Below are 144179 nucleotides of genomic sequence, written 5' to 3' on the forward strand. Positions count from 1 at the left end.
CATAGTCAATCGATCAATAATATAATAATACTTTCAGCAAAAATGTTTATCTTTAATTTACAATCTGTAGAAACGATGAGAATAGAAAGGTTCAGAACTTTTGTGAAACATCACAGCACAGTTGAATGGAGCTGAAGGTTGGGACTAATAACAACAAGATAACTCATGTAACATATACTGTGTCCGTAAAATATAAATAGGTTCAGAACTTTTGTGAAACAGCACAGTGTATGGACATCAGAAATAGATGGGAGAGGTTGAGGGTAGCGGAAGGACAGGACTAAAAGCAAACCAAATATAACTATTGTAAAATAGATTGTGTCCGTAAAATGTACAGTGGGGAAAAAAAGTATTTAGTCAGCCACCAATTGTGCAAGTTCTCCCACTTAAAAATATGAGAGAGGCCTGTAATTTTCATCATAGGTACACGTCAACTATGACAGACAAATTGAGATTTTTTTTCTCCAGAAAATCACATTGTAGGATTTTTTAGGAATTTATTTGCAAATTATGGTGGAAAATAAGTATTTGGTCACCTACAAACAAGCAAGATTTCTGGCTCTCACAGACCTGTAACTTCTTCTTTAAGAGGCTCCTCTGTCCTCCACTCGTTACCTGTATTAATGGCACCTGTTTGAACTTGTTATCAGTATAAAAGACATCTGTCCACAACCTCAAACAGTCAGACTCCAAACTCCACTATGGCCAAGACCAAAGAGCTGTCAAAGGACACCTGAAACAAAATTGTAGACCTGCACCAGGCTGGGAAGACTGAATCTGCAATAGGTAAGCAGCTTGGTTTGAAGAAATCAACTGTGGGAGCAATTATTAGGAAATGGAAGACATACAAGACCACTGATAATCTCCCTCGATCTGGGGCTCCATGCAAGATCTCACCCCGTGGGGTCAAAATGATCACAAGAACGGTGAGCAAAAATCCCAGAACCACACGGGGGGACCTAGTGAATGACCTGCAGAGAGCTGGGACCAAAGTAACAAAGCCTACCATCAGTAACACACTACGCCGCCAGGGACTCAAATCCTGCAGTGCCAGACGTGTCCCCCTGCTTAAGCCAGTACATGTCCAGGCCCGTCTGAAGTTTGCTAGAGTGCATTTGGATGATCCAGAAGAGGATTGGGAGAATGTCATATGGTCAGATGAAACCAAAATATAACTTTTTGGTAAAAACTAAACTCGTCGTGTTTGGAGGACAAAGAATGCTGAGTTGCATCCAAAGAACACCATACCTACTGTGAAGCATGGGGGTGGAAACATCATGCGTTGGGGCTGTTTTTCTGCAAAAGGACCAGGACGACTGATCCGTGTAAAGGAAAGAATGAATGGGGCCATGTATCGTGAGATTTTGAGTGAAAACCTCCTTCCATCAGCAAGGGCATTGAAGATGAAACGTGGCTGGGTCTTTCAGCATGACAATGATCCCAAACACACCGCCCGGGCAACGAAGGAGTGGCTTCGTAAGAAGCATTTCAAGGTCCTGGAGTGGCCTAGCCAGTCTCCAGATCTCAACCCCATAGAAAATCTTTGGAGAGAGTTGAAAGTCCGTGTTGCCCAGCGACAGCCCCAAAACATCACTGATCTAGAGGAGATCTGCATGGAGGAATGGGCTAAAATACCAGCAACAGTGTGTGAAAACCTTGTGAAGACTTACAGAAAACGTTTGACCTGTGTCATTGCCAACAAAGGGTATATAACAAAGTATTGAGAAACTTTTGTTATTGACCAAATACTTATTTTCCACCATAATTTACAAATAAATTCATTAAAAATCTTACAATGTGATTTTCTGGAGAAAAAATTTCTCAATATGTCTGTCATAGTTGACGTGTACCTATGATGAAAATTACAGGCCTCTCTCATCTTTTTAAGTGGGAGAACTTGCACAATTGGTGGCTGACTAAATACTTTTTTCCCCCACTGTATATAGTATGTATAAGCTGGAAGTAGAAGCCTAAGTGTTGTTGTTCATTAGTTTACTCCAATTAGGGGAGGGGTGGTAGGAAATAATAAATAATAAAGGAAAACATATTTTAAAAAGATATGCATATATACAGTACCAGTCAAATGTTTGGACACACCTACTCATTCAAGGGTTTTTCTTTATTTTTTACTATTTTCTACATTGTAGAATAATAGTGAAGACATCAACACTATGAAATAACACATATAGAGTAATGTAGTAACCAAAAAAGTTTTAAACAAATATATTATATTTGGGATTCTTCAAAGTAGCCACCCTTTGCCTTGATGACAGCTCTAAACACTCTTGGTATTCTCTCAACCAGCTTCATAATGCATTTCAATTAACAGGTGTGCCTTGTTAAAATATAATTTGTGGAATTTCTTTCCTTCTTAATGCGTTTGAGATAATCAGTTGTGTTGTGACAAGGTAGGGGTGGTAAACAGAAGATAGCCCTATTTGGTAAAAGACCAAGTCCATATTATGGCAAGAACAGCTCAAATAAGCAAAGAGAAACTACAGTCCATCATTACTTTAAAACATGAAGGTCAGTCAATCCAGAAAATATCAAGAACTTTGAAAGTGTGTTCAAGTGCAGCCGCAAAAACCATCAAGCGCTATGATGAAACTAGCTCTCATGATCATGCTGTTTAATCAACTTCTTGATTTGCCACACCTGTCAGGTGGATGGATTATCTTGGCAAATAAAAAATGCTCACTAACAGGGATGTAAACAAATTAGTGCACAAAAGTTGAGAGAAATAAGCTTTTTGTGCGTGTGGAAAATGTTTGGGATCTTTTATTTCAGCTCATGAAACATGGCACCAACACTTTACATGTTGCGTTTATATTTTTGTTCAGTATAGTTGCAAAGTTGCTAATGAACTAAAATGCTAACGTTCACGTGATGAGATTCGACCATCCACCCTGACCAACCACCCTCCCTTTCTTTTTGCCTTAAGTAACCTATCTTATGTAACCATACCAAACATAGCATATACTAATTTGAGTATCCCGGATTTACGTTTACTACATTAAGTCTAATAGACCAGTCTGAAATTCTACAGTGCAGATGCCTTGACAAATGATTTTCTTTTGCAGGATAGGTTGACCGCGGTTCTCAACTGCGTTGGAGTGGAATCATGCTAAAAAATGCTCCCCTGAAATTCCACGTACACTAAACAATTAGGTAAAAAAAAAAAAAAGGTATGAATACTGTCGTGTGCATGTTTTGTTCATCATCTGTATAATTACAATTTTTTAGGAGCATATCTACATGCTCCTATTGACTGTGAAGTGTACATGGAGCAACCAGAGGGTTTTGAAGTCAGGTCAGATACAGGTGAGCAACTAGTCTGCAAACTGAACAAGTCACTGTACGACCTGAAACAGTCAGGAAGGAACTGGAACAAAATGTTGCATGATCACCTTAGTGAAAATGGTTTTACACAGAACCCTACTGATCACTGTGTTTATAACAAACAAACTGCAACAGAAAGGATCATTTTGATAATTTGGGTCGATGATCTAATTATCACTGCTAGTGATAGTGACTCACTCACAAGTGTAAAATAAATGTTAAGTGAAAAATGTAAGATGAAAGATCTTGGGAGGCTTAGACATTTCCTAGGCATTGATTTTACACAAAGTGAAGGGAAAATAAAGATGAACCAAACAAGGTACATAACCAAGATACTGGAAAGGTTTGGTATGTCAGACTGTAAAACAAGGTCAACACCATGTGAACAAAAACTAAACTTTGATGGTGATGGTGAACCTATTGATTCAAAAAGGTATCGTGAAGTGATAGGCAGCTTGATATATGTGATGACATGTACAAGACCGGATATCAGTTGGATTGTCAGCAAGCAGTCATGGACAAGGTATGTGTATGAAAACCATTATCAAAACAGTTCTTTTCATTCAAGTTTACCACAAAAACCAAGGTATGAATACTGTCGTGTGCATGTTTTGTTCATCATCTGTATAATTACAATTTTTTGGATTCACAGACTTCAACCTCCCTACACCTCAGATGAATATAACAGGAAACCTGTTTGATTACCATGCACTGCAAAATCATTCTGCCTATGTGTTAACATATAGACTAATATGTTATTCAATTGTGTTCTTACACTGGTACAGTCATGCCCTATGAGAGATGTACAACTGCGCATGTGCAAAAATAAAGAAAGGGCATTCCCCCGTTCTGGTTAAAAACACCAACGATGAACATTTGTGTTTATTCCTCCGTTAAGTAAGCCGGTATTCCTGTCCTGAAGATGACAGCACCAACAGGTTATGGGCCCAGAAGGGAACATGGAAGCCGATGGAATAGGTTATGTTTCGACAGAGATGAAAAAAACTACGAGTTATGGGAGACAAAGTTTTTGGGGCACTTGCGTTTGCTAGGGCTAAAGGCCGCCATATTGAGCGTGGATGAAGATGAAGAAGACGGAGAGAAAAATGAAGAAGCCTACGCCGAATTGATACAGGTTTTGGATGATAAAAGTCTTTCCCTGATAATGAGAGAAGCAGCAGATGATGGGAGAAAAGCGTTGAAGATATTGAGGGAACATTATGCAGGTAAAGGGAAGCCACGTGTGATTAGCCTCTACACTGAGCTAACTTCTCTTCAGAAAGCCGCTGACGAAAGTGTTACAGACTATATAATTCGTGCTGAGACGGCTATTACAGCACTGAGGAATGCTGAAGAGACTTTAAGTGACGGGCTGTTGATTGCAATGTTTCTGAAAGGTTTGCCCAAATCATTTAAGCCGTTTGCCATCCACATAACGCAGAGTGACGAGCCGACAACTTATGGCAAGTTCAAAACCAAGTTAAGGAGTTATGAAAGCACCGAGAAGTTTAGCGCCATTTCCACTGACGACAACGTGATGAAGGCAAGTAACATTAAAGTTAGCTGGCCAAGAGGAAGAGATAAAGGGACCGAGATAACCTGCTTCAACTGTGGCCAGAAAGGGCACAAGGCCTGGGAATGTACCGTTACTGGAGAGCACAGAGAACGGAGACAGTGGTGTAGTTTTTGCAAGAGCTCCACTCATACTGACGCAAATTGCAGACGAAAAATAAGAGACAATGTGAAACAAGCAACAGATGCTGAAGGCCACACATTTGCATTCAGAATAAGTGACTGTCAGGTTCGTGGACTGAAACAAAAAGGGCTGATGGTTGATACAGGAGCAACGTCACATATAGTCACGGACATCGGGAGGTTTAAGGAGTTTGACGAGACTTTCAAACCGGAAAACATTCCGTGGAGCTGGCTGACGGAACAAGAACGAATGGTGTTGCGGAGAGGAGAGGTGCAGTGGAGGTTTACCTGAGAGACAACACGGGTCGTCGAGTGAAAACAACGCTGACGAAGGCGCTGTACGTGCCGTCGTTTCCACAGGACATTTTCTCTGTTAAAGCAGCGACAGCCAGCGGAGCTTCAGTCAACTTTCGACAGGGGTGTAACAAGCTCATCCACAAGAACGGTACCACTTTTGACATCGAGGAGTACGATATACTTTACTATCTTAACACTGTAAGTGATAAAAATGATGATGGATGTCATGGGTGCTATGATATTCACACATGGCACAAAATTATTGGCCACTGTAATTTTGAGGATGTGTCAAAGTTAGAAAATGTGACAGAGGGAATGAAAATCACAGGTAAGATTGACAAATCTACCCTCAACTGTGAAATCTGCACACAGGGAAAATTTGTTCAGAGCAGAAACAGGGAGCCTGATGAAAAGGCAAAAGTGGCTCTTGAGCTTGTGCACACTGATTTGGCTGGCCCTATTGAGCCAGAGGCGGAAGATGGGTTCAGATATACTCTAGCATTTACGGATGATTATTCAGGGGCAGTTTTGGTGTATTTCCTAAAAGCAAAGAGTGATACTGTAAAAGCTACAGAGAAGTTTATTGCTGATGTGGCCCCTTTATGGGAAAATAAAGTGTGTCAGGTCAGATAATTGCACAGAGTTCACAGCCAAAGAGTTCCAGTCACTGCTCAGTAAGAATGCCATAAGACATGAAACTTCAGCCCCTTACTCACCCCATCAAAATGGGACCGCTGAGAGAAATTGGAGAACACTGTTTGAAATGGCAAGATGCATGCTACTTGAGAGCAACCAGAACTTGTGGACATATGCTGTAATGACTGCTGCAGTAATTCGGAATAGGTGTTACAATAAGCGTGTAGGACAGACTCCACACTACATGTTTACTGGGAGAAAGCCTGATATTTCAAAGATGAAAGAATTTGGATCTGTTTGCTATGCATACAGACAGAACAAGAAAAAGTTGGACTCAAGATGTGAAAAGGGTATTTTTGTCGGGTATGATAAAAATAGTCCAGCATACCTAGTCTACTACCCAGACACTGGAAAAGTTCTTAAAAACAGATTAGTCAAGTTCGTTACAAAAGGTGTAGTCGAACGCCAAACTCAGACAGATTTGGAAATGAGTGATGATCTTCATGGGGAGAGATTTGAATCCCCCATGCCAAAAGCCAAGATGGCAGATCAAAATTCCGAAGAGACACAAGATGTGCAAAATTAGACTTCAGATAGTCAGAGTCCACGCTATCCAGACAGAGCGAGGAAGAAACCTCAGTACTTAAAAGACTATGAGTGTAAAGTGAAGTGTGATGACCAGATACCACCTAGTGTTGACTACTGCTACAGAGTAATGTGCAATGCACCACAAACCTTCAAAGAAGCAATGATTTCACCAAAATCAGAGATTTGGGCTACTGCTATGAAGGAGGAGATGGATTTCCTTAGGGAAAATGATACAGTGGGGAGAACAAGTATTTGATACACTTCCGATTTTGCAGGTTTTCCTACTTACAAAGCATTTAGAGGTCTGTAATTTGTATCATAGGTACACTTCAACTGTGAGAGACGGAATCTAAAACAAAAATCCAGAAAATCACATTGTATGATTTTTAAGTAATTAATTTGCATTTTATTGCATGACATAAGTATTTGAACACCTACCAACCAGTAAGAATTCCAGCTCTCACAGACCTGTACGTTTTTCTTTAAGAAGCCCTCCTGTTCTCCACTCATTACCTGTATTAACTGCACCTGTTTTAACTCGTTACCTGTATAAAAGACACCTGTCCACACACTCAAACAAACAGACTCCAACCTCTCCACAATGGCCAAGACCAGAGAGCTGTGTAAGGACATCAGGGATAAAATTGTAGACCTGCACAAGGCTGGGATGGGCTACAGGACAATAGGCAAGCAGCTTGGTGAGAAGGCAACAACTGTTGGCGCAATTATTAGAAAATGGAAGAAGTTCAAGATGACGGTCAATCACCCTCGGTCTGGGGCTCCATGCAAGATCTCACCTCGTGGGGCATCAATGATCATGAGGAAGGTGAGGGATCAGCCCAGAACTACACGGCAGGACCTGGTCAGTGACCTGAAGAGAGCTGGGACCACAGTCTCAAAGAAAACCATTAGTAACACACTACGCCGTCATGGATTAAAATCCTGCAGCGCACGCAAGGTCCCCCTGCTCAAGCCAGCGCATGTCCAGGCCCGTCTGAAGTTTGCCAATGACCATCTGGATGATCCAGAGGAGGAATGGGAGAAGGTCATGTGGTCTGATGAGACAAAATTAGAGCTTTTTGGTCTAAACTCCACTCGCCGTGTTTGGAGGAAGAAGAAGGATGAGTACAACCCCAAGTACACCATCCCAACCATGAAGCATGGAGGTGGAAACATCATTCTTTGGGGATGCTTTTCTGCAAAGGGGACAGGACGACTGCACCGTATTGAGGGGAGGATGGATGGGGCTGAAAGTCCGTATTGCCCAGCGACAGACCCGAAACCTGAAGGATCTGGAGAAGGTCTGTATGGAGGAGTGGGCCAAAATCCCTGCTGCAGTGTGTGCAAACCTGGTCAAGGCCTACAGGAAACGTATGATCTCTGTAATTGCGAACAAAGGTTTCTGTACCAAATATTAAGTTCTGCTTTTCTGATGTATCAAATACTTATGTCATGCAATAAAATGCAAATTAATTACTTAAAAATCATACAATGTGATTTTCTGGATTTTTGTTTTAGATTCCATCTCTCACAGTTGAAGTGTACCTATGATAAAAATTACAGACCTCTACATGCTTTGTAAGTAGGAAAACCTGCAAAATCGGCAGTGTATCAAATACTTGTTCTCCCCACTGTACATTCACATTGACCACACTTCCAGAGGGTAAAAATGCAGTGGGGGGCAGGTGGGTCTATGCGGTCAAAAACAATTCAGATGAGACTGAGACATACAAGGCAAGATATGTTGCAAAGGGGTATAGTCAAGTGGCAGGAATAGACGATAAGGAGACTTTTTCTCCAATTGCAAATATGACATCGGTACGCTGTTTGATGCAGCTAGCAGCTCAGTATGACTTAGAGTTACATCAGATGGATGTCAAAACAGCATATCTACATGCTCCTATTGACTGTGAAGTGTACATGGAGCAACCAGAGGGTTTTGAAGTAAGGTCAGACACAGGTGAGCAAATAGTCTGCAAACTGAACAAGTCACTGTACGACCTGAAACAGTCAGGAAGGAACTCGAACAAAATGTTGCATGATCACCTTAGTGAAAATGGTTTTACACAGAACCCTACTGATCACTGTGTTTATAACAAACAAACTGCAACAGAAAGGATCATTTAGATAATTTGGGTTGATGATCTAGTTATCACTGCTAGTGATAGTGACTCACTCACAAGTGTAAAATAAATGTTAAGTGAAAAATGTAAGATGAAAGATCTTGGGAGGCTTAGACATTTCCTAGGCATTGATTTTACACAAAGTGAAGGGAAAATAAAGATGAACCAAACAAGGTACATAACCAAGATACTGGAAAGGTTTGGTATGTCAGACTGTAAAACAAGGTCAACACCATGTGAACAAAAACAAAACTTTGATGGTGATGGTGAACCTATTGATTCAAAAAGGTATCGTGAAGTGACAGGCAGCTTGATATATGCGATGACATGTACAAGACCGGATATCAGTTGGATTGTCAGCAAGCTGTCACAATACCTATCAGAACCAAAAGAGCAACACTGGATAACAGGATAACCCTGATTAACTCTTTAGTATTATCCCAGTTTACCTTTTTGCTTATGGTCTTGCCTACGCCTAGCGAACAGTTTTTAAAATTATATGAGAAAAACATATTCAATTTTATTTGGAACGGCAAGCCAGACAAAATTAAAAGAGCATATTTATATAATGAATATGAATTCGGAGGACAGAAATTATTAAATATTAAAGCATTAGACCTATCACTAAAAGCTTCAGTCATACAAAAGTTATACTTAAATCCGAACTGGTTCTCAAGCAAATTAGTAAGATTGTCTCACCCAATGTTCAAGAAAGGCCTTTTTCCCTTTATTCAGATTACAACCTCTCACTTTCAGTTATTTGAAAAGGAAATAATCTCCCAAATGTCACTATTTCTAAAACAAGCCATAGAAAGTTGGTTGCAATTTCAATTTAATCCTCCAGAAACGACAGAACAAATAATGCAACAAATATTGTGGTTAAATTCAAATATACTAATTGACAAAAAACCTTTATTTTTTGACAGAATGTTTAAAAAAGGTATAATCTTCGTAAATGATATCATCGGTAGGACTGGTGGAGTTATGTCACACATGCAGCTAACAAAAACATATGGAAATGTCTGCTCTACCCAAAATTACAACCAAATAATTGCAGCCTTACCGCAAAAGTGGAAGAGGAAAGTGGAAGGGGGAGAAAGTAAGGAACTTGTCTGTCTGCCTTGCATTAAAGAACATAATTGGTTAAGGAAAACTGTGATGAATAAAAAAGTATATCAGTTTCACTTAAGGACCAAAGGATTGACAGCCGTCCCATATAGATTGCAAAGTAGTTGGGAAGAGATCTTTGACGTACCGATCCCATGGCATAGTGTTTATGAACTGACAGGCAAAACGACACCGGATTCAAAAATTAGAATCTTTCAATTTAAATTATTATATACAATTCTTGCTACCAATAGAATGTTATTTATATGGGAGATACAATCTTCCCAGCTTTGCAGATTTTGCTGTGAAGAGACAGAATCATTAGATCATTTGTTTTGGTTCTGTCCATTTGTAGCTTGTTTTTGGACACAGGTCCAGGAATGGCTAAAGGATTGCAATATTTACCTGGAACTAACCTTGCAGATGGCATTACTGGGTGATCTGAAAAGTCATAGTCAATCAATCAATAATATAATAATACTTTTAGCAAAAATGTTTATTTTTAATTCACAATCTGTAGAAGCAATGAGAATAGAAAGGTTCAGAACTTTTGTAAAACATCACAGTACGGTTGAAATATATATGGCAAATAGAAATCCTATATGGATGGTGTTAAGAGATAGATGGGAGGTATTGAATAGAGTTGGAGGATGGGACTAATAACAAATAACAACAAATAATAACAAAGATAGCTAATAATGTAAGCATACTGTGTCCATAATAAGTATATTGGTTGTATGTATATAATATAATTATTGTAAAATTAACTCTGTCCATAAGGTGTAGATAGTAAGTATAGACCGGAAGTAGAGGCCTGGGCATTGTTGTTCACTAATTTACTCCAAGTAGGGAAAGGATGGTGGGGTTGAAAAGTAATAAAGGGGAGAATATATATTTTAAAAAACAAAAAAAAACATGGGGGATTCGAAGTGATGCAGACAATTACATTGATAGAAGATACAATCTATCTGCAATATTAAGCTGATCCATTCCCCCCGAATTATTATTTTTTTTTTAATTAATAAAAAAAATAAACACTGGATAACAGCTAAACATGTGTTGAGGTACTTGAAGGGGACAATGAATCAGGAGTTGTGTTACAAAAAGGGGGTGGAAAAACTCAACCTCGTAGCATATAGTGATGCTGATTGGGCGGCAGATCAAAGTGACAGACGAAGCATAACAGGGTATTGTTTTAGTTTAACTAAATGTGGACCTAAGGTCTAAGAAGCAGCCAACAGTAGCTTTATCTACATGTGAAGCAGAGTACATGGCACTGGCTGCTACTACACAAGAAAGTTTGTACCTTGTACAGTTATTGGGCGAGATGGATAGTGAGTGCCAATATGCACCAGTAACAATCTTTGAAGATAACCAAGGTCCAATTGCTCTGTCAAAGAACCCAGTATGTCGTCAAAGATGTAAACATGTCGACATCAGATATCATTTCATTCGATCTGCACTCAGTGATGGTAAAATAAGTATTGAATATTGTCCAACGGCAGACATGGTTGCAGATGTTTTGACAAGTTCAAAAATGAAAAATTATTGGGTTATATGTTTGGAATATAAACTGACATTTGTGAGATGTATAACTGTAAGCTAAATGTGTTGATAAAGTTAGGTTGAATACGACTTGTACAGTATAAGAGCAAGTGGGGGTGTTAACATATAGACTAGTATGTTATTAAATTGTGTTCTTACACTGGTACAGTCATGCCCTTTGAGAGATGTACAACTGCGCATGTGCAAAAATAAAGAAAGGGCATTCCCCCATTCTGTTTAAAAACACCAACGATGAACATGTGTGTTTATTCCTCCATTAAGTAAGCCAGTATTCCTGTCCTGAAGATGACAGCACCAACACTATGGATACGGAGAGCATCAACACGCCAGAGGATATACCCATTGGACTTGTGGCTCTGCTGGGATTTTTACCTCATATTTAGATTTTTTTATTCTGCTTTGCCACTAAAATCATAATAAAATAAATACTGCCAACTAAAATAGTGTGTTATTGTCGTTATTGTTATGTGTATTAATAATAATAATAATAATAATAATAATAATAATAATAATAATAATAATAATAATAATAATAATAATGTGTGTGTGTGTGTGTGTGTGGGGGGATTCATCAAAATGGGTTCTTTTAAAGGGTATTTTAAAGGGTTAACTTTTAGGGGTTCCCCCACAGTTTCAATTTGAAGAACCCCTGAAGGATACTCCAGGAGTATACCAAACTAGGGTCGAGTGCATTTGTGAGCCTTTGCACGTAGCATTTTCTGAGGATAGAACCAGCCGCCAGATGGCGAGCCGAGGACGGATCAAACAACGCGAATAAGAGCGACTGGAGGTTGGGGCTGTCCTAAACCGTACCAAAGCACTAAGCAGGGAGACACCTATGGAGAGCTTGCGAGCAGGAGCTGGAGATACATTTTGACTACCGGACTGTTTTGTGCCACCGTTCCAAGACAAGTTCTCTCATCATTTCGGTAATGATTCATGTTTGTTTGCATGTTGACAATTATCTGTTTGTCTAAACATAGCCTAGTGTTTAGTTTGATCACCATATTGGATGGGACCCTTCATCTGCATGCATCTGCATTATCAATAGACCAATAACTTTCTCTACAAACGCGTTGCATGTCCAATGTGTGATTGTCTGTTGCTTAAAGTCTGTCTCTATTCTATCATTCAAACTGGTCTTGCCATTTATTTATTTGTAGAGTACTTTACACACAAAATCTATACATTCCGGCATCTATTCCAAACCCACTGCCTTAAATTCCGATGCAACGTGGGTATGACTTTATTTACACACGACTGTGCCTGCGTTATCTCTGCCTCTAGAAAGCTATGATGTTTGTTTGTTTTATTCCATATATTGCTTTATTGTAGAAGGCTATATTTGAAAATGGATATATGAATATACCGTGCCTTTAGTAGTCTATCAAAAGGAAAAGTTAGCTACAAGACTTCGGTTGCTAAAACTAATAAACATTATATCGTGGCGTTTACTGTTGTTAAAGTGATTTGTTACCATTGTTTGTTATATATTAGCAGGTAATTTCTTAAAGAAGTTGTTACAAAGTATACGTGTGTAGCCCACTGCTGTTTATTGACTGTCGGGGCTGACTTGCTGAAATAACAAGCTGTCAGAATCTCCAGAAAGTATTTCAGGTGTAAGTATTTTTCATTAGTTTCTTGCCGGTTGCAGGTAGAGCAATCACAGCATTCACATAGGCTACTCACATCCCGAGAAACTTCCATGCGGGGGAGTGGCGAAGACGTGGCAGTGCTCTCCACATCCTCTGACTGATTCTGGAACTTTCACTGATACTTTAGTCTTTATTCTACCAAAAAAGACTGTAGCACAGTTTTGGAAATTATTTCCTTTACGTTTATGCATGTATTTTGGCTTCAGCAGCACTCCAAATAGATGGACTATAGTGATATACCCTTACGAAAAAAGATTGCAGTTAAAGTGCAGTCTTAACTGCAGTATGCTGCAAATACTGCATCCAAAATAAATATTTTTTTCCTACAGTAATTTTGCAGTGTAACTGCACTTACAGTGCAGTACAACTGCAATACACTGCAGTTATCTGCAACTACTGCTTCCAAAATACCACAGTCGACTGCAGTTACTGCACTTTTACTGCAGTTTCAAAACTGCAATCTTTTTTATAAGGGTAGACTTGATGTCACATTTCAAGATTGTTTTGGGTGTCAGGTTGTGTGACCTTTCCCAGTCAGGGTTGCCAGGTCTAGCAAAACATTTCTTAGCCAATGACCACTCAAAACCCGCCCAAAAGGCCAGAAAACTAGCCAAATTGTGTTTTCCTGCAGCAAGAGAGGAGTTGCCACATTTATACACTAAACCCTTTTTCCATAACGCTATCGAGCCAATTAAGAAGGAATATCAATGTAACTTGTAACAACATTAGAAGCAACATTCGGTTCTTGCTAGCTATGACGTGACATAATAAAGGAGTTTGAATATGTCTCAAGATAAAAGATAATTCACCCTTATTAAACTTGCCAGATCATTTTCCATCAATGGATGTCGATTTAACTGTTTTGACTGCTATGATTAAGCAATATGGCACGAGGGGGTATGGTGTATGGCCAATATACCAAGGCTAAGGGCTGTTCTTAAGCATGATGCAAAGAGGAGTGCCTGGATACAGCAGTTAGCCATGGTATATTGGCCATATACCACAAACCCCCGGGGTGCCTTATTGCTATTATAAATGGATTACCAACATAATTAGAACAGTAAAAATATATATTTTTTCATACCAGTGGTATATGGTCTGATATTCCACGGCTTTCAGCCAATCAGCATTCAGGGCTCGAAGCCGGTTTATAATTGTAAATAAATCCCTTTTGCCCATGTGCATAACTATAGATAAATCTGACAGGAGAGTTTGAGTGATGAAAGTTGGACAGAGGATCTAGAAATCTCTGAGCAAGGAACACATGGACAAAAAAATAAAAATAAAATAAAACATAGGCTATTTTCTGGCAATTGTGCATTTATTATGTGCCAGATGTTAAGACTACAAACAGTTATAAATGGCCATTTGCAAGATTTACTTTTCATTTCAATAGGCATACAGTCGTGGTCAAAAGTTTTGACAATGACATAAGTATTGGTCTTCACAAAGTTAGCTGCTTCAGTGTTTTTAGCTATTTTTGTCAGATGTTACTATGGTATACTGAAGTATAATTACAAGCATTCCATAAGTGTCAAAGGCTTTTATTGACAATTACATTAAGTTTATGCAAAGAGTCAATATTTGCAGTGTTGACCCTTTCAAGACCTCTGCAATCCGCCCTGGCATGCTGTCAATTAACTTCTGGGCCACATGCTGACTGATGGCAGCCCATTCTTGCATAATCAATGCTTGGGGTTTGTCAGAATTTGTGAGTTTTTGTTTGTCCACCCGTCTCTTGAGGATTGACCACAAGTTCTCAATGGGATTAAGGTCTTGGGAGTTTCCTGGCCATGGACCCAAAATGTTGATGTTTTGTTCCCCGAGCCACTTAGTTATCACTTTTGCCTTATGGCAAGGTGCTCCATCATGCTGGAAAAGGCATTGTTCATCACCAAACTGTTCTTGGATGGTTGGGAAAAGTTGCTCTCGGAGGATGTGTTGGTACCATTATTTATTCATGGCTGTGTTCTTAGGCAAAATTGTGAGTGTGTCACGACTTCCGCCGAGGCTGCCCCCCCTCCTGGTTTGGGAAGGCGTCGGCGTTCGTCGTCACCGGAGTACTAGCTACTGCCGATCCCATTCTCATCACTCCACTTGTCATGTCTTGTCAATCACACACACCTGGTGCTCATTCCCCTAATTAGTATGTGTATAAGTGATCCCTCTGTTCCCCTTGTCTTTGTGAGTGATTGTTTGTTGTGACAGCGTGTAGCTCGGTTGAGCTACTATTCACTGTGTTTATGCCAAGGTGGATGTTTGCCCTTGTAATAGTTTCGTTTGACGCTTGGGGCGTTTGATTTATGTAAACGGAATAAACTCTGGACTTCGGTATTTTACCTCCTGCGCCTGACTCCTTCATTCACACCTCGTCACAGAATCACTCACCTGATCTGATATGGAGTCAGCAGGAAAAGACCGCATGCCTGGAGTTGTGGCAAGGGTCCAGGAGCATTCCTCGATGTTGGCCAGCTTGGGGGAAGCGATGGATCGGGTTATTCAAGTGGTAGAACGCCTGGAGAGGAGAGGATCCGATCTATCAAGACCAGCTGGTCAACTGGATCCAGCCACCTACAACCCAGTCCCTGGAGGGATCCAGATATCCCGGTTACCGGCGTTTGATGGGACGGCAGCACGATGTAAGGGATTCCTACTCCAACTGGAGTTGTATTTCTCCAGCATCAGGCCGGAGCCCCGGGAGCGGGAGAAGGTATCCATCCTCGTTTCCTGCCTTTGTGGGAGAGCCCTGGAGTGGGCCAACGCGGTGTGGAACGAGGGAGGTACCGCGTTGGAGGACTACGGGGAGTTTGCTCGCCTCTTTCGTGCCGTTTCTGATCACCTGTCTGAGGGTCGAATTGCGGGCGAGCGACTGGTTCATCTGAGGCAGGGGACGAGGACTGCTCAGGACTACGCGCTGGAGTTCCGGACGCTGGCAGCGGGGTCCGGGTGGAACGAGCGGGCCCTGATCGACCATTTCCGGTGCCACCTAAGGGAGGACGTCCGACGGGAGCTAGCCTGCCGGGATGCCATGCTATCGTTCTCCCAACTGGTGGACATGGCCATCCGGCTGGACAATCTGCTGGCAGCCAGAGGACGTCCTGGTAGGGGTCTGCCCATTCCCACTCCGGACGACTCTAACCCCGAGCAGATGAAGCTGGGGGGAGCCGCCAGTCGAGAGAGCGCAGGAGGACAGCGACAATCCACCTCACGTCGCAGTCAACGTTCTTTTGGGTCTGGAGGCGGTAGGCAGGGTACTCACGCATCACCCCAGGTAGCGAACACCCAAACGTGTTCAGAGCCCTTTGCGGCGCACTGTACTTTATCTATCTCCTTTCCCGATCACTTGGTAGGTTCCCAGTGTAAGGCGCTAGTCGATTCAGGCGCAGCTGGACATTTTATGGACAGGGCATTTGCACGCCATCAAGGCATTTCATTGGTTCCCCTAACCATTCCACTCCCCATCAGATCACTTGGTAGTCGACCTTTAGGGTCCGGGTTTGTTAAGGAAGTTACGGTACCAGTCACCATGATTACGCAGGAGACGCATGTTGAGCAGATCACCTTTATGATTATTGAGTCTCCTGCTTACCCTGTAGTCTTGGGTATCCCGTGGTTAGCCCTTCACAACCCCAATTTCTCATGGCTGCAGAGGGTTCTTACTGGGTGGTCGCGTGAGTGTCCGGATAGGTGTCTAGGTTTTTCCGTTGGTGCGACCACGGTGGAAAGTCCAGATGGTACCCCCACCGTGCACATTCCCCCCGAATACCATGATCTGGCGCTCGCGTTTTTCAAGACGCAAGCAACTAAATTACCACCTCATCGGGAGGGGGATTGCGCGATAAACCTTCAGGTAGATGCTGTACCTCCCAGGAGTCATGTGTATCCCCTGTCGCAGGCTGAAACGGAGGCTATGGAAACATACGTCACTGAGTCCCTGCGCCAGGGGTATATACGTCCCTCCATTTCACCTGCCTCCTCGAGTTTCTTCTTTGTGAAGAAGAAAGATGGCGGTTTACGCCCGTGCATTGATTATCGACCACTGAATAATGTGACTGTACGATTTAGTTATCCTCTTCCTCTCATTCCTTCAGTGATTGAGTCAATGCATGGGGCCCGTTTTTTCACCAAATTAGTCCTCAGGAGTGCCTACAACCTGGTGTGTATTCGGGAAGGGGATGAGTGGAAAACAGCATTCAGCACAACCTCGGGGCATTATGAATACCTGATGATGCCCTACGGTTTGATGAATGCTCCATCCGTTTTCCAGTCCTTTGTGAATGAGGTGTTTCGGGACATGCTTGGTCGTGGTGTGGTGGTCTACATCGATGACATCCTGGTGTATTCCGCTACGCACGCCGAGCATGTGTCCCTGGTTCGCAAGGTACTGGTCTGACTGCTGGAAAATGATCTTTATGCCAAGGCAGAGAAGTGTGAGTTTTTCCAGCAGTCAATCTCCTTCCTCGGATATCGCATTACCACCACAGGTGTGGAGATGGAGGGAGACCGCATTGCAGCCGTGCGTAATTTGCAGACTCCAACCACATAAAGGAGGTGCAGCGCTTCCTTGGCTTTGCCAACTACTATCGAAGGTTTATTCAGGGCTTTGGCAAGGTCGCAACTCCCATTACCTCCTTGTTGAAGGGTGGGCCGTCCCGGCGCCGCTGGTCTGCTGAGGCTGATTTGGCCTTCGGTAGATTGTGGAGTCTGTTCACCTCAGCCCCGGTACTGGCTCACCCCAATCCATTACTACCGTTCGTAGTGGAGGTGGATGCGTCCGAGGTAGGGATGGGAGCTGTCTTATCCCAACGCTCGGGCACATCACCCAAGCTCCGCCCGTGCCTTCTTTTCTAAGAAGCTCAGCTCGGCGGAGTAAAACTATGGCGTTGGTGATTGGGAGCTGCTGGCTGTTGTCCGAGCTTTGACGGTGTGGAGACATTGGCTCGAAGGGGCGGTCCGTAGGAACGGTGCTGGGTTCCAATGCGGGACATCCTCGATCCCTCCCTGTTGAGGGATTTCCACCATCGCCATCCGACTCGCCCTGCTCCGCGTCCTCCTGGCCGTCCCCGAGGCCGGGGTCAGCGCGCGGCTGGAGCCGCGCGTCAGGGGGGGTACTGTCACGACTTCCGCCGAGGCTGCCCCCCCTCCAGGTTCGGGCAGTTTTCGGCGTTCGTCGTCACCGGAGTACTAGCTACTGCCAATCCCATTCTCATCACTCCACTTGTCCTGTCTTGTCAATCACACACACCTGGTGCTCATTCCCCTAATTAGTATGTGTATAAGTGTTCCCTCTGTTCCCCTTGTCTTTGTGAGTGATTGTTTGTTGTGAGAGCGTGTAGCTCGGTTGAGCTACTATTCACTGTGTTTATGCCAAGGTGGATGTTTTCCCTTGTAATAGTTTCGTTTGACGCTTGGGGTGTTTGATTTATGTAAACGTAATCAACTCTGGACTTCGGTATTTTACCTCCTGCGCCTGACTCCTTCATTCACACCTCGTCACAGAGTGAGCCCAGTCCCTTGGCTGAGAAGCAACCCCACACATGAATGGTCTCAGGATGCTTTACCGTTGGCATGACACAGGACTGATGGTAGCGCTCACCTTGTCTTTTCCGGACAAGCTTTTTACCGGATGCCCCAAACAATCGGAAAGGGGATTCATCAGAGAAAATGACTTTACCCCAGTCCTCAGCAGTCCAATCCCTGTACCTTTTACAGAATATCAGTCTGTCCCTGATGTTTTTCATGGAGAGAAGTGGCTTCCCCGCTGCCCTTCTTGACACCAGGCCATCCTCCAAAAGTATTTCCCTCAGTGTGCGTGCAGATACACTCACACCTGCCTGCTTCCATTCCTGAGCAAGCTCTGCACTGGTGGGGCCCCGATCCCGCAGCTGAATCAACTTAAGGAGCTTGCTGGACTTTTTTGGGCGCCCTGAAGCCTTCTTCACAACAATTGAACCTCTCTCCTTGAAGTTCTTGATTATCCGATAAATGGTTGATTTAGGTGCAATCTTACTAGCGGCAATATCCTTGCCTGTGAAGCCCTTTTTGTGCAAAGCAATGATGACGGCACATGTTTCCTTGCAGATAACCATGGTTAACAGAGGAAGAACAATGATTTCAAGCACCACCCTCCTTTTGAAGCTTCCAGTCTGTTATTCTAACTTAATCAGCATGACAGAGTGATCTCCAGCTTTGTCCTCTTCAACACTCTCACCTGTGTTAACGAGAGAATCACTGACATGATGTCAGCTGGTCCTTTTGTGGCAGGGCTGAAATGCTGTGGAAATGTTATTTTGGGATTAAGTTCATTTTCATGGCACTCTTCATAACATTCTGGAGTATATGCAAATTGCCATCATAAAAACCTAGGCAGCAGACTTTGTGAAAATTAATATGTGTAATTCTCAAAACTTTTGACCACGACTGTAGACTACAGACAGGAAATCTGGGTTTATGATTCTAATTCAACTTTGCCATGGTTTGCTTAGCTAGATGCAGGTATCCTATAGCCCATGATAGGCCTACATCTCATTTCAGTAGCGTAGGCAAGGTGTAGGCAAGATGTAAACTGAACAATTTAGCAGCTTGCTTAGTCCAAAATGACTGACTAATTTATTCAACATGAATAGCGAGGCGATTTCGAGGTATGAAGTGTTTCCCAATAGCCTGCTGGAATGGGCTACTGAGGATGGGGTCGTAATTTCAATTACTGTATTAAATATGAATAATATGTATATGAACTGAATATGCTTGTCAACAACAGCCAGTGTTTCTTATTTAATTTTTTACCTGTAGCCTAATCTGACTGACTGTTAACCTCAAGCTAATGCGTTCTAACAACTGATCGGCAATTGTGATAGAGCTTTCATGACGTCCAATTTAATTAACTAAACATGGCCATTAATAATTGCATAATAACACAAGGCTACAACAACAATAAACTGAAGTTATAGGCTATTTATAAAATCTGTTTAATAGCTCCGGGCTATGCTACACAATAGGCACAAATTGATTTGCAATGACTCCAGTGATATTGTCATTTCAAAATATTTATTGTATCAAATGTTAGCCTATAGTAGACTACAATGGCATATAAATTAATAGGCTACTTTGTGGCCAACAGATGTATCATTCTCCACATTTAATGGCAGTTCCAGTCAGGACTTTTCCCCATAACAGAAGCGTGCAAGGGAGTTCCATAACTTCCATTTCAGATTTCCACTTGCGCAGCCACCAAGACACTTCGCTTGATACCATTTTCCATAAGCAAAGTCGACATTAGAATGGAGTTTAGACCACCTCTGTGCAAATTTATCTAATGAGCTCTAGTGCGCCCAAAGTCGTTTTCTAGTGCATTGTCGCCATTATTTATTGATGCGCATCAGTTCTATCGTGTTAATATGTTTTTTGGAAAAAAGGTCGAAAAAAATTTGTGTTTCCATAATAATAATCTAAATACATTGAGGGAAAAAAGTATTTGATCCACTGCTGATTTTTTACGTTTGACCACTGACAAAGACATGATCAGTCTATAATTTTAATGGTAGGTTTATTTGAACAGTGAGAGACAGAATAACAACAGAAAAATCCAGAAAAACGCATGTCAAAAATGTTATAAATTGATTTTGCATTTTAATGAGGGAAATAAGTATTTGACCCCCTCTCAATCAAAAAGATTTCTGGCTCCCAGGTGTCTTTTATACAGGTAACGAGCTGAGATTAGGAGCACAGTCTTAAAGTGAGTGCTCCTAATCTCAGTTTGTTACCTGTATAAAAGACACCTGTCCACAGAAGCAATCAATCAATCAGATTCCAAACTCTCCACCATGGCCAAGACCAAAGAGCTCTCCAAGCATGTCAGGGACAAGATTGTAGACCTACACAAGGCTGGAATGGGCTACAAGACCATCGCCAAGCAGCTTGGTGAGAAGGTGACAACAGTTGGTGCGATTATTCGCAAATGGAAGAAACACAAAAGAACTGTCAATCTCCCTCGTCCTGGGGCTCCATGCAAGATCTCACTTCGTGGAGTTGCAATGATCATGAGAACGGTGAGGAATCAGCCCAGAACTACACGGGAGGATCTTGTCAATGATCTCAAGGCAGCTGGGACCATAGTCACCAAGAAAACAATTGGTAACACTCTACGCCGTGAAGGACTGAAATCCTGCAGCGCCCGCAAGGTCTCCTTGCTCAAGAAAGCACATATACAGGCCCGTCTGAAGTTTGCCAATGAACATCTGAATGATTCAGAGGAGAACTGGGTGAAAGTGTTGTGGTCAGATGAGACCAAAATCGAGCTCTTTGCCATCAACTCAACTCGCCGTGTTTGGAGGAGGAGGAATGCTGCCTATGACCCCAAGAACACCATCCCCACCGTCAAACATGGAGATGGAAACATTATGCTTTGGGGGTGTTTTTCTGCTAAGGGGACAGGACAACTTCACCGCATCAAAGGGACGATGGACAGGGCCATGTACCGTCAAATCTTGGGTGAGAACCTCCTTCCCTCAGGCAGGGCATTGAAAATGGGTCGTGGATGGGTATTCCAGCATGACAATGACCCAAAACATACGGCCATGGCAACAAAGGAGTGGCTCAAGAAGAAGCACATTAAGGTCCTGGAGTGGCCTAGCCAGTCTCCAGACCTTAATCTCATAGAAAATCTGTTGAGGGAGCTGAAGGTTCGAGTTGCCAAACGTCAGACTCGAAACCTTAATGACTTGGAGAAGATCTGCAAAGAGGAGTGTGACAAAATCCCTCCTGAGATGTGTGCAAACCTGGTGGCCAACTACAAGAAACGTTTGACCTCTGTGATTGCCAACAAGGGTTTTGCCACCAAGTACTAAGTCATGTTTTGCAGAGGGGTCAAATTCTTATTTTCTTCATTAATATGCAAATCAATTTATAACATTTTTGACATGCATTTTTCTGGATTGTTTTGTTGTTATTCCTACTCTCACTGTTAAAATAAACCTACCATTAAATTATAGACTGATCATGTCTTTGTCAGTGGGCAAACGTACAAAATCAGCAGGGGATCAAATACTTTTTTCCCTCACTGTAGCCTACCTACAACTGGTAAAATGTTGTCACGATATGCGTGCGTGCTGCAATCAAATCCAATCAAATTTTATTTGCCACAGTGCAAATAGTCTGGGTAGCCATGATTAGCTGTTCAGGAGTCTTATGGCTTGTGCGTAGAAGCTGTTGAGAAGCCTTTTGGACCTAGACTTGGTGCTCCGGTACCGCTTGCCGTGCGGTAGCAGAGAGAACAGTCTATGACTAGGGTGGCTGGAGTCTTTGACAATTTTGAGGGCCTTCCTCTGACACCGCCTGGTATAGAGGTCCTGGATGGCAGGAAGCTTGTCCCCAGTGATGTACTGGGCCGTACGCACTACCCTCTGTAGTGCCTTGCGGTCGGAGGCAGAGCAGTTGCCATACCAGGCGGTGATGCAACCAGTCAGGATGCTCTCGATGGTGCAGCTGTAGAACTTGTCTCCTCACTTACGTGACTCAGCCAATAGTGGACTCTTGCAGCGTTTACATGCTAGTCACACACTCCTTAAGTCCTCCACACCACTCACTCACTCAGCAACAGCCGGCCTCACAGCCTGATAGTCAGCAGCAGCAGGTCACAGTTAAATATATACATATATTTTTAAAGAGAAATGCCATGGCGGCCGCAGTTTAACTTAGAAGTAGCCCAAAACCCTACAACCCGCGACCAATACATTTTCACCTGCAACATAATTGGCTAGAAAATTGCAGACATGGCAACCCTGTTCCCTGGTTGAAAAGACGTCAGTATGACATCTTTTTATGAAATCTGGTCGCAAACTGGTTTTCTGACCACCATACGACCAATTCTTACCACTACTACAGTGGGGGAAAAAAGTATTTAGTCAGCCACCAATTGTGCAAGTTCTCCCACTTAAAAAGATGAGAGAGGCCTGTAATTTTCATCAAATATTCCAGAAAATCACATTGTAGGATTTTTAATGAATTTATTTGCAAATGATGGTGGAAAATAAGTATTTGGTCACCTACAAACAAGCAAGATTTCTGGCTCTCACAGACCTGTAACTTCTTCTTTAAGAGGCTCCTCTGTCCTCCACTCGTTACCTGTATTAATGGCACCTGTTTGAACTTGTTATCAGTATAAAAGACACCTGTCCACAACCTCAAACAGTCACACTCCAAACTCCACTATGGCCAAGACCAAAGAGCTGTCAAAGGACACCAGAAACAAAATTGTAGACCTGCACCAGGCTGGGAAGATTGAATCTGCAATAGGTAAGCAGCTTGGTTTGAAGAAATGAACTGTGGGAGCAATTATTAGGAAATGGAAGACATACAAGACCACTGATAATCTCCCTCGATCTGGGGGCTCCATGCAAGATCTCACCCCGTGGGGTCAAAATGATCACAAGAACGGTGAGCAAAATCCCAGAACCACACGGGGGGACCTAGTGAATGACCTGCAGAGAGCTGGGACCAAAGTAACAAAGCCTACCATCAGTAACACACTACGCCGCCAGGGATTTAAATCCTGCAGTGCCAGACGTGTCCCCCTGCTTAAGCCAGTACATGTCCAGGCCCGTCTGAAGTTTGCTAGAGTGCATTTGGATGATCCAGAAGAGGATTGGGAGAATGTCATATGGTCAGATGAAACCAAAATATAACTTTTTGGTAAAAACTAAACTCGTCGTGTTTGGAGGACAAAGAATGCTGAGTTGCATCCAAAGAACACCATACCTACTGTGAAGCATGGGGGTGGAAACATCATGCTTTGGGGCTGTTTTTCTGCAAAGGGACCAGGACGACTGATCCGTGTAAAGGAAAGAATGAATGGGGCCATGTATCGTGAGATTTTGAGTGAAAACCTCCTTCCATCAGCAAGGGCATTGAATATGAAACGTGGCTGGGTCTTTCAGCATGACAATGATCCCAAACACACCGCCCGGGCAACGAAGGAGTGGCTTCGTAAGAAGCATTTCAAGGTCCTGGAGTGGCCTAGCCAGTCTCCAGATCTCAACCCCATAGAAAATCTTTGGAGGGAGTTGAAAGTCCATGTTGCCCAGCGACAGCCCCAAAACATCACTGCTCTAGAAGAGATCTGCATGGAGGAATGGGCCAAAATACCAGCAACAGTGTGTGAAAACCTTGTGAAGACTTACAGAAAACGTTTGACCTGTGTCATTGCCAACAAAGGGTATATAACAAAGTATTGAGAAACTTTTGTTATTGACCAAATACTTATTTTCCACCATAATTTGCAAATAAATTCATTAAAAATCCTACAATGTGATTTTCTGGATTTTCTTTTCTCATTTTGTCTGTCATAGTTGACGTGTACCTATGATGAAAATTACAGGCCTCTCTCATCTTTTTAAGTGGGAGAACCTGCACAATTGGTGGCTGACTAAATACTTTTTTTCCCCACTGTATGTGGTATAGAATGTACTGGTCATAGTTAAGACCTCATCATAACCTGTTAATGACCACCTGACTACAGCCTATTACCTACTGTATAAAGTGTTGCAGAGGATAAAGTTGGATATTGAAAATATTGTTCATTACATTTCTATTTGTTTCCATAGGCACCAATTAAAGTTTCAATCTGCAACATATTCTTACATTTAAAATAGATAAAGCAATGGCAAAAAGAAATCTACAGCACATTTTTTTGCACATCTGCATACAGTAATTGTTTAATAATTCACCCACATACATTACATGCATAGAAAGACTGGGACACAGAGTATATAAAGGCCCATTGTTTTGTTTATGAATGATTAATAAGAGTGGTGTGATGGGGTAGATCCTCATCAAGGACCTCTGAGCAGAGAAGGCGATCTGGAGCGTAGTGGCCCTCTTGAAGAGTTATGTGATGGGTCAGATCTGCAGTGAAGAGAATAAGCGCATTACAACTTTATCAATTTGAGATTTTAAAAGAAAACTAGAAAAGGACATTCCTGAAGAAACTTTGTGGAATCAGCTGTCTAAAAGTATTTCCATGGTACTAGTTGAAAAAGTTTGTGGTAGTTATAGCTTATAGATCTTCAAAAAATAGCAAATTGCTCATATACATACTTTGCGTCCTCCTCCACCATGGCGGTCAGGGGGATATTTTAGGAACTTCCTAAGGGAATTTCCAGCGGCCCGCAACACATCAACCTGAGTTTTATTGCTTTTCATGACACTTACTGTAAGCATAAAAAGAGAAGAAAATAAATTAACGATTGGCATAATGTGGGCATGCAGGACACGACAGAACAGTAACGCACAGTAAAATATCTTTGACAGTCAGAATCTACAAAAAATGTCCTATTGTCTATGTCAAATGTCTCAACTGCTCACATTTACTTACCAACTACAATGGAGCACACACGAGTGGTAGCAAAGGCATGTTTGCTCCTCTGTCCCTTTATATTGAAGTGGGACATTAACTCATTAGTCATCAATCTGAAACATTTTATGAAAGAGGATATCAAAATTAGACAGTAGTTGGATAATGAAAATGTTTAACTCATCTCTAAGTGGTATTGCTTAATCCTAATACACATTGTAATATTCAAAAACTTTTTATAAGAAAAATTCCGCTCCATAATGCTGAGGACATTTTCCCGGACAGAGGTTCCCCCAATTGAGTACAGCTTGGCAGTCTTAAAAAAGAAAGGCAAATGCAAAAATGTAAGTATGTGTAAAGAGACAATAAAGAGAAAGTAAAATATTATATTTTTCAAAAGTTGTGTGTCTGTCATATCATTCCTGCAACAAACATTGTTAGAAATGGGTGTAACTGGCAAATACCTTCCTCTTCTCTGAAACTGCGTACGTGTGTGAGCAAGAGAGAAAGGGGAGAAACTTTACATTACTCACCAAGGGAGGTGTCTGTTGAATCAGGACACAAGGGTTTCTACCTGAAAAAAAAGGAGAGTTAAAATAGGATTTGATTTGCTTTACAAACTTATACACTGCTCAAAAAAATTAAGGGAACACTAAAATAACACATCTGAATGAATGAAATTATCTTATTAAATACTTTTTTCTTTACATAGTTGAATGTGCTGACAACAAAATCACACAAAAATTATCAATGGAAATCAAATTTATCAACCCATGGAGGTCTGGATTTGGAGTCACCCTCAAAATTAAAGTGGAAAACCACACTACAGGCTGATCCAACTTTGATGTTATGTCCTTAAAACAAGTGCCTGTATGACCTCCCTACAACGCCTGGGCATTATCCTGATGAGGTGGCGGATGGTCTCCTGAGGGATCTCCTCCCAGACCTGGACTAAAGCACCCGCCAACTCCTGGACAGTCTGTGGTGCAACGTGGCGTTGGTGGATGGAGCGAGACATGATGTCCCAGATGTGCTCAATTGGATTCAGGTCTGGGGAATGGGTGGGCCAGTCCATAGCATCAATGCCTTCCTCTTGCAGGAACTGCTGACACACTCCAGCCACATGAGGTCTAGCATTGTCTTGCATTAGGAGGAACCCAGGGCCAACCGCACCAGCATATGGTCTCACAAGGGGTCTGAGGATCTCATCTCGGTACCTAATGGCAGTCAGGCTACCTCTGGCGAGCACATGGAGGGCTGTGCGGCCCCCCAAAGAAATGCCACCCCACACCATGACTGACCCTGTAACGATCCCGGCAGTCTGAGTCGGGTCCTGTCTGTGGACTAGTTTTTCTGTTCGTGATCTCCAGTTTCCCGAGGGTTCGGGAACGCTCCGGGGAGCTCTCTTGATTTCCGCACCTGCATCCCATCAGCAATCTGCACACCTGGTCCTGATCATCACCCTTCTTAGGCTCTGGCCTAACATCCATTCCCTGCCGGATCGTTAGCCATGAACAGTAGGTTTACCAGAGTATCAGTCTTAGAGCCTAGCGTTAGTTTTGTTGTTTTTGCACCTTGTTGGTTTGTTGCTTACTTACCCCCGTTTTGTTCCATCTGCAGTCACCCGTCCGGAACCTTCATCCAACCTCTGCCTGGTGGTGGCGGCTGCCGACCCAGGATGGGATCAACCACTGCACCCCCAACAACTAATCAACGCCGCCCGCTCTGTTCCCTGGATTATTCAGCATCACTCTTGAATTTGTAAATAAACACTCACCTTCGTTTCAACTTACCTTGTCCTGGTCTGCTTCTGGGTTCTGGCTTAGCAACTCGTGACAGAACGATCCGGCCAGTAATGAACCCAGCGGACCTGGACTCTGTTCGCCATGCCATTACCCAGCAGGAGAAGATGTTGGGCCATCATAGCACGGTACTACAGGAGATCGCGTTGTCAGTTCGGAACCTTTCTACCGGTCTGACGGAGGTCCAGAACCAACGCAAGTGTCCGGTGGAGGATCCACTACCGGTTTCACCCATCTCGCCTGCCGCTTCTGAAGCTGTGTCCTTCCGTGAGCCCAAGGTTCCAACGCCGGATAAATATGAGGGGGAGCTGGGAAGATGCCGTTCCTTCCTTATGCAGTGTGGATTAGTGTTCGATCTACAGCCCTACTCTTATGCCACAGGCAAGGCTAGGATAGCCTTTGTGATTGAGTTGCTGCGTGGTCGAGCGCTGGAGTGGGCTTCAGCCGTTTGGGAACGACAGGATCCCTGCATGGCTTCATACCAGGGGTTCACGGCCGAGATGAGGAAGCTCTTCGACCATTCCGTCCGAGGGAGGGACGCAGCTAGGCGCCTGTTTTCGCTTCGCCAAGGAACTCGCAGCGTGGCCGACTTCGTGATCGAGTTCAAGACGTTGGCTGTGGAGAGTGGGTGGAATGAGGAGGCTCTGCAAGCGGCCTTTTACCAGGGTCTGTCGGAGCAGCTCAAGGATGAGTTGATCTCCTATCCGGAGCCTAGTGACCTGGACAGCTTGGTAGCCTTGTCTATTCGGGTGGATAATCGAGTCCGAGAGCGAAGGAGGGAGAAGCAATGGGTTCCGTCCAACCGATCAGCTTCTCAGGTTCCAGTCGGGTCGTCAAACTGCGCGGCTCGCTAAAGTTGGGAGGACTTTTAGCGAGCCAGTTTCGACCTCTCAATACCTCTGTCAGACCCCGTTTCCGGCTACCCTTATGAACAGGAATCAGAGCTTAGCGATTAACGCTTTTATCGATTCAGGTGCCGATGGAAGCTTTCTAGATGCCGAGTTGGTGGAACAGCTGGGGCTTTCCAAGGAGCAATTGCCGGAAGCCATTGAAGCTACCACTCTGGACGGCAGTAGTCTGGCACGTATCACGATGAGGACTGAACCGGTTAAGATGCGGTTGTCGGGGAATCATTCTGAGATGATTTCATTCTTCATTCTGCCGTCTTCCCATGTTCCTCTGGTCCTTGGATACCCCTGGCTGAAGGAACACAATCCCACGTTCGATTGGGTGACGGGCAAGGTAACGAGTTGGAGCCTTGATTGTCATGCTAACTGTCTCAAGACTGCCTGCCCCCATTCGGTTCCCAGTCAGGTGATTGAGGCTAAACCCCCAGATTTGTCCCTGGTTCCCGAGACATATCACGATTTGGGGGAAGTTTTCAGTAAGCAGAAGGCTCTGTCACTCCCTCCCCACCGACCATATGATTGTGCCATCAACCTGTTCCCTGGAGCTGTCTACCCCAAGGGAAGGTTATACAGTATCTCCCGACCTGAACGTGAGGCTTTGGAGACCTACATCAAGGAGTCCCTAGCTGCTGGTCTCGTTCGTCCCTCGTCATCACCCCTGGGGGGCAGGATTCTTCTTTGTGGGTAAGAAGGATGGCTCTCTTCGACCGTGTATTGATTATCGGGGGTTGAATGACATCACGGTCAAGAACAAGTATCCCCTGCCCTTGATGAGTTCTGCCTTCGACTCCTTACAGGGTGCTACGGTGTTCACCAAGCTAGACCTACGCAATGCGTATCACATGGTCCGGATCAGAGAGGGGGACGAGTGGTTGACGGGTTTCAATACACCGATGGGTCACTTCGAGTATCAGGTGATGCCGTTTGGACTGACCAATGCTCCAGCGGTATTCCAGAGTATGGTGAACGACGTCCTGAGAGATATGATCGGTCTCTTTGTGTTTGTTTACCTGGATGACATTCTGATCTTCTCGAAGGAACCTTCCGACCACGTCCAGCATGTCCGGCAGGTTCTGCAGCGATTGTTGGAGAATCGCCTGTTCGTGAAGGCCGAGAAGTGCGAGTTTCACGCCCACACGACATCCTTTCTCGGGTACATCATCTCCAGGGGAGAGATTAGGATGGACCAGGAGAAGGTTAGAGCGGTTCTGGAATGGGCCCAGCCCGGTACGAGATTGCAGCTCCAGAGATTTTTGGGGTTTGCGAATTTCTACCGCAGATTCATCCGGGATTACAGCCGTGTGGCTGCTCCGTTAACTGCCTTGACTTCCAGTATCAGGACCTTCAAGTGGAATCCGGAGGCGGATCGAGCGTTTCTGGATTTGAAGAGGCGATTCACCAACGCACCCGATTCTCTCTCAACCGGACACGGCCCGTCAGTTCGTCGTTGAAGTGGACGCGTCTGATGTGGGAGTTGGCGCCATCCTGTCGCAGCGATGCTCCACGGACAGTAAACTCCATCCCTGCGCCTACTACTCTCGTCGCCTTTCGCCTGCGGAGAGGAATTACGATGTGGGTAACCGGGAGCTTCTCGCGGTGAAACTTGCCTTGGAGGAGTGGCGCCACTGGTTGGAGGGGCGGAGCAACCGTTTATTGTCTGGACTGACCACAAGAATCTTGCTTACGTGCAATCGGCTAAACGTCTCAACTCCCGTCCAGGCCAGGTGGGCGTTGTTTTTCGGACGATTCAAGTTTTCCCTGACGTTCCGACCTGGATCTAAGAACGGCAAGGCGGACGCCTTGTCCCGGATGTTCTCCAAGACGGAGGAGAGTGGGTCCAAGACCGAGACAATTCTCCCCCGGAACTGCGTCGTGGGAGCAGTTAGTGGAAGATTGAGGAGGAGGTGCTGGCGGCCCTTCGGACTCAGCCCGGTCCCGGTAGCGGTCCACCCGGTCGGTTGTTTGTGCCTGAGTCGGTTCGTCCTGCTGTCCTCAAATGGTCCCACGCCAGCAAGATGGCTTGTCACCCTGGCGTGGCTCGGACAATGGCGTTTCTTCGCAGACGTTTTTGGTGGCCTGCCATGGCCGAGGATACTCGGGGTTTTGTTGCTGCCTGTCCAGTGTGTGCGCAGAATAAGAGTACCAATCGGCCCAGCTCTGGACTACTTCACCCCTTCCTATTCCCCGGCGACCATGGTCGCATCTGGCCCTGGACTTCGTCACTGGGTTGCCCGCTTCTGAGGGGAACACGGTCGTTCTGACTATCGTGGACAGATTCAGCAAGTTCGCCCACTTTGTGCCAATTGCCAAGCTTCCCTCTGCCTCGGAGACGTCCGAGATCCTGGTTAGGGAGGTTTTTCAGGGTCCACGGTTTGCCCAGTGATATCGTTTCCGACCGTGGCCCTCAGTTTACCTCTGCTGTCTGGAAGTCCTTCTGTTTGGCCATTGGAGCTACAGTCAGTCTCACATCTGGTTTTCACCCCCAATCCAATGGTCAGGCGGAGAGAGCCAACCAGAAGATGGAATCCACGCTACGCTGCCTGGTCTCTTCCAACCCCACCTCCTGGGTCTCTCAGTTGCCTTGGGTTGAGTATGCCCACAATACTCTCCCCTACATCTGCCACTGGGATGTCTCCCTTCCAGTGCCTGTATGGCTACCAACCTCCCCTGTTCCCTTCTCAGGAGAAGGAGCTCTCAGTGCCTTCTGTTCAGGCCCATATTCGTCGTTGCCACCGGACCTGGCATCGGGCCAGAAAGGCACTCCTTAGAGTTTCGGACCGGTATCAGCTCCAGGCGAATCGTCGCCGGATCCCCGCTCCCACCTATACCATCGGAGATAGGGTCTGGTTGGCCACACGGGATCTTCCGTTACGGACTGAGTCTAGGGAAGTTGTTACCGAAGTTCATTGGTCCGTTTGTGGTGGAGAAGGTGATCAATCCAGTGGCAGTTCGACTCAAACTACCGAGGACGCTCAGAGTCCATCCCACCTTTCATGTCTCCTGCCTCAAGCCTGTTTTCCTCAGTCCTCTGTTGCCTCCTCCGCCTCCTCCTCCTCCTCCTCGGATGATCGGAGGTGGTCCTGCCTACACGGTGCGACGCATCATGGATTCCAGACGGCGGGGCCGGGGTTTCCAGTATCTCGTGGACTGGGAGGGGTATGGTCCTGAAGAGAGGAGTTGGATTCCGCGGCGACAGATCCTAGATGCTGACCTCATCCGTGACTTCTACCGCCTCCATCCTGGCGCTCCGGGAGTCCGCCCGGTGGCGTTCTGTCGGAGGGGGGTACTGTAACGATCCCGGCAGTCTGAGTCGGGTCCTGTCTGTGGACTAGTTTTTCTGTTCGTGATCTCCAGTTTCCCGAGGGTTCGGGGAACGCTCCGGGGAGCTCTCTTGATTTCCGCACCTGCATCCCATCAGCAATCTGCACACCTGGTCCTGATCATCACCCTTCTTAGGCTCTGGCCTAACATCCATTCCCTGCCGGATCGTTAGCCATGAACAGTAGGTTTACCAGAGTATCAGTCTTAGAGCCTAGCGTTAGTTTTGTTGTTTTTGCACCTTGTTGGTTTGTTGCTTACTTACCCCCGTTTTGTTCCATCTGCAGTCACCCGTCCGGAACCTTCATCCAACCTCTGCCTGGTGGTCGGCGGCTGCCGACCCAGGATGGGATCAACCACTGCACCCCCAACAACTAATCAACGCCGCCCGCTCTGTTCCCTGGATTATTCAGCATCACTCTTGAATTTGTAAATAAACACTCACCTTCGTTTCAACTTACCTTGTCCTGGTCTGCTTCTGGGTTCTGGCTTAGCAACTCGTGACAGACCCACCGCCAAACCGGTCATGCTGGAGGATGTTGCAGGCAGCAGAACGTTCTCCACGGCGTCTCCAGACTCTGTCACGTCTGTCACGTGCTCAGTGTGAACCTGCTTTCATTTGTGAAGAGCACAGGGCGCCAGTGGCGAATTTGCCAATCTTGGTGTTCTCTGGCAAATGCCAAACGTCCTGCATGGTGTTGGGCTGTAAGCACAACCCCCACCTGTGGACGTCGGGCCCTCATACCACCCTCATGGAGTCTGTTTCTGACCTTTTGAGCAGACACATGCACATTTGTGGCCTGCTGGAGGTCATTTTGCAGGGCTCTGGCAGTGCTCCTCCTGCTCCTCCTTGCACAAAGGCGGAGGTAGCAGTCCTGCTGCTGGGTTGTTGCCCTCCTACGGCCTCCTCCATGTCTCCTGATGTACTGGCCTGTCTCCTGGTAGCGCCTCCATGCTCTGGACACTACGCTGACAGACACAGCAAACCTTCTTGCCACAGCTCGCATTGATGTGCCATCCTCTATGAGCTGCACTACCAGAGCCACTTGTGTGGGTTGTAGACTCCGTCTCATGCTACCACTAGAGTGAAAGCACCGCCAGCATTCAAAAGTGACCAAAACATCAGCCAGGAAGCATAGGAACTGAGAAGTGGTCTGTGGTCACCACCTGCAAAACCAGTCCTTTATTGGGGGTGTCTTGCTAATTGCCTATAATTTCCACCTGTTGTCTATTCCAGTTGCACAACAGCATGTGAAAAGTATTGTCAATCAGTGTTGCTTCCTAAGTGGACAGTTTGATTTCATAGAAGTGTGATTGACTTGGAGTTACATTGTGTTGTTTAAGTGTTCCCTTTATTTTTTTGAGCAGTGTATTATTAGAAGCGGTGTTATTTCAATTGGAACTATTACACTCAGATCAGGCTATCATGGGCAGCTGAATAGCATGTCTCTTGGGTAATCCAGTCTCAGTGAGACCTGATGCAGAGAAAAAATGTGAACGTCCATCAGCATAGCTAGTACAAACCTAGCCCTTACCAAGCAGATTAAGAGGAATCAAATCAAATCAAATCAAATCAAATTTTATTGGTCACATGCGCCGAATACAACAGGTGCAGACATTACAGTGAAATGCTTACTTACAGCCCTTAACCAACAGTGCATTTATTTTAAACAAAAAAAGTAAGAATAAAACAACAACAAAAAAGTGTTGAGAAAAAAAGAGCAGAAGTAAAATAAAGTGACAGTAGGGTGGCTATATATACAGTAAAATAAAGTGACAGTAGGGAGGCTATATATACAGGGGGGTACCGTTGCATAGTCAATGTGCGGGGGCACCGGCTAGATGAGGTAGGTAGAGTTAAAGTGACTATGCATAAATACTTAACAGAGTAGCAGCAGCGTAAAAAGGATGGGGTGGGGGGGCAGTGCAAATATTCCGGGTAGCCATGATTAGCTGTTCAGGAGTCTTATGGCTTGGGGGTAGAGGCTGTTGAGAAGTCTTTTGGACCTAGACTTGGCACTCCGGTACCGCTTGCCGTGCGGTAGCAGAGAGAACAGTCTATGACTAGGGTGGCTGGAGTCTTTGACAATTTTGAGGGCCTTCCTCTGACACCGCCTGGTATAGAGGTCCTGGATGGCAGGGAGCTTTGCCCCAGTGATGTACTGGGCCGTACACACTACCCTCTGTAGTGCCTTGCGGTCAGAGGCCAAGCAGTTGCCATACCAGGCGGTGATGCAACCAGTCAGGATGCTCTCGATGGTGCAGCTGTAGAATTTTTTGAGGATCTGAGGACCCATGCCAAATCTTTTTAGTGTCCTGAGGGGGAATAGGCTTTGTCGTGCCCTCTTCACGACTGTCTTGGTGTGTTTGGACCATGATAGTTCGTTGGTGATGTGGACACCAAGGAACTTGAAGCTCTCAACCTGTTCCACTACAGCCCCGTCGATGAGAATGGGGGCGTGCTCAGTCCTCTTTTTTTTCCTGTAGTCCACAATCATCTCCTTTGTCTTGGTCACGTTGAGGGAGAGGTTGTTGTCCTGGCACCACACGGCCAGATCTCTGACCTCCTCCCTATAGGCTGTCTCATCGTTGTCGGTGATCAGGCCTACCACTGTTGTGTCGTCGGCAAACTTAATGATGGTGTTGGAGTCGTGCCTGGCCATGCAGTCATGGGTGAACAGAGAGTACAGGAGGGGACTGAGCACGCACCCCTGAGGGGCCCCGTGTTGAGGATCAGTGTGGCAGATGTGTTGTTACCTACCCTTACCACCTGGGGGCGGCCCGTCAGGAAGTCCAGGATCCAGTTGCAGAGGGAGGTGTTTAGTCCCAGGATCCTTAGCTTAGTGATGAGCTTAGAGGGCACTATGGTGTTGAATGCTGAGCTGTAGTCAATGAATAGCATTCTCACGTAGGTGTTCCTCTTGTCCAGGTGGGAAAGGGCAGTGTGGAGTGCGATAGAGATTGCATCATCTGTGGATCTGTTGGGGCGGTATGCAAATTGGAGTGGGTCTAGGGTTTCTGGGATTATGCTGTTGATGTGAGCCATGACCAGTCTTTCAAAGCACTTCATGGCTACAGATGTCAGTGCTACGGGTCGGTAGTCATTTAGGCAGGTTATCTTAGAGTTCTTGGGCACGGGGACTATGGTGGTCTGCTTGAAACATGTTGGTATTACAGACTCAGTCAGGGACATGTTGAAAATGTCAGTGAAGACACTTGCCAGTTGGTCAGCACATGCTCGGAGTACACGTCCTGGAAATCCGTCTGGCCCTGCGGCCTTGTGAATGTTGACCTGCTTAAAAGTCTTACTCACATCGGCTACGGAGAGCGTGATCACATAGTCGTCCGGAGCAGCTGGTGCTCTCATGCATGCTTCAGTGTTGCTTGCCTCGAAGCGAGCATAGAAGTGATTTAGCTCGTCTGGTAGGCTTGTGTCACTGGGCAGCTCGCGGCTGTGCTTCCCTTTGTAGTCTGTAATAGTTTTCAAGCCCTGCCACATCCGACGAGCGTCAGAGCCAGTGTAGTATGATTCAATCTTAGACCTGTATTGACTCTTTGCCTGTTTGATGGTTTGTCGGAGGTCATAGCGGGATTTCTTATAAGCGTCCGGGTTAGAGTCCCGTTCCTTGAAAGCGGCAGCTCTACCCTTTAGCTCAGTGCGGATGTTTCCTGTAATCCATGGCTTCTGGTTGGGGTATGTACGTACGGTCACTGTGGGGGACGACATCATCGATGCACTTATTGATGAAGCCAGTGACTGATGTGGTGTACTCCTCAATGCTGTCTGAAGAATCCCCGGAACATGTTCCAGTCTGTGCTAGCAAAACAGTCCTGTAGCTTAGCATCTGCGTCATCTGACCACTTTTTTATTAACCGAATCACTGGTGCTTCCTGCTTCAGTTTTTGCTTATAAGCAGGAATCAGGAGGATAGAGTTATGGTCAGATTTGCCAAATGGAGGGCGAGGGAGAGCTTTGTATGCGTCTCTGTGTGTGGAGTAAAGGTGGTCTAGAGTTTTTTCCCCTCTGGTTGCACATTTAACATGCTGGTAGAAATTAGGTAGAACGGATTTAAGTTTCCCTGCATTAAATCAATACACATCAATACACATTGAAGATCAGAGTATCAAAGAGTAGCATTCACCAAGTGAACAGGACAGTGGAGTCAGGGAAATCGAGAGGGGAGGGGTTTGCCTCTTCATCAACAACAAATAGTGTGCTGACTCGAGTGCAGTGGAAGTCTCGACCAATCGTTCACCCGTCTTGGAATACCTGATGGTCAGATGCGACCCTTCTACCTCTCAAGGGAGTTTTTAGCTGTTATCGTGACATTCCACCTCAGGACAAGAAAATAACAAGCTGGCACTTAACGAACTGTCCGAAGCTATAAATAAGCAGGAAAACTTGCACCCGGATTCTGCTTTCTTTGTTGCAAGCAATTTTAATTCCACATCATTAAGACATGTGATGCCCATCTTCCATCAACACGTCTCCTTTGCCACTAGGGGTGATAAAGTCCTAGACCACTATTACTCTGCCCACAATTAAGCATACAAGGCCCTCCCGACGTGAGTAAAGTCTTTAATCAGGTCAACACTCGCAATGCCGCGGACCGGACTGTATTCCTGGGCGCGTTCTCAGAGCATGCGCAGAAAAGCTGGCAGACATATTTACGGTCATTTTCAACCTCTCCTTGTACCAGTCTGTAGTCCCCACATCTTAAACTGACCAGCATCATTCCTGTTCCCAAGAACTCTAAGACTTCATGCCACAATGACTAATGTTCTGAAGCACTCACATCTGTAATCATGAAGTGATTTGAAAGGCTGATTATGGCACACCTCAACTCCATCATCCCAGACACCCTAGACCCACTACAATTTGCATACCGCCCCAACAGATCCATAGATGACACAATCTCAATTGCACTCCACACTGCCCTTACCCACCTAGATAAGAGGAAAACCTATTTGAGAATGCTGTTCATTGACTACAGCTTAGCATTTAACACCATTGTCCTCTCCAAGCTCGTCACCAACCTTAGGACCCTGGGACTGAACACCTCCCTCTGTAACTGGATCCTTGACTTCCTGACGGGCCGACCCCAGGTAGTGAGGTTAGGCAACATCACCTCTGCCACGTTTACCCTCAACACGGGTGCCCCAAAGGGGTGTGTGCTTAGTCCCCTCCTGTACTCCCTGTTCACCCATGACTGCGTGACCACGTATGACTCCAACACCATCATCAAGTTTGCTGACGACACGACGGTGGTAGGCCTAATCACTGGCGATGATGAGACAGTCTACAGGGATGAGGTCAGTGACCTGGCAGTGTGGTGCCGGGACAACAACCTCTCACTCAGCGTCAGTAAGACCAAGGAGCTGATCGTTGAGTACAGGAAATGGGGGGGGTTAGCACTCCACATCAACGGGGCTGCAGTGGAGCGGGTCGAGAGCTTCAAGTTCCTCTGTGTCCAAATCACTAAGGACTTAAATTGGTCCACTAACACTCGCACAGTCATGAAGAATGCACAACAGCACCTCTTCCCCCTCAGGAGGTTGAAAAGGTTTGGCATGGGCCCTCAAATCCTCAAAAGGTTCTACAGCTGCACCATTGAGAGCATCTTGACTGCCTGCATCACTACTTGGTATGGCAACAGTACCGCCCTCAATCGCATTGTGCTACAGAGGGTGTTGCGGACAGCCCAGTACATCACTGGAGCCGAGCACCCTGCCATCCAGGACCTCTATATCAGGCAGTGTGAAAGGAAGGCCCAGAAAATCTTTAAAGACTCCAGCCACCCAAGCCATAGACTGTTCTCTCTGCTTCCATACTGCAAGTGGTACCGGTGCATCAAGTCTTGAACAGCTTCTATCCCCAAGCCATAGGACTGCTAAATGGCTACACGGACTATCTGAGTTGAACCTTGTATTTTTCTCTATGCACACTCACATGACTTTACATACTCACACTGACACTCCAACACACACACACACACACACACACTTCACTTCACACAACATGCACACACATTTATACTGACTCTACACTCACGCACACACACTCACATACAATCATCATAAACGCTGCTACTTCTCTGTTTATCACATATCCTAGTCACCTTATCCCTATACATATCTACCTCTATCACTCCAGTATCCCTGCACATTGTAAATATGGTATTGGAACTGACTGACCCTGTTACTTACTTCTCGTGTTTTTCTTATTTCTTATTTTTATTTATTGTTTGTTTTTATTGTACCTTATGTTATTTTTAGTACTAAATTGTACGTAGGCCCGTGTGGCTCAGTTGGTAGAGCATGGCTCTTGCAACGCCAGGGTTGTGGGTTTGATTCCCACGGGCGACATGTATGAGCTCACTACTGTAAGTCGATCTGGATAAGAGCGTCTGCTAAATGACTGAAGTGTAAATATTGATTACTGAGTTGTTGGGTTTAGAGCTTGCATTACTTAAAAAACAGAAGCCTATGCAACATTAACCAATTAAGAACAGTTATGTAACAATGAGGTTCGTACAGTAGGCTATATGCCCAATACATTATCACTGCATATTGGCTATGCTTGAATTGCCCTGCCAATGTTGTTCTTCTCAGACCATTTTGAAATTATATTTTAAAAATTGTAGGTACAGTATATGATCACACTGGTAATAGATAATTTGTTTTATTACGTATGAGGCACAGCTGACTGAGCATAATAATTTGCTTTTGTTTTTTACTGGACTGATGGCCTGCATCTCATGGTCAGTCTGAGGGGAGGGAGGGAGCAGCGGTGAGGCTGCATCTCACCTGACTCATCGTCCCGCCACTCTCCCTCCCTCCATGAGAAAACGGGGGACAGTCTTCCAGCTGATGGCAAAACTCAAGTCGCACTGCATTATTTCTGCCTCATGCACAAATTCATGTTGTTACTCCTATGACCAGAGAAAGCGAAACATTCCTTGATATTAAAAAAGACACAAGCCGCTAATAATAACAACGCACGCTTATCAGAACATTTTGCTATACTCATTCATTGCAGCTGCTTGCAGTGTGAGTGGAAGTAGGGAGAACGTTCATTTTATGGCTTATAAAAGTGTTGAACAAAGTGTTGACACAGCTTAATAACAACTTAAACATGAACTTACTGATACAACAGCAGCTCTTTGCTGTATGCATTGAGTCTCTCTCTAGTCATGGTTTTAAAAGTTATGAAATCTCATAGTATCACTTTACTGTGCATTCGAGGCTTCTTCTGACAGTCTACGGCTTGAGGAAACTGTGCAGACATGGTGATCTGAGCTATGTGATTGGCCAGCGGTAAGCCTATAGGTGCACTTTATTTGCTCTCTGGGCCTTCCGGGTAGGCGGAGTTCTACCTTCAGACACATTCAATGGTTCAAAATGGGAATAATGCCTTCCTGGCGCTAGGGCTTCTGAATCAAGTGCACCTACCACCAACAACACAAAACGAATAAAAACAAATAGGAACGCAAGGCTTTATCGTTTTTTTGTTTTTACAGAAATGTTTGGTGATTGACTAGGAATGGTTTGAAGATCGACCAGTCGATCGCGATTGACTGGTTGGTGGACACTGCTGTACAGGCTTCCTTCTTTTCACTCTGTCAATTACGTTAGTATTGTGGAGTAACTACATGGTGAAAACCTTGAGCGGTTTCATTCCTCTCCGGCAACTGACTTAGGAAGAATGACTGTATCTTTGTAGTGACTGGGTGCATTGATACACCATCCAAAGTGTACTTAATAACTTCACCATGCTCAAAGGGATATTCAATGTCTGTTTTTTTTTACTCATCTACCAATCGGTGCCCTTCTTTGCGAGGCATTGGAAAACCTCCCAGGTCTTTGTGGTTGAATCTGTGTTTGAAATTCACTGCTTGACTGAATGACCTTACAGATAATTGTGTGTGGTACAGAGATGAGGTAGTCATTAAACAATCTGATTAAACAGTATTATTGCACACAGAGTGAGCCCATGCAACTTATTATTTGACTTGTTAAGCACATTTTTTACTCCTGAACTTATTTAGGCTTGCGATAACATAGGGGTTGAATACTTATTGACTCAAGACATTTGTAGTCTATTTCAGAAGAACAGAATAGCATACTCTGAGTTGTCCTTATGTTAGGTCCTGATCTGGCTATGCCATATGGCTGTGGGATACACTAGTTCATTTAGCAGACAAGATTTGCTTAGAATTCCGTGGCATTATTTCATATAATTTTATTGGATGCAGAATACAATTGAACAAAGCTGAATAAAATAGAAAGGATATTTTCTCCAAACGATTTGAGGGAGTGCGCACATGCGGCTATTCTGTGTTGAGTGGTTAACAAAGAAATAGGTACTCCTAAATGCTTAATTTAGAGTTATTAATGTAACTTTAGTTGTTCTACAGATATATGTTTTGATTTTTAATACATTGTAAGGCTGCATGATGCGACTAATGATTATTTGTAAAAAGTCGCTTGAAAGGCATGAGCTCTGCTTTGTTTTTTTCCGCAGGCTGTACACACTTCGTCAGTCTCTCAGTCACAATTTGAGAAGTACTTGATAATGCCTCAGATTTCCCGGCGGCATCCCCATAATGCACCCTAAAAAAATCCATGCCTTTTGTAGCCCTTCTCCGAAGCATCGCTCAACACGGCTCTCCATCACGACTGGTCTTTCTCACAGACTAGAGACAGACACATCGGGGACGCAACTGCACGCGTCCTTATCCAATTCCGAGGTGCATATTGAAGATATCGGAAGAACTGTCCACATTTACTTTTCGTCAGCCAACATGATGAGTAGGCCTAATGAACAGCAAAAGCACTAGCCTATGTCAATCTACTATCCCCCATAGTACAAAAGTTGACCTATTCTGTTCGAAAAATTAATATTCCAAACATAGTCTGGGATGCGATAGATCCCAAATTAATAAAACGACTAGCATAAAATGAGGCTAACGCAACGGATCAGAATTTTTAGCTTATTTCTTCACATTATAAGCGCAGCAATGCGCACACGGCAGTAGGCTATACGCGCAAATGTTCCATTAGCAGGAAAACACCATTCTCAAAAGTGACCACAAATGCGATTATGCATGTAATGCTTTTATTATATAGGTGCATTTTTATGGTAAAAATTATCTTCCCCAAACTTGAAACTCATGCGCTGCTTATGTATGCCAGTTAGGCTCTACAACCTTTATAAAGCGGATTAATGTGCTTAATTTTAAGAAGTTATTTGGCCACTTTAGTTGTGATACAAACCTTATCTTCCCCTGAGCGACTTACAGTTAGTGAGTGCATACATTTTTCATACTGGCCCCCTGTGGGAAACGAACCCACAACCTTGCAACGCCAAGGTTGTGGGTTCGTTTCCAACGGGGGGCCAGTATGAAAAATGTATGCACTCACTAACTGTAAGTCGCTCTGGATAAGAGCGTCTGCTAAATGACTAAAATTTAAAAATGTTATCAAAACATATACAGCTGAAGTCGGAAGTTTACATACACCTTAGCCAAATACATTTAAACTCAGTTTTTCATAATTCCTGACATTTAATCCTAGTAAAAATTCCCTGTCTTAGGTCAGTTAGGATCAACACTTTATTTTAAGAATGTGAAATGTCAGAATAATAGTAGAGAGAATAATTTATTTAAGCTTTTATTTATTTAATCACATTCCCAGTGGGTCAGAAGTGTACATACACTTAATTGGTATTTGGTAGCATTGCCTTTAAATTGTTTAACTTGGTTCAAAGGTTTCGGGTAGCCTTCCACAAGCTTCCCACAATAAGTTGGGTGAATTTTGGCCCATTCCTCCTGACAGAGCTGGTGTAACTGAGTCAGGTTTGTGGGCCTCCTTGCTCGCACACACTTTTTCAGTTCTGCCCACAAATGTTCTATAGTATTGAGGTCAGGGCTATGTGATGGCCACTCCAATACCTTGACTTTGTTGTCCTTAAGCCATTTTGCCACAACTTTGGAAGTATGCTTGGGGTCATTGTCCATTTGGAAGACCCAAGCGTTAACTTCCTGACTGATGTCTTGAGATGTTTCTTCAATATATCCACATAATTTTCCTTCCTCATGATGCCATCTATTTTTTGAAGTGCACCAGTCCCTCCTGCAGCAAAGCACCCCCACAGCATGATGCTGCCACCCTTGTGCTTCATGGTTGGGATGGTGTTCTTCGGCTTGCAAGCCTTCCCCTTTTTCTTCCATATATAACGATGGTCATTATGGCCAAACAGTTATATTTTTGTTTCATCAGACCGGAGGACATTTCTCCAAAAAGTACGATCTTTGCAAACCGTAGTGTGGCTTTTTCATGGCGGTTTTGGAGCAGTGGCTTCTTCCTTACTGAGCGGCCTTTCAGGTGATGTCGATATAGGACTTGTTTTACTGTGGATATAGATACTTTTGTACCTTGTTTCCTCCAGCATCTTCACAAGGTCCTTTGCTGTTGTTCTGGGATTGATTTGCACTTTTCGCACCAAAGTACATTCATCTCTAGGAGACAGAACGTGTCTCCTTCCTGAGCGGTATGATGGCTGCGTGGTCCCATGGTGTTTATACTTGCGTACTATTGTTTGTACAGATGAACGTGGTACCTTCAGGCGTTTGGAAATTGCTCCCAAGGATGAACCAGACTTGTGGAGGTCTACCATTTTTCTTCTGATGTCTTGGCTGATTTCTTTTGATTTTCCCATGATGTCAAGCAAAGAGGCACTGAGTTTGAAGGTTGGCCTTGAAATACATCCACAGGTACACCTCCAATTGACTCAAATGATGTCAATTAGCCTATCAGAAGCTTCTAAAGCCATGACACCATTTTCTGGAAATTTCCAAGCTGTTTAAAGGCACAGTCAACTTAGTGTATGTAAACTTCTGACCCACTGGAATTGTGATACAGTGAATTATAAGTGAAATAATCTGTCTGTAAACAATTGTTGGAAAAATTACTTGTGTCATGCACAAAGTAGATGCCCTAACCGACTTGCCAAAACCATAGTTTGTTAACAAGAAATTTGTGGAGTGGTTGAAAAACAAGTTTTATTGACTCCAACCTAAGTGTGTGTAAACTTCCGACTTCAACCCTAGGCCTTTGGGCTAGGCTACATGAGGTGTGCGACTAGTAAAAACAAAACAAAAATAAGGCTGTTTCTGCCTTAAGCTGGGCATCATTCACAAGTGATAATATATAATTCACAAGTGATAAGCTAATATTGTCACCCATCAGACTATTCTTGATTTAATCTTGTCTTTACATATAGTAAATAATATACACTACCGTTCAAAAGTTTGGGGTCACTTAGAAATGTCCTTGTTTTCGAAAGAAAAACATTTTTTTTGTCAATTAAAATAACATCAAATTGATCAGAAATACAGTGTAGACATTGTTAATGTTGTAAATGGCTATTGTAGCTGGAAACGGCTGATTTTTAATGGAATATCTACATAGGCGTACAGAGGCTCATTATCAGCGATCACCAGTCCTGTGTTCCAATGGCACGTTGTGTTTGCTAATCCAAGTTTATCATTTTAAAAGGCTAATTGATCATTAGAAAACCCTTTTGCAATTATGTTAGCACAGCTGAAAAATGTTGTGCTGATTAAAGAAGCAATAAAACTGGCCTTCTTGAGACTAGTTGAGTATCTGGAGCATCAGCAATTGTGTGTTAGATCACAGGCTCAAAATGGCCAGAAACAAATAACTTTCTTCTGAAACTCGTCAGTCTATTCTAGTTCTGAGAAATGAAGGCTATTCCATGCGAGAAATTGCCAAGAAACTGAAGATCTCGTACAACGCTGTGTACTTCTCCCTTCAAAGGACAGTGCCAACTGGCGCTAACCAGAATAGAAAGAGGAGTGGGAGGCCCCGGTGCACAACTGAGCAAGAGAACAAATACATTATAGTGTCTAGTTTGAGAATTAGGTGCCTCACAGGTCCTCAACTGGTAACTTCATTAAATAGTACCCGCAAAACACCAGTCTCAATGTCAACAGTGAAGAGGCGACTCCGGGATGCTGAACTTCTAGGCAGAGTTGCAAAGAAAAAGCCATATCTCAGACTGCCCATCTTAATCTTTTATTTTTATTAGCCAGTCTGAGATATGGCTTTTTCTTTGCAACTCTGCCTAGAATGTCAATTTCCCGGAGTCGCCTCTTCACTGTTGACATTGAGACTGGTGTTTTGCGGGTACTATTTAATGAAGCTGCCAGTTGAGGACCTGTGAGGCGCCTGTTTCTCAAACTAGACACTAATGTATTTGTCCTCTTGCTCATCACACAAGTGAAGTGTTACTGTCATTTGAGCATCAGTGAGTAACACTACTGTAGTAGTGTACTACAGTGGAAGAAAAGCATTTAACACGTACATACCGGTCTGCTCTGTGTCTAGTGTCATCCAAACTATCTGCGAGGTTGCCAGATTGGTATATCCATATCAGTGCAGCTGGGATTTAGAACCTACAGTACAGATGTATGCAACCGTTTTGAGTAAAAGTTTGACTGCAGTATTTACACAATATGCTTGGATCTCTTGGGTGTGTGTCAGCTTCGGGACAAATAGCACTACTGCTTTCAGCCAGATAAGCTACTGTTAACACAGGGAGGTTATGCTGCAGTCTTTGTCCAATGTTGCCATTCATTCTCATATGCTTAATGAGTGGTGTGCTAGATATGCTATTGTTTAGAGAGGTGATACATTTTTGTTGACAATAGAGACATCTGCTGGGGTATAGATGGGGTATTGTTTGTTGGTTTGTTTGTTTGTTTTAAAGCCCCTAGCCTAATAAGGACGTGTGTTTGTGGAATAGAATGAATGTCTATGTGTGAATGAAGTTCCCTCCTCCTTTTCTTGCCCCCTTCTGTCCCCGTCCATGTCCACCCCTGAGGGCAATATAGGCAGGCATGTTTGTTAAAACAAGGCCCATGCTGCTTCCCTGACACACCTACATGTATACATACAGGGCCGTAGCTACATATGAGGACACTGAGGTACAGACAGACCTCTGTAAAAATGTTTGTATAATAATAAAAGTTGGGGTCTCAAATTACTGTTGAGAGTTAGAATAGTAGAATACACCAGGTTTTGAAAGTTGGTTGTGCATCAGCAGTTTTCCTCTCTCTTTCTCTCTCTTTTCTGTTTGTTACAGTATCTCACTATGGCTTATCCTTCCACGGCCTCACACTGACCTAACCGGTGTCTTCTTTGGGGTTGAGGATTGAGGTCTTGTGTTGTGAAGTTGCTGTGTCAGAATGCAGACAGGGTTATGGTTAGTCTTGCCCTCAAGGAATGTCCATTCCCACTTTAATTTTAATTATTTCTACCAGTGGAAGCACAGCTATAGCTAATTTTGTTTGTTTTCTGACCTCTTTGTCAGGATAGTCTAAACTCTGGGAAAAAAGATGAGTGGAATTATTATGCTATAGGTTTCAGATGTATCGGAGAAATTCTGGTCTCTATTACCTTCTTTATCAGGAAATTCTCTCCTCTACCTCATTTGACTAGTAAGCAAAATTACGTTGAAAAGACGTTGAAAATATGTATTTTCCAGACGATTAAGTTATGTTCATTTTAGGTTCTGAATTAAAGGTGAAAATAAGTGTTTTTCTGACGTTTAAAATATGTATTTCCAGACATGAAAATATGTATTTTCCGTACTTTGAAATCAGTTAATTTTCGGTTCTGAATTAAAGTTGAAAATACGTATTTTCCAGACATTGAAAATATGTCTTCTTTTTTTCAACGTTGAAATCAGGTGAATTTTCTGTTCTGAATGAAAGTTGAAACTACATATTTTTGGTCATTGGTTCTATGGCCAATTTTTAACTGCATATACAGTGGGGGAAAAAAGTATTTAGTCAGCCAACAATTGTGCAAGTTCTCCCACTTAAAAAGATGAGAGAGGCCTGTAATTTTCATCATAGGTACACGTCAACTATGACAGACAAAATTAGAAAATAAAATCCAGAAAATCACATTGTAGGATTTTTTATTTATTTATTTGCAAATTATGGTGGAAAATAAGTATTTGGTCAATAACAAAAGTTTCTCAATACTTTGTTATATACCCTTTGTTGGCAATGACACAGGTCAAACGTTTTCTGTAAGTCTTCACAAGGTTTTCACACACTGTTGCTGGTATTTTGGCCCATTCCTCCATGCAGATCTCCTCTAGAGCAGTGATGTTTTGGGGCTGTCGCTGGGCAACACAAACTTTCAACTCCCTCCAAAGATTTTCTATGGGGTTGAGATCTGGAGACTGGCTAGGCCACTCCCGGACCTTGAAATGCTTCTTACGAAGCCACTCCTTTGTTGCCCGGGCGGTGTGTTTGGGATCATTGTCATGCTGAAAGACCCAGCCACGTTTCATCTTCAATGCCCTTGCTGATGGAAGGAGGTTTTCACTCAAAATCTCACGATACATGGCCCCATTCATTCTTTCCTTTACACGGATCAGTCGTCCTGGTCCTTTTGCAGAAAAACAGCCCCAAAGCATGATGTTTCCGCCCCAATGCTTCACAGTAGGTATGGTGTTCTTTGGATGCAACTCAGCATTCTTTGTCCTCCAAAAAGGCGAGTTGAGTTTTTACCAAAAAGTTATATTTTGGTTTCATCTGACCATATGACATTCTCCCAATCCTCTTCTGGATCATCCAAATGCACTCTTCAGACGGGCCTGGACATGTACTGGCTTAAGCAGGGGGACACGTCTGGCACTGCAGGATTTGAGTCCCTGGCGGCGTAGTGTGTTACTGATGGTAGGCTTTGTTACTTTGGTCCCAGCTCTCTGCAGGTCATTCACTAGGTCCCCCGTGTGGTTCTGGGATTTTTGCTCACCGTTCTTGTGATCATTTTGACCCCACGGGATGAGATCTTGCGTGGAGCCCCAGATCGAGGGAGATTATCAGTGGTCTTGTATGTCTTCCATTTCCTAATAATTGCTCCCACAGTTGATTTCTTCAAACCAAGCTGCTTACCTATTGCAGATTCAGTCTTCCCAGCCTGGTGCAGGTCTACAATTTTGTTTCTGGTGTCCTTTGACAGCTCTTTGGTCTTGGCCATAGTGGAGTTTGGAGTGTGACTGTTTGAGGTTGTGGACAGGTGTCTTTTATACTGATAACAAGTTCAAACAGGTGCCATTAATACAGGTAACGAGTGGAGGACAGAGGAGCCTCTTAAAGAAGAAGTTACATGTCTATGAGAGCCAGAAATCTTGCTTGTTTGTAGGTGACCAAATACTTATTTTCCACCATAATTTGCAAATAAATTCATTACAAATCCTACAATGTGATTTTCTGGATTTTTTTTCATCAATTTGTCTGTCATAGTTGACGTGTACCTATGATGAAAATTACAGGCCTCTCTCATATTTTTAAGTGGGAGAACCTGCACAATTGGTGGCTGACTAAATACTTTTTTCCCCACTGTACATTCTCAACAAAGTAAGCGTTACAGTATATCACAATAATTGTTTTAAAATCCATCTAATATAGGAAAGAGGAGCCAACTGAAGATTGTAACGTAAAATATTTATTATTGGTCCAATCTGTCACATGCACTTATGTTAGCTTTTTCAACTGTCAGCGATGATGTTCAAATTAGTCCAACCTACAGAATAAACCAACAGACTACTTTTTTTTCTTCTTTTCTTCTTGCTATCACTATCACTATGTCACGGATTCTGCCGAGGCTGCCCCTCCTCCTTGCTCGGGCAGGCTTCGGCGTTCGTCGTCACCGGAGTACTAGCTGCTGCCGATCTATGTTCTATGTTTCTATGTTCTACCTGTTGTGGTCTGATTGTCTCACACCTGCAATTACTCCTTCCCTATTTAACCCGGTGGCTCCCATTGTGTTTTGTGCATGTTTGTTATTTCGTTTCGTGTGTCGTTTGGTGAGCGGGTTTACTCCTCCCTGTGTGGAGGTATTTTGTATTTGTTTCTTTACTTGTTAGTAAAGTACGTTTTCATTGAGTTCTGTGTCCTGTGCCTGACTTCGATCCACCACATTATACTGACACTCGTGACACACTATGATAAGTTGTTGTTTATCTACCTTAGTTGAATGCACTGACTGTAAGTCACTCTGGATAAAAGTGTCTGCTGAATGACCAAAATGTAAATGTAAAAACAAACACTTGCAAAGCATGCTGGGTATTATTTTAATGACCTCCACCCCAAACAAGTACAAATGTGACTGACGTGTTCGATTCGGTCTTATGTAGCAAAATTTAAATTATGTTTTTTTACATTGGATAAAAGTAAAGACTCAGAGCTAGAAAATAGTATATCATACACTACAGTTGAGGAACAATGGGAAAGTAATTCTGCTTTGAAAATTGCTAAACTTGTAACCCCATGTTTAAGAGAATGATCCTTGAATGTTTTGGTCTTCCTACTGGAGAGCTCATCTTAGTCTACACCCATTCAACATCGTTCACACCCTCTTAAGCCTTAGCCCCACCCATCTCTTTACAGATTTACACGTGAGAACATGTGCTAAAAGAGTACAGTAGTGTACTAAACAACCAAAGATTTCAAGACTAAAGGCTGGTTTATACTACGTCTATCGACATGTCTTTAGTAGTAGTGACATCATGAACATTCTATTGTCGTCTGACATCAAACTTGTCATTGTCGTTAGGAAAAGTATGAACACAAAAACGACATCGCAGACTGGTGGTCCAAAATAGCATAACTGGTGTATTTTAACCTCTTAAGGATCTGACCCTTTTTTTCAATTTTTGCCTAAAATGACATACCCAAATCTAACTGCCAGTAGCTCAGGACCTGAAGCAAGGATATGCATATTCTTGATACCATTTGAAAGGAAAAACTTTGAAGTTTGTGGAAATGTGAAATTAATGTAGGAGAATATAACATATTAGATCTGGTAAAAGATAATACAAACAAAAAAACATGCATATATATATTTTTTTTCTTATCAGCATTTTTTAAATGCAAGAGAAAGACCACAATATAATGTTGCAGTTTAGGCGCAATTTAGATTTTGTCCACTAGATGGCAGCAGTGTGTGTGCAAAGTTTCAGATTGATCCAGTGAAGCATTGCAATACTGGACTATTTTGTATCAGGTCTGCCCAAATGTGCCTAATTGGTCAATTGATACATTTTCAAGTACATAACTATAGAGAACATACAAAAATGATATGGTAATACAACATGTAAATTGACACACTACCAGGAATGTCATACATGATGGATCATTAGCTTACACAGTAACTTTCACACATCTAGATGGCCGGGTGGGGTGGGTGTGGAGCCAGATACAGCAGGGGTTGAAACTGTAGAACCCAGTTCCTACATTTTAATATAAAAATTGATTTTATCAAACAAATCTATGCTACATTTTTAGGATGACAAATCAGAGCAAGATTACTGAATTTAAGTACATTATTTACCTTCAGATGTGAATGTATCAAACCAGTTGCCATGATACATTTTTTGTGTTGTGCACTCTCCTTAAACAATAGCATGGTATTCTTTCAGTGGCTTGCGAAAGTATTCACCCCCCTTGGCATTTTTCCTATTTTGTTGCCTTACAACCTGGAATTAAAATTGTTTTTTTGTGGGTTTGTATCATCTGATTTACACAACATGCCTACCACTTTGAAGATGCAAAATATTATTTATTGTGAAACAAACAAGAAATAAGACAAAAAAACTGAACTTGAGCGTGCATAACTATTCACCCCCCAAAGTCAATACTTTGTAGAGCCACCTTTTGCAGCAATTACAGCTGCAAGTTTCTTGGGGTATGCCTCTATAAGCTTGGCACATCTAGCCACTGGGATTTTTGCCCATTCTTCAAGGCATAACTGCTCCAGCTCCTTCAAGTTGGATGGGTTCCGCTGGTATACAGCAATCTTTAAGTCATACCACAGATTCTCAATTGGATTGAGGTCTGGGCTTTGACTAGGCCATTCCAAGACATTTAAATGTTTCCCCTTAAACCACTCGAGTGTTGCTTTAGCAGTATGCTTAGGGTCATTGTCCTGCTGGAAGGTGAACCTCCGTCCCAGTCTCAAATCTCTGGAAGACTGAAACAGGTTTCCCTCAAGAAGTTCCCTGTATTTAGTGCCATCCATCATTCTTTCAATTCTGACCAGTTTCCCAGTCCCTGCCGATGAAAAACATCCCTACAGCATGATGCTGCCCCCACCATGCTTCACTGTGGGGTTGGTGTTCTTGGGGTGATGAGAGGTGTTAGGTTGGCACCAGACATAGCATTTTCCTTGATGGACAAAAAGCTCAATTTTAGTCTCATCTGACCAGAGTACCTTCTTCCATATGTTTGGGGAGTCTCCCACATGCCTTTTGGCGAACACCAAACGTGTTTGCTTATTTTGTTCTTTAAGCAATGGCTTTTCTTCTGGCCACTCTTCCGTAAATCCTAGCTCTGTGGAGTGTTTGGCTTAAAGTGGTCCTATGGACAGATACTCCAATCTCTGCTGTGGAGCTTTGCAGCTCCTTCAGGGTTATCTTTGGTCTCTTTGTTGCCTCTCTGATTAATGCCCTCCTGCCTCTTCCGGAAGTTTTGGTGGGCGGTCCTCTCTTGGCAGGTTTGATCTGGTGCCATATTCTTTCAATTTTTTAATAATGGATTTAATGCTGCTCCGTGGGATGTTCAAATTTTCTGATATTTTTTTATATCCCAACCCTGATATGTACTTCTCCACAACTTTGTCCCTGACCTGTTTGGAGAGCTCCTTGCTCTTCATGGTGCCGCTTGGTTGGTGGTGCCCCTTGCTTAGTGGTGTTGCGTACTCTGGGGCCTTTCAGAACAGATGTATATAATGAGATCATGTGACACTTAGGTTGCACACATGCATAGTGGAGTCTTTTGATTAGACATGTAGCAAGCTAGCTAGCTAAACAATTAACCATAATCCCAGCACATAACGTTACTACCCTGCATGAATCTACAGGTAGCTAAAGCTAACCAACTAGGTTCAATGTTAGCAAGCTAGCTAACATTAGGCTATAACTAGCAATGCAAATGGCTCTGAGATATGAATAATATTAATACACAGATCATACACATGCCCGTTGTTAGAAACTTTAGAAACTTTAGCAAATTTATTAAAAATAAAAAACAGAAATACCTTATTTACATAAGTATTCAGACCCTTTGCTATGAGACTCAAAGTTGAGCTCAGGTGCATCCTGTTTCCATTGATCATCCTTGAGATGTTTCTACAAATTGATTGGAGTCCACCTGTGGTAAATTCAATTGATTGGACATGATTTGGAAAGGCACACACCTGTCTATAAAGGTCCCACAGTTGACATAGCATGTCAGAGCAAAAACCTAGCCATGAGGTCGAAGGAATTGCCCGTAGAGCTGTATCGTACTGTACTATACTGTACTATACTTTACCTTTCTGTGCTGTTCTCTACTCTACTGTGCTCTACTGTACTGTGCTGTACTGTGCTGTCCAAACTTGTAAAACATTGACGTCTATGTTTGGGCCTACTCAAGGCCAGCCTGCACCGGACCAAATCTGAACCAATTATAAACGTCTATGTTTGGGCCAAACATAGGCCGGTCCAGACTGGACATCTGTGGACGTTGAAATCAAGGCCTGTACGGACCGCACCAAATCTGAACCAAACATAGACTTCTATCATTGTTTCAGATTTGGTCCGGTCCAAAAATCTAAGTCTGTGGACATTGAAATCAAGGCCGGTCCGGACCGCACAAAGAAAAGAGCTTAGAAAAAGATGTCTAAAAGACGTCGACATTGGTCTGTGATTAGTGGGTTCTGTCATAAGGGAACTACCCTATAAACCATTACTTTTTCTAGTACATTAGCTGACAGATTATTCGAGTGAGCAAACAGCATACATGCACTGTCCTTCTTTCACTCACCCTCATTCTCACCTCCTATCTCTCTTTCTCTCTCCTTCACCTTCTCTCTCTCTCCCAGTATGTCCAGGATGGAGCGACGGTGTTGGTGGTGTTTACTGGTATTGAGCTGCCTGCTCCAGACTTTCTCAGCCCACAGTGACTTTTACACATCCATCGGTGAGGCTCCTCCCTCTCCTATGAAATAGAAACCGGTTGTGAGACAGAAGTTTGGTCTGCCCTCAATGCCCCAATGAAATAAATTATCTGGCTGTCTAAAATATCAAGCACATACTGTGATTGTTATCTACCCGGAAGTTAAATGATATAGTACACAATGTATTCCTTATCACTATGTGTATTATTGGTTTAAATAAGCTTAAAATAAAGTTTGATAATGTGTGTGTGTATTTTCCTCCCTTAGGTCACATGACAGATCTGTTGTACACAGAGAAAGACTTGGTCACTTCACTGAAGGATTATATCATGGCAGAGGAGAACAAGCTGAAGCAGGTCAAACAGTGAGTGTCCAGACACACATGCACGCACGCGCGTACACACACACACTCTCACACACACACACACACACACACACACACACACACACACACACACAAACAGAGTAGCTGAATTGTGTCTCTTCTCCCAACCCTCTCCTAGGTGGGCAGAGAAGCTGGATGTGTTGTCAGCCACAGCCGTGCAGGATCCCGAGGGCTTCCTGGGGCACCCGGTCAACGCCTTCAAACTGATGAAGAGGCTGAACACAGAATGGGGAGACCTGGAGAGCCTGGTGCTGAAGGACACCACAGACGGTTAGACATTATGACACTATGAGGGTCACGTTAGAAGGGATGAAAAGGATGTTGAAAAGTAGTCACAAAGCAGCAACGACAGATAAGTGTTGTTAACATTAGAGATTTGCTGCAATGTTTGTTTGTCTATTGTATGCTCACAGTGAGCATCCTCATGAATGAGGATCTCTCTCTTTCTATCAGGCTTCATCTCTAACTTGACCCTCCAGAGGAAACACTTCCCTACAGATGAGGACCAGACAGGCGCAGCCAAGGCGCTGCTCAGACTGCAGGACACCTACAGGCTGGATACCAACACCATCTCTACAGGAGACCTGCCAGGTAAGGGGTTAGGGAGTGCTAGAGAGAGAACTTGAGGCCTTTTATAATTTGTAAGTTTGAAACCGCTGACTCATCCACAGGAGTGACGCACAAGAGCCCTATGACGGCGGAGGACTGCTTTGAGCTGGGGAAGATTGCCTACACCGAGGTGGACTACTACCACACTGAGCTGTGGATGGAGCAGGCCCTGAAGCAGCTGGACGAAGGAGAGGAGTCCACCGTGGACAAGGTCACCGTGCTGGACTACCTCAGCTATGCCATCTACCAGCAGGGGGAGCTAGGCAGGGCCCTGGAGCTCACCAAGAGGCTGCTCATACTGGGTGAGTTACCCTAACATGGCTCAGAATTAAAGGAGTTAAACTAGGCACACTGGGGGTGGGTGTCAAACTAAGGACACACTAAGACAGTTAAAGGAGTGAAACTGAGAGCACACTGAAGGACCTGAACTGTTAACAAGTGCTAAGGGAATATGATGCCCTCCAGGTGAATCATTGAACGACAGCTGCTGTCCTGTATGCCCAGCATAAACTGGGATAGAGGATTACTCATAAAATGTCCCAGAAGGCAGTAGGATCTGAAGTTAGTGATCCAGATAGTGAGTAGCGCTGAGTATGAATCTTAAAAATGAGACAACGTCTTCCTTGTCTTGTTACTGTATGAGCATCAGTATTTCATCTCACTGTCCCCTCTCTCTCTCTCCTCACTCCAGACCCGGAACACCAGCGTGCCAACGGCAACCTGAAGTACTTTGAGTTTCAACTGATAAAGCAGAGGAAGGCCCAGGCCGAGGAGGCCCAGAAGGAGGGCAAGGTGCGAACGAAGAGACAGACGAGTGATGCCTCCAAGAAGAAGAAGCGCTTCAGGGAGCCTGTCCCAGAGAGGAAGATGTATGAGATGCTGTGTCGAGGGGAGGGCATCAAGCTGGTGAGGAGGAGTTACTCACACACACAGTGAGAGGTTGAGCTCATATAAATGGGTTTAGAGTGTGTGTTAGTGTGGTTGTGCATATGTGTGTTAGTTGAACACAAGTTGTAGTTATCAAAGAGTAATGTCCAATTTCTAGCTCTGTCTCTTCTTGTGTCTTTATCTCTTTATCTCTATGTGTCAATCTATCTGTCCTCTTACCTCCACCCTCCCCCATCTCTGCCTTGTAGACCCCCCGCAGACAGAGCCGGCTTTTCTGCCGTTACTATGACAACCACAGTCACCCCAAGTACCTGTTGAGCCCGGTGAAGCAGGAGGATGAGTGGGACCGGCCCTACATCGTCCGTTACCATGACATCATCTCTCACAGCGAGATCGAGAAGGTCAAAGAGCTGGCCAAGCCCAGGGTGAGTTCCACGCTCTGTCGGGTATGTGTGTGTTACATTGAGGTAATAAGGGTTCAGAAGGGTGTCATGGCCACACAGAAGTGTGTGATGGAAGGGTTTCATGGTTCTACAGAGGTGTAATTTCTGTGTCTTTGCTCTGGGGTAATCAAGATACTCATACTAGTAACTGTCTGACCAGCTGAAGCTGTGTATCTGCAGGGTCGAGGCCACTGGAAGGCAGAACGAATGGGAAATGTTAATGCTAAATATAAACACTCTTGACACAGTATGTATTGATTGAGTCAATGAGTGTTGACTTAAATCAAAGAGCCATGAAAGTGTAGGTAGGTTGAGCCCTTTAAGCCCAGCCAGAGCAGAGGCTGGGGGGTGGAGGTGAGCGATGAAGGTGGTGTCAGGGTATCCTGTAAACACCCTCTCCCTGGCTTACAGCTTCGCCGGGCCACCATCTCCAACCCCATCACTGGTGTGCTCGAGACTGCCCCATACAGAATCAGCAAGAGGTAAGGCACAGCCAGGTGCAGGCAGCAGGAGAGGAGGGGGTCAAGGGGAGGGGTGGAGCAGGAGGGGGGTACACATAACCCCTCTCCCCATTCTCACCGCACCTCAACCCCCTCCTCTTACACCTGCCACTGGCCTATGCCTCTGAGTCCGGTCCGTATTCCTCCCTCCCTCCTAGGCTTGAAGACTCCTCTGCAGAAGCACAGAATCTTACTTTGACTAGACCCTCCTCCACGCTCTCTCTCAGACTAATTTTCTTAGTCTAACCATAAGTCAGATTCTAGAAGATTCCAGGGGCACTCTAGAAGTTCAGAGTATGTAGGAGTGTAGGGCCTGAATGTGGTGAAAATGTGTTTCTGCTCAGGAGTTACTGCTGCTCTTGGATTTTAACCCAGTGGAGGGGGAGGAGGATAAAACATATAGGTGTAAAGATTAAGTTGTTGATATTAACATAGTTGCTTTTGACCAACTACGGGTGTGTCAGGAGCAGTCCTTTTCACAAATCCTCTGTTCCTTTTATCACTAATGTAATCACTAGTTTAGTATTTAGTATTCTCCTAAACTAGAGAATAAACCATTAAGTGATACTAACCTTGGGTTAAAGGACTGGCCTTGAAACAACCCCTGGCATAATGTCGGAATAACATTGACCAGATCTGCTTATCTCTCCTCTCTCTGTTTCTTTCACTTCCCATTTCCCTCTACTTAATCTATTTTTTTGTTGTGTGTGTTACTCCTCTCTCTCTCTGTCATTTGTTTATTTCCTTGTTTTTTCGTGTGCCCTGGGGAACTAGCTAAGGCGTGCCACAGTACATGACCCCCTAACTGGGAAACTCACCACGGCTCTGTACAGAGTCTCCAAGAGGTAAGGGGTCAAAGGTCATAATACATTAGGGGCTCCAGAGACCCCCCATCCCCTCTGGTCTCTATCCATCCCATCCCATCCCATACCACCCTGACCTGCCCTGCATCCCCAGGACGTCCTATCCAGGTTTTGGCATGTCTTTGAGTCAGTAGGGCCACGTCACCACCTTTTTCTGCAGTGAATCTATGCTGCTCTCTTACAATCAGGTGAATGAGCTCATTATGGCTTCTCTCCTCTTCTTCATCTGAGGCCACAGTGTTTCTGTGCAGACAGGGCCAATGACACCTCAAGTTCCATATCAGCCGGTCTGAAGCAGTTCCCCTCTCACACACATCCACAAACACTCTCTTTCTCTCTCTCTCTCTCTCTCTCTCTCTCTCTCTCTCTCTCTCTCTCTCTCGCTCTCTCGCTCTCTCTCTCTCTGATGATTCTGATGAACAGTGAGTGCCCCCTTGTGGAGATCTAATACACCCACACAACCTCCATCTATGGTAAGACTACTAGATTGTAGGGGAACATGCCAGTCTTAAATCATAGTTACTTAAAAACCTTTTTTTAAATAGGACCAACCATTCCACACCCATACCACCCTACGTCACTTTATTTTTTCTGTCCCTGCCTATTACTGTGTATGAGTGCTTATTTGTGTGTTTGCTAGAGTGTGTGCATGTGTCTGCATGCAAGTATATATGTGTGTGTGTGTCTGTCTGTCTATGTCTGCGTCTGTGTGTTCATGTGGAAGTATGTGCAACTGTGTGTGTGGTGAACTGAGCGTGAACCTCATTTGAATTGACCAAGAGGTCAAAGTGGGAGAGCAGTCACAGCAGGGGAGAGAATTTGTAGGAAGAGAGACTTTTTGACCTAACCACCACTGTATCATGCCCAATTAATGTTTTACTGTCTTCACTCCCCCAACAGCAACTTCTAATACATCACTTTACTCACACACACATAGACTAACACTAATCTTAGTTTTGAATTTGGCTAATCTTATAAAGGAATTTCAGTATTAAGTAATACAGAAAGTGTATTTTATTGGCTGAGAGATTCAATAATGTATCTAATAAAAAGGTATGGTGTGTGGAGAGCAGATGTCTGAACCTATGCCTTTGGCCTGGACCTCATCCCGATGCTGTAAACTCAAACTCCAGCCCCCTGGCCTTGAAAACATTGCGGCCACAACTGCTACAACTCTCACTTCATGCAGTGTAGGCAAATCTATTAAACAAAGAATCCACCTTAAGAATGCTATGTTCTGTGGTTTTACCATTTTTATTTGCACACTGTGCCTCGTGGTGCATGACCCAGAAAAACGACTACAAAATAATGTTGTGGTCCATAAAATGAGAGATGTAAGAAATTGTGATGTCTTTATATGATATATGATAGAAGTAATTGCCATGACCCCCAGTCAGAATGACTCCCTCCCTATTGGAGTGGGCAGTTTAGACTACTGGGCCTTGGGGGATGGTGAAAGGCTGGTAGTGTTCACTAAAAGCATAAAAAATACTCTCCTCTGGTGCCCCTTAAGTCATCAACCAAGCCTATGTGACCTCCAGAATTCTCCCAAGCCACATGATGACCGCAAACTGAGAGCTTCAACCTATAGAAGGCATACGTTCTTGAAAAATAGATTAAAAAACACAACTTTATTTTGTTACTCCTAAACTTCAGACACTCCCACCACTGTATGCTGAGCTGATTGGAGACTATCGGGCCGCTTTCTCCTCTTCCTCTCTCAACGCTCCTCCCACTGCTCATCTATCAAATGCACGTAACGCATTAACCTGCTGTAGTTTATATATTTCATCTTCAGCAGTAGCTTGCAGAATGGTTCGTCAAGTTTCTCTCTCTCCTATACTGTTCATCAGTAATAACTATTGTACTATAGTGACTCTACTGCCCCCCTATGACAATTCATATACCCTGTATTTGACCTGTTCTCCATTAACCCCTGTGTCCTTCCCCTGTCCCAGTGCATGGCTGACAGCATATGAACACCCATTGATTGACCAGATCAACCAGCGGATTGAGGACCTCACAGGACTGGAGATGGACACTGCAGAAGAGTTGCAGGTACAGTGTGTGTGTTTGTGTCATTGTTTGGGATTGTTGACGGTTACATTTCCAATATTAATGATCTCACTATTCTCATTTTTTTGCTTTGCAGGTTGCAAACTATGGTGTGGGAGGGCAGTATGAGCCCCACTTTGACTTTGGACGGGTTAGTATTGCCCTGCAGCCCTGATATATAAGTGCACATATTATTGCTGTAAGACGTTTTTGGATTACACATAGGATGTGCCATTTTTGCTCATAATGATCATGTCATGATAACCTAGTTTCTCTCTCTCTCTACAGAAAGATGAGCCTGATGCATTTAAAGAGCTGGGAACTGGAAACCGCATAGCAACCTGGCTCTTCTATGTGAGTATCTCTATATGCATGGGGACTGCTTCCTTCTTTGCCCCCACACCCCTAAAAGAAATACATTAGGTAAGATTCCAATAAGATAATAGTGGATGACTAGTTATTGTTTTCTCGGTTCTAGATGAGTGATGTGGCAGCGGGAGGTGCTACAGTATTCCCAGATGTGGGTGCTGCAGTATGGCCGAAAAAGGTGACTAAATGCTTATGAGCGTGTGTATTTGCAGCCTATGTGTATGAGCGTAGTTACATAGTTCCCTGTAACCTCTCTCTGCTGTGTGTGATGTATTTCAGGGGACTGCAGTGTTCTGGTATAACCTGTTTCCCAGTGGAGAGGGAGACTACAGTACGAGACACGCAGCCTGCCCAGTACTGGTGGGCAACAAGTGGGGTGAGTTTGTGTATCGAAACCACCTACATTTATCTCTGTAAATGTTTATGACACTGTTCTAACTACCTTTACAGTCAGTCATTTACTTTTTTCAGGTAATCGTTGTTTTGGTCTTCTCCAAGTTATCTCTGATATATTGTAGACTGTAGTACTGTAGACATTATACCAGACCAGGCTATGGCAGCGAACATCTTTCTCTATCTTCTTTGTCACCCTCAGTATCAAACAAATGGATCCATGAACGAGGGCAGGAGTTCAGACGACCCTGTGGCCTGAATGAGACTGCATGATGAAGGGTGAAGGCTTTCCTTCCACACCCCTCCTCTATCCCTCTGTTCCTCTTGCACCCCAGGACCTGAGAACACTTCTGCGGATGACAGGCTATGAAAAGGGGGCCATGGGCATCCCTCCTCCTCCTCTTCCTCCCTCCCTCCCTCCCTCCCTCCTTCATTCGCTCCTTACCCCCACTCTGAACCTCTCTGAGCCCAGGATGTTTTGGGGCTTTCAGCTTGGACAGGATTAGTGGTTTTCTGACTGACATGGTGCTCTCAAGGCTGTTGGATATGTCTCAAATGAACACATCAACCTTATGTCTTTGTTTGCACTCTTTATGGACTCTGTGTGTTTCAAGTCACTCCAGTTTATACTAACATAACTCTCTCACAAACATACCACACACACAGACGTACACTCCAACACTCCCACGTACTGCACAGACAATCTTATCTGATGTTTAACTGTTCATAGCTGGGGTATAATTTGTTTCTTGTTTTTAAGACCTAGGTTTGGTTTGGTATTGGACTGACTTTGGATTTGAATACTCACTCACATTTTAGACAGAACATTTGATTCTTTGGAAATACACATGAGGAACTCTTCCGCATTTGTGTGAAGGAAAAGAGGGAGGGAAGAACATGGTGTCTTTAAAATCTTGGCAAATTCACTCAGATTCATGCAACCTTAGGGGATATCGATGTGGGCCCATAAAAGAAGACAAGCAAAATAATTGCTGGTGTTATTCCCACTGAAAAGTATTGTGAGCCATGTTTTTCCGTGGCCCATAGGAAGGCCTGTGACCCATACCAAATGTTTATTTATGCAATACTATCTGGGGGCCTCAAGGAAGAAAGATTATATTTATAACTGTCAAAATTCACCCATTTTGTGTTTGTACGTCCTTTCAAATGTGCAGGAATATTTTCGGAAGTGTGAAATTAACGTTTTCTACAGAAATAAAGTATATTTCTGCCCACCTAAGCAATGTTATTTTTTTTTATTCTCATGAACTACATTTCTGAAGCCCTCAGTTATGACCCCTGAATGTTGAGCTGGGTATTTTGTAGGCCATTTGATGATTTATAAAAGCTACTCTGGATGTGAGAGATGCTATGTACTGTTTATGTGTGAGGGAGGAAGAGAAAGTGTGTGTTTGCTGTCAGCTGTTGGAACACGGGGCCACGTCAGGACACTGGCCTGGCTCCAGGTTGATTGGAAGAGAGGAAGCTTTTATGGAACAGTTAAGGAGGAGGCCTCGGTTTGTGTTTGTGAATGAAAGAGTGTGTTTGGTTTAATCAGAAATACATTATTGTGTGTGTGTGTGTGTGTGTGTGTGTGTGTGTGTGTGTGTGTGTGTGTGTGTGTGTGTGTGTGTGTGTGTGTACACATGTGTGTTAAGTCATGGCTAGGACCTGCTTGCTGTCACCTCAACCTTGGCTTATTAGAGTCCAGAACACTTATTATCTCTGAATGTATTATTACAGATGATAGCCTTTGAAACAATGAGTTATCATTACACCAATATAACTATCCATCTTACAATCATACTGATATTATATTCATGAAACGAATACTTATCTGCCTGCCTGTGTGTGTGTGTGCGTGTGTGTGCACGCGCGCCGGTGGGTCTGTGAACAGTAGAGCAGTTTGCTCCCCATGTATAGGGCACTGAAACCCTGCGCGCCTGTCACGTGACCTGTCAGTACTTATTGATATCAACGCTTGTCCGGCTGTGGCAACTGCGGCCAGACCGAACACCGGCAAGCGTGAATGAGAGAGAGGGAGTGAGATAGAAAGAGCAGGAGAGTGGAAGTTACCCATCCCAGGTCAATAATTCAATTATCAGAGTGAAAACACATAGGGATATTGGAAGACAAAAACGCAGTGAATTTGGGGGAATACAAATACTTAGGACGCAATGATGACCCAAATAGAGACGACGGTGCATTATGATAATGGTTTCGGAGATGAGGAGGACTACATGATACAGGAGGATGAGTGGGACAGGGACATGTTGCTGGACCCTGCCTGGGAAAAACAGCAAAGAAAGGTAAGTCGAGAGAAGATGACGACATGCACATAACCAATTCAACAAATTAACTTTACGCACTGCAGTACTCCACGCACCGGATTTGGAGACAGTAATTTTTATTTTTTTTGCATTTCCAATTTTTTAAATTAATTAAATATTGAGTTATTCACGTTGAGCTCAGACTTCTAAGCGCTCTCTGGTTCCTGGTATTAGGTTCAGCCGGAGCCAGGGATCTGTCTTGGCTCCAGTTGACGGGAATATTGACCGACAGATGCGATGGGTACCAGCTAACAATAGCTCAATGAGCAGCACTTGAAACTGTTGCCATTCCACTGATACGCGAGGAATGTGAACTGTCAACAGATGCTTCTTAACACATTATGATGTGCTTGGGATTAGAATGAATGCTATATCTAATTTTAACCTCGAGACCAAAAGGCATTATAGTGGGTTAATCCAGTGTCCTTGGTGTGGAATCTTTTTGTTTATAGAGACCACAAATACTGTACCAATCATCTGAATATAGGCCCCCAACTCAGGAGCCTATCTGTCAACTGGTCTAAAACAGAATGAGGTTACAGTATGTCTTCCTTCAGAAATGCTCAAACTTTATTGTCATGGAAGAGGATGAAATGTGTCTCAACTATCTTGGTTTAACAAGGCAAAACAAATATTTATTTTGTGGGTATTTTAGGTACATGCTAATTAAGACGTATAGGCCTACCGAGGGCCTTCTGCATGGTATATGCATGGCATAGGTGGATAGCAGTGTTGACCACGTGGGATTTGTTTTCAGTTTTCAGTACCTTCTCTGACATCTTAAGTAAGGCTCTATATTAGCTTTCCCTCCACTTTAATCCTATTACCCAGTAAGAGCCACCGGGGAAGACATTGCTGCCCTCAAATGAGACCTGCTGGCAACCTGAACTGTCCTTACCTTTGTAAACTAACATGTCAATTAGGCTACCATGTTCTAGCACAGGCTAGGTGTGCCACCTGACTCTACCAGGTGCCACCTGATTCAGCCGGGTTTGGTGAACAGAGGCAAATTAGACATGATTCTTGGAACCAAGAGTGAAAATAATGAATAAACAGCCTTCAACCAGTTAATGTGTTTGAACAACTCCTTCAATGACAGGGTTGGTCCCTATTGGACATGATTCATGAATATATTTAGCTCTGATCATTAGGGCTGTTGGAGGGAGGAAGGGGTTTGGCGGGGTAGGATCTGGAGGACCAGCCATGTTTAATGAGGGGGCAGCAGTTCAATGTCACATACACTTTGGTCTGTTTTGTCATGCTGCGTCTTTTGTTCCAAAGCCTCTATTATTCCTAATTTAGACAGGCATTCCACCGGGCAGCCTCTCCAGGAGGGTGGCGTTAACCCACAGCCCTCTGGGGGACCAAGCTGTGTACTATAAGAACTTAAGGTTCTTAAGGGCCAGAAGATCACTCCCCTAGTCATGCTGTGTGGACTGGAATGGCTTGAAAACACAACATGTCACTGAAGCATATAAAACATTCCCTGTGTTTACGCACAGTACAGTCAACACTGTGTAGATGAAAGCTGGTGGCAAATTGACAGATCACATTCCTGGTTAATGTAAGGAGTCTAATTGAGGCTGATCCAGTAAGGCATTTTGAGAAGGGATGTTCAATGTATCCCATTCAATATACTGTAGATCACTCCCAGTTTGTGACACATCCAAGAATTGACACATTTGGGTTTTTCAATTAAGGCCCATAGCCCCCACCCGTTTTAGCCTTTGCCCTTTCGGTATTCACATACCGTATCTGGAACGACTGGATAGATAGTGAAAGCAATATGGCGATAGCTCCACTTATCATTTTTGATTATCAGACACTTGTTAACATTTTGGTAAAAGTGTGGCTTTTTTCTTTTCAAAGAGAAACACGTGAGAGAAGAATACACTGTATGCATGTGACATTTTCCTCTAATCTTGATATTCAGTTAAAATGTTTTCTTTGTGTCTTTTATCACTAGGGCCACCAGAGCAGGCTAAATTTAACTCCTTATATCATCAGGAATGTGAGCTGGGGTCTTCTCAAAGCCTTCATCTATACAGTGTTGATCGCCTGTGGGCTCTGTTTGCTATTGTGAGATAGAGTGACTTAATATAAACATAGCAGAAGAGAGTTGTAATATTGAAGTCATGCATAAGGATACAGTAGAAAGCATAAACATTATCGGAGCACAAATTATTTTATCCTTTACAATAGGCAGTAGGTTGGATGGAGGGAAGGTGTAATTTGAAACCAAGGGGTTTGCTGACCCTCAACAAGTAGGTTAATCTCAATATGTGGCACTTGCCATAGGGACCACAGTCATCACAATTTATGGCCTCTGGCTAAGTCATGCTAAGCTGTTATCTTATAGTATGTTACTACCAGGCTATACACTTACAGTAGCTACCTTCATAAAGTATAGATGGCAAACTTTCAACTGGGAAGGGTATATGAGCCTTCCAATTGGAAAAGTTAATGTAAAATAAACTGTAAAGTTTTAAAACATTGTGGAACATTCTACCCTTGATGAATAAGACCCTTGATGGAAAACTCACTCAAGGTTATCTGATTAGCTCACAGAAAGTCTCTACAATCAATGCTCAACCTCATCCTAATTTGAGGTCACCGCATCAAAGTTATGTGACATTTACATTGTACTATTTGTATTTTCCTCACCAAAACATCATTTTATTTTGTAGACCTTCACAGCTTGGTGTAACTCCCACCTGAGGAAAGCAGAAACACAGATTGAGAACATTGAGGACGACTTCAGGAATGGCCTCAAACTCATGCTTCTCTTGGAAGTAATTTCAGGTATTGTTTGTTGAATATATAGTTGATAGTTGAATACATTGATTGGTAGTCACAGAGAGTTTAATGCTGTTTGCTCCTTCCCTCAGGTGAGAGGTTACCCAAGCCTGACAGAGGGAAGATGCGTTTTCACAAAATTGCCAATGTCAACAAAGCCCTAGACTTCATCACCAGCAAAGGAGTGAAACTTGTCTCTATTGGAGCTGAAGGTGATCTTTTATTCGGCCCGTACTTCCCCTGTTGGCAGCTCAGTATCTCTTGATTAATTTGATTAATCCATTATCTAATTCACTGAAGCAGTTCTTACTCTAATTATGTGTTGGATCTGATGGTAGTGGGATGTTTTCTCCTCAGAAATTGTGGATGGTAACGTTAAGATGACTCTGGGAATGATATGGACCATCATCCTCCGCTTTGCTATCCAGGACATCTCTGTAGAAGGTAATATACAGTGCCTTGCAAAATTATTCATCCCCCTTGGCATTTTTCCTATTTTTTTTGCATTACAACCTGTAATTAAAATGGATTTTTATTTGGATTTCATGTAATGGACATACACAAAATAGTCCAAATTGGTGAAGTGAAATGAAAAAAAGTACTTGTTTCAAAAAATTCTAAAACATAAATAACGGAAAAGTGGTGCGTGCATATGTATTCACCCCCTTTGCTATGAAACCCCTAAATAAGATCTGGTGCAACCAATTACCTTCAGAAGTCACATAATTAGTTAAATAAAGTCCACCTGTGTGCAATCTAAGTGTCACATGATCTGTCACATGATCTCAGTATATATACACCTGTTCTGAAAGGCCCCAGAGTCTGCAACACCAATCAAGGAGCACCACCAAGCAAGCGGCACCATGAAGACCAAGGAGCTCTCCAAACAGGTCAGGGACAAAATTGTGGAGAAGTACAGATCAGGGTTGGGTTATAAAAAAATATCAGAAACTTTGAACATCCCACGGAGCACCATTCAATCCATTATAAAAAAAATGGAAAGGATATGGCACCACAACAAACCTGCCAAGAGAGGGCCGCCCACCAAAACTCACGGACCAGGCAAGCAGGGCATTAATCAGAGAGGCAACAAAGAGACCAAAGATAACCCTGAAGGAGCTGCAAAGCTCCACAGCGGAGAATGGACTATCTGTCCATAGGACCACTTTAAGCCGTACACTCCACAGAGCTGGGCTTTATGGAAGAGTGGCCAGAAAAAAGCCATTGCTTAAAGAAAAAAATAAGCAAACATGTTTGGTTTTCGCCAAAAGGCATGTGGGAGACTCCCCAAACATATGGAAGAAGGTACTCTGGTCAGTTGAGACTATAATTGAGCTTTTTGGCCATCAAGGAAAATGCTATGTCTGGTGCAAACCCAACACCTCTCATCACCCCGAGAACACCATCCCCACAGTGAAGCATGGTGGTGGCAGCGTCATGCTGTGGGGATGTTTCTCATCGGCAGGGACTGGGAAACTGGCCAGAATTGAAGGAATGATGGATGGCGCTAAATACAGGGAAATTCTTGAGGGAAACCTGTTTCAGTCTTCCAGAGATTTGAGACTGGTACGGAGGTTCACCTTCCAGCAGGACAATGACCCTAATCATACTGCTAAAGCAACACTCGAGTGGTTTAAGGGGAAACATTTAAATGTCTTGGAATGGCCTAGTCAAAGCCCAGACCTCAATGCAATTGAGAATCTGTGGTATGACTTAAAGATTGCTGTACACCAGCGGAAGCCATCCAACTTGAAGGAGCTGGAGCAGATCACCACCTCAAGCTGAACCTCGGCAAGACGGAGCTGCTCTTCCTCCCGGGGAAGGACTGCCCGTTCCATGATCTCGCCATCACGGTTGACAACTCCGTTGTGTCCTCCTCCCAGAGTGCAAAGAGCCTTGGCGTGACCCTGGACAACACCCTGTCGTTCTCCGCTAACATCAAGGCGGTGACCCGATCATGTAGGTTCATGCTCTACAACATTCGCAGAGTACGACCCTTCGCAGAGTACGACCCTTACACAGGAAGCGGCACAGGTCCTAATCCAGGCACTTGTCATCTCCCGTCTGGATTACTGCAACTCGCTGTTGGCTGGGCTCCCTGCCTGTGCCATTAAACCCCTACAACTCATCCAGAACCCCGCAGCCCGTCTGGTGTTCAACCTTCCCAAGTTCTCTCACGTCACCCCGCACCTCCGCACACTCCACTGGCTTCCAGTTGAAGCTCGCATCTGCTACAAGACCATGGTGCTTGCCTACGGAGCTGTGAGGGGAACGGCACCTCCGTACCTTCAGGCTCTGATCAGTCCCTACACCCAAACGAGGGCATTGCGTTCATCCACCTCTGGCCTGCTGGCCCCCCTACCTCTGCGGAAGCACAGTTCCCGCTCAGCCCATTCAAAACTGTTCACTGCTCTGGCACCCCAATGGTGGAACAAGCTCCCTCACGACGCCAGGACAGCGGAGTCACTCACCAACTTCCGGAGATACTTGAAACCCCACCTCTTTAAGGAATACATGGGATAGAATAAAGTAATCCTTCTACCCCCCTTACCCCCCAATTTTATATATATATATATATATATATATATATATATATATATATATATATATATATATACAGTGGGGAGAACAAGTATTTGATACACTGCCGAATTTGCAGGTTTTCCTACTTACAAAGCATATAGAGGTCTGTAATTTTTATCATAGGTACACTTCAACTTTGAGAGACGGAATCTAAAACAAAAATACAGAAAATCACATTGTATGATTTTTAAGTAATTAATTTGCATTTTATTGCATGACATAAGTATTTGATACATCAGAAAAGCAGAACTTAATATTTGGTACAGAAACCTTTGTTTGCAATTACAGAGATCATACGTTTCCTGTAGGTCTTGACCAGGTTTGCACACACTGCAGCAGGGATTTTGGCCCACTCCTCCATACAGACCTTCTCCAGATCCTTCAGGTTTCGGGGCTGTGGCTGGGCAATACGGGCTTTCAGCTCCCTCCAAAGATTATCTATTGGGTTCAGGTCTGGAGACTGGCTAGGCCACTCCAGGACCTTGAGATGCTTCTTACGGAGCCACTCCTTAGTTGCCCTGGCTGTGTGTTTCGGGTCGTTGTCATGCTGGAAGACCCAGCCACGACCCATCTTCAATGCTCTTACTGAGGGAAGGAGGTTGTTGGCCAAGATCTCGCGATACATGGCCCCATCCATCCTCCCCTCAATACGGTGCAGTCATCCTGTCCCCTTTGCAGAAAAGCATCCCCAAAGAATGATGTTTCCACCTCCATGCTTCACGGTTGGGATGGTGTAGTTGGGGTTGTACTCATCCTTCTTCTTCCTCCAAACACGGCGAGTGGAGTTTAGACCAAAAAGCTCTAATTTTGTCTCATCAGACCACATGACCTTCTCCCATTCCTCCTCTGGATCATCCAGATGGTCATTGGCAAACTTCAGACGGGCCTGGACATGCGCTGGCTTGAGCAGGGGGACCTTGCATGCGCTGCAGGATTTTAATCCATGACGGCGTAGTGTGTTACTAATGTTTTTTTTTGTGACTGTGGTCCAAGCTGTCTTCAGGTCATTGACCAGGTCCTGCCGTGTAGTTCTGGGCTGATCCCTGTCACGATCGTCTTGCAAAGATGCGGACCAAGGCGCAGCGTGAGATGCGTACATATTTTATTTAGTACACCACAGCGAACAAAACAACAAACGATACGTGAAGTCCTACGGTACAAACACAAACCAAAAGGAACAAGAAACCACACCAAACGAATGCCTTACGGCTACCTAAGTATGGCTCCCAATCAGAGACAACGAGCTTCAGCCGTCTCTGATTGGGAGCCACCCTGGCCAACATAGAAATACAAAAACTAGAAACTCACACCCTGGCTCAACATACGAGAGTCCCCAGAGCCAGGGCGTGACAGTACCCCCCCAAAGGCACGGACTCCGACCGCGCCAACCAAACACAACAGGGGAGGGACCGGGTGGGCACTCCGCCTCGGCGGCGGATCCGGCTCCGGGCATGACCCCCGCTCCCTCTCTAACCCCCCAAAGCGCCCCTGGTCCGGTCTGGCCCTGCTGGCCGGAGCTGGACTGAATACTGGTGGAGTGGATTGCTCTAGCTCCGGAGTGGAGCAGCTGACCGGTGCCGGACCAGACACCGGTGGAACAGGCACGGGCTGTACCGGACTGACAACGCGCACCACAGGCTTGGTGCGGGGAGCAGGGACAGGCCGGACCGGGCTGACGACGCGCACCATTGGCTTGGTGCGGGGAGCAGGGACGGGCCGAACCGGGCTGACGAAGCGCACCACTGGCTTGGTGCGGGGAGCAGGAACAGGCCGGACAGGGCTGACGACGCGCACCATTGGCTTGGTGCGGGGAGCAGGAACAGGCCGGGCCGGGCTGGCGACGCGCACCATTGGCTTGGTGCGGGGAGCAGGAACAGGCCGGGCCGGGCTGGCGACGCGCACCATAGGCTTGGTGCGGGGAGCAGGAACAGGCCGGGCCGGCTGGCGACGCGCACCATTGGCTTGGTGCGGGTAGCAGGAGCAGGCCGGGCCGGGCTAGCGACGCGCACCATAGGCTTGGTGCGGGGAGCAGGAACAGGCCGGACCGGGCTGGTGACGCGCATCACAGGCTCGGTGCGAGGGACAGGAACAAGCCGGACCGGGCTGGGAACACACACCACTGGCCCTACGCGGGGTTCAGGAACGGGCCGGACCGGACTGGCAACACACCCCAGTACCTCTCGCCGTGCCTCAACACTCTCCTTCCCCCTGGTGACCAGTGGCCCCCGTAACCTGGCGGCCTCCTCTGCTAACCGCTCTATTGCGGCCTCCCGCTGCCTCGTCGTCCACGGCGTGAGCCCCCCCCTAAAAATTTTCTGGCCATCTCTCTCCCCCGTGGACCCGGCCTCCATGGCTCTCGCCAGACTCTCGCTCATCTGCTCCCACGTCCAACCTCTCTCCTCATCACGCTGCTTGACCCAGTCGTGGTGGTTTCTTCTGTCACGATCGTCTTGCAAAGATGCGGGCCAAGGCGCAGCATGAGATGCGTACATATTTTATTTAGTACACCACAGCGAACAAAACAACAAACGGTACGTGAAGTCCTACAGTACAAACACAAACCAAAAGGAACAAGAAACCACACCAAACGAATGCCTTACGGCTACCTAAGTATGGCTCCCAATCAGAGACAACGAGCTTCAGCCGTCTCTGATTGGGAGCCACCCTGGCCAACATAGAAATACAAAAACTAGAAACTCACACCCTTGCTCAACATACGAGAGTCCCCAGAGCCAGGGCGTGACAATCCCTCACCTTCCTCATGATCATTGATGCCCCACGAGGTGAGATCTTGCATGGAGCCCCAGACCGAGGGTGATTGACCGTCATCTTGAACTTCTTCCATTTTCTAATAATTGCGCCAACAGTTGTTGCCTTCTCACCAAGCTGCTTGCCTATTGTCCTGTAGCCCATCCCAGCCTTGTGCAGGTCTACAATTTTATCTCTGATGTCCTTACACAGCTCTCTGGTCTTGGCCATTGTGGAGAGGTTGGAGTCTGTTTGATTGAGTGTGTGGATAGGTGTCTTTTATACAGGTAACGAGTTCAAACAATTGCAGGAAATACAGGTAATGAGTGGAAGGCTTCTTAAAGAAAAATTAACAGGTCTGTGAGAGCCGGAATTCTTACTGGTTGGTAGGTGATCAAATACTTATGTCATGCAATAAATTGCAAATTAATTACTTAAAAATCATACAATGTGATTTTCTGGATTTTTGTTTTAGATTCCGTCTCTCAAAGTTGAAGTGTACCTATGATAAAAATTACAGACCTCTACATGCTTTGTAAGTAGGACAACCTGCAAAATCGGCAGTGTATCAAATACTTGTTCTCCCCACTGTATATATATACAGTGAGGGAAAAAAAGTATTTGATCCCCTGCTGATTTTGTACGTTTGCCCACTGACAAAGAATTGATCAGTTTATCATTTTAATGGTAGGTTTATTTGAACAGTGAGAGACAGAATAACAAAAAAAAAATCCAGAAAAACGCACGTCTAAAATGTTATAAATTGATTTGCATTTTAATGAGGGAAATAAGTATTTGACCCCCTCTCAATCAGAAAGATTTCTGGCTCCCATGTGTCTTTTATACAGGTAACGAGCTGAGATTAGGAGCACACTCTTAAAGGGAGTTTTGTTACCTGTATAAAAGACACCTGTCCACAGAAGCAATCAATCAATCAGATTCCAAACTCTCCACCATGGCCAAGACCAAAGAGCTCTCCAAGGATGTCAGGGACAAGATTGTAGACCTACACAAGGCTGGAATGGGCTACAAGACCATCGCCAAGCAGCTTGGTGAGAAGGTGACAACAGTTGGTGCGATTATTCGCAAATGGAAGAAACACAAAATAACTGTCAATCTCCCTCGGCCTGGGGCTACATGCAAGATCTCACCTCGTGGAGTTGCAATGATCATGAGAACGGTGAGGAATCAGCCCAGAACTACATGGGAGGATCTAGTCAATGATCTCAAGGCGGCTGGGACCATAGTCACCAAGAAAACAATTGGTAACACACTACGCCGTGAAGGACTGAAATCCTGCAGCGCCCGCAAGGTCCCCCTGCTCAAGAAAGCATTTATACAGGCCCGTCTGAAGTTTGCCAATGAACATCAGAATGATTCAGAGGAGAACTGGTGAACGTGTTGTGGTCAGATGAGACCAAAATCGAGCTCTTTGGCATTAACTCAACTCGCCGTGTTTGGAGGAGGAGGAATGCTGCCTATGACCCCAAGAACACCATCGCCACCGTCTAACATGGAGGTGGAAACATTATGCTTTGGGGTTGTTTTTCTGCTAAGGGGACAGGACAAATTCACTGCATCAAAGGGACGATGGACCGTCAAATCTTGGGTGAGAACCTCCTTCCCTCAGCCAGGGCATTGAAAATGGGTAGTGGATGGGTATTCCAGCATGACAATGACCCAAAACACACGGCCAAGGCAACAAAGGAGTGGCTCAAGAAGAAGCACATTAAGGTCCTGGAGTGGCCTAACCAATCTCCAGACCTTAATCCCATAGAAAATCTGTGGAGGGAGCTGAAGGTTCGAGTTGCCAAACGTCAGCCTCAAAACCTTAATGACTTGGAGAAGATCTGCAAAGAGGAATGGAACAACATCCCTCCTGAGATGTGTGCAAACCTGGTGGCCAACTATAAGAAACTTCTGACCTCTGTGATTGCCAACAAGGGTTTTGCCACCAAGTACTAAGTCGTGTTTTGCAGAGGGGTCAGATACTTATTTTCCTCATTAAAATGCAAATCAATTTATAACATTTTTGACATGCGTGTTTCTGGATTTTTTTGTTGTTATTCTGTCTCTCACTGTTCAAATAAACCTACCATTAAAATTATAGACTGATCATTTCTTTGTCAGTGGGCAAACTTACAAAATCAGCAGGGGATCAAATACTTTTTTCCCTCACTGTATATATATTGTAAAGTGGTTGTCCCACTGGCTATCATAAGGTGAATGCACCAATTTGTAAGTCGCTCTGGATAAGAGCGTCTGCTAAATGACGAAAATGTAAATGTAAATGATTCCCAGTGTTTTTATACTGCAGCTACCTTCTTGGCCAGATTATTTGTACTGACTTCCTGGTTTAATTAAATAGAGATCTCACTGGGGAATATTGCTGTTGAACAAATATTTCTCTCTCCTTTCAGAAACTTCTGCAAAGGAAGGCCTTCTCTTATGGTGCCAGAGAAAGACTGCCCCATACAGAAATGTCAATGTCCAGAACTTCCACGTTAGGTGAGAAGACTTTTGAGGCTTTGCCTAACCCTCTAGAGTCTAAGCCCTGTGTAAACTGGGGGAGGTGTTCTACTAAGCTATATGGAATTGTTTTAAGAAGGTAATACCAAGGATAATTTTGCTATTTGATTTTGAATGTTAAAACTCGAAGTTGAACTAATATGTATTTTTCAATTGTATTATATTCTGTGCTAATGTGTTAGTACTAAGTAATAAGAGAGGCAAAGCCTGCACACACTATAGCTCTCTAGGACCAGTGTTGGTGACCTCTGTTTTACTCAGTTATCATGCCAATCTGACCTCTGACCTGGTTCTCTCTGCTGCCTGCTGGTGAAGCTGGAAGGACGGACTGGCCTTCTGTGCCCTGATTCACAGACACAGACCTGACCTCATCGACTATGCTAAGCTCAACAAGGTCTCTCGTGTGTCCCAAACACTAACCATGATGGTGTCAAGTGCCTCCCACATACTAACAGAGAAGGGTTCCCTATGTCCAGAATATTAACTCCAGTCTTTTCACACAGCATGGATTAAAAGAAAGTTATGATGTGGATGGATTGACTTGAGAAGTAGAAATAAGAGAGTGCTTCATTATGTTTAACTCAGGGGTTCTCAAACATTTTGGGGCCGGGGACACCTTTTTTATTAGCAAATTTGTCAGGGACTCCCTCATAATCAGAACACAACTCGAGTGCATTAAAAATGGCCTACAAGGACTTTTACAGTACATGGCTGGACAAAGCTAGTCTCAAAATAACATTTAAAAGGCCGCCTCTTGGCATTGGAGAGAAAATGTTGCAGTTTTCAAAACAATTTCCTGCAATTCTACACATTTTGCCATGAGGCAGAGAGAAAACTGTGCAATTTTAAAGCTTAAATTACAGTACATTTATGTTGGTGTAGTACTGTGAATACCAATATCTCTGTGAGCCTCCCAGGTCCATGTTGCCCAGGGTTAAGAACATACATTGGAGATCAACAATATTACATTTAATTGTATTGTATTACACACTTTCAACTTATTCCACGGATCCCTTGACCCAAAAAAATGAAATGTAAAAAAATATATATACAGTACATATATTGTATTTTGAGATCTGGCCGCTGACCCCCTGTAGTACCTCCATGCACCCCACTTTGAGAACCCCTGATTTAACTCACGCAATCGCTCCCTTACTGATTTCTGCATTCACTGTCTTACTGACATGCTCACCTGACTGACCCACCATTGTATAAAGCTGGAAGGATGGGTTAGCCTTCTGTGCCCTGATACACAAACACAGGCCAGATCTAATCAACTATCAAAATTTGAAGGTATCGTATGTGTAGGTACAGCAGTGAAATCTCATAAAAGTAGACTTTGTTGTGTGTAGAATTTGTGTGCTATGTGTAGTAGTAGGCTATCCTAGACGTATCGTTTGTCTGGTACACTCTAGGGTTGGGCGGTACCAGATTTTCACATCATCATATCATCCTTCTCTCATCCCAGGATTTACGGTATTACCGCCTTAGTACACAAGGGGGCACTAAAAACAAACAAAAATAAATTAATACAAACTATTACCAGAATGCTAACAAATTAGCGCAAGTACTAGCGAATTTCCATAGATGCTACTAGCTAAATATGCTAACAAGCTCAAACTAAATAAAAACAATTTGCAAGGACAGGCAATCCAACTCATCAAGTTATACATACAGTGCATTCGTAAAGTATTCAGACCGCTTGACTTTTTCCGCATACGTTTATTTTATTATTTTTTATTATTTTTTTATACTGGCCCCCCGTGGGAAACGAACCCACATCCCTGCCGGCCAAACCCTCCCCTACCTTGGACGACGCTGGACCAATTGTGCGCCGCCCATGGGTCTCCCGGTTGCGGCAGAGCCTGGACTCAAATCAGGATCTCTAGTGGCACAGCTAGCAATGCCATGCAGTGCCTTAGACAACTGCGCCACTCGGGAATCTACACACAATACCCCATAATGACAAAGAAAAAAACGTTTTTTATACATTTTTGCAAATGTCTTAACAATAAAACACGAAAATGCCTTATTTACATAAGTATTCAGACCCTTTGCTATGAGACCTGAAATTGAGCTCAGGTGCATCCTGTTTCCATTGATAAGCCTTGAGATGTTTCTACAACTTGATTAGAGTCAACCTGCATCCACATCACTGAGAACCTGACATGGTACCTCAACATCACAACTCTGGTCAAGAAGGCGTAACAGCACCTCTACTTCCTCAGGTGGCTGAAGAAATGTGGCATGTCCCCCCGGACGCTCTCCAATTTCTATCATTGCACCATTGAGCGCATCCTGACTGGCTGCATCACAGCCTGGTATGGAATCTGCTCCGCTCTCAACTGCAAAGCCCTTCAGCAGGTGGTGAAGAAGGTCTAGTCCATCACTGGGGCCAGGCTCCCACCCATACAGTACATTTAGTCCAAGCAGTGCCTGAGGAAGGCTCGCAACATCATCAAGGACCACACACAACCCAGCCACGGACTGTTCTCCTTTACCGTCTGGCAAACGGAATTAAAGCATTGGGTCTCGGACAACCAGGCTCAGAGACAGCTTTTACCCGCAAGCCATCAGACTGCTGAACACCTAAACCGGGACCGACCACCTCCACACCAATAGTCTCCTTGCACTGACTCTTCGCACCTTAGCACACATGCACTCACTCACACATTCACTCACACACACTTCTACACATGCCACCTTTGGTCTCTTGGCCCTTCCACTCCTACAGGAGGGCAGCTCCCACTAAGCCCAGTCCAAGCTCTTCTCTGTCCTGGCACCCCAATGGTGGAACCAGCATCCCCCTGAAGATAGGACAGCAGAGTCCCTGCCCATCTTCCGAAAGCACCTGAAACCCTACCTCTTCAAAGAGTATATTAAATAATCCCTCTCCTCACTTCAGCTTTTTCCAAATACAGTTGAAGTCGGAAGTTTACATACACTTAGGTTGGAGTCATTAAAACCAGTTTTTTAACCACTCCACACATTTCTTGTTAACAAACTATAGTTTTGGCAAGTCGGTTAGGACATCTACTTTGTGCATGACACAAGTAATTTTTCCAACAATTGTTTACAGACAGATTATTTCACTTATAATTGTCACGCCCTGGCTCTAGGGACTCTTTTATGTTGAGCCAGGGTGTGTAGAGTCTATGTGTTGTGCTCTTTGTTTTACATTCTAGGTCTTGTATTTCTATGTTGGCCAGAGTGGTTCCCAATCAGAGGCAACGAGTGTCAGCTGTTGCTGGTTGTCTCTGATTGGGAACCATATTTAAACAGTCTGTTTTCCCTCAGTGTTTGTGGGATCTTGTTCCGTGTTACTAGTAGGTTTTGTTTGAGCTAAGGACGTCACGTTATCGTTTTGTTGTTTTTGTTCGTGTTATCCTTCAGATTTAATAAATATGTTTGCATTCAACGCTGCGCATTGGTCCTCTGTTCCCGACGATCGTGACAGAAGATCCCACCAAAACTGGACCAAGCAGCGTGTCCAGGAGCCATCGCCAGGGGAATCGCTAGCAGATCTCCGTGGCAACCTCGACTGGGTCAAGCCTAGTGAAGAGCAGAGAGGGTGGACTTGGGAACAGTGGAGGAAGAGTCTCGACTGGGTCAAGCCAAATGAGGAGCAGAATGGCTGGAGTTGGAAGCAGAAGAGCGAGAGTTGGGCGAGAACTATAGAGGCCTGGCCCACGGGGAAGAGAGACCCCCAGAAAATTATTAGGGGGGGGCTCACGCCGTGGACGACGGGGCAGCAGGAGGCCGCGAGGGAGCGGTCTAGCGGGTGTACAGAGGAGGCCGCCAGGTTAAGGGGGCCACTGGTCACAGAGGAGAGGGAAAGTGTGGAGGCACGGCGAGAGGTACTGGGGTGTGTTACCAGTCCGGTCCGGCCCGTTCCTGATCCCTGCATAGGGCCAGTGGTGTGTGTCCCCAGTACGGTCCGGCCCATTCCTGATCCCTGCATAGGGCCAGTGGTGTGTGTCCCCAGTACGGTCCGGCCTGTTCCTGTTCCTCGCATCGAGCTTGTGGTGCGTGTCGTCAGCCCGGCCCGGCCTGTTCCTGCTCCCCGCACCGAGCCTATGGTGCGCGACGCCAGCCCGGCCCGGCCTGTTCCTGCTCCCCGCACCAAGCCTATGGTGCGCGTCCCCAGCCCGGCCCGGCCTGTTCCTGCTCCCCGCACCAAGCCTATGGTGCGCGTCGCCAGCCCGGTTCGGCCTGTTCCTGCTCCCCGCACCGAGCCTATGGTGCGCGTCGCCAGCCCGGCCCGGCCTGTTCCTGCTCCCCGCACCGAGCCTATGGTGCGCGTCGCCAGCCCGGTCCGGTCTGTTCCTGCTCCCCGCACCAAGTCAGTTGTGCGCGTCGCCAGCCCAGCCCGGTCCATTCCTGCTTTCCGCACCAAGTCAGTGGTGCGCTTCGTCAGCCCGGCTCGGTCGGTTCCTGCTCCCCACACCAAGCCTATGGTGCGCGTCCCCAGCCCGGCCCGGCCTGTTCCTGCTCCCCGCACCAAGCCTATGGTGCGCGTCGCCAGCCCGGTTCGGCCTGTTCCTGCTCCCCGCACCGAGCCTATGGTGCGCGTCGCCAGCCCGGCCCGGCCTGTTCCTGCTCCCCGCACCGAGCCTATGGTGCGCGTCGCCAGCCCGGTCCGGTCTGTTCCTGCTCCCCGCACCAAGTCAGTTGTGCGCGTCGCCAGCCCAGCCCGGTCCATTCCTGCTTTCCGCACCAAGTCAGTGGTGCGCTTCGTCAGCCCGGCTCGGTCGGTTCCTGCTCCCCACACCAAGCCAGTGGTGTGCGTTGTCAGTCCGGCACGGCCCGTGCCTGCTCCACCGGTGCCTGGTCCGGTACCGGTCAGCTGCTCCACGTCGGAGCTAGAGCAATCCGCTCCACCAGTGTTCAGTCCAGCTCCGGCCAGCAGGGCCAGACCGGACCAGGGGTACTGTGGGGGGTTAGAGAGGGAGTGGGGATCATGCCCAGAGCCGGATCCGCCGCCAAGGCGGAGTGCCCACCCGGTCCCTCCCCTGTGGTGTTCTGTTGGCGCGGTCGGAGTCCGCACCTTTGGGGGGGAGGGTACTGTCACGCCCTGGCTCTAGGGACTCTTTTATGTTGAGCCAGGGTGTGTAGAGTCTATGTGTTGTGCTCTTTGTTTTACATTCTAGGTCTTCTATTTCTATGTTGGCCAGAGTGGTTCCCAATCAGAGGCAACGAGTGTCAGCTGTTGCTGGTTGTCTCTGATTGGGAACCATATTTAAACAGTCTGTTTTCCCTCAGAGTTTGTGGGATCTTGTTCCGTGTTACTAGTAGGTTTTGTTTGAGCTAAGGACGTCACGTTATCGTTTTGTTGTTTTTGTTCGTGTTATCCTTCAGATTTAATAAATATGTTTGCATTCAACGCTGCGCATTGGTCCTCTGTTCCCGACGATCGTGACAATAATTCACTGTAACACAATTCCAGTGGGTCAGAAGTTTACATACACTAAGTTGACTGTGCCTTTAAACAGCTTGGAAAATTCCAGAAAATGATGTCATGGCTTTAGAAGCTTCTGATAGGCTAATTGACATAATTTGAGTCAATTGGAGGTATACTTGTGGATGTATTTCAAGGCCTACCTTCAAACTCAGTGCCTCTTTGCTTGACATCTTGGGAAAATCCTTGGGAGCAATTTCCAAAAACCTGAAAGTACCACGTTCATCTGTACAAACAATAGTAAGTAAGTATAAACACCATGGGACCACGCAGCCGTCATAACGCTCAGGAAGGAGACACGTTCCGTCTCCTAGAGATGAATGTACTTTGGTGTGAAAAGTGCAAATCAATCCCAGAACAACAGCAAAGAACCTTGTGAAGATGCTGGAGGAAACAGGTACAAAAGTATCTATATCCACAGTAAAATGAGTCCTATATCGACATAACCTGAAAGGCCGCTCAGCAAAGAAGAAGCCACTGCTCCAAAACTGCCATAAAAAAGCCATACTATGATTTGCAACTGCACATGGGGACAAAGACTGTACTTTTTTGAGAAATGTCCTCTGGTCTGATGAAACAAAAATATAACTATTTGGTAATAATGACCATCGTTATGTTTGGAGGAAAAAGGGGGTAGCTTGTAAGCCGAAGAACACCATCCCAACCGTGAAGCACGGGGGTGGCAGCATCATGCTGTGGGGGTGCTTTGCTGCAGGAGGGACTGGTGCACTTCACAAAATAGATGGCATCATGAGGAAGGAAAATTATGTGGATATATTGAAGCAACATCTCAAGACATCAGTCAGGAAGTTAAAGCTTGGTTGCAAATGGGTCTTCCAAATGGACAATGACCCCAAGCATACTTCCAAAGTTGTGGCAAAATGGCTTAAGGACAACAAAGTAAAGGTATTGGAGTGGCCATCACAAAGCTCTGACCTCAATCCTATAGAAAATTTGTGGGCAGAACTGAAAAAGCTTGTGCGAGCAAGGAGGCCTACAAACCTGACTCAGTTACACGAGCTCTGTCAGGAGGAATGGGCCAAAATTCACCCAACTTATTGTGGGAAGCTTGTGGAAGGCTACCCAAAACGTTTGACCCAAGTTAAACAATTTAAAGGCAATCCTACCAAATACTAATTGAGTGTATGTAAACTTCTGACCCACTGGGAATGTGATGAAATAAATAAAAGCTTAAATAAATAATTCTCTCTACTATTATTCTGACATTTCACGTTCTTAAAATAAAATGGTGATCCTAACTGACCTAAGACAGGGAATTTTTTTAGGATTAAATGTCAGGAATTGTGAAAAAATTTAGTTTAAATGTAATTGGCTAAGGCTTTTGTAAACTTCCAACTTCAACTGTACCCTGGTATATGGTATATAAGGTATAGCTTCCAAGCCTAGTACACTCTCAGAAAAAAAGTACAGAATTGTACTTAAAGGGGTACAAACACTTGTCACTGCAGTGGTACCCTGTAAGGTAGGTCTATTGTAGTGTTAGTTATAGGTACATAATTGTACCCTTGCAGTTTGTACCTTAAAATAGCCAATAGTGCACCTTTAGGGGACAAGATAGTACAGTGCCTTGCAAAAGTATTCATCCTCATTGGCATTTTTCCTATTTTGTTGCATTACAACCTGTAATTTAAATGGATTTTTATTTGGATATCATGTAATGGACATACACAAAATAGTCAAAATTGGTGTAGTGAAATGAAAAAAATAACTTGTTTCAAAAAATTCTAAAAAATAAATAACGGAAAAGTGGTGCGTGCATATGTATTCACCCCCTTTGCTATAAAGCACCTAAATAAGTTCTGGCGCAACCAATTACCTTTTGAAGTCACATAATTAGTTAAATAAAATCCCCCTGTGTGCAATCTAAGTGTCACATAATCTGTCACATGATCTCAGTATATATACACCTGTTCTGAAAGGCCATAGAGTCTGCAACACCACTAAGCAAGGGGCACCACCAAGCAAGCGGCACCATGAAGAGCAAGGAGCTCTCCAAACAGGTCAGGGACAAAGTTGTGGAGAAGTACAGATCAGGGTTGGGTTATGAAAAAATATCAGAAACTTTGAACATCCCATGGAGCACCATTAAATCCATTATTAAAAAATGGAAAGAATATGGCACCACAACAAACCTGCCAAGAGAGGGCCGCCCACCAAAACTCATGGACCAGGCAAGGAGGGCATTAATCAGAGAGGCAACAAAGAGACCAAAGATAACCCTGAAGGAGCTGCAAAGCTCCACAGCGGAGATTGGAGTATCTGTCCATAGGACCATTTTAAGCCGTACACTCCACAGAGCTGGGCTTTACGGAAGAGTGGCCAGAAAAAAGCCATTGCTTGAAGAAAAAAATAAGCAAACATATGGAAGAAGGTACTCTGGTCAGATGAGACTAAAATTGAGCTGTTTGGCCATCAAGGAAAATGCTATGTCTGGCGCAAACCCAACACCTCTCATCACCCCGAGAACACCATCCCCACAGTGAAGCATGGTGGTGGCAGCATCATGCTGTGGGGATGTTTTTCATTGGCAGGGACTGGAAAACTGGTCAGAATTGAAGGAATGATGGATGGCGCTAAATACAGGGAAATTCTTGAGGGAAACCTGTTTCAGTCTTCCAGAGATTTGAGACTGGGACGGAGGTTCACCTTCCAGCAGGACAATGACCCTAAGCATACTGCTAAAGCAACACTCGAGTGGTTTAAGGGGAAACATTTAAATGTCTTGGAATGGCCTAGTGAAAGCCCAGACCTCAATCCAATTGAGAACCTGTGGTATGACTTAAATATTGCTGTACACCAGCGGAACCCCTCCATCTTGAAGGAGCTGGAGCAGTTTTGCCTTGAAGAAATGACTGTGAATAGATTAAGAAAATCTCTTTATAGGGCAATCAATCTATCCATTGTTTTTTGGGAATAGACAGGAAAATTGAAGCCCTGGGCGGCAGGTAGCTTAGTGGTTAAGAGTGTTGTGCCAGTAACCAAAAGGTCGCTTGTTCTAATCCCCGAGCCGACTAGGTGAAAAATCTGTCGATGTGCCCTTGAGCAAGGCACTTAACCCTAATTGCTCCTGTAAGTCGCTCTGGATAAGAGCGTCTGCTAAATGACAAAAAAAAACAAAAAAAACAATTGATAGATCTGGGAAACCCAAACCATTCAGAATGTTGTTTAATTCAGAAAAGGTTTTAGTAGAGGTGTCCCCCCTCTCCCTCGTACATATGCACGTGGACACACACACACACCTGCACACACACACAAATACACATCTCTATATGCCCCCCAAACACTCCCATGCATGCATTGGGCCCAGACAGGCCCTGTCAGCTGTCGTGTCTGTCTCCAGGTGAGTGGGCTCAGTAAGCCCTGAGTGTTAGCTTGCTGAAATGTCTCCATGTGGGGAACAGACCCATAGGTATCGGCCGGCCCTGGATCTCTGCAGCTGCCACTGTCCTGTAACAGGCTTTCCCCCTCAGCCAGCGTCAGTGGAACAGATTTAGGACAATACCAGCAGCATGAGCACTCTAATCCCACTAAACACACTGACTCACCCTACTCCATTAGTGAGGAGACCCTTACTGACTGTCTGTCACCTGTTTGGTTAATCACTGGGTGCAGGACAGTTTGTAATCTGGTTTCAAATACTTTACATTTGCACGTTTTCTCGTATTAAAAGTAAATGAAAAGATTACTCTTTCTTAGTTTTAAAAAGTGTAATGGTGCTAAGGTGGTGTACAGTAGTTGAAATACAGTTATACGCTAACTGCTATGCAACAAAATAATTGGAAAGTATGTTTCTATAATACTGATTATTTTCAAGGATGATCCTATGGGGAACCTGAACCTGGCCTTTGAAATAGCAGAGAAGCACCTGGATATTCCCAAGATGCTGGACGCAGAAGGTAATGTCTTCTAAGGAAAATCAAGTTTAGAAAATCGGCATTAGCTATAGGCATCTTGTTCTGCTCATTATGAAAACATAAACCATCTTATTTGGTACTGTAATGGTGGGAGTCAGACTATAGGCTTTGTTGCAGAATTGTCTGGAGGAGATTGCCAGGAGGATTGTCTGTATTTGTATGCACATTGTAATGATAAAGTCCTATGTGCCTGGTGTCCCCACAGATTTGATAAGTGCAGCAAGGCCAGATGACAGGACTGTTATGACCTATATGTCCAGTTTGTATCACACATTTGCAGTGGTACAGAAGGTGAGGGCACATTGATGCGTTAGTCCTAGTGTCAATGTGACCTGGTCAAGTTTTAGGTCCTTGTTTAGACCCCTTGGCCATAGACCACCCCAAATTCCCTCCAGGATAGCCCTGGGCTAAGACGTTCAGGTGTGGAGTTTCTATCTGTGGTCCTTCTCCTCTGTCAGTGCTCTTGTGTTTCCTGTCCCCACCTTCAGTGTCTTCCTCCTTCTCTACTTGTCGTCTGTCACCCTCTTCTGTCCCTCCCTCCACACTGTAGACATCATCAACACTCCCAAGCCTGATGAGAGAGCTATCATGACCTATGTGTCCTGCTTCTATCATGCTTTTGCTGGAGCCGAGCAGGTATACAGCTTGCACCATGAACAATTTGAATCGAGTTTGTGAATGCAATGTGTTATGGGTAAAATACCTCAAAACCATTTGATGATGATTACCATGTGTCAATCATTCCACTTAAAAGAAGCACACGATAATCCAATCATTCAAAGTTTCTAAGGCCTTATTACCCTATCACTACCAAAAACACATATCCTGGTATGTCCTCTTTGCTAGCCTGCAAGTTGTTTGACATCATAATTCTACTAAGTTGGGTAAATTGTGAGTTTGACATTGACATGCATGTTTTTGAAACGATGCACACAGATTGCATTAAAGATATTACTTAAATGGTGTGCGTGTTGGTTGGGTGGGGTGTAATTGTATGAGGAATTGCGTTATATATGCGACAAGAACCAATTCACCTCACCTCTCTTTCCTCCCTGACCTCATCTGTCTTTCCTCCCTCCCCTTGGTAGGCTGAGACGGCAGCCAACAGGATCTGTAAAGTGCTGGGTGTGAACCAGGAGAATGAGAAACTGATGGAGGAGTACGAGAGGCTGGCCAGTGAGGTAAAGCATACTTTTGGATGTATGCTTTCATATTGGTGAACTCTCTTAGGAGACATACTTCTACCCCAATTTGAAAACTCAAAAAGTCCACCGTCTCACATCCCTATACACACAAACTCGCAGGAATGGAATTTCCAAGTATTCAAATCAAATTCAATGTCCAATTCAACTTAATTGAATTGAGAGGAATAACAACACACAAATCACATAGCTCCACTCCATCACTACCCTCTGTATTTCGTAGCTACTGGAGTGGATCCGCCGGACCACCCCATGGCTGGAGAACAGGGCTGCAGAGAAGACCATGGTTGAGATGCAGAGGAAGCTGGAGGATTTCAGGGACTACCGCCGCATGCACAAGCCCCCCAAGGTGCAGGAGAAGTGCCAGCTGGAGATCAGCTTCAACACCCTGCAGACCAAGCTGCGCATAAGCAACCGGCCCGCCTTTATGCCCTCTGAGGGAAAGATGGTATCTGTAAGTGTTAACACCCAACATTCAATTATAAATCATATAAAACTGATGAAACACAAGCCACCAGTCAAAGTACAGTAGTTATAGATAGCTATGGATATAGGTCATCCAAGGTAAAGACCAAGGCACTCTTTGCTAGTTTTGACCCGTGTCTGTGTGTCTCTATGTGGTTGTAGGACATAAGCAGTGCATGGCAGGGGCTGGAGGGGGCCGAGAAAGGTTATGAGGAGTGGCTTCTGACTGAGATCCGCAGGCTGGAGAGACTGGACCACCTGGCTGAAAAGTTTTGCCAGAAAGCCACCACCCATGAGACCTGGGCTAGTGGTCAGTCTGGGCTATTATTGTCTGTCTGTCTGTGGAGTGTTTACTTATGTCCCTGGTATGTCTAGAGTTTGACCTTTGAATGTAAGTGATTAGCTCCAAATCCTTTGAGAGTTTTCAATGGGAAAATGTCAGAGTAAATCTAAAGCATTTGTTTTGACTAATGGGAGGTTCTCTCTCTCTCTCTCTCTCTCTCTCTCTCTCTCTCTCTCTCTCTCTCTCTCTCTCTCTCTCTCTCTCTCTCTATCTCTCTGACCAAGGTAAAGAGCTGATTCTATCTCAGAAGGACTACGAGACGGCCACCCTGACGGAGGTGCGGGCGTTGCTAAGGAAACACGAGTCGTTTGAGAGTGACCTGGCTGCTCACCAGGACAGGGTGGAGCAGATCGCTGCCATCGCACAGGAGCTCAAGTACGGACCCTTCCTCTAACCCTCACTCCTAACCATCATCCCTACCATGTCCAATTCATAAAATCATGGCTTTGACAAGGAATACAATCTGCATTCTACTTAAAGGAAAACTACACCCAAAAAACATATTTAGGTATTTGTGTCATTAGTCCATTGTTGATATAGTCCCAAATGTTTTGCATGTCAGCAATCAAGTTTTCAAAATATAGATCTATCAAAATACATAAATATGGTATGATGCACTTTACCTACGGCTGGGCAATATGGCCAAAATGTCAAATCACAATATTTGTATAATTTTTGACGGTATGACGGTATTAAATGTTTTTTAATAATACAAGTTCAGTACAGTACAGTACACTCTAACTTAAAATGAAACCACTTTCTGTCAAAATTAGAAACATGTAATATCTGAAAATGTAGCTCGTGGACTATGTTACCCGTATTCATCATGCATGATGGACGCGTCTCCCTGTCACGGATGCCATGGTTGCCCTTAGTTTGAAGATATAATCCGGACACAGGATCTGGGATCTGTGGGACCATCTCTTTAGCTATCAGACTCTAATTCCACTGATTTCAAAACTCGACCCTCCAGAAAGTGGAGAGCAACACGTATGCAGCTCCACTACACAATACATTTTAAAAAAGCAGCGTTAAACTGGATTACCTACACATACTGACCAGCTCAAATAGACAGAAGCATGCTACATGGCAGACCAATCTGAACTCCTCTCTCGGCATGTCCAGCCAACTCATTATCTCAGCAAATCATGGCTAGTGGGAAGGTTGCTGTCTTTTTCTGTGGCTTAACCAACTAGGCTTGTAATTGCACAATTTTATTCGTATTTACAGATGGCATACAAGTTTGTTATTAAGACACATGAAAGTTCACATGTTCCAGAAGGCATTTCTGCCAAAAAATGCATTTTGAAAAAAGAAAAGTTTACGTTCAAATGGCTCTCCTGTGAAATAGTGACCCACGACATACGCCGAGTTTTCTGAAACGAGTCACATTTGTCATCATTTCTACATTGTGCCACGTTTGTTTTGTCTTTGTATGCCTCTATTTCGTTATTTAGTCCCTTTTCCTTTATCAGCCTAATTATTCTCCTCTATGAACATGTATTTTCAATGGATTCAATTGCAGTTCTTACTTCAATGGATTAAATTGCAGTCGAACGATTTCCGGGGGTCTCTAATTGACAAGCTTGTGCTCTCGAAGTTGTTGACTTGTTGTGCTAGCAAGTTAGCTAGCAGTTTTCAGCTGTTAACAGTTTCTTACTGGCAATAAAAATGTATGATTGCCATAATTTTTTCAGAGTCATTGCTGAATTATTTAATGTAACAAATCAAACATTAAAATACTGTTAGAGAAGGTACAGTAAAAATCAAAACCCGTCCATGCATCAGTACCAGTATATAGCTAGTAAATCCCGAGTGGCGCAGTGGTCTAAGGCACTGCATCGCAGTGCTAGCTGTGCCACTAGAGATCCTGGTTTGAATCCAGGCTCTGTCGTAGCCGGCCGCGACCGGGAGACCCATGGGGTGGCGCACAATCGTCCAGGGTAGGGGAGGGAAAGGCTGGCAGGGATGTAGCTCAGTTGGTAGAGTATGGCGTTTGCAACGCCAGGGTTGTGGGTTCGATTCCCACGGGGGGCCAGTATGAAAAATAAAACAAATAATGTATGCACTCACTAAATGTAAGTCACTCTGGATAAGAGCGTCTGCTAAATGACGTAAATGTAAACTGCTCAGCCCTAGATTGACCTGTATGTTTCCTGTGGTGTTGTGCAGTGAGCTGGACTATCATGGTGTGGCTGCTGTCAACCAGAGGTGTCAAAGCATCTGTGATCTGTGGGATCAACTTGGTACATTGACCCAGAAGAGGAGAGAGGCTCTGGAGGTGAGTGGAGGGGGTTGAGGTTTGGGACGTGATATGCTATATTCCCAGCTAAACTGGGCTAAACTGCTGTGCCCAGTGAAAAGCAAGCCGGCACAGTACATCTTGGTAGTGTGAAAAGAGAACCAGTTCCATGAATCCAGCTGAGAACTGAGGAGATAAAGCAGTGAATGACGTAACCTTAAGGTGGGGTGGAGTGTTCACAGGACAGCTTAATCCATAATAAAGCTACATCTATATTCTATTGAGATAGCTAGAGATGGGGTCTTGGGAATGAATACACAGCTTATTGAGGAAGGTGGGATTATTGGTTGCCCACTAAGTCTGCTGACAGAGATAAGGGGATGAACTGAAGGCACATTCATGTAGATATGGCTGCCTGTCCAATATCTGGATGGCAGGATGCCCACAGTCACCTTCCTCTGAGCCCCTCTGATCCTTACTGGGCGATCATGACCTGCAAATGTTTCAAGACCCTTATCCAGGCCTGGGGTTAGGGTGACTGACATGGGCTGCTGTCTGCCCCCTCTCCCTGCCCAAAGGGAGGGGTCTAATGCATGCAGACCATCTTGCCAAACTCAGGGGTCAATTGGGTCACGTCAATGGGATGCATCCTGGGATTAGCAGCCCAAACAGGTGAGGCAATGTTGATGAATTGTCAGTGAGATGAATGACAAAGGTTTTTCTCTCTCCTGTTTTCCAGAGGACAGAGAAGCTGCTGGAAACCATTGATCAGTTGTTCCTGGAGTTTGCCAAGAGATCAGCACCTTTCAACAACTGGATGGAAGGGGCCATGGAGGATCTGCAGGATATGTTTATTGTACACACTATCGATGAGGTCCACGTACGTAATACTCACTGATACCATATCATCATTCTACCGTTGTTACAAATGTTGCGGCTATGTCATTTTGGTACAGTGCCCAAAGTACCTTCTACGTGCACTGCAACCTCTCCTCTCGTTCTCCCCTGCAGAGCCTGATCTCTGCCCACGAGCAGTTCAAGGCCACCCTCCCAGAGGCAGACGGAGAAAGACAGGCCATTCTGGGGATTCACAACGAGGTGCAGAAGATCTCCCAGAGCTACGGCATCAAGGCCAACCTCATCAACCTCTACAGCACCATCACCACAGAGCAGCTCCTCGCCAAGTGGGACAAGGTACAACCTCGGAATTCACATACATACACTTGAGACACACATGCACACATATGCATTCACGCATGCACATACACAGCCAATTTCTGTCAGATTGATGTATGTGTTGTTGTTATGTTGCTGACCAGGTGAAGAAGCTGGTTCCTCAGAGAGAAGGCTCCCTCCACGAGGAGCTAGCCCGGCAGCATACTAACGAGAGGCTGAGACAGCAGTTTGCTGCCCAGGCTAACCTCATAGGACCCTGGATACAGACAAGGATGGAGGTCAGAGAGTCAGCCATCAGTTTAGTGTCTATGGGTACTTTTAGACCCGGAACAAAAACCTGACTTGCTCATTTGTGTGGTTCTGACAGGAGATTGGCCGCTGCTCCCTGGAGGTGGGCGGTACCCTGGAGGACCAGATGACCCAGTTGAAGCAGTTTGAGCACGTCATCCTCACCTACAAGCCCAACATTGACAAGCTGGAGGGAGACCACCAGCACATCCAGGAGTCCCTGGTGTTTGACAACAAGCATACCAACTACACCATGGAGGTACTGCAGAGCACTACAGAGAGATCGTCTCTACATGCATTCTATGTAGATTAGATGTGGTCATGGGGATAATGATGATGGATGTCATCGAGATCCCAAGGTGCATTGTTGGAATACATTGTTGACAGCTGATAAATCTGTCTGTCTTTGTCTATATCTGTTTGTGTGTTTTATCGTCATGGTAAAAGCACATCCGTGTGGGCTGGGAGCTCCTCCTCACCACCATCGCCCGCACCATCAACGAGATCGAGACCCAGATCCTGACACGCGATGCCAAGGGCATCAGCCAGGAACAGATGCACGAGTTCCGCTCCTCCTTCAACCATTTTGACCGGGTACAGTGCTCTATCCACACTCTGGACTCCCGGTTCTCAGACTCATATAATAATGTTAAGTAGCATAATACCACTGACAAAAAATAATAATTCACCGTCTTGCCTATCTTATTCAGAAGCTGTGTAAGGAAACTGGGGTAATATATTGTTGTTGATACTGTACTAGAACAGTCACTGCTCTGTGGGCTTGGTTGTCTAGACAGTTAAAACATATAATACAAATACAATTGTATGATAGTGTAATGTATAGATCTATAAACAAGTATTTTTTATATTGGTTCCACATTGTTGTAATGCTGCGTGTTATGGACAGTGGACACTTGCATGTGTGTGTGTGTGTGTGTGACATCCGCTCTAACACCTGGTCCCAGGAGAACACAGGCAAACTGCGTCGTGAGGAGTTCAAGACCTGTCTGATCAGCCTGGGTTATGTGGGCAATGACCATCAGGTACTCACCCCTACTGACCTCTAACATTTCATGATCCCTGACTGACTCTCGTTGACGACTTAGGCTTCTTCCATTCCTTCTAGAACAGACCAAACCTGCTGCTACCGCGCATATTTTTCCAGTTCTATCTATATTTTAATAGTGGGCTCTAAATAATACACTACGGCATGGCGATGTTGGTGGCAGCAGCTTTGGTCTGTGATGACAGTTAATTTAGTAACTTCTCATCTCTCTCTCCATGTCTTCTGTTGTTACTGTCTGTGTCACTGTCCATCTGTCTGGTTGTGTGTATGTGTCCATGTTTCTGTGTTAGCTTTGGTCTTCTCCCCTTCCGGATCTCCACTGCTCTACCGTCCACCTCCTCTTGTTGTCCCTCCTCTCTATCCCATCCCCTCCCTGTGTGGTGACCCACTCCCAACCTCCACCCTTGACCTCCGACTACAGAAGAAACATGGGGCGATGGACACTGATGACTTTAGGGCCTGTCTGATCTCCATGGGTTATGATTTGGTAGGGGTCGCAATGTTCTCATGCAGAATTACAGTATGCAAACAATGCATACATACTAATAGCAAGAGGTATTGATAATATTCAATGTGTAATGACGCAACAACGAACAAAGACATCAGTGCTCCTTTCTCTGATCTCTCTCTGATCTCTCTCTCTCTCTCTCTCTCTCTCTCTCTCTGTGTGACTGTCTGTGTGACTGTCTGTCAGGGTGAAGTGGAATTTGCCCGCATCATGATGCTGGTTGATCCCAGTGCCACTGGCATGGTGTCTTTTCAATCCTTTATCGATTTTATGACCAGAGAAACCGCTGACATGGACACCGCCGAGCAGGTTGTGGCATCCTTCAGGATCCTGGCAGCCGATAAGGTGTGTGTGTGAGAGAGAGAAAGTGAATGGGAGTGTGACAACTGAGTGGACCATGTCAATCACACAGAAGGGGCCGATTCAGTACAATGTCAACATGCATATTATTCGGTCAGATTATGAATATTTGCTAGAGCGGACTTACCTAAATGAGCCCGTGTTCTCTAAATTTTTCTCCCCCCTCCACAGCCCTACATTCTGGTTGAGGATCTGAGGAGGGAGCTCCCCCCTGATCAGGCAGAGTACTGCATCTTGAGGATGCCCCACTACAGTGGCCCAGGGAAATCTGCAGGGGCGCTAGACTACACCGCCTTCTCCACTGCCCTCTATGGAGAGAGTGACCTCTAACCCTGCAAGATGATGCCCAAGAGTGACCTTTTGACTCCACCCAACACTTCTGGATGAAATCACCTTTAACCAAACACACTGTAAAAGCAAGGCAAAGTTACCTACGTTAGATTCACATTAGGTAGATATAGTACATTTACCTACTATTGTGTGGCAAAATAGTTTCCCTCATTTGAGTTCTGCGGTGAAGTGAAGATGGAATAACAGTTTTTCTTATCTGCTAAGAAAAATAACATGATCATATAAGCTACAATAGTTAGCTATATAGAACATTGTTTGTTTATTGACTACAGTAATAGCAGCAGTGTAGCTAGAACAGAAAAATAGCAGGCTAATAGTCAACATTTTCTCCTTATCTCCTTTCAGTGCCTTATTAGGAACTACTGTATGAGTTCTGATTGGGAAAAAGCCAAAAAAGCAAACCTAGATGTTGAACTGATGTCTGTGTCCAGTGTGATGTTGTTTATGGAACCAAAATGTACTTGTTATATAATCATAGCACATGTTGCCTGCTCTATGCAAACTTTTCTCACATCACAATTTCCCCAATATAAATAAAGAACAGTTATAGGCTATGATTGATTGATAAAACAATAGGTTGCACAGTTGACACACAATGTACCTTTCTCAAACCCAAAGCTAAGAGAAAACATTGTTACATTTTCTTATTTGAGAACTAAAGGAGTTTGGTCGCACCAAAATGAACAACTTTGCCTCTGATGATACTGCTTATTGCCTTAAATCCTATAAAATTCCTACATACTTTGTATCAAACCTCAAATAGGGTTAAGCCTGTCTCTCATAGCCTGCCACCTGTAGTTGGGATTTCCCAGTTGAAGATAGGGAGGGAGGAGAGAATCCCTGTACTATTCAATCCAAAGCAAAAAAAAAATTGTGACTGATTTAGACACTGTTGACAGTAAACTTTGTACTTTCAAGTGATTTGATTATCCAATAAACCCTCTTCTTGATCATCACTGATGTTCATTTTTCTTTACATATTAAAAGAGGGCAGTTAAATACAACATTGGGTTTTTCTATTCTCTAGGCCTAAACTGTAAAAGCCATATTTATTTTCATTATAGTTGATTAAAGTGGGCTATACGAAAGTGAAAATGACAGTCACAATTCAAACATGGATATACAGTAATCAAATAAAAACGTTCTGCAAAATCCGATGTGAATGTCCTACATTTGATAAGATTGGCAGGGCAAGGGCTCTCAATGGTAGCATTCCTGTAGTCAAAGGCTACTGTATGAGTGTGATTATGAGCCCAGACAGGGTATTTTGCGCCGTTTTGTGCCAAAATGGTCACGTAGGACAAAAGTGGGGATAACGTAGCCTAGTTACCTGACGCCACCTGTTTATATATGGGAATAGTAGGCATATATTCCACAAGTGTGGGCTTCCTGACAAAGAGGTGTATTTAAGTCAGTTCCCACTAAGTGCAGAACGACACCGATGTCTTTTGGAAGTCTTTGCAAGTTCGAATCCAAAGTTGTTTTTGAGATTTTTGTTTTAAGCCTATCCCAAACCTTAACCCTTACCTTAACCATTCGGAGTTAATGTCTAACCTAAAGATTTCTGACTTAATGCCTAAACTTAACCTTAACCTTAAAAAAGTATAGTTAAGCCTAAACTTAACCTTAAACACTTCAACATTTTACGTTTGCAACAACTTCGAAATTTGACATTTGAGAAACATGGATGAACGTCTATCCTGACGTGAGACTGTGAGAGCTAGTTGAACTTGAAATCCCTGATTGCTAAGGTCATTTTAAGATGTCAGGCTTGAAAATCTGTTCAGTGACTCACTACGCAAACCAGATGCAACTGGTTTCAAATGGCCAAAAGATGTCATGTGATCTCCTACTGCCATCTAGTGGATAAACTGGGAATCAGACAGAGGATATTTACATCAATGGATAGGTAGAAACTTCAGCTTTCTCCTCATATGTAATTTATATCATTCCTGTAAGATGGAAAAGAAGGTATGGCACGTTGCACAAGCCCTACACTTTTATAATGGCTGTGTTCCAATGGGAAATTGCGCATGTTTAGAGTGCCACCGTTAGGTAAAGATCTGAGGAAAAGCATTTTTTCATAAAAATATTCCTTTTGGAACAGTAATTTCTCATTCCAAAATCAAGGGCATTAATATGGAGTTGGTCCCCCCTTTGCTGCTTTAACCTCTTTAGGATCAGACCCTTCTTTTCAATTTTGGACTAAAATGACATACCCAAATCTAACTGCCTTTAGCTCAGGACCTGAAGCAAGGATATGCATATTCTTGATACCATTTGAAAGGAAACACTTTGAAGTTTGTGTAAATGTGAAATTAATGTAGGAGAATATAACATATTAGATCTGGTAAAAGGTAATACAAACAAAACACATGCGTTTTCTATTTATTTGTTTGCTTCATCATCTTTGAAATGCAAGAGAAAGGCCACAAGATAACATTGCAGTTTAGGCGCAATCTAGATTTTGGCCACTAGATCGTAGCAGTGTGTGTGCAAAGTTTCAGATTGATCCAGTGAAGCATTGCTATACTATACGTTTTTGTATCAAGTCTGCCCAAATGTGCCGAATTGGCCAATTGATATATTTTCAAGTACATAACTATAGAGAACATACAAAAATGATATGGTAATACAAAATGTAAGTTTACACACTCCCAGGAATGTCATACATGATGGATCATTAGCTTATACACTAACTTTCACACATCTAGATGGCCGGGTGGGGTGGGTGTGGAGCCAGAGACAGCAGGGGTTGAAACTGTAGAACCCATTTCTTACATTTGAATATAAACATTGATTTGATCAAACAGAACTATGCTACATTTTGTCTCTGGGACCCTTAGGATGACAAATCAGAGCAAAATGACTGAATGTAAGTACGTTATTTACCTTCAGAGATGAATGTATCAAACCAGTTGCCGTGATACGTTTTGTTTTTGTTTTGCACTCTCCTCAAACAATAGCATGGTCTTTTTTCACTGTAATAGCTACCGTAAATTGGACAGTGCAGTTAGATTAACAAGAATTTAAGCTTTCTGCCCATATAAGACATGTTTATGTCCTGGAAAGTTTGCTGTTACTTACCACAGTCATGCTAATCACATTAGCGCACGTTAGCTCAACCGTTCCGTACACAGGACACCGATCCCGTAGAGGATAACAGCCCCCGCTCTTCTTGGAAGGCTTTCCACTAGATGTTTGAACATTGCTGCGGGGAGTTGCTTCCAATCAGCCACAAGCGCATTAGTGAGGTCGGGTACTGATGTTGGGCGATTAGGCCTGGCTCACAGTCGGTGTTACAATTCATCAGAAAGGTGTTCGATGGGGTTGAGGTCAGGGCACTGTGCAGGCCAGTCAAGTTCTTCCACACCGATCTCGACAAACCATTTCTGTATGGACCTCACTTTGTGTATGGGGGCATTGTCATGCTGAAACAGCAAATGGCCTTCCCCAAACTGTTGCCACAAAGTTGGAAGCACAGAATCGTCTAGAATTTCATTGTATGCTGTAGCGTTAAGATTTCCTTCTGGAAATAAGGGGCCTAGCCCGAACCATGAAAAACAGCCCCAGACCATTATTCATCCTCCACCAAACTTTACAGTTTGCACTATGCATCCGGGCCAGTAGCGTTTTTCTGGCATCCGCCAAACCCAGATTCATCCGTTGGAATGCCTGATGGTGAAGCGTGATTCATCCCTCCAGAGAACAGGTTTCCACTGCTCCAGAGTCCAATGGCGGCAAGCTTAACACTACTCCAGCCGACGCTTTGCATTGCACATGGTGATTTAGGCTTGTGTACGGCTGCTCGGCCATGGAAATCCATTACATGAAGCTCCCGACGAACAGTTCTTGTGTTGACGTTGCTTCCAAAAACAGTTTGGAACGCGGTAGTGAGTGTTGCAACCGCGGACAGACGATTTTTACGTACCATTCGCTTCAGTTGTCCCATTCTGTGAGCTTGTGTGGCCTACCACTTTGCTGCTGAGCAGTTGTTGCTCCTAAACATTTCCACTTCACAATAACAGCACTTACAGTTGACCAGGGCAGCTCTAGAAGGGCCAAGATTTGACGAACTGACTTGTTGGAAAGGTGGCATACTATGACGGTGCCATGTTGAAAGTCACTGAGCTCTTCAGAAAGGCCATTCTACTGCCAATGTTTGTCTATGGAGAATGCATGGCTGTGTGCTCAATTTTATACACTACCGGTCAAAAGTTTTAGAACACCTACTCATTCAAGGGTTTTTCTTTATTTTTACTATTTTCTACATTGTAGAATAATAGTAAAGACATCAAAACTATGAAATAACACATATGGAATCATGTAGTAACCAAAACAGTGTTAAACAAATCAAAATATATTTTATATTTGAAATTCTTCAAATAGCCACCCTTTGCCTTGATGACAGCTTTGCACACTCTTGGCATTCTCTCAACCAGCTTCATGAGGTAGTCAACTGGAATCCATTTCAATTAACAGGTGTGCTTTCTTAAAAGTTCATTTGTGGAATTTCTTTCCTTCTTTATGCATTTCAGCCAATCAGTTGTGTTGTGACAAGGTAGGGTTGGGGTATACAGAAGATAGCCCTATTTGGTAAAAGACCAAGTCCATATTATGGCAAGAACATTTCAAATAAGCAAAGAGAAACGACAGTCCATCATTACTTTAAGACATGAAGGTCAGTCAATCCGGAAAATCCGCAGTGTGGGTGAACGGATGATCTCCACATGTGTATTTCCCACCTTAATGCATGGAGGAGGAGGTGTTATGGTTTGGGGGTGCTTTGCTGGTGACACTGTCTGTGATTTATTTAAACTACTTGACATTTTCCGGATTGACTGACCTTCATGTCTTAAAGTAATGATGGACTGTCGTTTCTCTTTGCTTATTTTAAATGTTCTTGCCATAATATGAACTTGGTCTTTTACCAAATAGGGCTATCTTCTGTATATCCCAACCCTACCTTGTCACAACACAACTGATTGGCTGAAACGCATAAAGAAGGAAAGAAATTCCACAAATGAACTTTTAAGAAAGCACACCTGTTAATTGAAATGGATTCCAGTTGACTACCTCATGAAGCTGGTTGAGAGAATGCCAAGAGTGTGCAAAGCTGTCATCAAGGCAAAGGGTGGCTATTTGAAGAATTTCAAATATAAAATATATTTTGATTTGTTTAACACTGTTTGGGTTACTGCATGATTCCATATGTGTTATTTCATAGTTTTGATGTCTTTACTATTATTCTACAATGTAGAAAATAGTAAAAATAAAGAAAAACCCTTGAAAGAGTAGGTGTTCTAAAACTTTTGACCAGTAGTGTACACCTGTCAGCAACGGGTGTGGCTGAAATAGCCAAATCCACTAATTTGAAGGGGTGTCCACATACTTATGTATATATCGTGTATTTCTATTCTGATTTCAGATTTGAATAGCAGAGAAGCAGACCAAGATGTCATACCCTCTAAGTTATTGTCTCAAGTGCTGGGAAAGTGGTCAAAATGTCAGTCGTTTGTAAAAGTTGACAGAAAATGTTGTTGATGTTGTTACTAAAACAGCTATATCGTTTTATTGGTATAATATATTTCTGTTCTGATTTCAGATTTGAATAGTGGAGAAGTAAATTAAGATTTTATATGCTCTGAGTTTTTTGTCTAACTTGTTGGTAAAGTTGTCAAAGTAGCTGATTTGTGTCAAAACGTATGTTGTTTACTGTGAATAGAATGTTGGAAGTCATGGGAGTTTATAACAATGTGAGCTTTAGAATGTTGAAGAAATGCCATTAAAGTGGATGAGGTTTTTTAGAAGATAAAAAAGTGTCATATTTTTAAAAGTATAAATGTTATCAAAAAGCTGTATAATATCACACTATTCCAGACCGGTCTGCACGTTTTATAGTTTAAATGGCGTTTCTAGCATAAACAGTGTAAGAGGAGTAGCGTTCCAAAGAATATTAATAATATATATTTTTTAATAATATTTAAAGTGGAGACTTTTGCTGTCTCAAGTCTCATTAATTAGGCCTACTTTGCACATTTATTCAATAAATCGTCTTGCCTCCTGTGCTATTATTGTACGATACCTGTCCTGTCACCTCCCTTGGCTGTGAGACATTGTGCCCTTTGACACTGAGGCATTTTTATGTTCTGCAAGAAAATGGGTAGCGAAACCATTGAGCAACAGTAAATGTTGCAAATTGCACTTTTATGCACGGAATTGCCCAGGTTGGTCAATGCATGTGCGTGGTTGTGGACAAATGGTCGACTGTAGCCTAGTTTTACCTGCCAAGTGGGCGCTGGGTCAAAATGACAAGGAGCCACCCAATGAGAGTCAGTCCATCTAACATATTATTTTCAACTATCCTTTCTACAAGACAGTGAACTGTTTTACATTTTCAGACATGGCTGAATCGGGAGAAAGCGAAGATAAAATAAAATTTCTACGTAGGGTAATGCTACTGAGAATTTAACACAGGTGGTGGCATTGGCGGGAAAGTAAGGTTGCGTGCCGCAGCTGCTATGTAGGGTATCGATACAGTAGCCAGAAAAATAACAGTTTACAGTAGGCTTCTGTAAAATAATCACTGATACTTTCGTCCACAATGGTGAGGTGTATAATAGTACGTGCTATTTTACTTGTTCACTTTTTCCCACAGTCACACACTCTTTTGAAAGTTACTTATAAAAAATAACAAAAGCCAAACCTTTGTTTTCATGATAGAGAGTTTAGAGTAGAATATGAAACTGTTTCAATTTTGTCTACAGTATATGCAAGTTACTAGGCTGTGTTGAATGGCTATTACTTGTCTTTAAATGTCCAATGCAGCCGTTTGTATCTCAATATCAAAAAAAAATTGGGTAACAATTAAGTACCTTACCTTGATTGTTTTAAATTAAAATGATCACAAATCTACAAAAATAGTTTCGTAACAAAGAGCAATTCCTCAAGCAAGAATTTTGCTAGGACTGTTTGGGAGTGGTCTGAGTGGGAAGGGGGAAACTAAAAATTATAGCTGTTATTAGCAGAGAGATTTGGAACTCTATTTGTTATTGTTTTATTAACTAATTTACTGCCTGTTTATGTTATCCCACCAAAACAGGCTGAAATGTCAGGTTCTTTCAAACAGCTCTGACACTAAAACGGTATTATCATAATTTTCACAAGTTCACAGTATTATTCCAACCTCATAGTGTGGAAATATATATAAAACACAGGAAAAACATGTTTTTGACTGCACTGATCCTTTAAAACTTACTGTTTGTAGGCTACCATGTCATGTTTTTATTTGCTAAGGAAAGACAGTAAATTACATAATTTTTACTCTCTCTATTGCTCTCCTCTCATTTGAGCGAATAACAACAGCCATTTATTTACATTTTAGTCATTTAGCAGACGCTCTTATCCAGAGCGACTTACAGTTATTAAATACATTTATTTTTATTTTTTTTATACTGGCCCCCCGTTGGAAACTAACCCACAACCCTGGCGTTGCAAACGCCATGCTCTATCAACTGAGCTACATCCCTGCCGGCCATTCCCTCCCCTACCCTGGACGACGTTGGGCCAATTGTGCGCCGCCCATGAGTCTCCCGGTCGCGGCCGGCTGCGACAGAGCCTGGATTCGAACCAGGATCTAGTGGCACAGTTAGCACTGCGATGCAGTGCCTTAGACCACTGCGCCACTCAGGAGAGCCACTCATTTATCCCTTTTCTTTAGTCACTCTGGAAAATGACTTGCTGACTTTTCTTCCAAACTCTAAAGAAACATTAGCCAACTTCTGTAGAAATATTAGTTTATTTCATTTTTTTCTGTGTTTAATTGTATTATCACTACTGAGATAATGGAGGCCTATCATTCTCTGTGGTTGTGAGTCCTCCTCTCACGGCTTGGTATCTCAGCCCTCTGATAAAGACATGTCACTGGTGGAGTGTTGGCTGATGCTGGACAGTCACATGCTTAGGTTGACTGTTAAGGGCTGTGGTGACAGGTACTGGTTCAGGCATTTTGGTCTCTCAGCCTACACTAGAAATATCTGAAACTAAGTTTGCAGTTAATTTTGCTGTGGCCCTTATCTCTGCTCGTAAAGAACTTGCGATGGGCCAAGTTAGCCCTTCTGCCCTGCTCTGACTTAACTCTACAATGCAAGATTGAGCTCAGTAACAATTCAAAACCTTTCAAATCTCATGGGATATTGACAATTTTAAATGTATGGCCTGAGTGGAAATGACATTCTTGACCCCAGCCAGCTCTGAGGCCTATTCCTTACTCAGTTAGGTCCCTAAGTTGTTCTACTGTGCAGTGTGACTCATAAAGTCCAGAGGCTGCTCATAATAGGGTGAAATGGAGGGTGAGGGAGGGGTCAGACACCACAGTGGCATCATGCCCTGGTCACTGAGAGGTGTTCCAGTGTGGCTGCTCCTTATATGGCTGTGACCTGACTCCCTCGGTGTGCACTTTATAAAGGAGTTAAGGACTTATTGCTACAATGTTGAAGTACTATCTAAGCAGTGTTCATTTTGGCACTCTTTTTTAGATTTCGTCTAGTCTTAGTCATTTTGACAAAAATATAATTAACTCTTAGTCACATTTTTGTAATTTGAATAATGATTTAGTCTAGTTATTGTCAAAATGACGAAAACAGTGAGTCATTATAGTCAACTAAATGCCCTTTCATTTGAGTCACATTTGAGTCACATCGCATTTGTATTGCCTCATTTGTATTCAACCTACACTGAACAAAAATATAAACGCAACATGCAACACTGTCAAAGATTTTACTGAGTTACAGTTCATATAAGAACATTTGTAAATTGAAAAAAAGAGAATTAGGCCGTAGTCTATGGATTTCACATGACTGGGAATACAGATATGCATCTGTTGGTCACAGATATTGTACCTTAAAAAAAAGTAATGGGCGTGGATCAGAAAACCAGTCAGTATCTGGTGTGACCACCGTTTGCCTCATGCAAATAGCTACCCACACTATATGCATTGACCTTTTTTGCAATAGCTTTTTTGACTCATCACATATGCTGCTACTGTTTTATATGTCACTTTATTTCTAGTTATATGTACATCTACCTTTTTTCTGTTGTAAGATTTTATAAACAAAATGGTTTAACCTATATCTACCTCAATTACCTCGTACCCCTTCACATTGACTCGGTACTGGTATCCCGTGTATATAGCCAAGTTATCATTACTCATCGTGTATTTATTATTACTTTTCTTATTACATGTTTTACTTTTCTATTATTTCTCAATTTTCTTTCTCTCTGCATTGTTGGGGAGGGCCCGTAAGTAAGCGTTTCACTGTTAATCTGATTTGATTTGATTTGCTGCTGATATTAATTGTGCTTATCACTGAAAAACTCTCAATCTCTCCAAAAACTATTGTCCAGTCCACTTAGTAGTCAGATTTTAGTCACAGAAATAATTTAGTCTCATCTCGTTTTAGCCAACTGAAATGAAAATCATTTTTATTTAGTTATAGTTTTTTCTGGGTCTATTTAGTCAGTTATAGTCTTCTCAATTGCAACTGAAAAATAGGTGTTTAACTAATATTTTTGTCACATTTTCTGTTGATGAAATAAACGCTGTGTCTAAGTTAGTTTTACTGTATTAAATACATTCTGATTTCAGGTGAAAACAACTTGCTCACAATATTTTAGTAACAGCCATGTGGTCTGTGCCCCTGCCTCTGTCAGAATGATGAGGTGGTCCTGCAGTGCATCTTTATGTCCCAGCTAGAGCATCTGAAGCTGTGTCTGGCTGCAGAGGGCTTTGGTTGCAGATTCTGCTGTCTGGAGTCCACCTCCAGTTGCAAGGTAAAGCTTCATCCCACAGCATGATCTTTGGAATCAGAGGATGCCAGATCAGAGGATTGATAAGAGACTGATTAATCTGAAATGTGTGCACTGTGTTCCCCAGAATGTTTCTCCAGACTTGTCGGTGTGTGCCTTTGTGCTGGCCCAGTGTCTGTCTGTCAGAGCTCTGCAGGAGATGCTGGCTAACAGAGAGAACCAAGCAGCAGGGTTGAGCTAACAGCTTGGGTCTCATTCCAATATGATATGCTGCCTCACTATAATGGACTTAGATGAAGTCATGGTTTTGTTAGAATAAAGATCCCTAGTTATGTTGTGTTGTGCAGGCTGGACAGGGAGGTGGTCATCGCACCCTCCTCTACGGTCAAGTTGCACTTCTCCTACACTCCTACAACAGGATGGTGAGTGTTCTCAATCAATCACAGTGTCTCTCTCAATAACTAAGACTTGTCATTTGGTTGTATCAATCTCATTAGGGCAGTCATTTGATTGATTATGCCATTTATTCCTGTCATAAGGGGTTGTTCAATGTTTAAATGGATATTCCTATGTTTTCTTCTCCTTCTTCAGTATCTTTGTTTGTCCACAACCCAGTCTTCGACAGATAAGATAGCATTTGATGTTGGCCTGCAGGATGATAAAACAGGTATTTTGCATCATTTTAAAGATGTGTTCAAATGCTCGATGGAACATCAGAAAGTTTTGCTGATGTTTAGATATTAGTTTTGATGATGTTTATATATAATTTCTGTAGGCGTATAAGTAGTATGTCCTCTGTGCTGGCAATCAACCAAATTACCTGTGACCAGGTGAGGCATGCTGGTGGACTATTCACCCTGCCTCCAAGCAGAGGTCAAAGGGGGAGAAGGTCCGTGTCGGGGACGACCTCATAATGGTCAGTGTGACATCTGAGAGATACCTGGTGAGTGATCAGAGAAGTACATGAAGAGATACAGTGACATGACATGCAAGGCAGACAACGAAGGTAACCTTCGAAGAGGAGAGAAGTAGTTAGCGTGATAATATTAGAATAAGCTTCAATAGTGTCTGATATAGACCCCACAATAATAACAGCCACTATATGGATGGTTTATTTAAAAACAGTTTCCATTATGTGAAATCCTTTTTATCCTGATAATCTGTCTCTTTATCCTCCATCACTGTCATGATCTTGTTAAGGCTCTTGTCTTGGTTGTTTTTATGCATAATTTGTCCTATTGTCCTAGTTTTATTGTGGACGCAGCCTTCCAGCAGACCCTCTGGAGTGTCACCTCCATCTTCTCCGGGAGTGGAGTTGCTCAAGGCAGGTTGCCTCTTTCTGTCATTACAGAGAACACAACCTATCGGTCAAGGACAAAATGCAACTGCTGTCATTTTGGGAATGTCTGTGGGATATAGTAGTGTATCTGAAGGGCGGGGACACGTTGAGCTACAGCATTGACACACAGGGGAGTGTCTGACTGTCCCGTCTACAGAGCAGGGGGAGGAGCAGTCACACCCATACACATCTCAAACACCAACAAGTATTTTGATTATTTAAATGCTTACCTCAATTACCTCGACTAACCTGTGCCCCCGCACATTGACTCTGTACCGGTACCCCCTGTATATAGCCTCACTACTGTTAATTTATTTTACTGCTGCTCTTTCATTATTTTATTTATTTATTTTGTACTTATCTATTTTTTACTTAACACGTATTTTTCTTAAAACTGCATTGTTGGTTAAGGGCTTGTAAGTAAGCATTTCACTGTTCACTGTTGTATTCGGCGCATGTGGCAAATAAAATTTTATTTGAAGCCATCGATGCCAAGTTTGCCCGCTTGGGAGGGGTGCAGCGTAAGGTAATAGAATGTATTTTTCCAGTACTCAGTTCTGCTGAACTTCATTACACTGTAGGCTTACTCAGTATTTGAGTCATTACTTGGACATATGCTTATTTTGCCCATCTTTAATTTGTTGACTTTTTGTGTGTACTGTGTACTTCATTGTGTTTTGTTGTCACATTGTCCCATGACCTTTTCTCTTGGCCATAATGCACAGTGGGTGTCACATGGATGACGTTCTGAGCCCAACAACCAGACTCATCCGCAGCACCGTCCTCCTCTTCACACACTTCATCAGATAGGCCACCACACAGCCCTCTGGGAAACCTGGCTAACTGGGTTCCCACAGAGAGGGATTTAGCTGAGGTAACAGTGTGATTGGTTGAGTGAAGAGTGTAAATGATTGAGCCATTGTGTAGTTTGTGAACATTTGTGCTCATATTATCAAGGCCTGGACAAAAATCTATAAATATGGATATGCAGAAATGGTTGATTGAATGTTGTCAATCTTCTCTCCTGTTTTTAGGAGACTTGATGGTCTCAGTCAGCAGGGGAACATTCCCTCTTTCAACCTGCCAGTAGAGACTGTGGGCCTGAGTCTGCAGGATCTGATTGGCTACTTCCAGACACCTGGGGAGGGGCTAGGACATGAGGCCAGGCAGAACAGTGTGCGAGCGCTGAAGAACAGAGGAGGTAATGGTGACTTATTTAGCCTTGAATCTACTGTCCCCAGAAGTGGCACGACAAAATACGTTTTCTGTATTTGTATGGTTGAGGGATGTTTTTGTTCTGAAATATGCTATTTCATCACTTGATATCTCTTTCTCTCAGGAGGTCGTTGGTTTGGTCCTTGACTGCATTGACCATTTGCACCTGTACAGCAGCTGCTCTCATTTTGCTAAGCTGCTGGGAAGGAAGCAGGAGATGAGTGGGAGAACATCCTCAACTACTTCTATGAACTATTAGGTGAGAATGACCCACTCAGCATAAAATTAATTTACTGTAGTGGACAGTAATATTTGACATGTGTATATACACTAGGCTGTATGATATTATAAACTGGGTGGTTCGAGCCCTGCATGCTGATTGGCTGAAAGCCGTGGTATATCACGGGTATGACAAAACCTTTATTTTTACTGCTCTAATTACGTTGGTAACCGGTTTATAATAGCAATAAGGCACCTTGGGGGTTTGTGATACTGTATATGACCAATATACCATGGCTAAGGGCTGTATCCAGGCACTCCATGGTTGCGTCGTGCAGAAGAACAGCCATTAGCGTTGCGTCGTGCCTAAGAACAGCCCTTAGCTGTGGTATATTGGCCATATACCACACACCCTCTGGCCTTATTGCTTAATTATAAATACCTCACATGCGACTCATAATTAGACCAAGCAATTAGCCTATTAAAATGTTTATCTGATTCCATAAAGAGAATTCAAACATACAAGCAAGCATTAGGCACTGAGTTTACGTTGACTAGCAATAATTGGTCTGAGAAGGCAGATATTTAACTAACATTGTACAATTAATGGATTCACATACAAGTTACAAAGCATTAACAAGCATTACAAGGCATTATTCCAAGCATATAGTTCCTAAGGTTAATTTACAGGACAAAGCATGAACAAAGAGATGCTTACTAGGCCAGAGGCCTAGAAGCCTAGGAAATGAGAATTGATCATACAACCTTCCTCCATGGCTGGAAACAGGAGAAGAGAGAGAACAAAGGTATTTAATTACATTTATAACATCTGAAAGTGTAACCTTTCAACCCAAGACCAACCACCATCGACGAATCAAATGACACCAAGTTTACAGTGTAACTTGACCACCAAGGCCCAATCTCTACAGGTTGTCACAGCATTGAAATGCTTGTGTAGGGGATGAGACCAATGTAAATGAGACAGAATTCCTGAGAGGACAATAGACCCTACAGTGGCTTGCGAAAATATTCAACCCCCTTGGCATTTTTCCTATTTTGTTGCCTTACAACCTGGAATTACATTTGATTTTTTGGGGGTTTGTATCATTTGATTTACACAACATGCAAAATATTTTTTTGGGTGAAACAAACAAGAAATAAGACAAAAAAACAGAAAACATCAAGGAAAATGTCTGGCGCAAACCCAACACTTCTCATCACCCCGAGAACACCATCCCCGCAATGAAGCATGGTGGTGGCAGCATCATGCTGTGTGAATAGTTATGCACGCTCAAGTTTTCAGTTTTTTTGTCTTATTTCTTGTTTGTTTCACAATTTTTTTTTTTCCATCTTCAAAGTGGTAGGCATGTTGTGTAAATCAAATGATACAAACCCCCCAAAAATCAATTTTAATTCCAGGTTGTAAGGCAACAAAATAGGAAAAATGCCAAGGGGGGGTGAATACTTTTGCAAGCCATTGTATGAAGTTGTTAATGTTCTTAGCTTTATCCTTTGAAATAGACACGTAAAAAGATTCTGGGAATGAGCATGCGCATCTTCAATATGTACCCATTGTTCCTCTTCAGTGCATTTAACTATATGCTGCAAGTAAAAGCCTTTGGTAACAAGTTGATACAGTTCCACGTCTGGAAGGTTAAAACCACACTCAGACTTAGGAAGATGTAAAACTTTCCTTTTTATTCTATGAATTGTATTTACCCATATAAAGTCTGTTATGACCAAATATACTTTTTTAAAGAATGTCTTCTGTGGGGTAGTTGTTATTACCGAAAATAAATACAAAAACGTTGGCAGCCATGCCGTTCTAAAGAGGTTTATTCTACCTGTAAGATTTTTATGGGAAGATTATTACATTTAATTAGATCTGCTTTCATATTGTTGAGTAATGGAATAAAGTTATCTTTATATATCTGTTGTTTGTATTTAACATTTTTTGTGGTCCACTTAAAGGATTGCTGTAGATCGTGAGTTATTCTTTTTCTTTTTCCTATTGGCATTATTTCATTTTTTCCATGTTAATTTTATAACCTGAGATTTTTGAGCATTCTGGAAATATTTTTTTGCAAATGGGGCATTGAGTTTTCAATATTGGTCAGGTATATCAGGAGATTATCTGCAAATAAGTTTAGTTGATCTATTATTTCAAACTGTGGGTGCGTTCGTAAATTCGCTCTGGCTATCTACTCCGATTTCAGAGCTCTCTCGTCTGAGTGTGCCAGAGCGCAGAATAACTGATGAATTTACGAACACTCAACATCCGTTGAATATGGCCGGTGTCAGTGAACATCGGCAAAAAGTATTAATAAATTGTTGCCAGCAGCACATTTACGGTCACCAACGCTCTGGATAACATGACAACAGCCTAACCAGCTCTGCTAGGGCGAGTAAAATAGTCAGAGTGAGGTGTTCTCTCATTTGTATCTGGAAGTAGCTAGCAAACTAGCCAACGTTAGACAGTTAGCTTGGGCGCTTGACTGCCGTTGTGAGGACAGAACACTCAAATCAACCCTACTCCTCGGCCAGAGCGTCCAGTTTGCGCTCTGAATGCTCCGAGAGTGAAAGCTTTGAATTTACCAACGGACAATCTGACAACGCTCAGAATTTACGAACGCCGAGACTCTGGCACTCCAGATTGAATTTACTAACACACCCTATGTCTATCTCGAATTTTAGACATGTATTCTAGTTCTGTGTTCTAGTCTCTATATCATTTTAATCACATTGTGACATTGCACCATAGAGATCCTATTAAATTACTAGAGGGACTATGTCATAAAACCTAAAAGTTCCAGAATGGGGCAAAAATGGCAGCGTTATTGGTTAGGGAGAAATCCAAACCAGTCTAATTTGATTGAATGGCGGTTCATGATTTTACTTATGCAGGAAAATTAAAATAAGGCATATAATGTAATTATAAATAGAGTTTATGTCACGGTTTACTAAGCCAGAACCCAGAAGCAGACCAGGACAAGGTAAATTGAAACAAAGGTGAGTGTTTATTTAATAGATCCACGAGTGAGGCTGAATAATCCAGGGAACAGAGCGGGTGGCGTGGATGGGTTGTTGAGGGTGCAGTGGTAGGTCCAGTAATGGCTCGGCAGCCGCCGACCATCAGGCAGAGGTTGGGTGAAGGTTCCGGGTGAGTGACTGCAGATAGAACAAAACGGAGGTAAGTATACAGCAAGTCAAAAAGGTGCAAAACAACAAAACTAACGCTAGAAGTTCCAAGGCTGATACACGGACAAACATACTGTTCATGGCTAACGATCCGGCAGGGAATGGATGTTAGGACAGAGCCTAAGAAGGGTGATGATCAGGACCAGGTGTGCAGATTGCTGATGGGATGCAGGTGCGGAAATCAAGAGAGCTCCCGCCTAGCAACGTTGCCCGGCAACCAGGCAGGGAGCGTTCCAGAACCCTCGGGAAACTGGAGATCCCGAGCAGAAAAACTAATACCCAGACAGAAACCGACTCAGACTGCAGGGATCGTTACAGTACCCCCCCTCCGACGAACGCCACCGGGCGGACTCCCGGAGCGCCAGGATGGAGGCGGTAGAAGTCACGAATGAGGTCAGCATCTAGGATCTGTCGCCGCGGAATCCAACTCCTCTCCTCAGGACCATACCCCTCCCAGTCCACGAGATACTGGAAACCCCGGCCCCGCCGTCTGGAATCCATGATGCGTCGCACCGTGTAGGCAGGACCACCTCCGATCATCCGAGGAGGAGGAGGAGGAGGCGGAGGAGGCAACAGAGGACTGAGGAGAACAGGCTTGAGGCAGGAGACATGAAAGGTGGGATGGACTCTGAGCGTCCTCGGTAGTTTGAGTCGAACTGCCACCGGATTGATCACCTTCTCCACCACAAACGGACCAATGAACTTCGGTAACAACTTCCTAGACTCAGTCCGTAAAGGAAGATCCCGTGTGGCCAACCAGACCCCTATCTCCGATGGTATAGGTGGGAGCGGGGATCCGGCGACGATTCGCCTGGAGCTGATACCGGTCCGAAACTCTAAGGAGTGCCTTTCTGGCCCGATGCCAGGTCCGGTGGCAACGACGAATATGGGCCTGAACAGAGGGCACTGAGAGCTCCTTCTCCTGAGAAGGGAACAAGGGAGGTTGGTAGCCATACAGGCACTGGAAGGGGAGACATCCCAGTGGCAGATGTAGGGGAGAGTATTGTGGGCATACTCAACCCAAGGCAACTGAGAGACCCAGGAGGTGGGGTTGGAGGAGACAAGGCAGCGTAGCGTGGATTCCATCTTCTGGTTGGCTCTCTCCGCCTGACCATTAGATTGGGGGTGAAAACCAGATGTGAGGCTGACTGTAGCTCCAATGGCCAAACAGAAGGACTTCCAGACAGCAGAGGTAAACTGAGGGCCACGGTCGGAAACGATATCACTGGGCAAACCGTGGACCCTGAAAACCTCCCCTAACCAGGATCTCGGACGTCTCCGAGGCAGAGGGAAGCTTGGCAATAGGCACAAAGTGGGCGAACTTGCTGAATCTGTCCACGATAGTCAGAACGACCGTGTTTCCCTCAGAAACGGGCAACCCAGTGACAAAGTCCAGGGCCAGATGCGACCATGGTCGCCGGGGAATAGGAAGGGGGTGAAGTAGTCCAGAGCTGGGCCGATTGGTACTCTTATTCTGCGCACACACTGGACAGGCAGCAACATAACCCCCGAGTATCCTCGGCCATGGCAGGCCACCAAAAACGCGTCTGCGAAGAAACGCCATCGTCCGAGCCACGCCAGGGTGACAAGCCATCTTGCTGGCGTGGGACCATTTGAGGACAGCAGGACGAACCGACTCAGGCACAAACAACCGACCGGGTGGACCGTTACCGGGACCGGGCTGCGTCCGAAGGGCCGCCATCACCTCCTCCTCAATCTTCCACCTAACAGCTCCCACGACGCAGTTCCGGGGGAGAATTGTCTCGGTCTTGGACCCACTCTCCTCCGTCTTGGAGAACATCCGGGACAAGGCGTCCGCCTTGCCGTTCTTAGATCCAGGTCGGAACGTCAGGGAAAAAATTGAATCGTCCGAAAAACAACGCCCACCTGGCCTGACGGGAGTTGAGACGTCTAGCCGATTGCACGTAAGCAAGATTCTTGTGGTCAGTCCAGACAATAAACGGTTGCTCCGCCCCCCTCCAACCAGTGGCGCCACTCCTCCAAGGCAAGTTTCACCGCGAGAAGCTCCCGGTTACCCACATCGTAATTCCTCTCCGCAGGCGAAAGGCGACGAGAGTAGTAGGCGCAGGGATGGAGTTTACTGTCCGTGGAGCATCGCTGCGACAGGATGGCGCCAACTCCCACATCAGACGCGGCCCACTTCAACGACGAACTGACGGGCCGTGTCCGGCTGGAGAGAGAATCGGTGCGTTGGTGAATCGCCTCTTCAAATCCAGAAACGCTCGATCCGCCTCCGGATTCCACTTGAAGGTCCTGATACTGGAAGTCAAGGCAGTTAACGGAGCGGCCACACGGCTGTAATCCCGGATGAATCTGCGGTAGAAATTCGCAAACCCCAAAAATCTCTGGAGCTGCAATCTCGTACCGGGCTGGGCCCATTCCAGAACCGCTCTAACCTTCTCCTGGTCCATCCTAATCTCTCCCCTGGAGATGATGTACCCGAGAAAGGATGTCGTGTGGGCGTGAAACTCGCACTTCTCGGCCTTCACGAACAGGCGATTCTCCAACAATCGCTGCAGAACCTGCCGGACATGCTGGACGTGGTCGGAAGGTTCCTTCGAGAAGATCAGAATGTCATCCAGGTAAACAAACACAAAGAGACCGATCATATCTCTCAGGACGTCGTTCACCATACTCTGGAATACCGCTGGAGCATTGGTCAGTCCAAACGGCATCACCTGATACTCGAAGTGACCCATCGGTGTATTGAACCCCGTCAACCACTCGTCCCCCTCTCTGATCCGGACCATGTGATACGCATTGCGTAGGTCTAGCTTGGTGAACACCGTAGCACCCTGTAAGTGAGTCGAAGGCAGAACTCATCAAGGGCAGGGGATACTTGTTCTTGACCGTGATGTCATTCAACCCCCGATAATCAATACACGGTCGAAGAGAGCCATCCTTCTTACCCACAAAGAAGAATCCTGCCCCCAGGGGTGATGACGAGGACGAACGAGACCAGCAGCTAGGGACTCCTTGATGTAGGTCTCCAAAGCCTCACGTTCAGGTCGGGAGATACTGTATAACCTTCCCTTGGGGTAGACAGCTCCAGGGAACAGGTTGATGGCACAATCATATGGTCGGTGGGGAGGGAGTGACAGAGCCTTCTGCTTACTGAACACTTCCCCCAAATCGTGATATGTCTCGGGAACCAGGGACAAATCTGGGGGGTTTAGCCTCAATCACCTGACTGGGAACCGAATGGGGACAGGCAGTCTTGAGACAGTTAGCATGACAATCAAGGCTCCAACTCGTTACCTTGCCCGTCACCCAATCGAACGTGGGATTGTGTTCCTTCAGCCAGGGGTATCCAAGGACCAGAGGAACATGGGAAGACGGCAGAATGAAGAATGAAATCATCTCCGAATGATTCCCGACAACAGCATCTTAACCGGTTCAGTCCTCATCGTGATACGTGCCAGACTACTGCCGTTCAGAGTGGTCGCCTCAATGGCTTCCGGCAATTGCTCCTTGGAAAGCCCCAGCTGTTCCACCAACTCGGCATCAAGAAAGCTTCCATCGGCACCTGAATCGATAAAGCGTTAATCGCTAAGCTCTGATTCCTGTTCATAAGGGTAGCCGGAAACGGGGTCTGACAGAGGTATTGAGAGGTCGAAACTGGCTCGCTAAAAGTCCTCCCAACTTTAGCGAGCCGCGCAGTTTGACGACCGCCGGGAACAGGTGGCGAGGTAATGTCCCGAACCACCACAGTAGAGGCAACAGTTAGTCCTACGTCTGAGTTGGCGTTCCTCCTTGGTTAACCCGTGCCGCCCTACTTGCATTGGTTCAGAATCGGGAGACAGGACCTCTCCACTAATCCTGTGTGGTGGACGATGATCGACGTATTCTGGTCCAATCCCGACCCGACTGGAACCTGAGAAGCTGATCGATTGGACGGAACCCATTGCTTCTCCCTCCTTCGCTCTCGGACTCGATTATCCACCCGAATAGACAAGGCTACCAAGCTGTCCAGGTCACTAGGCTCCGGATAGGAGATCAACTCATCCTTGAGCTGCTCCGACAGACCCTGGTAAAAGGCCGCTTGCAGAGACTCCTCATTCCACCCACTCTCCACAGCCAACGTCTTGAACTCGATCACGAAGTCGGCCACGCTGCGAGTTCCTTGGTGAAGCGAAAACAGGCGCCTAGCTGCGTCCCTCCCTCGGACGGAATGGTCGAAGAGCTTCCTCATCTCGGCCGTGAACCCCTGGTATGAAGCCATGCAGGGGTCTTGTCGTTCCCAAACGGCTGAAGCCCACTCCAGCGCTCGACCACGCAGCAACTCAATCACAAAGGCTATCCTAGCCTTGTCTGTGGCATAAGAGTAGGGCTGTAGATCGAACACTAACCCACACTGCATAAGGAAAGAACGGCATCTTCCCAGCTCCCCCTCATATTTATCCGGCGTCGGAACCTTGGGCTCACGGAAGGACACAGCTCCAGAAGCGGCAGGCGAGATGGGTGAAACCGGTAGTGGATCCTCCACCGGAAACTTGCGCTGGTTCTGGACCTCCGTCAGACCGGTAGAAAGGTTCCGAACTGCCAACGCGATCTCCTGTAGCTCCGTGCTATGATGGCCCAACATCTTCTCCTGATGGGTAATGGCATGGCGAACAGAGTCCAGGTCCGCTGGGTTCATTACTGGCCGGATCGTTCTGTCACGGTTTACTAAGCCAGAACCCAGAAGCAGACCAGGACAAGGTAAATTGAAACAAAGGTGAGTGTTTATTTAATAGATCCACGAGTGAGGCTGAATAATCCAGGGAACAGAGCGGGTGGCGTGGATGGGTTGTTGAGGGTGCAGTGGTAGGTCCAGTAATGGCTCGGCAGCCGCCGACCATCAGGCAGAGGTTGGGTGAAGGTTCGGGTGAGTGACTGCAGATAGAACAAAACGGAGGTAAGTATACAGCAAGTCAAAAAGGTGCAAAACAACAAAACTAACGCTAGAAGTTCCAAGGCTGATACACGGACAAACATACTGTTCATGGCTAACGATCCGGCAGGGAATGGATGTTAGGACAGAGCCTAAGAAGGGTGATGATCAGGACCAGGTGTGCAGATTGCTGATGGGATGCAGGTGCGGAAATCAAGAGAGCTCCCGCCTAGCAACGTTGCCCGGCAACCAGGCAGGGAGCGTTCCAGAACCCTCGGGAAACTGGAGATCCCGAGCAGAAAAACTAATACCCAGACAGAAACCGACTCAGACTGCAGGGATCGTTACAGTTTATACAGGTTTTATACACATTTCCGGTATAAATAGCCTCTAAAATATATGTAAACAGACCATAAATGTCTAAATGTTTGTTTTATTGGAAAGCTGTGAGTGCTATTAGATGATACAATATCAGTAGTTGTTGCATTTACAATTTAAGTCCTATCATCTAAGTCCTATCATTAACTGATTTTGGCCAGTGTATGGCTGTGGATTGACTGCATTTTTTGAATGGCATATTGGCATATTGGCAGTTAATTTGAAAAAATATATGGAATCCTCTAAAACTGGCTGGCTAGCTGGCTAACAAATTCTTCAAATTCATTATTTTACACAATATCTTATTACAGCACTTGCAAACCATGGTTGACCAACTACCCTGACCAAAATGGCAGACCTCTATCCCATCATAGGAAGATTCATGTCCATTCTAGTATTCTAATTCCTAATTCTATGCATTGCACTGAGTTATGTTGCCATAGTCACTTTTTTCTAGTTACTTTGACAACAATCTTCTGACAACATTCAGACATAATGTTTGATAACCATGATTACAGTGCTCTGCAGCATGATACACATCATAGAAATCTAATTATTGTATTTCTATTGTACACATATCAAAGATTTTGTTTAGAAACTAATGATGACCATACCAAGAGAACCAATGTCAGTGACCACCTACTTACATACACCGTTCTATTGAAATAATAATCCTTTATGTCAAATGAAACCACGTGGCTAAGGCAATAGCAAATGCCATCAGGAAGAAAGCAGAACAATTGAAATCCCATGCTAACAGATATTTTGATTGTCAAAATGCAATCTGCAGTATTCATGAAGAACCTAACAAAACATACCTTAGCCAACCTTAAAGAATAACAGTAATAATGTTCGGACCATAACTTAAGAAAATAGACATTAATTAGTACAGTAGGCCTAACCACCTCAATTACCTCGACTAGCCGGTGCCCCCTCACATTGACTCTGCACCGGTACCTCCCTGTAAATAGTCTCCCTATTGTTATTTTATTTTACTGCTGCTCTTTAGTTATTTGCTTTGATTTTTTTGCTTAACACTTTTTTGTTTGTTTTGCTTTGCATTGTTGGTTAAGGGCTTGTAAGTAAGCATTTCACTGTAATGTCTACATGTGGCAAATATATTTTTGGTTTCTGCCCTCTGTTGAAAGAACTGACAGAATGTGGTTTCAACTGATGTTCACCTGAATTAGAATCCTCATCCTGTTGTGATGGCATGGTTCTTTCTAACATCATGAATTCCACCTGTCATGTCATAATCAGTTGATATTGTGGTAGCTACTGAGTTGATGTTTTATGACCAACAGTCTCACATTTAAAATGTGAGAAATAACTATTTGTATTTCATAATCAATTAGTTAATTAACATGTATTTACCTGGCTCAGTGGCATACTGGAATAAGAAGTACTAGACTACCACATTCCACTTCACATCAACATTAAATAATTGTTTCAAAATTCTAGCTTCATCTATACTCTTTCTAAGTCCTCTAAATCTGCTTTTCTTTTTTAAAGTAGCTTTTCTTCTTTAAAGTGTTTTCCACGTTTATTGAATAGGGACCTAAAATGATCCCCATTAGAAGTGATTTGGCTCGTCTGGTAGGCTTGTGTCACTGGGCAGCTCGCAGCTGTTCTTCCCTTTGTAGTCTGTAATAGTTTGCAAGAAAGAAAGAAAGAAAGAAAGAAAGAAAGAAAGAAAGAAAGAAAGAAAGAAAGAAAGAAAGAAAGAAAGAAAGAAAGAAAGAAAGAAAGAAAGAAAGTATCTCATCACAGCAGGTCAGGAACAAATAAGAGAAAGAACAATGAATCTTAGACATTTTATAAGCATCTGAGTTGTTTGGATTCAAAACCTGAGTTGCTGGCCAATAGTATTACTGTAAAGTTAACCTCCAATCACATATCAGACCTACATTATATAACCTCCGCTCCTCAGAGGTGTGACAATGGGGGTTGGAAAGACCATCACAGAGAATGCTGAATTCCTAAGACAACACAGAGGACATTCATGCATACAGTTGATAAGTAGAGTCACTTCGGGGGCTGCCCTACACCTGTGCCCAAGAAAGCCAAGGTAACCTGTCTAAATGACTATCGGCCCAACAAGCACAAATCACCAAATCCGTAATGTTAGTCCCGTCCGAATCTGCCATGTCAGTCATTTTTACTTGGCAGGAAGGTAATTATCCCAGCCCTATTCGCACGAGACTAGTATTACTAGTGAACGTTGGTTATGTAATTATTACCCCAGAATGTCCGTTGTTCCAGATAATGATTAGGACGGGATTAGTGTTTTCCAAACTGCCCTCTGTAATTTTTAATTTTTTCAATAAATTGACAGTTATGACGAAAGCCTGGAGGTTTCTTTCTAGGCGTGAAGATACTGTGGGTGTTTCTCAAAATGTATACAACGGGTGGGTCTAATCCTGAATGCTGATTAAAACCGCATCCAGCCGGTGTCTATTCCACAAGTTACCACCGGCTAAATCTATGACATTAAAATGTCTTTTTACTCTGTTTCTTCTGAATGTGCACTCCACTGTCTCATCAGCCCAGCCAGGCAGTTTATACACTTTTTCTCCACTATAAAAAAGCATCTAGACATTATCTCACATTTCTTTAAGACTAACTAACATTTAGTTTTCAACAGCGGAGATTTGTATAAACCTTGCTATCTGACATTTGCAACATTGTTTCAATATTCAAATTCAATCTCCAGCTGTCGCATTGTAATGATGTGTTGGGAGTCGGGATGAGACAGACAGGCAGGCAGCTTTTCTCAGCTAGTCGAAATCATGAATCAGACTAATTTTTATGGATATATACAGTACAAAGAAATATCAATAGAAAACAAGTACAATGAAATGAAGTGCAGCTAATTTGCAGTCTTTCCAACTTCAGTTTGAAGTGATTGTGTTAGCTGTGTTGTTGGCTAGCTCCTCTGAACTTCAGTGTCCTGACGAGAGAGCACATTAAGTAATTGTTATGGATGTATCTAAATAATTGTCACTAGTAAGTTAGCCGTAGTTGGCTAGCTAGCAAGCAAGGGATAAGAATATTGCCAGCCAGAATGGCAATAGAACATTTAGAACGAACGACTGGGTCACGTCCATAGATACAGAACATAAAGACTGAATGACTGTGTCATGTCTCTGTCAACCGAATTGATAGAATGACCAGCCGGCTTGGGTAGCAACCCTAGATTTGTGTCGGGACTATATATTGTGGAAGGATGAAATAGTATGAATACATTCATCAAAATAACGTTTTTAATGAAAATATGTAAATCATTATTTGAATATGTTGGTAATCCGTTGTATAAAACTGATAATGCCCTCGAAGCCGGTGTTTGGAGGATACATTGGCACTTCGTCTCGGGCCTAACAACACCTGTGCCAATATATCCTCCAAACACCGGCTTCTCTGGCATTATCACTTAAGCATACTACCGTGCTCTGAGCATGCAAATTGGAGCACAGGAGGGTCGGAGTATGAGTCCAAATCAAAGTCTGCAAAATGGAGCATAGAGGGCACTTCCCGAATGCGTACTCCATGGCTGCAGTCCAAACACTTTATTTTTACCCCTCAGCCCTTGCACTAGCCACTTTCCCTCGGGGGAATTCCTGTCAAAACCGGATGCAGTTTGATTGCCATCTTAAGTGGAGGTCCAATTCACTAACGTTGCCCCCTCTGAACTCAATTTAGCTCGAGGGAGTGAGTGAACAACTTTGGTCACTAGCGGGGTTGATGTGACCCACAATTCAATGCGAACTGTAATCACATGTCAAACTCTGGTGGCCGCGAAGTGTCAAATTTTATCAACAAGGCTGCATTTTTGGCATGTCAGAAAAAAGTATGAAGCTAGCTTGCTAAGAAATATATATAGACATTGATTTTAGCGTTGGCAAATTGGCTTAGTCTCGTAGTGAGGAGCCTATAAAACGTAGCTAGATTCATACACATATTTTTGGGAATTCTGAAAATGTATTGGAATAAATGACCAAACAAAAAACTAGCTAGCCAGCTATGGGTAACTGTAGCTAGCTACCTGACAGGAGTGCTAGCTAGATACGTTAGCTTACTAGGTACATTAATAGCTTTAGGTTGGTTGTTTTTAAGCTCAACTTCAAGATTTCCACCAAGGACGTTGCCTTTCCGATCATCAACCTCCCTCGGGAAAGGGACATTTAAGGTACACTCGGATGTGACGATGTAAAACGTCATTCAAGGGATGAGGGTTTAAGGCCATGGGCTGTCTACTTTGAGTTTGAAACGCAGCCCATCATTTGTACACATTTTGAAGCATGCATCGATGCAAGCTTCAACCGATTGTATGCAAAGAATATGATGCAACCACGTGAAAAATGACGCAAAACTTCTTGAAATCAGTGGTGTCCATTATTTGAGTTGAAGCCCGAGAAAAAATACACTCACACTTTGGAATAAAATGTTGCCTATTCACATCTCATATGTTGCCTGACTACAATATTTTATTTTGATATGCTAATAAATACATGCTGTGTTGATTTTGGCATGTTTACCTGCCTACGTACTATTTATCGCAAGGCAATAGGGCTAACTGGCTAGCTACTAGTACTGTTAGCTAGCCAGATAGCCACACATAGTTTTTTGCTAGCTACCCAAAAAGAATTGAAATCTATCTTGCATAATATTAGTTTTAGGTCATTTTTGCCTGTTAAACTATTTGGTTAGCTACATTATTACAATTCACATATAGCTAGCTGATAGTTATGAAGTAAAACGGTTGATTTGTGTATATCTTGTTGATAGATTAATTTGTGTATTAAAAGTAATGACTAAAGGATTTCACCCCAAATACAGTAGAAATGTGTATACGATATTCAAATTATCATGTAGTGTCAACCCACTAACAGAGGGGGTACTAAACATTCAAGGGTAAAGGAGAAGGCGGAAACTGTTTAAGAATCCCACCTAAAGGTGGGAGGAGCATAATGCCTTTGTTTGTCAAGGGGTATAAAAACAGTATGTATGTATTTTTGGCGCCAGAGCTCTCCATGAATAAACATACAAAAAATCCTTCTTCGTGGTTATGGACCTTGAATCATTGATGATTAACCCTCCTGTTGTCCTAGGGTCAAAATGACCCGCCACTGTGTTGAATCAACTTTATTTAATTTTTATATTTTTGGGATCATTTGTGAGAAGGAGGCAGTGAGACTTTAAAGAAAGTATCACTGCCTCCTTCTCACAAATGATCCAAAAAATATAAAAATTAAATAAAGTTGGTTCAACACAGTGGCGGGTCATTTTGACCCTAGGACAACGGGAGGGTTAAAACCAGAGCCTTACAACCTCTGGTAATGATTCAAGCTTAGGTTGAATTAGAGATAGAAATTCACATGACAGATTGGTCCTTTGAGCGGAGCTTAAATACGTCTTTATCGTTCTAAGGACACCGAATCCGTGCACGGCCGGGTGATTGCATCCGTGGAGAATAGTCCTGGCCTTCGACGTTAAGGTTATAAACAGGCCGGTGATTACTCTTTATGAACGATAAAGACGTTAACAAGTTTGAAAAAGCATTTAAAATCCAAACTGCAAGGAAGAGGTCAATAATTTTTGTTCATGGATTTTGGTGAAATGATTTGAACTTGTATGAGAATAGTGATTCTTGTGAAAGGGCAGAGAATAGTTACCAAAGTCTCAAAGGAAGTAATAATTATTACGAAACAGGGAGGGTCCGCAATTGACCCTAGGTAAATAGCTATTACCAGAATAATCTAGTCCGAAATGAGATCACAGTAAAAAATAAATAAAATAAAATGTATTCACTAACTGTAAGTCGCTCTGGATAGGAGCGTCTGCTGGGTGACTAGAATGTAAATGTATTATCATTGATTCAGTAATGATAGGAGGGTAAAGAGGGAAGAAACAGGAAAAGCTAGAGAGAGTAAACACAGAGAGTTTAAAAACAGGGAGTTAAAAAGATTAGAAAACTACAATAATAAGTCAGGGAAGAAAGAGTGGTTAGATGATGAGGAAGGGGATGACCAGTACCCTTTGATAGCCTTGCCGAACCCAAGGGCTGGGGTGGAGCATGCACCAGACACACTGGATGTATATAGGGCATGGACACAGCGAGATGTAGTGAGAGCTATAGAGGGTGTAGTGCACCCTAAGACAGGAATAGAGGGGTTCAGGAGGGATTTGGAGAGTCTAGCAGCAAACTTTAAGCTAAACACAGGGGAAATTGAGAGGGCAGTCAGAACCCTAGTTGGGAAAGATTGGGCAGCTGTTCGGGGGCAGTGGGTTTCAGGGGATGCCAATGGAGCAGTCCTACCATGGGCAGATGATGGGCAAAATGTTGGGAAAATAACTGAGTTGTGTAATAATTTAAGGGAACCTTACCATCGACATGCTGACTTCTCCAAAGTACATGAATGTAAACAGGAAGACAGTGAGACCATCAGCCAAGTGAAATACCTGAGCCTCCCCAGGGACAGGGAAATGATACTCCGTACCATCAGCAGCTAAAAAATAGCATTCCTTAGTGGAATGAGACCAGAAATAAGCTGGAATATTAAGAGGACTTTAGTGGGATGGGGAACTACTTCGTTAGCCGAGGTCAAGAGATATGCAATCCATCATGAGCGGAACAGTAGACAGGATAGAGTAAGAAAAATAACATACGGGAGCTGAATATTTAATGGCCACTGGGGGAAATAGCTGGTAGAGGTAGAACTCCAGAATAGAAGGGGAGAGAGATTTTCTTAGGGGGTGGATCAAATACTTGATAATGGATCATTTGAAATGAGATCACATGTAGCAGATTTAGAGTAATCAATTAAATAATAATTGTATACTCGAGGAATTTTGAGGGATTTTATGGATTAGTTGTAAGGAATTAGATTGATACAAACATTATTCATGGGTTAGGACTGGGGATATCTGTATCATGTTTTGTGTGTACTACCATCTTTAGATTACGGATGGTAATTGAAGGTTGACAAAATGTATAACCAGGAGAAAGAGATTAGCTTACCTCATTGGAATATTGCTCAGGGCAAGGGGGAGCAGTAGTGAAGTTAGGCAATATTTAGGTCATAAGAGGGAGCTACCAAATTAAGTTGAGCCTAACTATCTTTGATTGTTATTTTTCAATTGGGTTTTTCAAATAAATAAAAAACACACCCAGCATGATGTTTATAAAGGGTTGTTATGTTGAATTTAGGGGATTTTCAACAGTTCATAGGTGGTGTTTACTATGCTGTGGGATGGAACGGTTTATTGGGTGATATTTGAAACTAAATTAATGGAATAAGCTGCAGTAATCAGAGGAATGTACAATCTAAGGCGAGACAACTATTGCCTAGATCATTGACTAGAAAGAAAAAAAAAATTAGATGAAGAATGATGAGCTTTTTGGGAAGGATAGACTGCTGTAAAGCTTGGGTACTCCATTATGTACTACATACGGGTAAATTAAGTGATCTTATCTATGGGAAGGCAATGGCAGCCCATGGTAAAATCATTTGGAACTCTGAGGAGGAAGAACAGTTTATGTTGTTGCTCTCTTCCCAAACAGTCTTAGCTTTTCATACATATATCAGGGATGTTACCCAAATGGTAGAGAGTAAAGAGGGATATGACATTGGTCGTGATTTAAAGATGATGGGTTTTTTTTGGTGGGCTATTAGAGATAACTGGGTTAATCACGAACATAGAGGTTTTTATTCTTTGTTGCTAGGCAGAACACTTAGGTGACCTAAATATGGATTGTCATGTCCAACAATCAGTCTTCAGTTCAAGCCCGGGAGAGCCGGGATAGAACAGAGGTTGAACTAAACATACAGTGGGGAAAAAAAGTATTTAGTCAGCCACCAATTGTGCAAGTTCTCCCACTTAAAAAGATGAGAGAGGCCTGTAATTTTCATCATATGTACACGTCAACTATGACAGACAAAATGAGGAAAAAAAATCCAGAATATCACATTGTAGGATTTTTAATGAATTTATTTGCAAATTATGGTGGAAAATAAGTATTTGGTCAACTTCAAACAAGCAAGATTTCTGGCTCTCACAGACCTGTAACTTCTTCTTTAAGAGGCTCCTCTGTCCTCCACTCGTTACCTGTATTAATGGCACCTGTTTGAACTTGTTATCAGTATAAAAGACACCTGTATACAACCTCAAACAGTCACACTCCAAACTCCACTATGGCCAAGACCAAAGAGCTGTCAAAGGACACCAGAAACAAAATTGTAGACCTGCACCAGGCTGGGAAGACTGAATCTGCAACAGGTAAGCAGCTTGGTTTGAAAAAAATCTACTGTGGGAGCAATTATTAAGAAATGGAAGACATTCAAGACCACTGATAATCTCCCTCGATCTGGGGCTCCACGCAAGATCTCACCCCGTGGGGTCAAAATGATCACAAGAACGGTGAGCAAAAATCCCAGAACCACACGGGGGGACCTAGTGAATGACCTGCAGAGAGCTGGGACCAAAGTAACAAAGCCTACCATCAGTAACACACTACGCCGCCAGTGACTCAAATCCTGCAGTGTCAGACGTGTCCCCCTGCTTAAGCCAGTACATGTCCAGGCCCGTCTGAAGTTTGCTAGAGTGCATTTGGATGATCAAGAAGAGGATTGGGAGAATGTCATATGGTCAGATGAAACCAAAATATAACTTTTTGGTAAAAACTCAACTCGTTGTGTTTGGAGGACAAAGAATGCTGAGTTGCATCCAAAGAACACCATACCTACTGTGAAGCATGGGGGGTGGAAACATCATGCTTTGGGGCTGTTTTTCTGCAAAGGGACCAGGACGACTGATCCGTGTAAAGGAAAGAATGAATGGGGCCATGTATCGTGAGATTTTGAGTGAAAACCTCCTTCCATCAGCAAGGGCATTGAAGATGACACATGGCTGGGTCTTTCAGCATGACAATGATCCCAAACACACCGCCCGGGCAACGAAGGAGTGGCTTCGTAAGAAGCATTTCAAGGTCCTGGAGTGGCCTAGCCAGTCTCCAGATCTCAATCCCATCGAAAATCTTTGGAGGGAGTTTAAAGTCTGTGTTGCCCAGTGACAGCCCCAAAACATCACTGCTCTAGAGGAGATCTGCATGGAGGAATGGGCCAAAATACCAGCAACAGTGTGTGAAAACCTTGTGAAGACTTACAGAAAACGTTTGACCTGTGTCATTGCCAACAAAGGGTATATAACAAAATATTGAGACATTTTTGTTATTGACCAAATACTTATTTTCCACCATCATTTGCAAATAAATTCATTAAAAATCCTACAATTTGATTTTCTGGATTTTTTTTTCTCATTTTGTCTGTCATAGTTGACGTGTACCTATGATTAAAATTACAGGCCTCTCTCATCTTTTTAAGTGGGAGAACTTGCACAATTGTTGGCTGACTAAATACTTTTTTTCCCCACTGTAAGTGTTTTTACAAGATAAGAGATTGTTTGATTGGATTACTAATTGATTCTGAACTGAATGAAAGTCGAATTTAGCCGCCATAAAGACAAAGGAAGTGGGAGGAGCAATAAAGAAGCAAAAGACAATCTAAAAAATGAAAGGCATGGCAATTGGTTGATAAATTACCTAAGGGAATGTTCAGGAAGGTGGTAAAAAATTGACACATAAGCAGAACTATGTGTCAAGAGGGGGGAAAAGGCTAATTGTAGGATTAAATAATATACGAAGGAGAGGACAAAATACTTTTAAATTTTTTTTATTTTTTTAGATACAGTCTAAAAAGAGAATGCAGTCAGAAATTGTTACATTAATCTGAACATGTGTGAAGATAGTGTCATGAACCCTGCATCCTGAGTCGGTTCCTGCCTGTGTTGCCATTTTTCTGCTCGGAATCTCCAGTTTCCTGAGGGTTCGTGAACGCTCCCGGCCTGGTTGCCAGGCGACGTTGCTAGGCGGTTAATCTCCCGATTAACCGCACCTGCATCTCATCAGCGGTCTGCACACCTGGTCCTGATCATCCCCCTTCTTAAGCCCTGACCTGACATCCATTCCCTGCCGGATCGTTAGCCATGAACAGTATGTTTGTCAGTGTATCAGCCTTGGAGTTTCTAGCGTTAGTTTTGTTGTTTTGCACCTTGTTGGCTTGCCGTGTACTTACCTCCGTTTTGTTTCTATCTGCAGTCAATCTCCCGGAACCTTCACCCAACCCCTGCCTGGTTGTCGGCGGCTGCCGAGCCATTCTTGGATCTGCCACTGCACCGCCACCAACTCATCTCCGCCGCCCGCTCTGTCCCCTGGATTATTCTACATAGTTTTTTGAATCTGTTAAATAAATACTCACCTTCGTTTCAACTCACCTTGTCCTGGTCTGCTTCTGGGTTCTGGCTTAGTAAACCGTGACAGAACGATCCGGCCAGAAATGAACCCAGCGGACCTGAACTCTGTTCGCCATGCCATTATCCATCAGGAGAAGATGTTGGGACAACATAGCACGGCACTACAGGAGATAGCATTGTCCGTTCGGAACTTTTCTACCAGTCTGACGAAGATCCAGGCTCAGCTCAGTTTGCCGGTGGAGAATCCACGACCGGTTTCACCCATCTCGCCTGCCGCTTCTGGAGCTTTGCCCTTCCGTGAGCCCAAGGTTCCGACGCCTGATAAATATGAGGGGGAGTTGGGAAGATGCCGTTCTTTCCTTATGCAGTGTGGATTAGTGTTCGATCTACAGCCCCACTCTTATGCCACAGACAAGGCTAGGATAGCCTTTGTCATTGAGTTGCTGCGTGGTCGAGCTCTGGAGTGGGCTTCAGCCGTTTGGGAACGACAGGACACCTGCATGGCTTCATACCAGGAGTTCACGGCCGAGATGAGGAAGCTATTTGACCATCCCGTCCGAGGTATGGACGCAGCTAGGCGCCTGTTTTCGCCGCCAAGGAACTCGCAGCGTTGCCGACTTCGTGATCGAGTTCAGGACTTTGGCTGTGGAGAGTGGGTGGAATGAGGAGTCTCTGCAAGTGGCCTTTTACCAGGGGCTGTCGGAGCAGCTCAAGGATGAGTTGATCTCCTATCCGGAGCCTAGTGACCTGGACAGCTTGGTAGCCTTGTCTATTCGGGTGGATAACAGAGTTCGAGAGAGAAGGAGGGAGAAGCAATGGGGCCCGTCCAATCAATCAGCTTCTCAGTTCCCAGTCGGGTCAGGGGGTGGACCAGAATACGTCGATCATTGTCCACCACATAGGATTAGTGGAGAGGTCCTGCCTCCAGATTCTGAACCCATGCAAGTGGGGCGGCACGGGTTAACCAAGGAGGAGCGCCATCATAGACGTAAGACCAACTGCTGCCTCTACTGTGGTAGTTCGGGACATTACATCTCCACTTGTTCCCGGCGGTCGTCAAACTGCTCGGCTCGCTAAAGTTGGGAGGACTTTTAGCGAGCCAGTTTCAACCTCTCAATACCTCTGTCAGACCCCGTTTCCCGGTTACCCTCATGAACAGGAATCAGAGTTTAGCGATTAACGCTTTCGTCGATTCAGGTGCCGATGGAAGCTTTATTGATGCCGAAGTGGTGGAACAGCTGGGGCTTTCTAAGGAGCGATTACCGAAAGCCATTGAAGCTACCACTCTGAACGGCAGTAGTCTGGCACGTATCACGATGAGGACTGAACCGGTTAAGATGCTGTTGTCAGGGAATCATTCTGAGGTGATCTCATTCTTCATTCTGCCTTCTTCCCATGTTCCTCTGGTCCTTGGATACCCCTGGCTGAAAGAACACAATCCCACGTTCGATTGGGTGACTGGCAAGGTAACTAGTTGGAGCCTTGATTGTCATGCTAACTGCCTCAAGACTGCCTGTTCCCATTCTGTTCCCAGTCAGGTGATTGAGGCTAAACCCCCAGATTTGTCCCTGGTTCCCGAGACATATCACGATTTGGGGAAGTTTTCAGTAAGCAGAGGGCTCTGTCACTCCCTCCCCCACCGACCATATGATTGTGCCATAAACCTGTTCCCTGGAGCTGTCTATCCCAAGGGACGGTTATACAGCATCTCCCGACCTGAACGTGAGGCTTTGGAGACCTACATCAAGGAGTCCCTAGCTGCTGGTCTCATTCGTCCCTCGTCATCACCCCCTGGGGGCAGGATTCTTCTTTGTGGGTAAGAAGGATGGCTCTCTTCGACCGTGTATTGATTATCGGGGGGTTGAATGATATCACGGTCAAGAACAAGTATCCCCTGCCCTTGATGAGCTCTGCCTTCGACTCCTTACAGGGTGCTACTGTGTTCACCAAGCTAGACCTACGCAATGCGTATCACCTGGTCCGGATCAGAGAGGGGGACGAGTGGTTGACGGGTTTCAATACACCGATGGGTCACTTCGAGTATCAGGTGATGCCGTTTGGACTGACCAATGCTCCAGCAGTGTTCCAGAGTATGGTGAATGACGTCCTGAGAGATGTGATCGGTCTCTTTGTGTTTGTTTACCTGGATGACATTCTTATCTTCTCGAAGGAACCTTCCAGCCACGTCCAGCATGTCAGGCAGGTTCTGCAGCGATTGTTGGAGAATCGCCTGTTCGTGAAGGCAGAGAAGTGCGAATTTCACACCCACACTACATCCTTCCTCGGGTACATCATCTCCAGGGGAGAGATTAGGATGGACCAGGAGAAGGTTAGGGCGGTTCTGGAATGGGCCCAGCCCGGTACGAGATTGCAGCTCCAGAGGTTTCTGGGGTTTGCGAATTTCTATCGCAGATTCATCCGGGATTACAGCCGTGTGGCCACTCCTTTAACTGCCCTGACTTCCAGTACCAGGACCTTCAGTTGGAATCCTGAGGCGCACCGAGCGTTCCTGGATTTGAAGAGGCGATTCACCAACGCACCGATTCTCTCTCAACCTGACACGGCCCGTCAGTTCGTCGTGGAAGTGGATGCGTCTGATGTGGGGGTTGGCGCCATCCTGTCCCAGCGATGCTCCACTGACGGGAAACTCCATCCCTGCGCCTACTACTCTCGTCGTCTTTCGTCTGCGGAGAGGAACTACGATGTGGGTAACCGGGAGCTTTTTAACATTTAACATTTAAGTCATTTAGCAGACACTCTTATCCAGAGCGACTTACAAATTGGTGCATTCACCCTATAGCCAGTGGGTTAACCACTTTACAACACTTTTTATTACATTTTTTTATTTTGGGGGGGCTAGAAGGATTACTTCATCCTATCCCAGGTATTCCTTAAAGAGGTGGGGTTTCAAATGTCTCCGGAAGGTGGTGAGTGACTCCGCTGTCCTGGCGTCGTGAGGGAGCTTGTTCCACCATTGGGGTGCCAGAGCAGCGAACAGTTTTGACTGGGCTGAGCGGGAACTATGCTTCCGCAGAGGAAGGGGAGCCAGCAGGCCAGAGGTGGATGAACGCAATGCCCTCGTTTGGGTGTAGGGACTGATCAGAGCCTGAAGGTACGGAGGTGCCGTTCCCCTCACTGCTCCATAGGCAAGCACCATGGTCTTGTAACGGATGCGAGCTTCAACTGGAAGCCAGTGGAGTGTGCGGAGGAGGGGGGTGACGTGAGAGAACTTAGGAAGGTTGAACACAAGACGGGCTGCGGCATTCTGGATGAGTTGTAGGGGTTTAATGGCACAGGCAGGGAGCCCAGCCAACAGCGAGTTGCAGTAATCCAGACGGGAGATGACAAGTGCCTGGATTAGGACCTGTGCCGCTTCCTGTGTAAGGCAGGGTCGTACTCTCCGAATGTTGTAGAGCATGAACCTGCAGGATCGGGTCACCGCCTTGATGTTAGCGGAGAACGACAGGGTGTTGTCCAGGGTCACGCCAAGGCTCTTCGCACTCTGGGAGGAGGACACAACGGAGTTGTCAACCGTGATGGCGAGATCATGGAACGGGCAGTCCTTCCCCGGGAGGAAGAGCAGCTCCGTCTTGCCAGGGTTCAGCTTGAGGTGGTGATCCGTCATCCATACTGATATGTCGGCCAGACATGCAGAGATGCGATTCGCCACCTGGTTATCAGAAGGGGGAAAGGAGAAGATTAGTTGTGTATCGTCAGCGTAGCAATGATAGGAGAGGCCATGTGAGGATATGACAGAGCCAAGTGACTTGGTGTATAGGGAGAAAAGGAGAGGGCCTAGAACTGAGCCCTGGGGGACACCAGTGGTGAGAGCACGTGGTGCGGAGACAGCTTCTCGCCACGCCACTTGGTAGGAGCGACCGGTCAGGTAGGACGCAATCCAGGAGTGAGCCGCGCCGGAGATGCCCAGCTCGGAGAGGGTGGAGAAGAGGATCTGATGGTTCACAGTATCAAAGGCAGCAGACAGGTCTAGAAGGACAAGAGCAGAGGAGAGAGAGTTAGCTTTAGCAGTGCGGAGAGCCTCCGTGACACAGAGAAGAGCAGTCTCAGTTGAATGACCAGTCCTGAAACCTGACTGGTTTGGATCAAGAAGGTAATTCTGAGAGAGATAGCAAGAGAGTTGGCTAAAGACGGCACGCTCAATAGTTTTGGAAAGAAAAGAAAGAAGGGATACTGGTCTGTAGTTGTTGACATCAGTGGGATCGAGTGTTGGTTTTTTGAGAAGGGGTGCAACTCTCACTCTCTTGAAGACGGAAGGGACATGGCCAGCGGTCAAGGATGAGTTGATCAGCGAGGTGAGGTAGGGGAGAAGGTCACCGGAGATGGTCTGGAGAAGAGAGGAGGGGCAGGTTGTTGGGCGGCCTGCAGTCACTAGTCGCAAGATTTTATCTGGAGAGAGAGGGGAGAAAGAAGTCAAAGCATAGGGTAGGGCAGTGTGAGCAGGACCAGCAGTGTCATTAGACTTAACAAACGAGGATCGGATGTCGTCAACCTTCTTTTCAAAGTGGTTGATGAAGTCATCCACAGAGAGGGGGGGGGGGGGATTCAGCAGTGAGGAGAATGTGGCAAAGAGCTTCCTAGGGTTAGAGGCAGATGCTTGGAATTTAGAGTGGTAGAAAGTGGCCTTAGCAGCAGAAACAGATGAAGAAAATGTAGAGAGGAGGGAGTGAAAAGATGCCAGGTCGGCAGGGAGTTTGGTTTTCTTCCATTTCCGCTCCGCTGCCCGGAGCTCTGTTCTGTGAGCTCGCAATGAGTCATCAAGCCACGGAGCTGGAGGGGAGGACCGAGCCGGCCGGGAGGATAGGGGACACAGGGAGTCAAAGGATGCAGAAAGGGAGGAGAGGAGGGTTGAGGAGGCAGAATCAGGAGATTGGAGGGAGAAGGATTGAGCAGAGGGAAGAGATGATAGGATGGAAGAGGAGAGAGTAGTGGGAGAGAGAGAGCGAAGGTTGCGGCGGCGCGTTACCATCTGTGTAGGGGCAGAGTGAGTAGTGTTGGAGGAGAGCGAGAGCGAAAAGGATACAAAGTAGTGGTCGGAGACATGGAGGGGAGTTGCAGTGAGATTAGTAGAAGAGCAACATCTAGTAAAGATGAAGTCAAGCGTATTGCCTGCCTTGTGAGTGGGGGGGGATGGTGAGAGGGTGAGGTCAAAAGAGGAGAGGAGTGGAAAGAAGGAGGCAGAGAGAAATGAGTCAAATGTAGACGTGGGGAGGTTGAAATCCCCCAAAACTGTGAAGGGTGAGCCATCCTCAGGAAAGGAACTTATCAAGGCGTCAAGCTCATTGATGAACTCTCCAAGGGAACCTGGAGGGCGATAGATGACAAGGATATTAAGCTTAAATGGGCTAGTGACTGTGACAGCGTGGACTTCAAATGAGGAGATAGACAGATGGGTTAGGGGAAAAATTGAGAATGACCACTTGGGAGAGATGAGGATTCCTGTGCCACCACACCAATACCTTCTCGCGGTGAAGCTTTCCTTGGAGGAGTGGCGCCACTGGTTGGAGGGGGCGGAGCAACCGTTTATTGTCTGGACCGACCACAAGAATCTTGCTTACGTGCAATCGGCTAGACGTCTCAACTCCCGTCAGGCCAGGTGGGCTTTGTTTTTCGGACGCTTTAATTTTTCCCTGACGTTCCGACCTGGGTCTAAGAACGGCAAGGCGGACGCCTTGTCCCGGATGTTCTCCAATACGGAGGAGAGTGGGGCCAAGACCGAGACGATTCATCCCCGGAACTGTGTCGTGGGAGCAGTTATGTGGAGGATTGAGGAGGAGGTTATGGCGGCCCTTCGGACGCAGCCCGGTCCCGGTAACGGTCCACCCGGTCGTTTGTTTGTGCCTGAGTCAGTTCGTTCTGCTGTCCTCCAATGGTCCCACGCCAGCAAGATGGCTTGTCACCCTGGCGTGGCTCGGACGATGGCGTTACTTCGCAGATGATTTTGGTGGCCGGCCATGGGAGAAGATACTCGGAGATTTGTTGCTGCCTGTCCAGTGTGTGCGCAGAATAAGAGTGCCAACCGGCCCAGCTCTGGACTACTTCACCCCCTCCCTATTCCCCGGCGACCATGGTCGCATCTGGCCCTGGACTTTGTCACTGGGTTGCCCTCTTCTGAGGGGAACACGGTCATTCTGACTATCGTGGACAGATTCAGCAAGTTCGCCCACTTTGTGCCCATTTCCAAGCTTCCCTCGGCCTCTGAGACGTCCGAGATCCTGGTTAGGGAGGTTTTCAGGGTCCACGGGTTGCCCAGTGACATAGTTTCCGACCGTGGCCCTCAGTTTACCTCTGCTGTCTGGAAGTCTTTCTGTTTGGCCATTGGAGCTACAGTCAGTCTCACATCTGGTTTTCACCCCCAATCTAATGGTCAGGCGGAGAGGGCCAACCAGAAGATGGAATCCACGCTACGCTGCCTTGTCTCCTCCAACCCCACCTCCTGGGTCTCTCAGTTGCCTTGGGTTGAGTATGCCCACAATACTCTCCCTACATCTGCCACTGGGATGTCTCCCTTCGAGTGCCTGTATGGCTACCAACCTCCCTTGTTTCCTTCTCAGGAGAAGGATCTCTCAGTGCCCTCTGTTCAGGCCCACATTCGTCGTTGCCACCGGACCTGGCATCGGGCCAGAAAGGCCCTCCTTAGAGTTTCTGACCGGTATCAGCTCCAGGCGAATCGTCGCCGGATTCCCGCCCCCACCTGTACCATCGGAGATAGGGTCTGGTTGGCCACACGGGATCTTCCTCTGCGGACTGAGTCTAAGAAACTGTCACCGAAGTTCATTGGTCCGTTTGTGGTGGAGAAGGTGATCAATCCTGTTGCGTTTCGACTCAAGTTACCTAGAACGCTCAGAGTCCATCCCACATTTCATGTCTCCTGCCTCAAGCCTGTTCTCCTCAGTCCTCTGTTACCCCCTCCGCCTCCTCCTCCTCCCCCTCGGATGATCAGAGGTGGTCCTGCCTACACGGTGCGCCGCATTATGGATTCCAGACGGCGGGGCCGGGGTTTCCAGTATCTCATGGACTGGGAGGGGTATGGTCCTGAAGAGAGGAGTTGGATTCCTCGGCACCAGATCCTTGATGCTGACCTCCTTCGTGACTTCTACCGCCTCCATCCTGGCGCTCCGGGTAGTCCGCCCGGTGGCGTTCGTCGGAGGGGGGGTACTGTCATGAACCCTGCATCCTGAGTCGGTTCCTGCCTGTGTTGCCATTTTTCTGCTCGGAATCTCCAGTTTCCTGAGGGTTCTTGAACGCTCCCGGCCTGGTTGCCGGGCGACGTTGCTAGGCGGGAGATCTCCCAATTAACCGCACCTGCATCTCATCAGCGGTCTGCACACCTGGTCCTGATCATCCCCCTTCTTAAGCCCTGACCTGACATCCATTCCCTGCCGGATCGTTAGCCATGAACAGTATGTTTGTCAGTGTATCAGCCTTGGAGTTTCTAGCGTTAGTTTTGTTGTTTTGCACCTTGTTGGCTTGCCGTGTACTTACCTCCGTTTTGTTTCTATCTGCAGTCAATCTCCCGGAACCTTCACCCAACCCCTGCCTGGTTGTCGGAGGCTGCCGAGCCATTCTTAGATCTGCCACTGCACCGCCACCAACTCATCTCCACTGCCCGCTCTGTCCCCTGGATTATTCTACATAGTTTTTTTAATCTGTTAAATAAATACTCACCTTCGTTTCAACTCACCTTGTCCTGGTCTGCTTCTGGGTTCTGGCTTAGTAAACTGTGACAGATAGTTTATTAACCACACCCGTATGTCAGAGGTTTTGTGCCCCACAGGTGAACTAAAGGAGAAGGTGACCCACTATCTAACCAGGTGACTAATGAGCATCCAGTCACTAGAAGGAAAACTGGAAGCAGGCCTGTTGGGAAGGGCCCTATCAGGTTATGTTGGTAACCACCTTGGCCATTAGAATAGCAGAGAGAGGAACCTGGGTCCATGTTACCCACTGCAAGAAGGTAGGACCACATACAAGCACCGCTTAGCACACGCAGAGTTGACGAGCGGAACTGAGCCACAGGGTCCGGGGGTCACCTCTGTCAACGAAGATCTCCTACCCAGACCTATCATCACTGTAGTGTGTTCCTAGGGTGTGAGTATGGGGTGGTACCGAGCAGAAGGACTCAAGACAGGAGAGGGTTGGCGGTTTTTGGGAATATGGGTGACCCTGAGCTGCATCATAGTCTCGGCAATAGTCGTGGTATGTCAAGATCCACCACCACCTCGCACCAATTACGCTAGGGCCTTACCATTATTAAGAAATAAAAGGGAAGCGACCCGACATACTGACCGTCAAGGGCGAGTGATCTACAAAATAGGAGTCAGAGAGGGGTGGGGAGTAAGATTCAAAATTAGGATTAGGGATCTTATCAGAGCGGATAAGCAAGCAACATGGGATTATAAGATCCCGTTGTATTTATGTTCAGCTCCCTCGGCAGATTGTTCCTGGGCTCAGGTATTTAGACATACTGGGGGACGGAGATATGAGACGGGGGGGCTGGACGTCCAGATGGAGGATAAGAAGGTATAACGAATGACATGAAAAGAACTTACTGGGCTTGCGCGGACGTATACGGACGGGATACTTGTCTAAGATTACATTTAATGGAGTCAAAAGATATAGAGGGAGCAGGTACTGTCATTAATCCATTAATGGCAATAGACCGAGTAAATCAGTCAAGGGATGACGGAGTCAATTTGACTAACCCGTCCACTATGAAAGATTTTCTCCTCCAAGAATGGAACAATGGGGAAGTGGAGGGGGTCCCTGATGAGAATCTCTGGTTAAAGTGGATGAAATACACCGCTAGGGCCTTGGGGGAGACCAATTGTTATGCATGCTCCATTGGGCGACCGACAATGTTGACCGCCCCAATGCCAAAGGCAATGTTTCCCTGTGTATTAGACCTGGGGTCCAATCAAAAAGAGCCAAATTGCACAGGGATTGGGCTGGCAAAATTGACATACTCGGCCAGCCCACCTAGATTCACTTGAACTCCTGGCGAATACCAGTGTTACAGACATAGAAATGGCACCTGTAACTTGGGTGATTTTGATGGCTGTAAGGAGATAATTAATGTGACTGATTTAGATAAGGAAGGGAGGAAAAAAATTAGGAGCCTAACCATCCCTCAGACTGATGTGTGGTGGGCATGCACTAACAAAGGGAGCATTCGGCAGACATTACCAGAGGGATGGGTGGGTACTTGTGCACCAGTATTGTTGGTCCAACCTGTAAGAATTGGTCATCAAAGACCAGTGACAGGAAGAATAATTAGGAGAAAAATAAATATAAGTCAGGAAGGAAATAGCCCAATTTGGATAGATGGTATAGGCATCCCCAGGGGTGTTCCAGACGAATACAAAGCTATGAATCAAATATGGGAGAGTTTTACTACAACATTTTTCTGGTGGGTGACAATAAACAAAAATATGGATTGGATAGATTATATCTATTACAACCAACAACGATTTATTGACCAGACTAGAGATGCAGTAAAGGGGATCTCTGAGCGATTATCCGCCATCCCGCTCATAACTTAGTAGAGGTTGGTTCTAGATCAGGCAGAAAGGGCCGGTGTCTATAGAAAGATAAGCCATTGTTGCACATTTATCCCTAACAACACCACACTGGATGGGACAGTCACCAGAGCTCTTACAGAATTAACTGCACTAAGTGAAGGATGAACTGAACTCAGAAGTTAGTACATTGTGGATAGGGTGGTTTGATGAAATATTTGGTAAATGGAAAACCCTAGCAGCCACCATCTTAGGAGCAATCAGTGTTTGTATGGGTATTCTTGTATTATGTGGTTGTTGTCTTGTTCCCTGTGTCCGAGGATTGGTGAGTCAGGCGTTGGTGAAATGCAGTATCTAAACAATGATGAGAGATGGACTGACTCCGGACTCTAACCAGGGGAATGTGAAAAACGATCCTCCAGGCTTGGTGGATGACGAGGATTTGGACCCTGAAAGACCGCAATTGGATGAAATTTTTATTAGTTCTGATGTGATCTCTGAGATTAATCATGCTTGTAAAATACATTTATCCTGAAGATGAAACCATTTAGTCAAAAGGGTGGATTGATAGATTAATTTGTGTATTAAAAGTAATGACTAAAGGATTTCACCCCAAATACAGTAGAAATGTGTATACGATATTCGAATTATCATGTAGTGTCAACCCACTAACAGAGGGGGTACTAAACATTCAAGGGTAAAGGAGAAGGCGGAAACTGTTTAAGAATCCCACCTAAAGGTGGGAGGAGCATAATGCCTTTGTTTGTCAAGGGGTATAAAAACAGTATGTATGTGTTTTTGGCGCCAGAGCTCTCCATAAATAAACATACAAAAAATCCTTCTTCGTGGTTATGGACCTTGAATCATTGATGATTAAAACCAGAGCCTTACAACCTCTGGTAATGATTCAAGCTTAGGTTGAATTAGAGATAGAAATTCACATGACACTTGTTTTGTCTCTATTGCCATTGTTGTCCTGTGAATGGGTAAGTCCATAGTTAGTCAATAGGGCTAACTGGCTAGCTAGGTAGCCGCAAAGAATTAGTCGCTACCCACAAAAAATTTACATTTACCTTGCATAACATTTGTTTGCCTGTTTAACTAGCTGGCTAGCTAGATTATTACGATTCACATATCTAGCTGATAATTATGAAGTAAAAACGTTTGCTTTGTGTATATCTTGTTTAGTCTATTGTTGCCATTGTCCTGGCTGGAAGAAGGTTCAGTGAAAGGGGAGGTGAAGCATGAGGTAATACAGTAGGGTGAATGCGAGTGCTTCTCAAATGTACTGTTTTATGCATTCTCCACACTCAACAGGGCTACACTGATTACTCAAGTTTGGTTCCCAAATTTCTAAACCATGCCAAACCATCTTTGGTATAGTGTCGCCATAATATTTGAATTGAGGAAGTGTGATCATAATCATTCAGATATTTTAAGTCCTAAATGCCCTCCAGACTTCAGATGTGCACTTGCACTTGAGATGCGTTTTAAGGCTATGAATGAGAAAGTTAACTTATCAGTTCCAAACGTTAAGGTCAGTTGTATGCTGCTTTGCAATCTATTAACAGCAAGGGTTGCATTAAATAGGCGCAATATTTCTTACGGATGCATTAGGCAATCAATCCATACCCACAAAACATATAAACAAAAGCATTCACTGTGAAAGTTGATACATGTAGGCAATTAATATATTTCTTATGTGTAGCACTTCGTTCAATTTATCAAATCAGTTATTGCGAGCAACACCTGCCAAACTCAGACATTTCTCTCAAAACACAGGGATGTCGATTTGCACGGGACTATTATTATCAGAGGACCTTGGAGTTCGCCAAAAAAACAGTAGGTTATTCTGGCTGGAATTGTTACTCTCCTAACATGTAAAAATTACTGACATGGCAGATTCGGACAGGACAAAAATTACAAATGTGGTGTTTTGTGCTCGTGCACATAATTACATTACCCGACCTCCCCCAGTAAAACTAATCCCATCCGAATAGGGCTTTAGCTATTTTTTTTATTTTTGACCATTTTAATTTAACAATAAGATACTTAATTGTTACCTAGAAATTATTTGTTATTGAGATAAAAAATGGCTGCATTGAACCTTCAAAAATACTAATAAAGCTAATGTCACTTTGATTTGATTATGTTTGTCCAGCTGATCCATGCTGGGAAGCGCGAGGCCATCCGTATCCAGGCAATCCTGAGGTCCCTCATCCCCATCCCCTGGAGGGGGTCATCAACATCCCTTTCCAAATCCCCTCTCTAGCAAAAGGTCAGTCCTCTGTGAGAAGTCACTATAGTCTTATGTGCTTGTAAACCCAATCGTTGCAGATTGTACTGTGTTTTCCCCCCCTTTTTTATAGCTACGTTGGTTCTAGTTTAATCATCCTGCTGGTGCTCTCTCTGTTATATGGTAGCAGCCTGGGGTTAAGTTGGCTCAAGTTTTGAGACAGATCGCCAAGCATGTAATACAAATCCACCCATCAAAAAATGGTGTTGCGTTAGCCAAAATATAATGTGATGAAATTATTGTCCAAATGCTTGTCATAATGTTTCTGTGCTTGTCATTTATCCAGATGGAACAGTAGTTGAACCAGACCCAGCCACTGTATTCTGCCCAGACCAAAAGGCAGCCATTGTGCTGTTCCTGGACAGTGTGTACGGCATCGAGGACCAGAGCTTCCTTTTCCACCTGCTGGAAGTGGGCTTCCTGACAGACCTGCAGGCTACTGCCTCTCTGGACACAGTGAGGGAGACATTGGGAATACTGACAAAGCACCACTGAAGTGACCATTGTTATGGACCTGAGGGACCTACAGCAATGCCCTCTGGAGTGATTCACTATAACCTCATTGGAGTGATCAGCTACTATACATTTTGGAACAAAGAGTGAGACACTATCACATCACAAGGATTATCCTCTCTAACGCAGATTAAGTGCACCATTAATAAATGAATGAGATTTGAGTTGTTAGTATTGGAGAAACAGAATAGTAGTGCCTACTACCGAACACTATGGGGCACTGTTACCATACCCACTGTGTTTTTCCTTACTCATTCACGCCACCTTCCACTCATTCTTAACAGACTTCAATGAACAACCTGTCCCCTTCGCTCCTATCCCTCTCCATTTCTCTGACTCTCCTCTCAGACTTTTATGGATCGAATCATTTTTCCTCTGTCTCCCTTCCTGCTAGCCTCACCTAGGCTAAAATTGCATATCTCTTTTTGGTCCTGACACTTCAGTATACTAAACTTCACCCGGCTGCTCCTCTCCCTGCAGGCTGATCTGAGTGCCACAGACATGGCCCTGGCCCGTACCTGTGTTCAGCTGTGCTCACTAAGTGCTCCAGCCTATTCTCTGGGACAGAGGGCCAGGGGCCACTAGTGGATGCTCTCCTCCAGGTCGTCTACCACTTGTCCAGGGCCCTCAGCCTCACCAAGGCCCAGAGAGACGCCATCGAGGACTGCATGCTGGCCTGCAGGTGGAGGACATGGAGGAACTATGTTATCACTATCACTACATACTGCTCCCTTCTCTCCTCCATCACTTGCACACCTTCTCTACCATAGAGGCAGAATGGGCACAGTTATTTACAAGGATATGTTATTAAAAAGGAAACGTTGGGACATACTTTGTGCGTGTCTTTATCTGCTTGTGTCCTCAGCCCATGATGCAACCTCTCCTCCGTCTGCTTGTTTACGAGGTGCCCTTTCTGACTGACCACACCAAAATCCCACTCAATGAAGGGATAATGCCCTCGAAGCCGGTGTTTGTAGGATATATTGGCACGGGTGTTGTTCATTGAAGGCCAGCAAACCGTGCCAATATATCCTCCAAACACCGGCTTCGAGGGCATTATCACTTTTATAAAACGGGTTAACAAAATATTCAAATATTGATTTACATATTTTCATTAATAACTTTATTTTGATGAATTTATTCATACTATTTCATCCTTCCACAAGATATAGTCCCGACACAAATCTAGGGTTGCTACCAAAGCCGGCTGGTCGTTCGCTCTATCGGTTTGGTTGACAGAGATACGACCCAGTCGTTAAGTCTTTTTGTTCTGTATCTACGGAGGCGATGTTCGTTCGTTCTAAATGTTCTATTGCCATACTGGCTGGCAACGTTCTTATCTCTTGCTCGCTAGCTACCCAACTACGGCAAATTTACAGTCACGTCAAATTTGTTTTTGTTTAAGCATCCATAACAATGACCTAATGATGGGCAATTTCACCTGGCATAGAAAATGTGGTCTCTCGTCAGGACACTGTTGTTCAGAGGAGCTAGCCAACAACACAGCTAACACAATCACTTAAAACTGAAGCTGGAAAGACTGCAAACTAGCTGCACTTCGTTTCATTTTACCTGTTTTTTATTGACATTTCTTTGTATATATTCATAAAAACAGGGGCGCCACTTTGGTTTTAGAAGTGGGGGGGACATAACGTGGCAGGGGGTCTTGGGCATCTAAAGCTAATTTCCTTAATAAAGACTTTTGATTGTCTTTATTAAGACATCCTCTATATCAATTTTTAGTCAGACCGACCAGCCAGCCCGAACTGCCTGCACGCCCGACCCTCACCAGTCTAGTCAGTAACTCAACTCTCTCCCATATGCATATTCTTGATAGCATTTGAAAGGAAACACTTTAAAGTTTGGGGAAATGTGAAATTCATGTAGGAGAATATAACACATTAGCTCTGGTAAAAGATAATACAAACAAAAAAACATGCGTTTTCTATTAATTTTTTTGTTCCATCATCTTTGAAATGCAAGTGAAAGGCCACAATATAATATTGCAGTTAAGGCGCAATTTAGATTTTAGCCACTAGATGGCAGAAGTGTGTGTGCAACGTTTCAGATTGAACCAGGGAAGCATTGCAATACTGGACTATTTTGTATCAAGTCTGCCCAAATGTGCCGAATTGGTCAATTGATACATTTTCAAGTACATAACTATAGAGAACATACAAAAATGATATGGTAACACAAAACGTAAGTTTACACACTCCCAGGAATGTCATACATGATGGATCATTAGCATATACACTAACTTTCACACATCTAGATGGCGGGGCGGGGTGGATGTGGAGCCAGAGACAGCAGGGGTTCAAACTGTAGAACCCAGTTCCTACATTTGAATATAAAAATGGATTTGATCAAATAAAACTATGCTACATTTTATCTTTGGGACACTTAGGATGACAAATCAGAGCAAGATTACTGAATGTAAGTACATTATTTACCTTCAGAGGTGAATGTGTCAAACCAGTTGCCGTGATGAATTTTGTTGTTGTTCTGCACTCTCCTCAAACAATGGGATGGTATTTTTTCACTGCAATAGCTACTGTAAATTGGACAGTGCAGTTAGATTAACAAGAAGTTAAACTTTCTGCCCATATAAGACATGTCTATATCCTGGAAAGCTTGCTGTTACTTACAACAGTCATGCTAATCACATTAGCGCACGTTAGCTCAACCGTCCCATATACAGGACACCGATCCCGTAGAGGTTAATTTGTTTAATTCCCAAGGGAAATATTTGTAAAAACACACAAAAAACACTTCAAATATACATTAACACACAGAAACAGCAAATCCTCCATATAATTATTCTCATAGGACTAATAGTACTGTAGAGCTCTGTTTACTTGCACACAATATTGCTGGGTCGCCCCGTCCTGTCCCTAGGGGTCCTCCACCCTGCAGCGCCCCAACCTAACACACCCCACTCATCTTTAGGATCTTAGTTAAACATTCATTATTGATTTTGGGTGTGTTAGGCCAAGGCCAGAGTGACAACCCACAGGACGGCAGACCCCCAGGGCCAGGACTGAGCAGCCCAGCAGCTAGGGATTGCCTAAATAGGTATCTCCCCTGATGTGGGCATGTTTTCAATACAGACTCCTTTAGTCGTACTGTATTCCATATAAGGCATACAGACCTTATGAAAGTTGCCCAGTATACCCTTAATCTTGTAATACATAAAATCTAGTGATACATAACTTGACATTTTGGGACGATAACCAACCTTCCAATTAATGGCAATGTATTTCTTAGCCGCTATAAATGCTTGGTTACACAGTTTCCTCAGATAACAGTCTTCAGTATCAACATTTCCAAGCAAACAAAAATAGGGAGAAGGGAGAATCTGTAGACATGCTGAGATAAAATAACATACTCTTTGCCAGAATTCAGCCAGCCTTCACAAGACCATAACATATGCAAATATGTTCCCTTTTATGTTTTACACCTCCAGCAGAGTAATGACATTTCTGAGTGCATGTAATTCAGTTTCACTGACATATAGTACGTTCTATGGATGGTCTTAAACTGCAGTCATTTATGTCTGAGATGGTATGAACATGACTGGGCATTCAAACATATCTGTATTCATTCATAGTCATCAATAGCTTCTACCAGGTCTTCCTCACATTTTTGTTTACATGTTTTGTGTCATCGGGAAAAGCCTCTATCAACCCTTGATACAGTTTGGAAATCAACTTAGAGGTTTGTCAGACTGTCTTAAAATAGCATCTGGCTTGTCCAGTGTTTTCTGCACAGAGAGAATAAAATGTTGTATCTGCAAGAATTCATCTCAGCTCCGTCGCAGACTGGTCTTCCCTGGCTGCCTGACACTGCTGAGACCCCTGTCACCATCTGATCCTCCTAAAATGAGGCATGACAAATAATTACCTTGGTTTACATTTATACATTATATTATCCAAGAAAATAATGTATGGTTCAATAATTGAAATGACCATTATTATTTTTGTTGATCCTCAGATTATTTGGAAACTGTCCTCTTTCTGCTTTGCATGCGTTAGCCTAACTATTCAATTAAAAGCACATATTTTTAACATTATTCACACACTCAGAATTCGCTGCTTCAAATTCAGTACCCTACCTGTCCTAGCTGGGCGTGAGAGTTCAAGTGCGCCTAGTATTTTTGGTCTCATTGAAACAGAGTAGGCTGCCTACATGGACGGAGAATCACGTGGCAGTTAACTTGAATATGAAATTAACTTAACTACGATTAGACTGTAGTTTAATACAGTGTCTGTAAATATATATTGATAATGGGAAGTCTCAAGGTTTTGCTCGCCTCAGGATAAGCTGTAGACCACACTATTTACCAAGAGAGTTTTCATCTATATTTTTCGTAGCTGTCTATTTACCACCACAAACCGATGCTGGCACTAAGAACACACTCAATTAGCCATAAGCAAACAGGAAAACCATCATCCAGAGGTGGCGGTCCTAGTGGCCGGGGACTTTAATGCAGGGAAACTTAAATACATTTCTACTAGCATGTTAAATTTGCAACGAGAGAGAAAAAAAATACTCTAGAACACCTTTACTCCACACACAGAGACGCGTACAAAGCTCTCCCTCACCCTCCATTTGGCAAATCTGACCAAAACTCTATCCTGACTCCTGCTTACAAGCAAAAACTAAAGCAGGATGCACCAGTGACTCGGTCAATAAAGAAGTGGTCAGATGACGCAGATGCTAAGCTACAGGACTGTTTTGCTAGCACGGACTGGAATATGTTCTGGTATTCTTCCGATGGCACTCATCAATAAGTGCATCGATGACGTTGTCCCCACAGTGACCGTACGTACATACCCCAAACAGAAGCCACGGATTACAGGCAACACCCTCACTGAGTTTAAGGGTAGAGCTGCCACTTTCAAGGAGCGGGACTCTAACCCGGACGCTTATAAGAAATCCCACTATGCCCTCCGACAAACCATCAAACAGGCAAAGCGTCAATACAGGACTAAGATTGAATCGTACTACACCGTCTACGATGCTCGTCGGATGTTTACAGGGCTTGCAAACTATTACAGAATACAAAGGGAAGCACAGCCGCAAGCTGCCCAGTGACACGAGCCTACCAGATGAGCTAAATTACTTCTATGCTTGCTTCGAGGCAAGCAACACTGAAACATGCATGACAGCATCAGCTGTTCCAGATGACTGTGTGATCAAACTCTCCGTAGCCGATGTGAGTAAGACCTTTAAACAGGTCAACATTCACAAGGCCACATGGCCAGACAGATTACCAGGACGTGTACTCCGAGCATGCACTGACCAACTGGCAAGTGTCCTCACTGACATTTTCAACCTGTCCCTGACTGAGTCTATAATACCAACATATTTCAAGCAGACCACCATAGAACACTAAGGTAACCTGCCTAAATGACTACTGACCCGTAGCACTCACGTCTGTAGCCATGAAGTGCTTTGAAAGGCTGGTCATGGCTCACATCAACACTGTTATCCCAGAAACCCTAGACCCACTCCAGTTTGCATACTGTCTCAACAGATCCACGGATGATGCAATCTCTACTGCACTCCACACTGCCCTTTCCCACCTGGACAAAAGGAACACCTACGTGAGAATGCTATTAATTGACTACAGCTCAGCGTTCAACACCGTAGTGCCCTCAAAGCTCATCACTAAGCTAAGAACCCTGGGACTAAACACCTCCCTCTGCAACTGGATCCTGGACTTCCTGACGGGCCGCCCCCAGTTGGTAAGGGTAGGTAACATCACATCTGTCACGCTGATCCTCAACACAGTGACCCCTCAGGGGTGCGTGCTTAGTCCCCTCCTGTACTCCCTGTTCACCCACGACTCCAACACCATCATTAAGTTTGCCGACGACACAACAGTGGTAGGCCTGATCACCGACAATGATGAGACAGCCTATAGAGAGGATGTCAGAGAACTGGCCGTGTGGTGCCAGGATAACAACCTTTCCCTCAACGTGATCAAGACAAAGGAGATGGTTGTGGACTACAGGAAAAAGAAGAGGACCAAGCACGCCCCTATTATCATTGATGGGCTGTAGTGGAGCAGGTTGAGAGATTCAAATTCCTTGGTGTCCACATCACCAACAAACTATCATGGTCCAAACACTCCAAGACAGTCGTGAAGAGGGCATGACAAAGCCTATTCCCCCTCAGGAGACTGAAAATATTTGGCATGGGTCCTCAGATCCTCAAAAAGTTATACAGCTGCACCATCGAGAGCATCCTGACTGGATGCATAACTGCCTGGTATGGCAACTGCTAGTCCTCCGAACGCAAGGCACTACAGATAGTATTGCATGCAACCCAATACATCACTGGAGCCAAGCTTCCTGCCATCCAGGACCTCTATATCAGGCGGTGTCAGAGGAAGGCCCTAAAAATTGTCAAAGACTCCTGCCACCATAGTCATAGACTGTTCTCTCTGCTACCGCACGGCAAGCGGTACCGGAGCACCAAGTCTAGGTACAGAAGGCTTCTTAGCAGCTTCTACCCCAAGCCATAAGACTCCTGAACAGCTAATCCTGGCTACCCAGACAATTTGCATTGTCCCCCCCCACCTACATGAAAGTGGAAGTCTCTCCAACTCTGCTCTCTTCAAACTACAGTGGGGAAAAAAAGTATTTAGTCAGCCACCAATTGTGCAAGTTCTCCCACTTAAAAAGATGAGAGAGGCCTGTAATTTTCATCATAGGTACACGTCAACTATGACAGACAAAATGAGAAAAGAATTCCAGAAAATCACATTGTAGGATTTTTTATGAATTTATTTGCAAATTATGGTGGAAAATAAGCATTTGGCCAATAACAAAAGTTTCTCAATACTTTGTTATATACCCTTTGTTGGCAATGACACAGGTCAAACGTTTTCTGTAAGTCTTCACAAGGTTTTCACACACTGTTGCTGGTATTTTGGCCCATTCCTCCATGCAGATCTCCTCTAGAGCAGTGATGTTTTGGGGCTGTCGCTTGGCAACACGGACTTTCAACTCCCTCCAAAGATTTTCTATGGGGTTGAGATCTGGAGACTGGCTAGGCCACTCCAGGACCTTGAAATGCTTCTTACGAAGCCACTCCTTCGTTGCCCGGGCGGTGTGTTTGGGATCATTGTCATGCTGAAAGACCCAGCCACGTTTCATCTTCAATGCCCTTGCTGATGGAAGGAGGTTTTCACTCAAAATCTCACGATACATGGCCCCATTCATTCTTTCCTTTACACGGATCAGTCGTCCTGGAACCTTTGCAGAAAAACAGCCCCAAAACATGATGTTTCCACCCCCATGCTTCACAGTAGGTATGGTGTTCTTTGGATGCAACTCAGCATTCTTTGTCCTCCAAACACGACGAGTTGAGTTTTTACCAAAAAGTTCTATTTTGGTTTCATCTGACCATATGACATTCTAGCAAACTTCAGACGGGCCTGGACATTGTCACACTGGACACACTGGCTTAAGCAGGGGGACACGTCTGGCACTGCAGGATTTGAGTCCCTGGCGGCGTAGTGTGTTACTGATGGTAGGCTTTGTTACTTTGGTCCCAGCTCTCTGCAGGTCATTCACTAGGTCCCCCCGTGTGGTTCTGGGATTTTTGCTCACCGTTCTTGTGATAATTTTGACCCCACGGGGTGAGATCTTGCGTGGAGCCCCAGATCGAGGGAGATTATCAGTGGTCTTGTATGTCTTCCATTTCCTAATAATTGCTCCCACAGTTGATTTCTTCAGACCAAGCTGCTTACCTATTGCAGATTCAGTCTTCCCAGCCTGGTGCAGGTCTACAATTTTGTTTCTGGTGTCCTTTGACAGCTCTTTGATCTTGGCCATAGTGGAGTTTGGAGTGTGACTGTTTGAGGTTGTGGACTGGTGTCTTCTATACTGATAACAAGTTCAAACAAGTGCCATTAATACAGGTAACGAGTGGAGGACAGAGGAGCCTCTTAAAGAAGAAGTTACAGGTCTGTGAGTGCCAGAAATCTTGCTTGTTTGTAGGTGACCAAATACTTATTTTCCACCATAATTCGCAAATAAATTCATTAAAAATCCTACAATGTGATTTTCTGGAATTTTTTTTCTCAATTTGTCTGTCATAGTTTACGTGTACCTATGATGAAAATTACAGGCCTCTCTCATCTTTTTAAGTGGGAGAACTTGCACAATTGGTGGCTGACTAAATACTTTTTTCCCCCACTGTACATCTAGCATATTGGCTGATATAGCTCAGTAATACAATACAATACAAGGGCCACGTGAGAATCTCTAGTAATTTAACCTATTTCTTAAGTTATTTTAGCCAATTTGATATTACAAAATTGCTGGGACCGTGGCTGGCAAGTGAGCTGCGTCACATTCGCCTAAAATAACATTGCGGGACTGCGGTTGGGTTTGGGACCAATTCTTGCTGTAGCAGGTGGGAGTTGGACAGAAAGCCATGGGGTGCAGGCGGGAGCAGGATGAAGACATCAGTCCCGCTGACCTCTACTGTGTCAGTGTGAAAAGTAGGGAATTAGCTAGGGAAACTGACATATCAATAACGTTACATTGCCATACTGACTAATAAAAGTCACATTGCACTGAAAAAACATCAGAATATCAATATTCAATTGATTGGTCGATGGTTTCATTGTTTGATTCAGGTCTAGTGTGACTGAGGCAAAACTAATAGCTAATGTTAGACAACTTTTGGCCAGCTCTCTCTCTAATGTTACATCAACTGGCAAAAGCTAGCCAAGTTCATTTAATTCTGAAACAGGAGTAAAACAAAGGCTACAAAACATTTCCATACAAACAACAGCTGTTAGATAGTGATATGAGGTGGCTATTACTACTACTATCTGACAGATAACTAGAGGCTAGAACTGGTCTAAAAAGCTTCTTAACAGCTTCTACCCCCAAGCCATAAGAATCCTGAACAGCTAATCATGGTTATCCGGACTATTTGCATTGCCCCCACCTCTCTGTGGTGTCCATGCGGTCCTAAATCCAGCCGGCTGAAAACTCCAAACAGCCTACCCGACCGCTCGGAGGCGTCCGCATGGTCCTAAAGCACACCTTTGCCATATTTTTGTATCCCATTGCAATGATTAAACTGGAGGGGACAAAAATGCAATTTCAGAAGGTGGGGGGGGACATGAACCCCCCCGTCCCCAGTGAAAGTTGCGTCCCTGCATAAAAATGATGCTGATTCGACTGGCTGAGAAAAGCTGCCTGCCTGTCTATGTCATCCCGACTCCCACCCCTACACTTTCATTAATATGGGACAGCTGGAGATCGAATTTCAATACTGATACAATGTTGCAAATGTCAGAGAGACAGACAGCAAGGTTTATACAAATCTCCACTATTGAAAACCTATTGCTAGTCTAAAAGAAATGGGAGATAATGTCTAGATGCTTTTTACAGTGGAGATCAAGTTTATAAATTGTCTGTCTGGGCTGATGAGACAGTGGATTGCGCAGTGAGATGGAACAAAGTAAATAGGCATTTCAACGTCATAGCTTTAACCGGTCGTAACACTGGCTGGAATGCAATTTTAACCAACCAGCATCCAGGAGTAGACCCACCCGTTGTATAAGGTTAGGTATACACTGAGAACACCTTCCTAATATTGAGTTGCATCCCCCTCTTTTGCCCTCAGAACAGCCTCAATTCTTTGTGGCATGGACTCTACAAGGTGTCGAAAGCATTCCGCAGGGATGCTGGCCCATGTTGACTCCAATGCTTCCCACAGTTGTGTCAAGTTGGCTGGATGTCCTTTGGATGGTGGACCATTCTTGACACACACGGGAAACTGTTGAGCGTGAAAAACCCAGCAGCGTTGCAGTTCTTGACACACTCAAACAAGTGTGCCTGGCACATACTACCATATCCAGTTCAAAGGCACTTAAATCTTTTGTCTTGCCCATTCTTCCTCTGAATGGCACACATAAACAATCCATGTCTCAATTGTTTAAACTGTCTCCTCCCCTTCATCTATACTGCTTGAAGTGGATTTAACAAGTGGCATCAATAATGGATCATAGCTTTCACCTGTATTGACCTGGTCAGTCTATGTCATGGAAAGAGCAGGTGTTCATAATGTTTTATACACTCAGTGTATAACAGCAGTAATACACACAGGCCATGTAACATACAGTAGGGAAAAAAGTATTTGATCCCCTGCTGATTTTGTACGTTTGCCCAATGACAAAGAAATGATCAGTCTATAATTTTAATGGTAGGTTTATTTGAACAGTGAGAGACAGAATAACAACAAAAAAATCCAGAAAAACGCATGTCAAAAATGTTATAAATTGATATGCATTTTAATGAGGGAAATAAGTATTTGACCCCCTCTCAATCAGAAAAATGTCTGGCTCCCAGGTGTCTTTTATACAGGTAACAAGCTGAGATTAGGAGCACACTCTTAAAGGGAGTGCTCCTAATCTCAGTTTGTTACCTGTATAAAAGACACCTGTCCACAGAAGCAATCAATCAATCAGATTCCAAACTCTCCACCATGGCCAAGACCAAAGAGCTCTCCAAGGATGTCAGGGACAAGATTGTAGACCTACACAAGGCTGGAATGGGCTACAAGACCATCGCCAAGCAGCTTGGTGAGAAGGTGACAACAGTTGGTGCGATTATTCGCAAATGGAAGAAACACAAAATAACTATCAATCTCCCTTGGCCTGGGGCTCCATGCAAGATCTCACCTCGTGGAGTTGCAATGATCCTGAGAACGGTGAGGAATCATCCCAGAACTACACGGGAGGATCTTGTCAATGATCTCAAGGCAGCTGGGACCATAGTCACCAAGAAAACAATTGGTAACACACTACACCGTGAAGGACTGAAATCCTGCAGCGCCCGCAAGGTCCCCATGCTCAAGAAAGCACATATACAGGCCCGTCTGAAGTTTGCCAATGAACAGCTGAATTATTCAGAGGAGAACTGAGTGAAAGTGTTGTAGTCAGATGAGACCAAAATTGAGCTCTTTGGCATCAACTCAACTCGCCGTGTTTGGAGGAGGAGGAATGCTGCCTATGACCCCAAGAACACCATCCCCACCGTCAAACATGGAGGTGGAAACATTATGCTTTGGGCGTGTTTTTCTACTAAGGGGACAGGACAACTTCACCGCATCAAAGGGACGATGAACGGCGCCATGTACCGTCAAATCTTGGGTGAGAACCTCCTTCCCTCAGCCAGGGCATTGAAAATGGGTCGTGGATGGGTATTCCAGCATGACAATGACCCACAACACACGGCCAAGGCAACAAAGGAGTGACTAGCCAGTCTCCAGACCTTAATCCCATAGAAAATCTGTGGAGGGAGCTGAAGGTTCGAGTTGCCAAACGTCAGCCTCAAAACCTTAATGACTTGGAGAAGATCTGCAAAGAGGAGTGGAACAAAATCCCTCCTGAGATGTGTGCAAACCTGGTGGCCAACTACAAGAAACGTCTGACCTCTGTGATTGCCAACAATGTTTTTGCCACCAAGTACTAAGTCATGTTTTGCAGAGGGGTCAAATACTTATTTCCCTCATTAAAATGCAAATCAATTTATAATATTTTTGACATGCGTTTCTCTGGATTTTGTTGTTGTTATTCTGTCACTCAGTGTTCAAATAAACCTACCATTAAAATTATAGACTGATCATGTCTTTGTCAGTGGGCAAACGTACAAAATCAGCAGAGGGGTCAAATACTTATTTCCCTCATTAAAATGCAAATCAATTTATAATATTTTTGACATGCGTTTTTCTGGATTTTGTTGTTGTTATTCTGTCTCTCAGTGTTCAAATAAACCTACCATTAAAATTATAGACTGATCATGTCTTTGTCAGTGGGCAAACGTACAAAATCAGCAGGGGATCAAATACTTTTTTCCCTCACTGTATGTGTGTATTTCGACATGTACAACTTTTATGAAGACATTGACTTTGGGTAACTCCCTATTTTCAGCTGTTGACCAATCACTATGAGCAGAGCTGGAGGTTAGGGGCACCTGGGCTCCGCCTCAGAGGAGGAGCTTCACTTCTCCAGGAAGCTGTTCTGGGGGTTGTTCAACGCTATGTCCAGGAAGGTACAGTTGGACCAACTCTTCAGCCAGCCTCTCCCAAAACAACCTTTTGATATTAACAGATTTGAAGGGACTGGATGGGTGT

At 44.5% G+C, this 144179-nt stretch overlaps 3 protein-coding genes across 6 annotated transcripts; all 3 read left to right on the plus strand.

Annotated features, from left to right (window-relative positions):
• Nucleotides 1-12171: 12171 nt before the first annotated feature.
• On the plus strand, nt 12172-59168 carry LOC121571404 (prolyl 4-hydroxylase subunit alpha-1-like). Of its 2 annotated transcripts, none has more exons than XM_041882833.1 (15): nt 12172-12280; nt 51349-51446; nt 51691-51787; nt 51927-52078; nt 52262-52399; nt 52480-52719; nt 53109-53323; nt 53554-53730; nt 54160-54230; nt 57070-57169; nt 57264-57317; nt 57455-57520; nt 57645-57713; nt 57815-57911; nt 58131-59168. In XM_041882833.1, the coding sequence occupies exons 2-15, from the start codon at nt 51350-51352 to the stop codon at nt 58199-58201; spliced, it is 1644 nt and encodes a 547-aa protein (XP_041738767.1). In that variant the 5' UTR covers nt 12172-12280; nt 51349; the 3' UTR covers nt 58202-59168. The 2 variants fall into 2 exon arrangements, with proteins under 2 accessions (XP_041738767.1, XP_041738776.1); XM_041882842.1 differs by lacking the exon at nt 54160-54230 and adding an exon at nt 55023-55093.
• A 757-nt stretch (nt 59169-59925) lies between these two features.
• On the plus strand, nt 59926-89264 carry LOC121571417 (alpha-actinin-2). 3 transcript variants are annotated; one of them, XM_041882871.1, is made up of 22 exons: nt 59926-60237; nt 62946-63060; nt 63147-63266; nt 63412-63498; nt 70806-70893; nt 71230-71308; nt 80208-80289; nt 80858-80943; nt 81396-81488; nt 81733-81963; nt 82137-82284; nt 82542-82692; nt 84490-84598; nt 85299-85439; nt 85571-85753; nt 85879-86013; nt 86103-86282; nt 86471-86617; nt 86989-87066; nt 87511-87576; nt 87784-87942; nt 88129-89264. In XM_041882871.1, the coding sequence occupies exons 1-22, from the start codon at nt 60106-60108 to the stop codon at nt 88285-88287; spliced, it is 2769 nt and encodes a 922-aa protein (XP_041738805.1). In that variant the 5' UTR covers nt 59926-60105; the 3' UTR covers nt 88288-89264. The 3 variants fall into 3 exon arrangements, with proteins under 3 accessions (XP_041738805.1, XP_041738788.1, XP_041738797.1); XM_041882854.1 differs by lacking the exon at nt 86989-87066; XM_041882863.1 differs by lacking the exon at nt 86989-87066 and having other exon boundaries at nt 82548-82692.
• A 7676-nt stretch (nt 89265-96940) lies between these two features.
• On the plus strand, nt 96941-100816 carry LOC121540870 (ryanodine receptor 2-like). Its single transcript, XM_041850224.1, has 9 exons — nt 96941-96952; nt 98020-98139; nt 98243-98350; nt 98451-98537; nt 98707-98782; nt 98946-99058; nt 99316-99443; nt 100489-100655; nt 100794-100816. Exons 1-9 carry the CDS (start codon nt 96941-96943, stop codon nt 100814-100816), a joined length of 834 nt encoding a protein of 277 aa, XP_041706158.1.
• The last annotated feature ends 43363 nt before the right edge of the window (nt 100817-144179 follow it).

This window comes from Coregonus clupeaformis, chromosome 1, assembly GCF_020615455.1.
Source record: "Coregonus clupeaformis isolate EN_2021a chromosome 1, ASM2061545v1, whole genome shotgun sequence".
Classification (NCBI taxonomy): Eukaryota; Metazoa; Chordata; class Actinopteri; order Salmoniformes; family Salmonidae; genus Coregonus; species Coregonus clupeaformis.

What these genes read in the sequence shown, in the direction of transcription:
- LOC121571404 (XM_041882833.1), top strand. Translation starts at nt 51,350, where the DNA reads ATGTCCAGGATGGAGCGACGGTGTTGGTGGTGTTTACTGGTATTGAGC. An exon ending in GCTGAAGGACACCACAGACG is followed by an intron (nt 52,079 to 52,261) that starts GTTAGACATTAT and finishes TCTTTCTATCAG; the next exon opens with GCTTCATCTCTAACTTGACC. An exon ending in GAGGGGAGGGCATCAAGCTG is followed by an intron (nt 53,324 to 53,553) that starts GTGAGGAGGAGT and finishes TCTGCCTTGTAG; the next exon opens with ACCCCCCGCAGACAGAGCCG.
- LOC121571417 (XM_041882871.1), top strand. Translation starts at nt 60,106, where the DNA reads ATGATGACCCAAATAGAGACGACGGTGCATTATGATAATGGTTTCGGA. An exon ending in GCCATCGCACAGGAGCTCAA is followed by an intron (nt 82,693 to 84,489) that starts GTACGGACCCTT and finishes GGTGTTGTGCAG; the next exon opens with TGAGCTGGACTATCATGGTG. An exon ending in ATACCAACTACACCATGGAG is followed by an intron (nt 86,283 to 86,470) that starts GTACTGCAGAGC and finishes TCATGGTAAAAG; the next exon opens with CACATCCGTGTGGGCTGGGA.
- LOC121540870 (XM_041850224.1), top strand. An exon ending in TACACTCCTACAACAGGATG is followed by an intron (nt 98,538 to 98,706) that starts GTGAGTGTTCTC and finishes CTCCTTCTTCAG; the next exon opens with TATCTTTGTTTGTCCACAAC. An exon ending in AGTGGAGTTGCTCAAGGCAG is followed by an intron (nt 99,444 to 100,488) that starts GTTGCCTCTTTC and finishes TCCTGTTTTTAG; the next exon opens with GAGACTTGATGGTCTCAGTC.